Below are 121896 nucleotides of genomic sequence, written 5' to 3'. Positions count from 1 at the left end.
CATTAATGTTGACCTGTAAGGAGCATTTAAATGCCTGTACTCCTCCGAGCATTTAAACCACACTCACAGGGCTCTCAGTGTACTGACATGATTTAAAGAGGAAAACAAACAATCCCAGTTCAGCCCATTTTGTGTGCAGACACCACCCCTTCGCGAAGAAAAATCATGAAGGGTAAGGGAAATGAGAAAATTTAAATATATAGGACTTATATATTACTGATGGTTAATTTTGATAAAGAGAGTATTGTATTAAGAATATAATAAGAACAGGTGTTGGAAATCGATCTTTATGACAACTACAAGAATACTGTTTAATTGTGCCATGTACAGCCCCAGTCCAGCTGAATCAACAGATTGTGTAAGAAATGTTAGGCTTAGAACATAGGTATTAGATTTTTATGACTGGAGGAAGAATTTGACCCGTTGAAGCATCACTTCTGAGGGACAACCAAAATGAAACAGCGGAGATCAATTATCAAGGTGGACTTTTGTGGGCTTTTGAGTTAATGAAGAATAAAGAACTCAGAGCACATGGAAAAATACCAAGAACTTTGGAAAGAAAATACCTATTGTATAATGCTGTATAAATATCTGATGATTTTGTGTGGGCCTTTGCCACTCACTGAGGTGATGCTTGTAAATAGCATTTTTAAGACTAAACAAAGCAAGCTGTAAATAAAGCAAGCCTAGAGTTACCCTCTGTGTGGTGAAAATCCTTTCACACCATCACTGCCACCATTACCTGGTAAAACCTTCACCCGAGCTTGGGCCCATCTCCGTGATGAGAGAGTGGCAAAGCATCAATAAGATGAATCCTTTCCCCTTGGCAAAACCCAGGAGAGTGGCTTTGTTATTGTAGCTGGCTGAGCCAAGGGGTGTTCCATAAAACGGACCCGTCACACCACTGGCCATTTGAGCCCCAGGGAGGTGCTCCTGGAGCCCTGAACCACGCCCCAGGTCACCCATCCTTCTCCAAAGGCTTCTTGAAGGCTCGTTTCTTTTGTCACACTTACAAGAAGCTGCCCCATGTCTCTAAATCTTGCTTCAAGCGAGCACCTCGAGTGTTTGTGAAATAATGGGTGTGAGGAAGAGACAAGAGTCAGGTGTTTAGAGAGGAACCTTGTACATTTAGCTTCAGCTAGAGCACATATCATTGGGTTTTTATTTTCTGTCGTTGGTTTGTTTGTTTTCAACGTGCAGCACAGACCGATCCCCCAGTTTCTCCCCTGTAACTCATTTGGGGATGACCTCGCTTCCTCCAGCAGGGAAGCACTTAGCAAGAATTCCATGTCTATACTCACAGCTAAACTATTTGCAACAGCAGCTGCCAGGGAGGCTGTCATCTATATGTCACTTCCTAATGCTCATGGGCTGGGTTAAATCAATTTTTAACATTCCCCAGTGGTAGCTGATGATGAGTCCCCTGCAGAGACTAAGCTAATCATCCGCCAAAACCCTGGAGTCGTTTCAAGGAAATAAAAATGATGTTTCAAACCACTACTCGAAACTTGCCACAACATCACCAGCAAAGCAGCTACAAACCCAGAGGCACCCAGGTAGCGAGATGGGGTCTGGGCAGAGCTGCAGGGGACACGGCTTAGAATGGCAGGCAACAAACTGACCAAAAGCCTGGCAGAGAAAACCCAAACCCATCCAGTTCCTCTCTTCCCTTCCTTTACATCCCTGAGTTACTAAAAGGATGTACTTAAAGGGAGGAAGGGGGTCTTTATCAAGGAGTGCAGGATGATGGGTAATGATGTTAAGCTGAAAGAGAGGAGATTTAGATGAGATATTATGAAGAATTTTTTTCCTGTAAGGGTATTGGGGGTGACGCACAGGTTGCCCAGAGAAGTCATAGATGCCCCATCCCTAGAGGTGTTCAAGGCCAGGTTGGATGAGGCTTTGAGCAACCTGATCCAGTGGAAGGTGTCCCTATCTGTGTTAGGGACAGTTGGAACTGGATGATCCTTAAGGTCCCTTCCAACCTAAACAGTCCCATGATTCTATGATACTAACTGACCCTAGCAGAAAATATTGTATTTTCTAGATGCAGATGTTAGTTCCCAGTCGCAACTGAGGCATCTTTGACATCTCACCTGCAAACAATTTTCCAGGGAGTCTTAATTACCTGGGAAATCTAAATAACTTAACAGTGAATTAAAATCAATTTGGGCTGAAGACAGAGATGTCACATGCTGACACTTCTAAAGACCCCAGGGTTAACTCTACCTAATTAACACCACTAAACAGTCATTGGTCAGTCAGTCCTGTGCAAACGTTACAAATGTGAAGAGATTGAACAATTCCACCTTTGAATAAAAACTGGAAGCGGGGATCTGCTTTTCAATAATTTAGGCAGAAAAAATATTTTCCTCTGATTTATGAGGAAATGAGACCAAATCCCAAATGGGGACACCCATATTTCCTTGTCAGCCAAACCTGAAGCCTCTGCTGAACAGTGGTAGATGGCCAGGATTCCTTCTCCTCCCTCATCCTCTCCCGAAAGCAGTTGCTGACGGCACAGCCTGGGAATATGGATGATAATCCGCTTCTATGGGGAACGCTAAGGTATTGTCCTTTTGAAGTCCGTAAAACCAAGGACTGAAAATCTTAATTCAATCCCTTGCCACGTTAAAATATTATCATACCCTTTAAAAATATATATTTTATAATATTATCTATTTATAGTTTTAATATTGCCATAGAACAAAATAAATTTCAGCAAATATTTAAACTACCTGAAACTCCGATTTCCCAAGTTGGCTGCCTCTGTAAATAAAATTGCTGGGAGCTCACTGGCACAGTGTCTTCCCAGGCACTTTTTAAGCAGCATAGGTGCTTCTCAGCACATTTTTAAGCACTATATGAAACCATGAGGACTTGTCATTATCCATATAGGATATTCATTAAAAAAACCAACAAGCCCCTATGAGAGTCTCAAAGCAAAGGGACAGCAGCCTAGACACTACTTTGTTGTATGTGGAAGAATTTAAAATCAGATGTTTCCTACTACCTGCAAGTGGCCACACAGAAGTAGATTTAACATTTAAGTGTTATTCTGCAACACTACTTGCAGTGTTTGATACCTCAGCCAAAGTCCTGGCTCTTTGGGTGCGGTGGATGGGATCCAGTAATGATTCACACAGTAACTCAGGTTAGACTGGATTTCAGGAGGTTAGGAAGCTCCTGTTCCAAGCAGGGTCAGCTGTGGCACCAGAGCAGATTTCCAGGGCTTTACGCAGTCTACAGGTTTATCTGATTGCTGCCTGTTCCTTTCCTGTGGCAGTTTTCCTTGCCTACAAACATGTAGCGGTTGTGTAGATGTGGTTCTTTGGGATATGGTTTAGTAGCCACAGCGGTTTCGGGCTGATGGTTGGATGGGATGATCTTAGAGGTCATTTCCAATCTTAATGATTCGAAGAAATGTGTACCCGTCAAAACCAAACCAATTTACAAGAGCAAAATACGTTAATTAAAGCTTGAAACAAAAGACACTATTTTTCCTAGGCAGTTGTTGGTTTGGGATTTTTTTTTTGTTGCAGAGAAAAAAAATTTGTTGCCCCTTGGAGAAGATGGAATCTCTCTAATGACCATAAAAAAAAGATATTTAAAAAACTCAGGAGATCCTGCTTGATTGTGTGAAGAGATGGCAGAGGAGACCACAGTGGTAAAGAACATAACAAACCAATGTGCTAACAACCTAAGAAATCACTCTGCTAATGACCTAAGAAATGAAGAGATAGTTTCATGTTTTCAAACATCATCTGTGATTTGATAAAGAGCAAGAACACAAACAAAAGCAGCAGTTTGGGTCTGAATTTGACAGAATTGACAGTGACTTGTGAGAACCTACGTGTTGTAAGAATAGAGATTTCTGGATATTCTTGTCCCATTCCAGCAGTACAGGCACAAATGAAGCAACATCGTCCCAGACTCAGACCAAATGCTGGTTTGGCAGTTGACCTTGTCCAAATTTATTAGGCACTTAAGTTGTTCAGTGCTACAGAAAACACAGAGTCGTATCTAGTTTGTGCTGCTGCTTCCAAATATTTGAGTTGGAATGGGTGTGTTAAGCAAAGGATATTCAAGCAGAGACATTTACGTCAAGCAAACTTTTACAAGACATTTGCCAGTCATAGAATTATAGAATAATTTGGTTTGGAAGGGACCTTAACGATCATCTAGTTCCAACCTCCCTGCCGTTGGCAGGGGAACATCCCACTAGATCACTAGTCAGATGCAAGTGGCTTTTTAGTACTTAAAGAGGGCTAATAAGAAAGATGGTGGAAAAAAAACTTTTTAGCAGGGCTTGTAGCAATAGGACAAGGAATAATGATTTTAAACTAAAAGAAGAGAAGTTTAGACTAGATATTAGGAAGAAATTTTTCACGCTGAGGGTGGTGAAACACTGAAATAGGTTGCACAGAGAGGTGGTAGATGCCTCATCGCCAGAAACATTCAAGCTCAGGTTAGATGGGGCCCTGAGCAACCTGATCTGGTTGAAGATGTCCCTGCTTACTGCAGGAGAGCTGGACTAGATGACTTGTAAGAGTTCCTTCCAACCCAAACTATTTTATGATTCTATGCATAGCTTCAGCCTGTAAGGGAACATAAAAATCCAGAGGAAGTTTACTGACAAGTTAACAACCTGATGACAGGGTAAATGCTCTGCTCCCGGCATGCCAGGCTTCTTAGTGCAGTGCTGACTCAGTTTAAAGCCATTCTTTGGTAAAATTTCTTCTCCAAAAGGGTTATCGGGCACTGCCCAGGGAGGTGGTTGAGTCATCATCCCTGGAGGTTTTTAAAAGACGGGCAGATCATAGAATCACCAAGTTGGAAGGGACCCACTGGGTCATCGACTCCAACCATTCCTAACACTCCCTAAACCATGCCCCTCAGCACCTCATCCACCTGTCCCTTAAACACCTCCAGGGAGGGTGACTCAACCACCTCCCTCGGCAGCCTCTGCCAGTGCCCAATGACCCTTTCTGCGAAAAATTTTTCCTGATGTCCAGCCTGAACCTCCCCTGGCGGAGCTTGAGGCCATTCCCTCTTGTCCTGTCACTTGGGAGAAAAGGCCAGCTCTCTCCTCTCTACAACCTCCCTTCAGGTAGTTGTAGAGAGCAATAAGGTCTCCCCTCACCCTCCTCTTCTCCAGGCTAAACAACCCCAGCTCTCTCAGCTGCTCCTCATAGGACTTGTTCTCCAGCCCCCTCACCAGCTTCGTTGCTCTGCTCTGGACACGCTCCAGAGCCTCAACATCCTTCTTGTGGTGAGGGGCCCAGAACTGAACACAGTACTCAAGGTGCGGTCTCACCAGTGCTGAGTACAGAGGGAGAATCACCTCCCTGGACCTGCTGGTCCCTGCACCTCCCATATGAGGACAGGCTGAGAGAGTTGGGGTTCTTCAGTCTGGAGAAGGCTCTGGGGAGATGTTATAGCGACCTTCCAGTACCTGAAGGGCCTACAGGAAAGCTGTAGAGGGACTTTACACAAAGGGACAAAGCAATAAGGGGGAATGGCTTTAAATTATAAGGGGGAATATTCAGATTAGATATTAGGAAGAAATTCTTCATGATGAGAAGGTGGTGAGGTTCTGGCCCAGGTTGCCCAGAGAAGCAGTGGCTGCCCTATCCCTGGAGGTGTTCAAGGCCAGGTTGGATGAAACTTTGATCCCCCTGATCTACTGGAAGGTGTCCCTGCCCATGGCAGGGGGCTTGGAACTGGATGATCTTTAAGGACCCTTCCAACCCCAAACTATTCTGTGTTGTGGGGGAACCGAGCTAAATGACATCCACTGCTTTTCACTGTTCCCTTTCTAACCCACCATGGAAACCGACTGAATCTATCACACCTCCTGCCTGCCCTACTACCCTGAACAATCATGGCCGCCCCGACCTTTATTTACTACGGCGAGGTCCCCGGCCAAGGTGCCCACGCGCTGCCTGAACCCAGCGCCGCTGAGGCCCCCGGCTGCCCTCAGCGCTGCCTGACCAATAATATCCGCCCCGCCCTTCATTGCCTATGGGGAGGTCCCCAGCCCAGGTCCCCGCCTGCCCGCAGCGCTGCCTGACCAATCATGGTCCCCCCGCCCTCCGCGGGAAAGGCCCACGGCAAAGGTGTCTTTGGCGTTGCCTGCTCCTAGAGCCGCCGAGGCCCCCGGGTGCCCTCGGCGCTGCCTGCGTAGAACTGCGGCAACCGGAGGGGCCGGGGAAGTTGTGAGGAGGCGGCGGCGGCGCCGGGCCGGGCCGGGCTGGGCTGGGCCGCACCGGCGGGACGGTGCTGGCAGGGGGCGGAGAGGGGGGCCTGGGGGGTGAGGAGGGCCCAGTGGCTGCAGCGGAGGAAGGGGAGGAAGAAGAAGAGGAGGAGGAGCGCGGCCCGGTAGCGGCCGTTATGGACCAGTGCGTGACGGTGGAGCGGGAGCTGGAGAAGGTGCTGCAGAAGTTCTCGGGCTACGGGCAGCTCTGTGAGCGCAGCCTGGAAGAGCTCATCCAGTACGCGGGCGGGCTGCGGCGGGAGATCCTCCAGACCGAGAGTAGGTGGAGATCCCTCCGCCTCTGCCCAGGGGGGTTCTTTTGCCCTGGGGTCTCCTTTCTCCCCCACCTGGCGTTTCCTTTTTTACCCCTCTTCTGGGGGTTCTTCTTTCCCACCCCACTCCTCGGGGCGGTCTCCCATTTTCTCCCCTGTCCTGGGGTGTGTGTCTCTCCTTTTTTCCCCTCTCGTGGGGGGTGTTTGTGTGCGTGTCTCGTTTTCTCCCCTCTCCTGGTGTGTGTGTCTGTGTCTCTTTCTTCCCCCTGTCCTGGGATGCGTGTGTCTCCTTATTCTCCCTTCTCCTGGAAGCGTGTGTGTGTGTGTCTTCTTTTTCCCTCTTTCCCGGGGTGTGCGTGTCTTCTTTTTCCCCCTTCCCTGGTGTGTGCGTGTGTCTGTCTCCTTCTCCTCCCCCCCCCCCCCCCCCCCCCCCTCCCTTCCTGGTGTGTGTATGTGTCTCCTTTTTCCATTCTTTTCTGTGTGTGTGTCTCCTTTTTCACCCTTTCCTGGGGGGTGTATATGTGTGTCTGCTTTTCCCCCCCTTTCCTGGTGTGTGTTTCCTTTCCCCTCCCCTTCCCCTGTGTGTGTCTCCTTTTTTCCCCTCTCCTCCGCGGGGGGCATGTCTCTCCTTTTCCTCTCTTCTGGAGGGGGTCTTCTTTCTTTCCCCCCTCCTCCCGGGGGTCTCCTTCTCTCTTTTCTCCTTCCCCCTCCTGGGATCTTTCCCCTCCGCAGATCTTCTTTCATCCCCTCCGGGGGCTCCTTTCTCCCGAGGGCCTCCTTTCCCCGGGGTTTAAACGCGCACAAGTTTGGGGCTTTGCAGGCTTGGGGACTCCTCCTGGCAGACCGCCCTCAGCCCCGAGGGGCTGCTGCCCTGGAGAAGGTGTCTCTGCTACGGGGGCTGAGCTGGAGCACCCTGGCGCTGGGACCTTTGTCTGCGTCTCTGGCAGGGAAAAGTTGAATGTAGGAAGAGGTTTCAGTTCTCCTGGGGCTCGCCTGCCTTCTCTGCGGGGCTGGGGAGCGATGTTTGCTCCTGGGCAGTAGGAATAGCCTGACCATGGCCACCCCTCTGTGCCGGCTGTGCCTTTGTGTTGTGTTACACTGGGGTTCGTCACCCCCAGGGGAAATAAACAGCAGGACTGCTCTGCTTTCTTCCCCCTCCTCTTACTCATTTTCTTTTTTTTTTTTTTTTTTTTTGTTTATCCTCCTAGGTCACTAAGTTGTTTTCTTTTGTGGTGGCTCGCTTTGGAAGTGTTTAGGGTAAAGCCACGCTTTAGCAGAACGTCAACATGAAGTCTTGGCTGTGTTTTACAGCAGATGTGGAGCCCTTGCGCAGGCGGGCGCAGTGGCCAAAGTGCCCTGTAAACAGGAGGCATTTAAACCTTGCGAAATCCCTGAGATGGAGGTGATGTGGTGTTTATAGATGGAGTGGGAGGGGATGGTGAGACAGCTGAAGTGGTTTACCCAAGGCCAGCAGGAAGCAAGAGATGGATTGGGGATTAAAAATGGGAACTTGGAGGCTCCAAACTTGAGAACAAACTACTGTTTTGCTATTAGCGGAATCTGCTTTTGTTTGATTCAGAGAAAATCGTATTTGCTGTATTCTTGGACAAATACAGGTGCAAAGCTCACTCAGGAGTGTGTGTGATTCCAGGAACATAAACACGGGTGTGTTAGAGCTGCTGTGTGTACACAGCAATTTCCACAGAAAGTAAACATGGAATTCTGTTTCCAAGGTATCTATTTGTCGTGAAATAATGTTCGGTCTTTTTGGTGTTGTTTCAGCTGTGTTTCAATAAATGTTTTGTGCTGTTCGAAACAGTTTGGGCTTGTGCATTCAGGACAGGTGAGATCTGAGTCTTCACAAACTGAGATGCTGCGTGGTGTCACCCTTGTGCTTGTATTAATCTTTGTAGGACTTTGGGGGGGCTGTAAAGATTTGTCTGTGAGGATTCCGTTGCAGGTCCAGACCTTTTACTCTCTTTGTAATAAAATTAAAGGGTTCCAGCATGCAGTTCCTTCGGGGTCCTTGTTGAGTTTTCCATCCAGAGCTGGAATAAGAGTTTTGGAACTGCCCTGTGAAGGGCCTGAGCATGTTGTCAGCACTTACCAAAGAAGAGGTGATGCTATTCCAGCAGAGTGCATCGCAAATTGAACTTTGTTTCAGTGAGTACTCTAGAATGAAGCCAGTGTGTTATTAGTGCACTCTCAAACATCTGGGGACTGTGTTCAATTTTGGCGTCTGAGAGTCGACTGGCTTTGTAAGTGGAAAAATTAATATTTTTTTAATAAATGTGTTATTTACAACTTTATAATAAGAACAGATATTTGCAGCTTTTACGTACTGTATCCTGAGTGTTTGTGAAGATTGATGGAAGTGGAAGCAGTCCCACTTCTTAATGTGGAGCTTTGTAATTCAGGGATCTGAACTGCAGAAATACGCTTACATATATAAATGAAAAAGGAAAAGAGAAGTAAACTCACACTGCTAAAAATGAAATTAGTGCTGTAGGACAAGATTTGAGAGCAAAGATGTATGAAAAGACCTTAAATAGACAGTGGATATAAAAAGGAAGTGGGTGGAGAAGAAGAAACTGTTAGAAGCTGCTTTGACCTTCAAACTGGTTTTCTTTTCCCCACTCATATGGTTTCTTAACATTTCTTGAACTTTTTTCCTATTAAAGGCCAAGTACAGAACAACCCCATGCTGAGACCCGTGAACGGGAAGACAAAGTTTGTTTTCCTTCTCTCTTCCCCTAAAATCTTTCTCTTCCTGGAGTAGCCAGGGCATGGCTGTGTGTTCTGTGATGGGGTAAACGTATCTGGATGAGAATGCTTGGCTTGGGACTCTGCTCCGTGCTGGGTGTCTGCTCACTAACGTGTTTTGTTAAGGCTGTGGCTCTACATAGGCAGTACAGAGAGAAGCTGTAGGTCTGTAGTGTTCTGTGAATGCTGAGTTACTGGTACGTTTCTCTTCTGCTGATTTATCAGAAGTGGCTCATTGTTTAATTAAAGATGAAAGAGATGGGCACAAGGGGGAATTCTTTCCTCTTTTGGCTCTGACTTTTCCTGTGTAGATATTTTCATGGCTTTGCTGTAGTTGATTTCTGCTGCAGTAAGTGTTGGGGGACAGTAATTCACTTATTTGCTTGGGGTGAAACCAGTTACACATGTAAGTTGTTTGGGTTTTGGCTTAGTGACTTTTCTTGTGAAAAATGGCCATTTAGAGAGTGTTTTAACGTCTGTTTATTTGGGAGAATTTCCATTTCGCTTGTTGCTTGTAGTCTCTCACTGATCATTTTATCTTGGTGGGGTTCATGGGCAAGTTATTTAAGAGCCTTTATGTGATTTCATGTCTATCATAAAAATGAAATAGCAACCAAGAAATAATGATTATTCTTGAAATAACTTCAGGAAGTGAACTTTATGTAATAGTTGAGTGAAATTTTGGCTTTTGATTTAGAGTCAGGTTAGTGAATATGTGCTGAAATGACTGTTTCAATCCTCTTACTCCTTGCACATTCACTGGGAAATATACAGAGCTCTATCAACCATTTGCCTGGCAAGTGAGCGTTGGCTGCATGGGACTGCAGGAAGAGGAGAGTTTAACCTTTTTTTTTCCTTAAAAGTTGTGGCAGAAATGCCGTTAAAACTTCCTCAGCTGAGGCTGGTGGGGATGAGCAGGAGCTGTTTCCTGTTCTAGAGAGGAGCTAGTTGTGGCGTGTAACAACAAAAGATTGGTTTTGCTGTTGGCGTCAGCAGTAGGGTCAAGAGTTAGGATACATTAGGAGGTATCTGGAATGAGTGGCTGGTCAAGTATTACTGACCTGCTATGATCAGTGCTGGTTTCTGGATTCCCTTTGCTCTACCTGAGGAATATTGTTAAGGTAACACTGTAAGAGTTCCAGTTGGTTTCTGTTGTTCTGTGTTGCCAGTCTTGCAGCAGCCGTTCAATGTGCCTACATTTTGCTTTCCATGGAATACCAGAAACTGGACTCTGATGTGCTGCTGAAACCAAAGACGTGTTGAAATACAAAATGAGAAAAGGAACAAACTTGGTGGAACATAGAGCTGCTTTTAAAATCTTTCTTCTAAAGAGGTGTCTTGAGGATTTTACTTTTTCGCAGGAATGGTTTGGGTCTGGAATGTTAGGGAAGCATTTCTGGGCTATGCTCCCACTTAAATTAGCCTTTCCATGCAGTGGAAGGCTGCTGGGTCTGTGTCCCTAAAGAGAATATTCTTCATGTAGAATGAATTTTGAGGAAGGAGAGAGCTTCAGAGGTAAGGCTGGAAAAGAGATTCTCCTTTTATTTTGAAACCAATTCTCCTTCTATTTTGAAATCAAAAGCTGGAAGAAAGGACTGGAGTAAAGCACAAAAAAATGTACGTTTTTTTCTGACTAAAGCTGCTGAATGGTGTTTGAGTGGAGGCATGAAGGGTATGAACTGTTAAGTGCCACCTTGTAAACATTTTGTATTTAATATTTTGTCCACAAAATGGGTCATACATCATTGCACCAGTTGATTGGACATCAATGTAAAATATCTAGTTTCTAGAGAATAAGCCTTAGGACAAGAAAGAGTGGATCTGATGTTTGCAGTGGGGTCCTTTCAAGCTGCTGAAGAGGAGACTGATTGGCTGAATCATTTAGAGCTATTTCCACAAGTCAGGAAGCTAAAGTTCCACACAGCTCAAAGGCAGGTGTAACTGAGTACCTGGTGGGATGAGTGAATATCTTCAGGGAGCTGCCTTAAAGAGAAAACTGATCCTGCAATGGGTTCAGGAACTTCCCATTATAATCTGTGAGATTTGCAGATTGGGGTGCTTCTTTGAGAGGTGCTTGTTAATCTGCTGTGAGACACATGAGAACTGTACATTAATTTTTTAAACTGTTGCACTTGCTCAATGTGATTGTGTACCTGGCTGGGTTTCTAATTCCACATGTGAGCCGTGGCCTGTCTCTCTTCTTTCATTTAAACTGATCTCGCTTTACAATTACTCTTTAGATTGCATTTCTTGTCTTTTGTGTGTTGTTGCATATTAAGAGATTTAATGTTATTATTTCTTTGTAACTAAGTTAGCAATTTTCCTCTCTTACCTAGATCAAGATGGAGACTTGTCGGGGACGATTTCACTTGTTATGACACAGTGCTGCAAAAGAATAAAAGACACAGTTCAAAAACTGGCCTCTGATCATAAAGACATTCACAGCAGTGTATCCCGAGTTGGAAAAGCCATTGATAAGGTATTTATGTTGTGGTTGGGTTTTATTATCACATATATTCTGTGATGTGTACTCTGTTTTGTAAAAATTGGATTTATACTGCAGTTAATCTTAATTAAATCTTCCGGTCAACTATGGAAGCAGAGCCTTTGGGCAGAGGGAGCACTTTGGGCTGTACAGTACTTGCTTTGAGAACTTGTTGTATACGATATTCTTTCTGGGGCAGCTCAGATCTCTTAATTTACAGGAGAATGTGCCCTGTAGATGTTTCTGGGCTTAGAAATAGTATGTGTTATATCAGTTTAGGAAAATGTTTGCTTCAATATCTGTCTCAATAAGAAATACTGTTTGGTTTTTTTTTAATTATTTTATATATATCAGCCTACAGAAGAGAAGGCTCTGGAGAGACCTTATAGCATCCGTCCAGTACTTAAAGGGCACCTGCAGGAAAGCTGAGAAGGGATTTGTTTATCAGGGAGTGCAGGGGTGGGACCAAGGTGTAATGGTTTTATGATGAAAGAAGGGAGATTTAGATGATTTTTTTTTTTTTAGACTTTTTTTTCCTGTGAAGGTGGTGAAGCACTGGCACAGATTGCCCAGAGGAGTTTTGGCTGCCCCATCCCTTGAGGTGTTCATGGCCAGGTTGGATGGGGCTTGGATCAACTGGATCCAGTGGGAGGTATCCCTGCCTGTGACAGGTGGGTTGGAACTGGATCATCTTTAAGGTCGCTTCCAACCCAAACCGTTCCATAAGGTTGCTTCCAACCCAAACCGTTCCATGATTGTATGATATTACATTTCTAGTTAATTGTCAGTAGTAAATAACTCAAAAGTGGCAGCCTGTTCCAGAACACAGCTTAAAAACCAAGAGAAATTTTTGAGACAGACATTTTCTTTGTGTTTCAGGTGTGTTGTTGATTCTTAGGGCTTAATTTTGTAACACGCAGTTATTAATGTGGGTAGAGTAGATTCAACTTCTCGCAATATCTGTCTCTATGTCATAGCGAATAATAAGGTTGGTCAGCTTGTTTTTGAAGCTTTGCATATGAGACATTCTTATATGAATTCCAGGTTCAGGAATAACTGGGATCAGAATATATTTTTATAGGTAGATATTAACAGTTCTTTGAAATGATACTAAACCACTTTTTTTAGTGTTTAGTGTCTCCATTTGTATCCTTTCAGGTCATGCTTTTCTCCACCTGTGTTCTTTTGTATGAAGTAGTTCTGTACGCGAGGAGTCTTGTCCTTGGGTTTTTTTGACATTCTTATGTTGATAGACTAAACATTTGATTTGAGGTGCACCTTATTGTCTTGCTAAGGAAGACACCAGTAAATGAGTATTCATCTGGACAAAGCCACTTGCAGCAGTGCAGAATATTCCTTTGTCCTTTGGGAATCTCATTTAAACTTTGTTCATAACAATGATCTATCAGAGAATAATTTAACAGTAGTGTGATGAAGAGACAAAAAGTAATTGTGCATTATGGGGCTGAATGTCTGTGAAACTGCTTGATTTTTGCTTATGTCTGTGGTTGACCATCGTAGAGAGCCCAAGCTTTGTACTGACAGCGTTAATCCAAGCGTCACTGTTACCCAGAGCTTAAAGACGCATCTGTCTCTAATCCTTGCTGCTGTATCTAAACCAATTAACTAGAGTAAAATTCCATCCTTATTACTGTCTTGAAGCCTGAAATAGATCTATGTAATCTTGGCCTAAGTTTGAAACTTGCCTATTCCGCTTTAGCAAGCGGACTTTGTACAAACAAGCTTTCAGGTTTGGATGTATGAATTTTATTTAAATACTCTGAGATAGAGCAGCCCTAGGTCGTTTATGCAGGGTGTGAATATTAAATGTAAGTTGGTGTTAGTGTTTCTTAGAAGCCAGAGAACACAACACTGGCAAGCTTAATAAAGTTTAGACTTAAGTCAAACCTCCACTTTGCTGTTTCAGTTGTTGTGTGCACAGTTTGACCAGTGTTGGTTTTGTCCTGCTGTTTTATTTATCTGCCATTTTTGTTTCAAGAAGGATAGCTGTAAATAAAAGCATGTTTAAAGCATTGCAACTCTGTGGTTTTATGAAGTAGTAGAAAGGAGCACGTCCAGAGGAGGGCAGCGAAGCTGGTGAAGGGTCTGGAGCACAGGTGTTATGAGGAGCGGCTGGGGTTGTTTAGCCTGGAGAAGGGGAGGTTGGGGACATATGTTATTGCTCTGTACAACTCCCTGAAAGGAGGTTGTAGCAAGGCAGGTATTGGTCTCTTCTCCCAACTAACAAGTGATAGGATGAGAGGAAAGGGCCTCAAGTTGCACCAGAGGAGGTTTAGATAGGACACTAGGAAAAATGTCTTTACTGAAAGAGTGGTGAAGCATGGTCAGAGGCTGCACAGGGCAGTGGTGGAGTTGCCATCCCTGTAGGCCTTCAAAAAGTGTGTAGACATGACACTTTGAGGCATGGTTTAGTTGGCACAGTGGTGTTAGGCTGATGGTTGGACTTGATGATCTTAGAGGTCTTTCCCAACCTTAATGATTCTTTGATTCTATGAAAGTATATTCATAATCTGCTCTGTGCCTGTTCAGTATCAGAAGGGCTGTATCAGTGGGACATTAAAAAATGAGCTCAGCTGGCTGTGTTCCATGTGCTCATTCCTCCGGATTTTCAATGCTTAGTGTATGTGGTGTTTGCATCAAAGGACTGGAAGCAGTGGGAGCTGCAGGAGTTCCTAGTCCTGCTGGTAATGATGGACCTGTTTTTATGAAGTTCAAAGCATCAGTTAGGATTGTGGTCTTAAATATGAACTTTGTGTTAGACTTTTTTTTTTTTTCCCTAAAGCAAGTAGTTTGGTTTTTATTAGTTTTCCCTGACTGTTGGCTCTTAAGGGAACTACTTCAAAATGTACCCTGAAGTGTTGGCCTGCGCATTAGGTGAATATGTGTAATGTTTAAATCCAGGTGGAATTTAATGCCTCCCTGGACATTGACATTTGAAGGAAATCTTCCATATGTACCTAATGTGATCTCCCTGTGCTGCTGGGAAATGTGCCTGAAACCTGCCAGCAAAGTCTTTGTTGGCATCGAGTCCTGTAACCTATTGAAATTGCCCTCCCCCAATTCCTTCCCCGTGATCTACTTCAGCTTAAACCGATAGAAGTGATTAAGTGCAATTGATGTAGGGAACCAATTCTAGACACATTCTGGGCAAAATACTCCTGCTTCCTTAATAAAATGCTCATTAGAATTTAAAGCAGTGCAACCCTTGCCTTGATTCATTGGGTTTAAGTTTTGTTTCTTTCACGTGTAAATCCCCACTCCACCATTTTTCCTGATTTATTTTATAGATGGATTAACTTCTCTGGAACACTGCTTATGGCCTTCCTAGCTGTGTAGCTATTTACCTTGGGCACAGATAAATATAACTCATTATTTTATTGCCTTGTTTGAGATTGGGAAACATGTTAATATTGGTGCCAGTATTCTGTGATGCATCCAAATGATGGCTGTTGTTACATGTGGAATCAACAGACTACTTACTTAACAAACTTGGATTTTAAAAGAACTTGTTGAATTATCTGCTTGTTGGCAAATTTCAGGCTAAATTCCTTTTTTCCAGTGTTGAGGCAGGGCTATACTTATGTGTGAAGTTTAGTCTGGTCGGTTTTTAAGTTAGCGTTATCGAGTTCACTCATAATGGAAGCTCCTCAGGATTTGAAAAATGAAGGTCAAATTTGGCATCAAATATGAACTGCGTTGGAGTCTGAAACGCCAAGACTTTGTGTGTTGCTTTTTAGTTAGAAGCTCTTGGAAAGCTTATCTAATAAGCTAAACCTCTCTCCATATTAGTTCTGCATGGATAATGTGCTTCTGATCCATGAAGTGTTACCTTGTCTTCCAAAGAACATTTTCTCCTTTGAAAGGAAATGTTTGCATCCCATTTTTTCCATATTATACTGGCATTTGCTCTGTTTCCAGAACTCATCACTGTTGTTCAGCAGCTTATTATCAAGTAGCTCACTCATCAGTCTCCCTGTAAATCAATCACTCTTCTGGAACGATTTGAATTCATCTCATGTTTGTTGGGGCTAGTAAATGTTTTCCCTCTAGCAGCAATCTCTCTGAGTAGTGGTTAAATGCTTCATTCAGGAGAGCAAGTGAAGTGAGTAAATGGTAATTCCTTCTATTTTTTCCCTGAATTTTAAGCTTGTTTTTAAAGGGCAAATACTTTAATCCAATCTTTGTTTTGGGAAAGCAGACTTTTACCAGAACTAGTTTTTGGTTTGTAAAAAAAAAAAGGTATTCAAATAAACTAAAAGTCTTCACTGAACATCATTGAATTATGTCCTGTGAAGAATACGGCTGGATAAATAGTCCTTGCAAGTCGAGCGTGACCTTAGGAACCAACAAACTGAACAAGCAATGTAAACAAATGTATTTTACTTGTATTTTGGGTTAGAAGTGAGGAAAGCATAAATTAATCTCAACTGAGGAATGAAACTGTCCTTAAACATCATCTTCATATCATGTCATCACTAATAACAAGGAAAGGCGTGTATTCATTAAAATGGTCCATCTTGTGCACTTGCATCTTGCAGTCCTTCTTACCTTTCCTCAATTGCCAGTAGCGTACTTTACACTGTATCATTGGTAAATTCAATACCTAATAGTCTTAATTTTAATCCTGGGCTCACTGATTAGTCGGTTAGGCTTCTAATGAAGAGCTTGTTCTTGTGAACATTGACTGCCACTCTTATAAGCTTCAAACCTGAAAAGCACAAAATAACCTTTCTGGAGTTTGTAGCTTGCGGAATTCATTTCAACTTTTGAAATCTAATTAAACCCCGTATGCTATCAGTTAGCATGCTGTTAGCATTTAGAAAACAAAGCTGAAATGTGTAGTCACCAACATATCTTGTGCATTTGACAGTTATGGAATATGTAAACCAAAAGGAAGCAGTCATTTGTTCTGACATCTAACAGTCATTCACTGTAATATGTGCTGTCAGTTCTTGGAGCTCCTCAGGACTCAGAGGATGCAGAGCTATAGAATCCCACATATAATAAAGACCTTGGAAATAGATTTTTTTTTTTTTTCTTTAAAGTTATTTAAATGAGAATGTAGTCAGGACTGGGTTGGTCAGAGAATGGGTGGGGGGCAGAAGAAAATTGAGGTCCTCAGGTTGTAAGATGTGACTTGCATCTACAGCAGATCTAGGTTGATGTGACTAATTGTTACCATCTTGAATTAAGTTTGGAAAGGCCAAGTACAAGGTCCTGGACCTGCGTTTGGGCAATCCCAAGCACTGTTAAAGGCTGAATGGAGAATGGATTGAGAGTAGCCCTGAAGAGAAGGTCTCAGAGGTGCTGGTGGATGAGAAGCTAAACATGAGCTGGCAACGTGTGCTTGCCGCCCAGAAGGCCAACTGTATCCTGGGCTGCATCAGAAGTGTGACCAGCAGGTTGGGTGAGGGGATTCTGCCCTCACTCGGCTTTGGTGAGACCTCCACTGGAGTTCTGTGTTTGGTTCTGGAGTCCTCAGCACAAGAAGGACATGGATCTGTTAGAGCGAGTCCAGAGGAGGTGACAAAGATGATCAGGAGGCTGGAGCACCTCCCATACAAGGACAGGCTGAGAGAGTTGGGATTGTTCAGCCTGGAAAAGAGAAGGCTCCGGGGAGTACTTACAGCAGCCTTCTAGTACTGAAAGGGGGCTGAAGGAAAGATGGGAAGGGTCTCTTTATCAGAGTGCAGGGATGGGACCAGGGACAATGGTTTTAAGATGAAAGGGAGGAGATTTAGATTAGAGAGTAGGAAGACGTTCTGCGCTTTGATGGTGGTGAGGCACTCAAAAACAGGTTGCCCAGGGAAGTTGTAGATGCCCCATTGCTGGAAGTGTTCAAGGCCAGGTTGAATGGGCCTTGATCAGCCTGGTCCAGTGGGAGGTATCCTTGCCCGTGATGGAGGGTTTGGAACTGGATGATCTTTAAGATACATTCCAACCCAAACCATTCTATGATCTTCTATAGGATTTAAGACATCTGATTTATGGTGGGGTTTTGAAAACGTTCTCAAAGCTTATCCACAGGTTTGTTGTTTCAGAAGGAAGTATAGATTTTGTGAAGGAACTGAGATTAGTGGCTCTGCCACCTCTGCCCCCAGGCGATGAAAAGGATGTGATGATGTTAAAGGTCCATCTCCAATGGTTGGTAACTGCCCAGAAGAATGCAGTTTCCTCTTACGGGATTATGCATTCACTTGAAATTACCTGAAAAATAATTTAGTAGATTATTTTTAGATTGCTGATGATTCCCCCTGCCCCTGCCGCTGAAACCTGAGTAACAAAAGCTTGTGGGCTCTTGCTACTGCCTTTGGTGTTTCTCTAATGCATTGTTGATGGATTTATGTTGCCTGCTAGTGATTGGACAGTGACACCAGAATCTGCAATGGTGGTGAACCTTAAAGGCTTCAAAGGTTGGCACAAATAAGAATGGTATTATTTAATCTTCAAGATGCTTAAGTTTTTTCAGGATACAGCTTAAAGATGAGCAGCACAACAAGGAGCTTAGAGGTTAAGACACCCAAGTGAAAATTTTAAATGTGAGACTTGAACCCATGGCAATAATTTAAATGCTCATCTTGCTCCACCGTCTCTGAAAGGTGGGAGAGGTGATTTGCTAACCCAGGGTTAATTGTTCACTGGTGGTTTGCTAAGAGACCTGCCAGGGAGTGGTGATTTTGAAGACACCCTTGCAGGGATGAGAAGGCTGGACATGCTCACCATTGCTATTCACCAGAAGCTACCATGCTTCTGAAGGGCTGATCCCCTCTGTATGGGAGATGCCACTGTGCATCTATCTTTACTGGAGCTGATCACTGCATGCCTCTCTGGTCCTTTCTGGCCAGCCTGCAGAGGTAACAGTTTAAGTCCTTACGGCTGACTTGTGGACTGTGGTCAGGTATTTGATGCCTCCTAAGGGGAAATCATTGAGGCATAACTGTGCAAGAGAGACTTGGGTGAGCGAAGTGACCTCTCAGTCTGAAAGTTTGAAGCCATAATGTTGTTCTCTACTTTTTTTTTCATTTAAGAATCTCCTTCCACCTTGATTTAACTTCTGAAGGAATTTAATAGTCGGCTTCTGAGTGCTTTTGGCAGCATCGCTCTGCAAACGTCTGCTTGGCGTGTGTTTTGACAAAACAGCATATGACTCTCTGGGCTTCTGCTGCAGGTCGGCAATGATGCGTTCCTGGGGTACAAAGCCCAAATCTAATGGAAACCAACATCCCTACCTGGATTTGTTCTGAAACTGGTTATGCAGCTTATGCTGCCAGACCTTCCAGCAGGCTGGGTATCTGCTAACCTTGCTTGGGGATATGATTTAGTAGTAGACAGGTATGGTTGGGCTTGATGATCTCAAAGGTCTTTTCCGACCTAGTGATTCTGTGATGTTTCTGTGATTCTAACCCGCTGCTCCAGCACTGTGCTGGACGATTGGGAACTGACAATATTATGTGGTTGTCAGATACAGCTTGTACCAGCTTCATGTTGTTTGCTCTGCCTGCTTTGACAGAAGGATATGTTTTGTACTATGTAGGTGTTCCCATATTGCGTGTGACTGTCGATTGTCACAGAGCTGCAGCTGAAACACTGCTGTTTTCACCAAATGTGTGATTTCTGAGGTTCCTTCCTGGAAAAGAGCTGTAGCTACCAGGTCATCAAGTCGGGCAGCAAGGGATGCGCTGACTTCTAGACAATGTTTCTTTTGCAAGAGGTGTTTTTCAGGCAATGGGTGAGGATTTTTATTCTATTTAAAGTGCCTGCCCTGATCATAAGACATGTCAGCAGTTAAAATCCTGGTTTGTGTCTTGGGTTAGAATAAGTGTTGCTCTCCTGCTGCCAAGAGGCACAGTGCCAAGCAGTGCCAAATGTTACTGAAGAGTCACTGTGACAATATTTTTGCTTATTCCTGGAATATGTCTGTAGGGCACTGGCCTAAAAATACACAGCAGTAGGATCACTGGGGTTAGGTCTCTAAGAGATCTCTTAGATCTTCAAAGCTCACCCTGTTGCTGGGATGTTGAGGTCTTTAGAGATTTGATTTTAATTGTTGTTTGGGGGTGGGGGGAAGTGACATTTTCAGCATTGCCTACCCCCCCAGCTATGTCAAAAATCCTCGAGCTACAGCTTTCACTTCTAATCTGGTCTGCTGTAGTGACAGTGATGCGTCGATAATGCTATTTTAATTCTAGCGTAGGCGATTCTGTTGTCTGTTCTCTATGCATTTTCAGCTTTCACATATGGAAAAAGCCTTTTCTGCAGATACTTCCTCCAAAACCGCATCATGGTCTGGAAACTGCTTTATTAGTTGACTGGATTTGCTAGCCAGAGTTGTAATTTGTCAGTGTAATACCTTATAGTGGCTAATAGTCAGACTTGAAACGAGCAAGCCAAAAGATTTCTTCTTCTGTACACAGGAGATAGTGAAGCAGCTGACAGATATTACCCTTTGAATGTGAGGTAACTGGGGGCCAGCTGAGTAATAGGCAGTAGGCATCAGGGTGGAGACCTGAATGTCCTATATAATTACAAAAAAAATGGTGATTTGTTCCAGCCTATTAACTGTTAATTTGTATGTTTCAGAATTTTGACTCTGACATCAGCAGTGTGGGGATAGATGGGTGCTGGCAGGCTGACAGCCAGAGAATCCTCAATGAGGTGATGGTGGAGCACTTCTTCCGGCAGGGAATGTTGGATGTAGCTGAGGAACTTTGTCAGGTAACCATAAGTATGGATGTTGAATGTTATCAACCGTGAAAAGTTATGCGTTGTGTTAGCATCCTTATTTGAATGTTCCAGGTGAATATTTAACCTATCAGAAAAACAGCAGTTTAATTCCATTGGTTTTTATGCTTTCACTAAAAACTGCCTTTGTTTTTTTTTCAGGAATCTGGTTTATCGATAGATCAAAGTCAAAAAGAACCATTTGTGGAGCTAAATCGAATATTAGAAGCATTAAAAGTTAGAGTTTTGAGACCCGCGCTAGAGTGAGTCTGCTCATTTTTTTTCTCCCTTTTTTGAATGCTTTTAAGAAATCCTTTTTCCACTTTAAGTATTGTCTTTAGTATTATTTTGATGTGTCTCTCTTGTCCTTTGGGAGGTCTGAGTGAGTCCCTTCCTTTTCTCGTCCTCTCTGTGTCCCTCCCCATGGGCAGTGCTTAACTAAGGTTCTCTCCCTTAGATTAAGGATCAGTTGAATCATTTTTTATGCTGATTTAAAGTTTTGGAAACAAACATCACTTGGATAAACAGTTGTCTACCGTGACTCTACTTAGCCTTATAGCGAATCATTAGTGAACCTTAGTTTAAAAGATATCCAGTTATGGAGGAAACCTGGACTTAGTAAAGGTGTTTGGTACCACCAAGTCTTTTTGGCTTCACCAAACCTCTGGGGTGAGCAGAACTTAAAGACAAAGTTTATTCTTTTCCTCAAGTCTCTTTGCCCTTCCAGATAAGGGACCACAGGGTAGGAAGAGGGAGGGAAAGGGCATGCGTGTGCTTTGCAGGCTGCTGCTGCCACCAGGTAGGTGCTGTTTAATTCAAGGTGAGTGGTGAGTTGCTGCTGGGAGACTGGACTGCTGGCGAGATCTGTTAGGGAGATTTCTTCTGCACAAAACAATTCAGTTAGTGTGAGTCACTGGATGATGCTGAACGCTCAGATGAAAACCGTGTCTTGGAGTATCTCAGATCTGTAAGTCGACCTCAGACCAGGATACTTTCTTGACCTTAGTAGGCTTTACAACCATCAAACATATAACCTGCTGCGAAAAGTGACAGTGAGGAGGGAAAGCTATCATGGCTATTCTTTTACGATTTACAGTAATGGTTACATAGCTGCACGGTAATATTTCAGAATGGCCATTATTTTAAAAATAAAACCCCAAACAAATCCTCAGCCTATTTTATTTATGTTACAAAAGCTTTGATAAGCTTAGGTCGGTCTCAGAAGTAAGAAAAAAACCTCAACATCCCGTAAAACCCAAGTCAAATTTGACCTTTTAAAAGCAAACAATGAAGCCAAAGCAAATCAAAAATTTTTGGTTCATTGCAGAGCATAATTCGTGTACTTAAATTACCTTTTTTGCATTATTCAGTTAAGCACATTTTCATATTAGCGAACACTTCCTTTTCCCTTTAACATGAACCAACACAGGCATGTCAATTCAGAGTTTATTTGCATCTAAACTAAATGCAGGGATACTCTGATATTCGAGCCATTCATAAACTAAATCCTGGATTATGCCTCTGGGTCATGCAAAGTTTGACCTAAATAGTTGGTCTTTGAATATAGTTGTGCCAGGGGAAATTCAGGTGGTTTCTTGCTATTGAATTGGCTGTTTGATGGGAAGCAGCACTGAAACACCCGGTGTTATAACTGAAACAGGATTTACTGTTGGCTACACCATGTATTTCTTGGAGTTCAAATAGTAACGTAGTGGTTGTGAAGGATGCTCTCTGGGGAACAGTAGCTCGCTGTTATGTCCATATATTTGAGGCTGCTAAATTCATTTTAGCTCCGAGTTGCTGGCACTGACGCCTTACTTTCTTCTACTTACTCCAATCTTGTAGTTCCTGCAACATGTTAAATATTTTCCAGACAAAGGAGAAAGCGTGGTCCTGCTTCAAAGGAGCTCTTATTCTGAAGACAGCTGAATGGATAGAGAATAGAGTGTATTGTCAGCACAGTTTGTATGCTGGTCCCCCTCCCCCACCGTGTCTTATTTCTGTTTATAACATTTATTCCCTTTAAAGTCTTCAGTGAAAAGCTATCTGCTTCTCTTTGTCTGCTGCTGGGCACAGAGGGTCCTTATTTATAGTGATGCTTATGTGAAAAACAGTGAGGGTGATCAAAATGTGACAAAACTATACAGATTAGGAGGTAACTGATGGCTTAATGCCCTGTTATTCTGTAGAACTGGTGATTCTGGTGAAGATTTTTCTCATATTATTTCCCAGCAGATGAGAACATTCAGAAGGAGGGATAGAAACTGGTTCTGGAGGGAGAGCCTCTGTGTGAAAGAAGCTTGGAGGGCTGGCATTGTGCTCTTTGGGCAAAGAACTAATAAATTCCTAAAATTGGCATCAGTAAATACAGCTTCAGGGATGCATTAAAGCGGTCCCAAACTGGCCCAGTTCAGGATTTGGCTACTGGCAGTGGTGTTGAAGCAGCAAGCAGGTGTTACGCAAGAATAAATAATAACAGTGTCATGAACCAGGAAGCGCAGCAGGGTTTACCCATGCAAAAGTGCGGAAGGTTGGGATGAAACCAAGAACCAGTCTCTCTGGCTCTGCCAGTGCTCTGCAGCTGGCGCTCAGCTTAACTCAGTGTTGGAAACGAAGCAGACACGGGTGGCTCCTGGTCACTGCTGTTGAAAGGGAGCTGTCGGATTAATGGCCTTTTGAGAAGATTTTTCAAACTCTGCTTTGGTGATAGAAAGAAGTTAGTATTCATATCTGAGTTAATAAAAGAAAAAGACCCTAATTATAGTTTTTCTAGATTTCCTTACTAATAGAAATTGCAGTCTTTACAAATACTATGCTTCAGTATTTATATTTAGTGTTTACCTTATTTTGTGGGGTGTGCCACTTGACTTTGTAGATGTGCAGCCAGGCCCTGTGCCCTAAGCCATGTAATCTCTGTATCTCTGCAGGATCCCATTAATTTCTGGAGACTTTTTCTCACTGTGATGTGGTGATGGGGGAGGGAAATCCATAGGTTCTTTCTGGGGAGGTTCTGAGCCCAGGTGGGTCTCCCTGTGAAGGTCTGGTGGGAATGGCTTCGAAGATTTTGGCGGGGAGATATTGCGTGCCCAGATGGACAAGAAGACCAGTAGCGTTTTGATCTGTATCAAAAAGTGCATGACCAGGGAAGTGATCGTGTCCCTGTACTCAGCACTGGTGAGGCTGCACCTCAAATCCTGTGTTCAGTTTTGGGCCCCTCACTACAAGAAGGATATTGAGGGGCTGGAGCGTCTCCAGAGAAGGGAAACAAAGCTGGTGAAGGGGCTGGAGAACAAGTGCTATGAGGAGCAACTGAGGGAACTGGGGTTATTTAGCCTGGAGAGAAGGAGGGTAAGACCTTATCGCTGTCTACAGCTGCCTGAAAGAACGTCGTAGAGGAGTGGGTGTTGGTCTCTTTGCCCAAGTGATAGGTGATAGGACGAGAGGGCCTCAAGTTGCACCAGGGTAGGTTCAGATTGGACATTAGGAAAAATTTCTTCACTGAAAGGGTTATCAGGCACCTGGAGATGTTTAATGATGGGTAGATTAAGTTCTTAGGGATATGTTTTGGTGTACACATAGGGTTGGGCTTGATGATCTCACAGGTCTTTTTCAACCTAGTGATTCTATGATGATTCTTCTTCTCTTGTATGTAAAGCAGCAACATGGACGGGTCCTGGTGTTTGCTGGGAATTTTGGGGTGTGGTTTAGACTTAATTTAATCTTTGCTAGGCTTTGCGAAGTTCATTTTAACTAAATCCCATGTGGGAGGTAGGGAGAGTAGGTATACTATTCAAACCTGTGTTTGAATAGTATACTGTAAACTTTAAAAAAATCAGATGGATTTGAGTCCTGGAAATGAAAACGTTTTGAAAGTATCATTTAGAGAGGTGGTAGGAAAGCAGATGGTGGGATTCCTGATGATTTTGGATGATAGCAGATTGTGTGGATTGAATGTTTAAACCTCACTTGGGCTTTTTTGTCTTTCCATTAGAAATAGGAACAACACATCCTAGGTGAAACACCTCAGGCCTGGCTTCTGTGGCTACTTTCTTCTGATACGAATCTGTGCTGCCACTGAAAGAGCTAAAAATGGAAAGCCTGCTTAAAAAGCTAATTTGGAAAAACAGACTCGATCGCAGCAAGATGAAGTGCTGTGTCACGTGGTTGTGAATATTGGCAGGGAGAGGATGGAGGCTCTTTTGATGCCTTCCTTTTGATGCAGTACAGTTTAATATCTCATTAATGGTCTTGTGGACTGGTCTTGTTTATTGATAATAACCAACCTGAGGCTGCTGATCTGAAATTGCTTGAAATTAGGGACAGTAGAGCTTATTCTCAGTTCAAAGGGTACGTTTTTCACTGTTGCCCGCTGAAAGGTTACTGCTGTCATTACAAAGCCTTGCCGGTAAAGTCAGTCTCCTGACACTTTCACCACAACAAATTGAAAGTGGATACTTGCTCATTAACTCTGCTTCTTAATGCAGAAGGGTAACCTGCATTGAAAGTTGTACCGGCACTATAAGAGGGCTTCATTTTCCTATTTTAGTATTGGTTGAAAAGGACAGAAGCCTCGCATATCCCTTCTTTGTAAGGAACAGAGACTGCCTTACTTCCGTGCTGGAAAGTGAAAAGCTCTTTGCGTAATGGGACCCCCACAGTGAAAATGGTATAACTAATTAACACTAATGAGAAACAGACGTACTGAAGAACATTGAAACTTGGAAGTTCTTAAGAGAAAGTTTAGACTGATCAAGGACTAACTGAATTAAGGGGAAAAAAAAATCCAAAACACAAAAAGCAAGGAAGGAATGGATAAAATCGAAATAATAAAATGAAATAATAAATGAAATAATTTAATGAAATGCTTTGAAAATCCCAGTTCATTTTACTTGGTGCCTGCTTAAGAATTCTTCCATGTTATTTGGGAGCCAAACTATTGTTTTCATGGTGAATGAGACCCAGAAAGTGGGAAATATTTTTATTGCTCAAGTTCAAAATAATAAATAAACCAAAGTTTTTAAGCCAGGTAAAGTTTGATATTTTAACTAGTTTCCCTTTCCCCTACACCCCATCGTAAGCCCTTGATAATATCTATCTTTGAGGCCCCCATGGATGCACTTTCTCTCTCCAGGGCAACATACCCTTGCATGTAAACAGAGTGGCTTAGAGGAAATGTTTGGTGCACGGGGAAGTTGGAAAATATGTTCTTTAAAGGCTTAGTCAAGCTGATTCAATGTGCAGCTGGAGACTAACTGTTAAGATTCAGGGTGGCAATAACACAAATGCAGTAGTTTCTAGCCATTTCTGCCTTATACTGTGCCTAATTCAGTCTTGCCTTCCAGCCAGTGAGTGTTGAATTTTGCATAGGTGAACCTGTACAGCATCACCAGAAGTACCATTGTTCACGTGTTGTGTGCCCCTGTGTATCTCTGTTACTTGTAAAGGGTCTTGTGATTTTCTGTGTTCTGTATAAACTCATAGAAGTTCAGGCACAGTCATATTCTCCTTTAAATAGGTGCTTGATAATTGTAGTAACCTCATATGGTGTAGGCTGACACTTAATGACTCTTGTGTCGTGTCCTATTGTACGTCCTCGTTTCTTCTAGATGGGCGGTATCCAACAGAGAAATGCTTATGGCACAGAATAGTTCATTGGAATTTAAACTACACAGGTTATATTTCATTAGTTTATTGATGGGTGGAACAGCAAATCAAAGAGAAGCACTTCAGTATGCGAAAAACTTCCAGCCGTTTGCCCTAAATCATCAGAAAGGTACGTTGTCAGTCACAGTAAGTGGATTGAAAGCACTTGGATGTGGCATCTCGTAGTAAAATATATATTGTATTCCAAACATGGTTTGCTCTGTTATTTTCACTTTTTTTTTTTAATTTTTAACATGTATAACCTGAATCCTTAGAAAGTGAATTAACTCCTCTTTTTTTCTTTTTAAGATGGTGCAAATTGTGTTTTGTATACCCATTTGCTTAAATTTTAGGTTTTGACTCTTTAAACAATACAGAGATAGCATCTAGAATAGGCCTGCTGCCAGGGAGAAGTGTTAAAAATGCACAGAAATGTTCTTGGAATAGTCACCTGCTATTTTCTGCTGCGTGGGGTAATATAAAGAGAAATGAAATACTTGAAAAATGGGGAGTAGGGAATTAGCCGAACCATCTCAAACTGAATCCAGTAAAGCTCAATTTTTTAGGGTTACTGTGCATGTCAGAAAGCTTGCAAAGAAGTAAACATGTTTGAAGCAAATTAATAGGCATCATGCTGTGCCTGCAGAGGGGCAGATGGCCCTCTAGTCTGTCCACAGTGAACTGGAGCTCTTGTAGCTGTAGACGTCTGTTCTATGATGGCTCTGATTGTATTTTGTAGATGTGTATTATTGACTTGGTATGTCTGCCTGTTTTCCCTGTAAAAGCTAAAACTGTAGATGCTACCTTTTATCTGTAGTATAAAATAACAAACTGTTCTTAATGCCTCACAGATATTCAGGTTTTGATGGGCAGCCTGGTGTATCTGCGGCAAGGTATAGAGAACTCTCCGTACGTTCATCTATTAGATGCAAACCAGTGGGCGGACATCTGTGACATCTTTACAAGAGATGCCTGTGCTCTTCTGGGTCTCTCAGTTGAATCACCTCTCAGTGTTAGGTATGCTGGATTTCTCTTGTTTTTAAGACCACGTACATGGTGTTTTGGTTTCTATTTCTTATTGAGGACAAAAGAAACAGCTTTTGAGAAGCGATCTCATCTAGCTTGTATTAGAGAGTATAGTAACGATTAGCTCTAAGAAGATTTGCAAAGATTAGAAGTCAGAGGTTTATATGTGCTGTGCTTTATCCTGCACCTTTACAGCTGAAGGAGAAACATTCATGGATGGAATTTGACTTCTGTAGTTTAGACATCAGCGCAAAAGAGAACAGTGATCAGCCATTATTCCCACAGCAAATGTGTGAAAACTGACCCTGCTGTTTAACTGCAAAAATCCCTAAACTATGGTCATGATTCTGTCAGCATTTGATCTCCTTGGTTTTTAATCCACACATTAGAATTACAGAATCATGGAATGGTTTGGGTTGGAAAGGACCATCCAGTTCCAACCCGCCTGCCATGGGCAGGGACGTCTCCCACTGGATCAGGTTGCTCAGAACCCCATATTTGCCTTAACAGGGTTCAGCACAGAAGTGTGGCACCTGAGTTAGAAGGAGGTTCGTATCCAGTCAGGCTGTTGGGAGCACATTTCACAACCCCCAAGCATTTCACAAGGACATAGAATCACAGAATCATAGAATCTCTTGGTTGGAAGAGACCAACCACACCTGTTTGCCGCTAAACCATAGCATCATAGAATAGTTTGAGTTGGAAGGGACCTTAATGATCATCTAGTTCAACCCCCTGCCATGGGCAGGGACATCCCACTAGATCAGGCTTCCCAAGGCCCCATCTAACCTGGCCTTGAACACCTCCAGGGATGGGGCAGCCACATCCCTTCCCTTCCAGTGCCTCACTGCTCTCATGGTGAAGAAATTCTTCCTTATCTCGAGTGTAAATCTTCCCCTCTCCAGTTTATCCCCATTCTCCCTAGTCCTATCACTACAAGCCTTTGTTAACAGTCCCTCCTCAGCTTTCTTGTAGCCCCTTCAGGTACTAGAAGGTCGCTATAATGTCTCCTTGGAGCCTTCTCCAGGCTGAAAAAACCCAACTCTCTCAGCTTGTCTTCTCAGAAGAAGAATGTTGAAGAGCTGTGTTCTGATTTCAGCTGCTAAAATGTCATACTTGTTTGCTGGACCTTGTTTGCAAAGGAGGAGTCACTTTCGAATTTTGTAGCTAATCTGACGAAACACAAATGTATCGGAAACTGTCTGAAACGTGAAGAAAAACCAATCTAATCTCCTTCTAGCTTCTCTGAAGTTAAGCCAGATTAGTCACCATTTAGCCTTTAGATGTCAGTTCCCCTGGTGTACTCCTCTAGTCTCATTTTCTTTTCAGGCATTAAATAGAAAGTAAGTTATATGTATCTTTTTGGGCTACATTTGATACTTAGCAGAAACTTCACTAACTGTGTGGTTTTTTTTCTTTTGTTTTGACTTTTTTTTTTACTGTTTGCATTTTACTATAATGAGACTTCTGTGCTCAGTTTAGAGCTCTTAAAATTGTCAAGCCTTCTGCTTCTCCTGTTTGCTCCTCTGTCACAAAATATAACAGAAGCAATAAGGGGAGCTTCTTTCAGGTTAATTGTCTTTCTGCAATAAACGTTACGAGTTTCACTCTAATGGTTTCATAGATATTTAAACCTTCTACTTTGTTTTTTTGTTTTTGTCTTTGTCCTGTTTTAGTCAAATTAACAGCAGCCCTTTATATTTTAATCGCTCATATATTGATGCTGTAATGTGGTTTTCAGTGCAAACGGCAAAGAGATTTTTGGTGAAGTGGAAAATCTGTGTTATTGATGTTTGGATTGGTTGGACCCTGGCTTTGTGCCTGATGTGACATCGATTGCACTGAAATGTATTTACTGCATAGGTGGTATCAATACTCTTGTCATAAACAAGACTGTTGTAAACTGACGTGACCTTTGAGTTCTGCAAATCCTTTAGAAATTAAACCAGCTTGAAGTTAAATCCCTGCTATGTAATTGATTGCTTTCTGGAACATAAGTAGCAGTCACTTTTTTTAAGGCTGATTGATTTCTCCAATATTTATCTCATCCTGTGTAGGCCTCATGATCTGAGTTACTGCGTAGAGTCGTGGGAAAACTCTTGTTCTGAGGGGTCATGGTTCAGGGTCTTGAAGGACTACAGGACACTTTGAATTTACTGTTTAATTGTTATGCTCCTAGAGAGCTCTTCCAGAGATGTTTTCATACAGAACCATTGAAGCAGTAATGCTTTTATTTCTACAAATACTGTTTGTCTAAGCTTTCCACAGGGTTAACACAAGTTACACTTAGGGCTGAAATAACCAAAAAGCAAAGTGTAAGGATTAAAATGGCTCATTGGAGGTGAGGGATATGTTTTTTATATATATATTTAATATTATATATATAATAAAATGTATATTATATACTTATATATTTAGTTTATGCAAGAGGTCTGTATGTTTCAGGCATATCCCTCCCAAGTAAACTAGCTAAAATGTTCCTGCAGAAACATAATCACAAGTGTCTGGAGTGGCAGAGTGAAGAGGAAAGTTGTGACTTCTGTAGACAGTAGAACTTGCACAAATAGCAAAATAATCTGCGAAAGAAACAGAGTGAGCTGATACTTGTTTCTGTTGCTGTGTATTTCCAGGCCTATAGTATTGTCATTAAATTGAAATCCATCAAAACAGCTGTTAATTTGTGGAAACTCAGTGTCCTACTTTCTTTTGTAAGGTATTGACTATTTCTAAATAATGTGGTGAATTCTGGTAATGGGTGATTCCCAGAGCGGGCTGAGCTGTTGGGACACTGACTGTTCAGTTGTATACTGCCATTCTTGTGACAGGCTGTGGTTTCTCCTGCAAGTGTTTTTTCTAGATTTGTTTTCTTGATTTAAGGTGAAGGTGGAAAGACTTGTCTCTCTACATGGTAATTACAAATAATTAAAGGATTATGAGTTGTGTGTACGTGCGGGTTATGTGATAAGTCATAGGCTGCGTGTGCTCCTCCATAGTTAAGAGAGCAACTACCTGTATAAGCTACCATGATGTCTTCCTTTTGTACAGCTCAAAATCAAAGTATAGAAAAATCAATTCATTATAAGACTCAAAGCAGGAATTAACTGTTATTTTCAGTCCAGAATGTAGTTCTTGAGGGCCCTGGCCTAAGATGCAGGGTAAATGATAAAACTTGCTCATTACATGTGAAGGGAGCTTAGAAATACAGAAAAGAACTGCATGAAGTAGTACAGCACTCTTGTGTCTCGGTTAACCTTCAAAGTAAAAATACAAAGATATTAACATCTTCTTTTTCTGCAGTTTTTCAGCAGGTTGTGTAGCATTACCAGCTCTAATTAATATCAAGGCAGTTATTGAACAAAGGCAGTGCACAGGTGTTTGGAACCAGAAAGATGAACTACCGGTGAGTTGATGTCAAGTTGTCCCGGGGCATATTTCTAATGATAGGTGTTCTTTTCAGGTTTCTTCTCTGCTGAATATCAAGGGATTTTACACATGGTCACCACCTCCAACAGCTCCTGGGTGGGTTGGGACTTCGTAATGTGCAGAGACCTTGGGGTCTTGTCTCAGGCTGAAGGTCATGGCTGCTGGTTTCTCATTTGTAGGTTCAAGAAGTAGCGAAGCTGAGCATGAATCACAGACACCCACCCACGCACACACACAAAGGGCACTGATATGACCGGCTGCACAGGCTGTCACAGACAAGGCGCTGCCTTCAGCAGCACCCACGTACAGGACTTGCATAAAACATAAGTACAGACAGCCAAATCCCTTCCTCCTCTTTGGCTGGTGAAGATTGAAATTCACTGAGTAAAGCACACATGCATTGCTCTAGATTCACAAAAAAATGTGTGTTCACGGATCCTCAAATACTGGCATGGATCCTCTGGACCCTTTATATGCCCTTTGCTGATTGTTCCTTCCCAAACCCTTTCCCCTACAGCTTCCTCCTGCAGTTTGTGTGGTGTGCTTCTACTTATCCCCTCTCCTCTGAGATCCTCAAATTTGCGTTCTTATCTGTACCGAAGTCCAGGTTTGGTTGTAGTTTTATGATGACCTGTTAATTAGTGTGACTGACAAGGTTGTTTTTTGTTGTCTCTGTTGTCTGTCAGATTAGTATGTCTGTTGTTTGTTGCTCTCCCCTTTCACTTGTTTTCCCTGTTTGCATTGAAAAGGTCTTTGATCACGTGATCTTCACAAAACAGCAGCTCTCACCTTCCACTTAACTTTATACTGAACATGTGAGCTATTTCTATATAACTGGAAAGGATATGAATCCCACTGAGAAACGTTAACTTCCTCTTGCTGGGCTTGGGCTCTGTCCACGAGTTGGTTTCCACTGACTCTTTATTAGGCAGACAGGAGATGAAAAGATTAGTGCTACATCTGGGGACATGGGAACTGAATTAGGATCCAGTGTGTTATGCTTCCAGCACAACTCATCTATATCAGTTGAAATGAAGTTCAGTTATTATGAAACCCAGTTTCCCTTTATAGCTCTTACCAGGTGTGTGCAGCTCTCTAGTGGCCTGCCCCTGATTTGGAAAGAAAACCTATTTAGTGGAAATGAACTGAATTAGCCTCTTGGATTGTAGCTGCAAAAGATTGATTTGTACTGTAGAGTGTGTGTTGTTTCTTGCAGCTATGTTTTCTGTACCACTTGGAGTGTAACCTCCAGGTGTGACAGGTTCATGTCCTGCCATCCAGACAGGAACAATTAGCTAGGGAGCATTTAGGAAAAGATTGCTGTCAGTTGCAGGTCGGTTTTAGTCTTTATATGCCTCCTTGCATATTCTAAATTTAAGGTTCTCGAGTGTGTATTGCAAAGGCAGTAAGGAGATGGGAAGCCTTATTTTCATCGTGCAGAGATGGAGATGAACCAGCGTGAACTGGTTATAATCGTCAGATTTTGTTGAAGGTTAAACCTGTCAAAATTGAGGGCTAGTCAGAGTGAGGAGATTCAGGTACAGTTGATTTCTGCAGTCATGGACTCATTGTTCCCTGTGAGATGTCCCCTTCTGAAGTTATTTGGTCCTGATGGCAAGAGTTGTACTGTACCAGTGTTGTCAGTGTTGGTACTGAAAATTCTGATAGACTCCATTATTGGTATGTAGATGTTGGGAGAGTCTTTCAAGAAGCTATAAAATGTTGACATAGTCAATCCAAGGTTGGTTCTTTTTTCTTTTTCTCCTCTTAAATGAGATCTGTCATCTAAACCACTTTGGAAATCACTGGCTAGGAAACAGATACAGTCCTGTTGAGTGATCAGCTCCGTTTTCCTGAGAAAGAAAAAGCGTATCTGCTCTAAAATATATAGATCTGAACTGAAATATGCACTTGTCCCTTGGCAGAATACTCCGCTTTGTTAAGAATGGGGAGAAGCAACATAAATCATCATTTTAAGATCACAATTAAGTATTTTCATCTGGGAAACTGTCAGGCATCCACGCAATGGATTTTGCTGCCTTCACAGCTGAATTTTGAAATCTGTTAAGTAAGGGCCATGACCTAAAGGGATAATTATCTGAAAATGTAATTACTCATGATAAATTGTTATGTTAATTTCTTTCACAGATTGAAGTGGACCTTGGTAAAAAGTGCTGGTATCATTCAATATTTGCCTGTCCCATTCTTCGTCAGCAAACAACAGATAATAATCCACCTATGAAATTAGTCTGTGGTCATATTATATCAAGAGATGCTTTGAATAAAATGTTTAATGGCAGCAAGTAAGTACCATTCTTTTATTTCGAGCATCATACAGACAAGAACAAATTTTAAGCCTAGAATACTGTGTTTTGGGAAGGCTTGAGTCCATAATTATTTAATTAGTGGAAGCTTCTTAATCTTAGAGAGTGACTTAAAAGCCAGATAAGCCGGGTTGGTGCACTCTGGAGAAGCGTAATAAACCCTCTGATGTTGTTGAAAGTGAGATTACCTGAAGGGAAGCAAAGTGCAGAGTAATTTTCCAAGTTGTAAGTGCTACTGTGTTGCCTTAAATTCAAAACAGAGGCTTTTACACACAGATTTTTATTGTTGGGAGCAAGGTTAGTAATGCATGAAACAGCCCTTAAAAATAAAATTAAGTTGCTAAGGAAATACAGCTTAATAATAGAGCAGGTAGTTGAATTATCACTGTGTAAATACTGTTCCATAGATATCTGTAGGGTGCCTGCAGGCTTTTCGGAAAGAGGAATTGGGAGGGAGAGAGCTATGCAGATTTCCTTGAGGAAGAACCAGTGGTAATTTGAATATATGCAGCTTCCGTGGAGGCTGTCAGCTTAATTTAGAGCCATAAGTTGTTTTGCTAAATCTGGTGGAAAATAAGTGATGCCGTGAATGAAACTGTCAAGCGATGTTTGCCCTGCTGGAAAGGCCTAAAGGTTTGCCTTCGTGGGTGACTTCAGCCATTTTAAGCCAGTGAACTTGCTGCTGCGCTGTTTCTGTCCCCATCACTCATTCTTGATGTTTTCATTGATTGGCTTTAGTGACAGCAGACTCTGACAATATTAACTCGGGGAGGTGAAAGGCCCGAGTTTAGGAATGGAGAAAAATGGATCAGTGGTAGAAGAAATGTCTTAAGCAGGTAGAATTGTTTGGGTGAATTCAGGCTGACCTCTTTAGCCGTAGCCTGCTGGAGCTGACCTAAGTGGGTTGTAAAATTGCAGCATTTTGGGAACCGGATAGTAAAACACATTGGATGCTGAAGAAGTCAGAGGGAAAGCTACTAGCCTGTTTAAAATGACTGAAATGCAACAAACTAATTCAGAAGTAGAAATAACGTATTGTTCATGAAGAGTAATTTCTTGGTATTTAATAATTCAAGGGTGTGTAGGTGAAAGATGGGGAAGAATTTAATTAGGAGAAAAATGGTGATAAGGTCTCTCTCACCTAAAGGTGACTTTTAGTGGAGCCCATTAGAACATTATGGCTTGGAGTACATTTGTTTCATGCTGCAGGGGATAAAATAGGAAAGGCTATCCCTGCAAACTCGCTACCTTTGTAATGGGTGAAAAAGCTTACTGCTTGGTTGTCACACATTGCTGTAATTCTAATGCATTGTCTTTGTCCCCAGATTAAAATGCCCCTATTGTCCGATGGAACAGAGCCCTGGAGATGCCAAACAGATATTTTTCTGAAGAGAAGTTTCGTTATGCAGTTTGTAAGCGACACTCTGGATTTCAGGTGCATTTCAGGAGAATTAAAACACACTTGTTCCATTTTATGCAGCAGACTGAGGACTCCTATGTTTGTATAAGCTAATGCTACAGAAACTTTGCCAACGTTTAGTATATACATACCAAGTGGAAATGCTACAGAAATATTATTACCATAGGGCTTTACTATACTCTTGGTCTCCATACCTGATCAAGTTACTACACCAGCAGTTGTCATTCGATGCAGGTTTTTGTACTTAATTCTATGGTGACTTTTTACTTTTTAAAAGCAGAAATTGATCACCCCCATTTGTTTAATATTCTTCCTGCTATGATTCTCTCATTCTATTGGTAACTGTCACCTTAGAGAATGTTGTGGAAAAAGTTTTATTTCCTGTAACGTGTACATAATTAAAGGTAAATACTTCAGAAAAAGAAAACGTTTGATAAATTGAATAGTGGTTATAAAACTAATTTGTATTTTTTTCGCTGAAAAAGCTGTGATATATTCTGAGTTTTTCTTTCAAACATTTTTTCAACTTTTACATAGAATTCAGAGTAAATGTGCATATATATAAAGTATATAAAATATATAGCCCCAAGGGGCTACCTGTTAAAATCCATCACTAATTTATAAGGGTGATGTGTGGCTAAATTACTACTGGAGCAGAGAAGGAATAGGAAATCCTGTTCCTTTTGCTTTCACTATCAAGAAGTGTTTGTGTAAGAGAACATTCAATAAATTCTGAAATGGAAATGCTTTTAGTTGATGACATTTGCTCTCTGGCCTTTGTAGTCATGTTCTTTGAACTTTGTATTCAGGATTAGGCTATAAATGTCATGTTGCTGTATAGTTTAATAGTCATTATAGTGTGCTATTTATAAACAGTTATCAAAACCAAATAAATTGTAGAAGTATTCATTGTTAAATGGGGGGAAAAGCATGTTCTGATGCAATCTACTGATCACAACACTGCACTTGGCAGAACTGGGCCCTACATCATATCTTAGGAGATAGCAAGTTTTCTGTAGCTTGACAACACTTTGCTTCTAGCCTTGTTTTTGTAGTAGAATATTACTGCCATTGTCACTTTTTTTCTGCTAAATTTCTCATATTGTTGAGTAGGTAAATTTGTACTCATAATCGAGATGTAGGTCATGGCAGTTAAATCTTTTCTAGTGTGCATATATTTGTATTTATTGCACTGTCCTATAGTAGGGCAAGCGGCCATAAGGCATGCGAAGCTACGTGTAAAATTATATTTCTGTATTGTGTAGTTAAAAAAATACCCCAAGCTTATATGGTTGAATACTGACACTGGTTGAATGCACTAGCACAATGCACTACAGAGAAGACCGTCTTTGAGAAATCTCCACCACTTGAATTTGTATGTCACCTGACTGGAGAGACTGAGTTGGACTCTTATTGGATCAGTGACAATGGACATCTCTAAAGAGACATTAAGAGGAGCAAGTCAAGGCACACAGATTTTAAACTTACAATGTGTTTGATACATGTGAAAAAGAGAGGTGTGTGATTTTTCTGCAAAACTTAAATTGTATTCACACTGAGTTCAAAACAACCGCATTACCAAGTGGTAAAATCAACAATAAACGGGTGAGGATATTATTTTCCATGTAGGTTTCCTAGTCTGGCTGAAATTGCTTTCAATCTTTTCTTTTGAGTGGAATTGTTTAATGCTTTGGATTTATATGAAATGGCATATGAAGCATTTTAAAAAGCAATAAGAATACAAGACCCCAGAAATCCATCTAAAGTGTTAGAGCAGCATCTCTTTCTCTGTTAACACAGCTGGTATTTTGGTATTGCTGTGAACACCGGTTAATGTTGATAGTGCCTGTATTGCAGTTCTTTCGAGTGCATGGATGGCAATAGGGTGCAAATTCAGCTTATGTATTAGAATGTTTTTGATACAAAGTGGTCCTATTTTCCCTTTTAAATAGTGCATATTATAGATCCATAGCTAATTCAAAACCTCACATGTTTTTTGCCAGATAATTGTAATTCTTTTCCTAGCTGTCTGCATGTTTACTTAAAGATAATTGCTTGCAGTTTTGAAGCTCAGCCAGCAGATGGTGCTAGGAGTTTAATGGAAAGTGCTTATACGGGTACAGCAATGGGATCTTGTTAGGGGTTTGTGAAACACTTCTGCATTTTAGCTGCTGCGGCTGTCCAGTTTGCCCTTTGAGGTGATGCAGCTTGTCTCCTACTGCTGCCTGATATGCTCTGGTGACTAGAGAAAATACTTGCACAGGGAAAAGTGAATAATACTAGGTTTTCATACTTAAAATGTAGTCAGCAACTAGTATGCATACATTTTCTTGGACAGGGTTTGGGCATATAGGGCCACAAAAATGATCCAAGGGCTGGAGCACCTCTCTTATAAGGACAGGCTGGGAGAGTTGGGGTTGTTCAGCATGGAGAAGAGAAGGCTCTGAGGAGACCTTATAGCAACCTTCCAGTACTTAAAGGGGACCAAAAAGAAAGATGAGGACAGACTTTGTAGCAAGGCTTGTTGTGAGAGAACAAACAGTAAATGTTTTTAACTAAGGGAAAGCAGATTTAGAGTGGGGTAAAGGAAGAATTTTTCTCCTGTGAGGGTGGTGAAACACTGGTACAAGTTCCCTGGGGAGGTAGCGGAGGCCCCATCCTGGAAACGTTCAGGATCGGTTTGGATGAGGCTCTGAGCACTCTGATCTGGTTGAAGATGTCCCTGCTTCTGCATGAGTGTTGGACTACGTGACCTGTAAAGGCCCCTTCCAACCTCAAGCATTCTATGATTCTATATCCATTGTAAAAAAAGTGTTTGATTTTAAAGCTACAGTGGTAGCTGAGGTCTGTCTCTATTACAGTTTTAGACCAGATTGTGCAGCCTTTAACTAGTGCCTTTGTGCAGCAAGTGCCTTTTGATGAGACTGCTGCGTAATGAGTGAAGAGACATTTTTATCTATATCAAGATCACTGTATCGCTTTTAGGTACAGTGTTGGGCTTGCAGCTGGTGCTCTCCCCCTCCTTTGCAGGATGTGTCAGAACAGCAGCTCTGTGGCTGCAATCGCTCCAGTCAGTAATGTTGATGGGCCTTAAGCCAAGCAGTTTTTGACCGCACTTATATAAAAGGTTTAGTATTATCTTATGGGTGCTTTGAAAGTAATAGAATCATAGAATCTTTAAGGTTGGAAAAGACCTCTAAGATCATGCAGTCCAACAGTCAGCCTGACTCTGCTATGCCTAGTAAACCGTGTCCTGAAGGGCCACATCTACATGTTTTTTTGAACATCTCCAAGGAAGGAGACTCCACCACTCCCCTGGGCAGCGTCTTCCAGTGGTTCACCACTCTTTTGGTAAAGACATTTTTTCTAATATTCAACTTAAACATCCCCTGTTTAAAACTTGAGGCCAGTGGACGTTTATAAACGTGGATTTCCATAGCAGCAGCCTGTCAGTAGTGTTAGTTCTGTGTCTGTTAATAGGCTGAGTTTTAATTTTTGTAAATGTCTTGAACACCGCACAACAGATTTCCTATTTTGGGGTTTCAAGTTTGACTTGTGGTATAAAACAAACAATTTCAAAACAGATAGTAGGAAATGAAAATAGTACATGGCTTTTTTTTCCTCAAAAGGTATTGATCATTTGCAGGTGATCAAGGCCAGGGAGGATAAGACTTTGAGCAACCTGATCCAGTGGAAGGTGTCCCTTCCCAGGGCAGGGGCATAGAAACCAGATGATTTTTAAGGTCCTTTCCAACCCAAAACATTCTATGATTTTTGTAGTGCTGTGACTGTTATTAACACAGAGCTCCTGTCTTTGCCTCCTGTTTGTGCTCTCGATGATCGGCTGCTCTGTGAGGTATTTTTGAATTAAATTCTTTTCCTCCAGTGACTTCAGCACTACACATTGCAAGTAGACACGGCTGAGCAACCAGTCTTCCCTCCTAAAATTCAGTGTTTCTCTACTGAAATGCTTTATTGATTTCAGTCTTTGAAGTCTGTTTAATTAACATGTGTAGCATCATAGAATCACTAGGTTGGAGAAGACTTTTGAGATCATCAACTCCAACTGTATCTGTCCACTACTAAATCATATCCATAAGCACCTCATCTACCGGCCTTTAAATACCTCCAGGGATGGTGACTCAACCACCTCCCTGGACACCCTCTGCCAGTGCTTGAGAACCCTTTCTGCGAAGCAATTTTTCCTGATGTCCAGTCTAAACTTCCCCTGATGCAGCTTAAGGCCATTCTCTCTTGTCCTGTCACCTATCACTTGGGAGAAGAGATCAATACCCACCACTCTACAACCTCCTTTTATGTAGGCTGTGGGGAGATCTCGTCGCTCTCTACAATCTCCTTTTAGGTAGTTGTAGAGAGGGACGGGGTTTCCCCTCAGCCTCTTCTTTTCCAGGCTAAACAACCCTAGTTCTATCAGCTGCTCCTCGTAAGAGGCTGCAGTGAAAGCTCTGTGTTCCAAATAATGAGTTAGAGCTTCTGATCCTTATCAACTTAGACCTGTCGCCATCCTGCTGCCTTCATTCTTTCTTAAATTTTAGCAGCAGCCATCCTGTAAAATGTTTAAGTTGAAAGTTAGTTATGACTACTCGGAGCCAGCTCGCCAGGTTTAACGCAGTAAGTTTAGATTAGATTTTCCTTGCAAAGTTTGTTTGCTCACTGCAAGATGCCGCTTTCCTTTCTGTCCTTATCACTGCAGAGGTTGGTTTGTCTTTGGAGAAAAAATTCACGCTTCTTAATCCATCCCAAATCTTGCACTTTTCCTTTTGTGAGTAGGTGACTGCAGTGCAGGGAAAGACACTTTGAGAACCAGGAAAAAAGAAATGAGTGGCAGAAATGATCTGTAGTGAGTAAAGCTGTAATGCGGTGTTATGTTAGCATTCTGTATTTAATTCAGGCTCTGATATATATGAAGAATGTTTTACAAAAAAAGTATATATGAGAGAAGAGTGACTTGATATTCCTTTATGACTTCATGCTTGCATTAAATTAGCAGTCCTACGGGGAAATATGGAAACTGGAGCTGGTTACAGCCAGCTGTAAGCTTAGTGAATTCTGCTGGGCCCAAATGCAGGAACTGGTGTTTTTGTATCATACTGTCATAGAATGGTTTAGGTTGACCTTTAAGATCATCCAGTTCCAACCCCCCTGACACAGGCAGGGACATCTCCCATTGGATCAGGTTGATTGAAGCCCCATCCAACTGGCCTTGAACACATCCAGGGATGGGGCAGTCACAGTTTCTCTGAGCAACCCATGCCAGTGCCTCACCACCATCACAGTAAAAAATTTCTTTCTAATATCTAACCTAAATCTCCCCTCTGTTGGGTGCAGTGACCTGGACTGCAGTGAGCAAAGCTTACCTGAATTCAGCATTTGAGATGGATATCCTCTTTTCTCCTGCAGTTCCTTTGCCTCCTGTTTAATTTCAGGCTCAGTGACACAGCTCTTGGTTTCTTCCTTCTTACTAAGAGTCAAGTTATCACAGTGGGTTTTCCTTTACTTTGGCTAAAGAAATAAAGGGGATGGGGAAGATGCAAATAGTCTCTCAGTTCAAGCCTTAAGCATCATCCCTGAAACATTTGCCTGTGCAAGGATAAACTAAATACACAAACACAGCTATTTTCTCTGACAGTTCTTTTCCTCCTCAGAACTGAGAGTAAATTCCAGTATTTTCCAAGGTTTCTAAATTACTCAGGAGGCTTCCAGGAATGTGGAACACAAGCTGATGTGATAGGTCTGCTATTAGAAAAACTGTACATATTCTATTTATTCATCCCAGCTCAGGATGGGAATCCAGTGATGGACAAGTCATGCTGACTGTGCATGTCAAATAGATTTGATTTTGGATGAATCAGAAGGAAGAAACCCAGTTACAAGAAAGTCATATTTCACTGTCTCTATGCTGTTCTTCCAGAGATTTCTGTAATTCTTTGTTTGCTTTATTCTGCTTTTGTGTTTTGACTGCTGCAGAAGCAGTAGCAAGGATGTGGGTTCTGTGGGGTGGCTTTCAAGTGCTTGCAGAGCATGTAGCACAGCATGAGTCTGGGGAGTCTGGGTTGAGCTTAGGTGCCCTCATGGTGACAGGCCACCTGTCAAACACAGGCTTGGACAGACAAAGTGATTTTAACTGACCGGTCCAGTTACTGGTTCTTCTGGGCTCATCTTGTCTGTATTATTTACCTGGAGCTTATTTATCTCATCAAAATCCCTTATCACTCAGAAAATATTTCAGAGTAATTAGAGCACTGGATGTAGGAGAAACAGGTTAACTAAGGCAACAGATTCTGGATGCTCTGTTGTGAGGGCATCTGCTGCCTCCCTCAGCTTCACAGGGCTTTTCATCTTGTACCCTTTTGCCTTTATTAGTTGCAATTATGTTTAAATTGTAATCAGCTCTTACCTTTTCCACCATTAAGTGTTAACTCCTAGGTTGTTTGCCTTTAACCTGCTGGCTTCCAAGAGTTTTGAGCTACTCCACTGTTAGTTTTGAGCTACTCTGCAATTAGGTAACCCTCAACCTCTGAACAAATTTATTCCTTCTTCTTGAAGTCATTCTGTATCTCAGACTCTTGTTTGCCTTATATTAACCCATAACTGCATCCAGCTTTTGCCTCTGCACCCAAGGCTGTCTCCTCACTGTGAAACCCAGAATTTCCTCCACATTAGCAAAAAGCTGCCAGATCTGTTGAACCTTCCTGTGTGGAGAATCGAGCACCCTTGAGCTGCTTCTCTGGACTCCGGCTCAGCCAGTCCTTTTTTCATCAGTACAAGCCAGAGTTTTGCCTGGTCATTCTGACTGAAACACAAACTCGGCCAGATTGCTCTGAAACTTGCTTGATTTGCTACAGACACCTACATGCCTCGTTGCACGATGCTGTGTTAGTCTTTCACCTCTGCAGCAGGGCTCGAGTTGCTCTCAGCTCCTTCCTTTCTCACCGCTGCACTGATGTTTGCATCTGGTTATTAGGGTTTTGGTGTGAAAGGTGTAGTTTTGTTTTTGCCTTCTATCAGTAGGGATGCTGAAGTAAATAAGTATTGTCTTGTGAAGAAAATCCAGATCTTTTAAAGCTAATTATAAGCAATATTGTTCCTCAGCTCCCTGTGTAAATGGAAAACTTAACAGGCCTTCTAGAGCTTATAGGTTTATATATAGCTTATAGAGCTTATAGGTTTAAATCCAAGATGCAGTGATGGTTACAGCTGCCCTGAACTGGAAGATGACTCCATGGACAGTGTGGAAGGAAGAGCTGGTGAAGGAAACTCGGGTCTGTGCTGTGTCATTGCCTCCGCTGGAGGGTTCCTTCTTGAAGTCCGTCTGGTGCTTTGAAGCAAACTTGTCATGGATGTGTCTGTCTGTGAGGTGTTTCTCATTTTGGGGGTGTTCAACATGAAACTCGGGGCAGCGACTGAAGAAAAGTTAAGTGCTTATTCTGGTGTGTGCCCCAAGCTGCCTTTTCTGGGTCCCTCGGCCTCTGAATTTCTGCAGAGGTGGTTTTGTTGGTTGTGTTGCTGATGCTGAATCACAGCAGTTCAGTCCAGTGGGGTATTTCTAAAACAGATTTAAATTGCACTGGTTCACAAATAGAAAAGCTCATGTGAGAAGAGATTGATGAACAAGTTTTAGCTGTCAGTATCCTGAGATGGACAAGACATTAATGTGTGTGTGTAGTATCTCACAGAAAGCCCGCAAGTGGAGAGCTGGATATGCTTTTAAAATTAATTCCTTAATAAGTTTATGCTACCTTGTGATATCTGTTACAGAGGTATAATGTTCCTTCTGATACTTTATACACAGTTTGCAGCCAAACCATATGCAGTTTGGGTCATACATCCCTTTGTTCATCTACGGATCTAAGCACCAAAATCAGAGAACACCAAGATCTGTGTTTTAAAGAGGTGCAAAGACACAGATGAAGATGAAGAATTGAAGATGATACCTGGCTGATAGAGCAAGTTACAATCTGAAAGCTGCTAATAGAGTTCAGTGAACAGTCATGTATTTTTAATAACTTGATTATACTCAGTAAAGAGCTGTGCCTTCCCAGCTTACAGCTGTGGAGACACTGTCCAGAAGGTGGCAGGCAGGAGAACTTGGATTGTATTAGTTAACTGGGCTTTCTTTGCATGTGGAACCTACCCTTTCAAGAGGGAATGTGCTATAGGTGGTACTGTTGTGATGAAAGACCTTTCTTTGCAGTGCTGAAACATCTGAGAGCCTACTAAGTCCCTGAATTTATGAATGAAGGATTCACTTATCTTCAAAGATGAGATTTTGGGTTTGATTTCTTTTAAGGCATCTGGCTGTGCAAACAGAGCTTGAACCAGTAGATACTATTATAATTGCTACAGGCAATTCTGTCACAGGTTTGCAATGCCTGAATGTGCGCCGGGTCCTGAGGGTTCCTCTGGGCAGAACACGCCCCGGGCTGCTCTGTGAGCGGTGCCTGTAGGTGCAGATTGGAAGGTCGGCAAGAAGAGTGCATAGAGGGAGGCAGAAGGCATCCCAGTGCCTCCTGGGCCTGGCACTGGGGTCAAAAGAGATTGGCTGTGTTCTGTGATTCGGAACTAGAGGTCAAAAATCAGTAGCCCCTGCGCAGTGGATTTTGTGCTGTATTCAGGAGGGTAATTACAACTATCGGTGTTGTGATTTTTTTTCTAGATGATGATTTCTAGTGCAGTTGAAGACTACTAAAAAAGACCTCGACAAACCCAAGCCCAAACATACACGGCTCCCAGTTCTTCGCAACATTCATCTGCAGCATCAGGAGATGCAGAGTTGCACGGTGGAGCATTGTTGTCAGTGATGTCAGTAGTTACTAATGCCCAAATACTTATATTACTTTGAGTATTATTGTTGCTTAGGGATCCAGCTCTGGAGCCCTCAGCACAGGGAAGACATGGACCTCTTGGAGCGGGGCCAGAGAAGGGCCACTAAAATTGTCAAAGGCCTGGAACACCTCCTGCATGAAGAAAGGCTGAGAGAATTGAGGTTTTTCAGCTTGGAGAAGAGAAGACTCTGAGGAGACCTTATTGTGGCCTTTCAATACTTAAAGGGTGCTTTTAAGAAAGATGGGGAAATACTTTTTGGCAGGTCCTGTAGCAATAGGAGAAGGGGGAGTGGTTTTAAACTAAAAGAAGAGATTAGAATTCAATATTAGAAAGGAGTTTTTCATGCTGAGGGTGGGGAAACACTAAAATAGGTTGCCCGGAGAGGTGGTAGATGCCCCATCCCTGGAAACATTCAAGGTCAAGTTGGACGGGGCTCTGAGAAACCTGATCTGGTTGAAGATGTTGCTGCTTACTGCAGGAGGGCTGGACTGGATGACCTTCATGGTCCCTGGCAATCCAAACCATTCTATGATTATTTTGCTGCTTATCCTGCATTAGGATTCCACATGGTTTCTGCAGTGAGGAATTTGTTGTATGTGTTCATCTTATTGAAATGCTTTTTTTGATTTTAAATACCCATATCCTTTCTTTTTCACTACAGGGTTGAACTCTGTAGGCTGTCAGAGCAGTGGAACAAGCAATAAATATTTAACCTGTGGAGCATGAAATAATAGTTTCATTTGAAAGAACGGCATAGCTTACAGGGAGTAGAATACAGAAAAATGCTTCTGCTAGGTTTTCTGTTCAATGTTCAAGGCTATACATTTAATCTTGGTGGGTGTCACGTACCACATCCAGCTGCTGTGCTAGAGAAAAGGCATTTTCAAGGAAATGCTTCCCATGCATGTGAGGAAACAGCAGCAGATGGATGCAGTCAGATTGTTGCACCTTCTTTCTGCAAAACCATTTCAAGGAGCTGGAGTGGGAGGAGAAGGTCTCTGTTGAAGCGTGGAGGCAACATGTTGGAAGAGGCTTCAGGTTTGGGGCTTAGTACCAGATCAGGAGGAGCATTGCCTGATGGCCTGGGTTGCAGCAACATGGCATGATGTAGCCCAAAGCTGTCATGTGAAAAACCAGGATAAAATGCAGGAGAACAGCAAGGAAAAAGCTGTAGAGAATGCTACCAGCGAGGTAGTGATGTTTCTAGCTCTTGTGAACAGTTTTGCAGAAGCACTTTATAGGTTAAGGCTTTATTAGTAAAAACCTTTAGCTCAAAGTAAGTCAACAAGAGAGTCTGGAACAACTTAATAATAAAAGTGATGCTCACAGAAGAGAGCAAATTCATGAGCTTTTCGTTTGCATGGTTAGAGCTGACTGTAGGATGAGATCAGACTGATTTAGGTAACACTAATGTATTAAAATGGGGCCAAAGTTTGGACCTAGTCTGCCTAGAAACAGGTTGGTGAGTGCATCTGTTTCATATTGTAAAAATGCAGCTGCACGTTGGTGATGGGGTTGACGCTGGCGCTGCAGGTGCAGTGAAACCCTTGATTCCTCCCAGCTCAGCACCTGGAGTTTGAATGAGGCCACTCTGGATCAATTGAGTGTGTCTTAGTGTTTCTTAAAGTCTCTGAATCCACAGAGATTTCAATGTTAAGGCTTTTCAGTTATTTTTTTCTCTATAGTATGTGTAGATATATGTAGTTGTTATTCAATAGGTGGCTGCTGTTGTTTCAATACACTTATCTAGTTCCTAATTATTTTTTTTATTAAGTATTAGGAAAAACTAATCTTGGAAGAAATTTGTTTCTTTGAATTTCTCTCCTTCCCAGCTTGTTTGCAGAGAAGGAGAGTAGCAAAGGCTTTCTTTCATGCTTTTTTCCCCAGGTTTTTATCAGCCCCTTGGCAAGAAAACCTGAGTGCTTCCAGAGTCTTTATCTTATCCACCTTCGCAGCACACCCTGGGATGGGGAGTGTTACAGGGCCCATCTTGCAAGTCCCTGGGAAAATAATTTTAGATCATTTTAGGCACTAATAGGCTGGAAGTTGAACTCTGGCATCCTAAAGCTCAGGCTGGTGTGTAAAACACTGCCTTTTTCCTTACCCAAGACTTCCTCAAACCCTTATTTATTATCTTCAAGAAGGATTTTAGTTTTTTTGAGGCTAGGAACCAAAGAAAGAAATTAAATGTGATAGAGTCTGACTAGAAACATTTTATTATTATTTTTTCCCTCCATTCTTCATTTGCAAGCATAGTGAGGAAATATTTACACTGAATACAGAGCTGAAATAACAACTTGTAGTCAATCAGCATGTCTGAGGTGGGTGTGCTGAAAGTCCTGTTTAACCAAAGCAAGGGACAAAGACTTCTTTTACCACTCTACCATTTCTTCCAGAAAGAAAGAAAATCCCACCTTCCTCACTCAGATGCAGTCCTGTCCAAATTGATGGAAATAGGGCTAGCAGCAGAACAAGGTTAGCAAGAGGGAGAGAGCAAACCTTAGCCCCCAGGACTCAAAAAACCTAAAAAGCAAAGCCATTCAATTCACATTTACCTTCTCATTGCAGCCTTGTGTTGCATTAGATGAAACAGTAAAACTCCTAGGAGGTAAGTGGCACCAGGAAAAGAGGATGTGTGAAATGAGGGCTTTTATTTCAAAGTCATTTTGTAGCAAACTCAACTTTTGGCTGCATTGTACAAAAACCTATCACATATCTTGACCAAAGGTCTGGTTAACATCTTTCTTTCTCATCAGCTTGTCACTGATACGCGTCAGCATTGGGATTGAGCTGTTTCTTTTGCCTGAGCCCACAAAGCTCTGTCATTGGGAATAGAGGTGGTGTTTGGCCTTGGGAATAAGGTAAGAATTTCAGGTTCTGGAAGCATGCAGTTCACAAAAGTGGCTGCTCACTGTCTGTAGGTCTGCTTCATCTTGTCTCTTCAAATTTGTCAAGGTAGAGTGCATAATAAGTAGTAGCATTGTAGATGACGTAGGTGATGGGCTTACCGACAGGTCCCAGATGATGATTCAGAGCCTGAAGGTGCAGATCCTTATACGTGTCGGCTTGGCGTGACGGGTTTAGTGTAGAGTTTCCCATTCATGGGTCTAGAGAGAGAAAAAGTTTTGTTTTACTGTGATGTGAAAGGAACAAGATGACCATTAATGTATGGCTGCTGATCAGCTCATTTAACTTTGCTTTACAGCCAGGGACCTCCAAGAGCAGACTGCAACGTGTTCATAAATCCTCTTCATGCTAGAGAAGGATCTACCCATGTTTTACCTTGTGACAGCCACTAGAATGATTTTCTTCTGCTAATTAATTGTTGCACTAATTAAAAAACGGGCTTTTTAAATTGACCTCTGACTTCTGCACGCTCCTGCCCTCTTATCAAGCCTTTCTCCTCATTCAGAAATGAATGAAGAAAGAAGAGCTCAGGGCTTTTTTTTTTGGAGCTGGGTAAGCTGTTAGCAAATCATAAGGGCTTTTTCTTGTTGCAAACCAGTTTTGTGCAGGGGAGTTTACAGGGAGATTTTCTAGGCAACCAGTGTGCTCCCAGAAGGATAGAAATTACTGCTCTCCAGCAACCGATAGTTTTGTGCTGAGTTAATGAGTTGGAGATTTGGCACCCGTTTTCACTGAGGATTAATTTGTGGTGGAAAATGAATCCTTCAACCGCCAGTCAGACTCCCAGGCCAGATCCTGAGGCGCTCTTTAATTGAGTGAATTGCACTATTAACTTCCAGAGAACTTCATTTCAATAAGCGGGAACTGCTCAGAGCAGCAGGAATTTCCTCTCTAAATAAAAGCTTAAATATGCTACAATTGTTTAAACTGGGACTGTGTCATGTTAGTGCTGTTGAAGGAAAGCTGCTCTTAATGAAAATGATTTCCTGAGGCTCTTGTAGCCCAACTGCTCCATCTGTGCAGAATCGAAAAGCTCTGCAGTGTGATTTTTCCCTTGGGGACAGAACATCCTTGCACAGGGCTGGCAGCAGGGACTGAGATAAGTGAAGAATGCAAGCATTGTCCTAAACAAGGCTGCAAGAGCAGCTCTCCGTTATCATTTAGCCCTTGGAAAGCCCGGCAAAGATTAGAAGAGCACTGGATAGAATAAATATCCATCATAAAAATGACAAGCTGTTCCCTTTTCCAGACAAGTTAAAGAAAAATCAGGTCTGTGGGTGCAGCTGTACTCTGATAGAGGAAGATTGCACCCACAGGGCAGAAGGTATTGCCACTTGATGCCTTTTCCCTTAAAAACTGTTATTATTCAGGCAATGTCTTCTGATGCGTTCTGCCTTCAAAAAAAATAATTGTAGGGATCCATTTTCTGTTAATGCAGGTGTAGGGAGGCGTTTCCCAGTTATCATTTCTTTCTGAGTGATTGCATTAATTTGGACAACTAAAAATCTGTTAATGTTTTTTTACTATAAACCCCATGGAATACAAATTTGGATTTATCTGATTTTAAAGATTCTTGATTTGCAAAGAATAAGGCTCCAGAGGTGTGGCAATACTGCTGCAAACTTTCTTGCAATCCAGCTTTTCCAAGTGCTAACCCAGCTCTGGCCTGTCTGGAGCAATAGCAGAGATTTCAGTGTTGGGGCGCTCTCTTGCAGCAAGGCCTGGGATGCACTCTGCAAAACTGCCGGAGTTGGTTTCTGCAGAGCAGCAGAGGTAAAAACAGCTGCAGGGAGGTCGATTTGCAGGAGCAAAATGTGTGTTACTTGCAAGCAAAAGGATTTCTTGTTCCATACTGGCAAATTGCAGTTCTTATTCAGATAGTGTTTTCCTGATGACTCAGGATGATGGGTGGGTTGGGGAGGCAGGAGGGAAAGCATAAAAAAGGATTCCTGTCTGCCCTAGAAAACAGGTTAACTCTAAAGGTGTCCTTATCTGCATTGTTGTTTCTCAGGGAAGTCATCGAGGGCTGCAGCAGCCTCTCTGCTACCGTTACTCGGTGCCTGATGGGGAAGAAGAAGCATAAAGCCATGGTGGTGTTGGTCCAAAACTGCAGAGAGGGATTTGGGAGACAGTAACTTGCATCTAATCCATGGGCACAACTTGAAGGTCCAGTGTTGAAATCAAATAAACACTTTGGGGAGGGGAAGAGATGAAATATTGTCAGTCCCAGGCTCAAGGTGGAGCGGTGCACTGGGAACGCTGAGTTATGATGTTAGTTGTGAACATTGGGTGATATACAAGGTTTTTAGGTTGCCACAAACACCTCTTGTCTTTCTGTTTAGTATCTACTGCAGTGTCAGTGCTCAGTGATTTGAATTACTTAATATTAGAAAACCTCAAACCACAAAAACAAAGGAGAAGAGAATCTTATCTCTCTTTTTTTCCCCCTTAATTCATTACACTGTCCCCTACCATTCACTGTGGGATGAAGAATTTTTACATTGTTTTTTGGCACCTTGCCTGCTTTATCACTTGAGGGTGAGACGCTGCCAAGCTTAAGAGAACAATATCAACACCTGTCACTTACTAACCTCTTACATCTGCATCTTCGTCTTCTGGTTTCTGGAACAAAAAAGAGAACACTTTAGTTCAAAGATACCAAGTCGTCTCGGTAAAGAAACACTGCAACAAGGGAGGGATGGCATCCCCGAGCAGCTTGCGGTCTCTAAGACTAACAACGGATAAACCAAGCTTATTTTTGATGAAAGCCGGGCAAGGGAACAGTGCTGCAGTCCAGTTTTCCCAGCAGTCTGCTTAAGTATTTTCGTTAATTAAATTTTCATGTGAGTGATGATAGCAGGGTCAGCCTGGGAACACTGATGATGAATTATTTTTCTTGCTGTCTCCAGCGAATTTGCCAAACTGCTGAAAATCTACCTGCAGCAATTAATTTCTGCAACAAGCGAGTGGCAATGATACCAGACAGCATGGAACCGAGGTGAAGGAGACTCTTCTCCATATTACTTTGGGAGGTATTCAGTGAAACACAGTGTTCAACCATTCATTTCAGCACAAGGTAAAAACCTGTCCTGGAAGGCTTGGGCTGCAGAAATTAATTGCAGCTAATTGCACTGATAATTGACATCATCATTAAAAGGCAGAAATAGATCGAGTGGCCTCTGTAGGTTAATGATGTTGCAGGTCATTGGGCAATTCTAGTGTGCAGGGAGGGCTCTTGGCTCTGTGTGACTTCAGAGGGAATTTGGACCAGCTCCGGGTGCTCTGCTGCATCATCAGCTATTTCCCTCAAGAAGAATGATTTTTGGCTGTGCCTCATTAGTGTTTCTTTATGTATTCTTCTGTATCTCTGCGGACAATAGCGATTAGTGTTTTTCAGAGATGAAGGATGCTTAAAAATTGGACTTTTTTTATACTGAGTCAACTGGCAAGTTCATCTCACATCGGCTGGGGGGTCGGTGAGGATCTAGTTAGGTTAATTCAACAGCAAAACGCTTTGGTATTCCAGGCAAATGAGCTGAGCTGGTTTAAGGAAGTTGGTGTAATTTCTGGGAGTATCAGAAAGTTAAACTGATTTCAGTGAGCGTTATATTAATTTAAATACATTGGGACTCACTAATTGCTGAGAGTAATTTAAAGACATTTTGAACATGAAATTTCACCAAAGGACTTTTGCCTACCCAGAGACTTTGCTTGACTGCTTTAACCACAGCAGACTCTGAACCTCTGTAATTAAGTCCCTGGTTTGGTTACAGCAAAAACTGAAATGGGAGTCTCAGCATTAGAATTTGCAAGCCCTGTGCTGCAGCCAGTTTACCCTATTTTGTGAAAGTGTTTCGGTTTCTGGTACACCAATTTAGGCATGGCAGAGTCAGTACATTTTCTCTACTTATAACCTATTTTTTCTTCCTTTGTATTGTAGAAGTTGATAATTATTTCTCAGCCAAGGCCTGCTGATGAGGGGAATGCGGATGTTGGTTTAAACAGTGTTCCTTCTCTTGCATTGGATATGTCCTGGTTATCACATGTCTGTGTAAAGAGGATAGCTAGAAAATCCATTCCCCTGAAGGATGGGGCTCCAGTTTCAAGCTACAGGAATATCTCCAGGGGTTTATGAGTTAGTCTTACGTTGACACATCAGGATGGTGAACACTAGCCCGAAGAGGAGCAGGAGGCAGGCACTTGCCAAGGGAACCCAGATGAAGATGTCACAGAAGAAGCCCAGATCTTTCTGACTGATGGTGTCTGCAGGAGTAAAGAAGAGGAAAGGTCCATGAGGTGCTTGTGGCTGGTGTTACGGCCAAATCTGGTGGAGCAGGGGGATCTACCAAGGGATCTGACCCGGTGAAGGTCAGCCAGCAAGGTTGGTGGTGAAGCAAGGGGTTCTCCTGGCCCTCCAAGGATGTCTGCAAGCACAGCACAAGCCTTTGTTAGTGCTGCTGCTCTCAGTGTTTTCCTGGGATCCTGAGGAAGGACACGTAGCCAAAAGTTTTGTCGTGTCCCCTGCCAAGGCTAAAACCAGCCCCAGCTTCCAGTCTCTGTTCTCTCTCCACCTGTTCCTGCTGTGCAGAGTAGGACACGCTGGTGCATTTTATATCATGCTTAGGCTTTCCTAAGTGGGATGAAACATTGGAGTTTAACCCTTCCAGCTGTACACACTCAGGGATCCAATTCTGAGAAAGATCTAAGCATTTTTGCTCTCCTCCCCAATCCCCAAATGCCTGCAGGATCCCCCTGGTGTCAGCGGAGCAGAGCCAGCTCTTCCCCTCTCCCTCCCTGCAGCTGAGCTACCTTGATCCAGGGTCTTCACATGGGTGTTGTTTCCAGTGACACCACGCAGTGTGGTGGGTGCTGCTGTGCTGATGACTGTAAACGGAAAAGGAGGAATAGAGTATATGGTAAAGTAAGATAAAATAGCACTCGCCTGCCCTTCTCCTCTCCCACCCCTGCTAGGGCCCTGCTGTTCCAGTGGCCAGCGTAGGGCTCAGCTCCAGTGGAACATCCCAGAGTCTGTTTTGGCTGGTGACTTCCACTAGGAAGGTCTGCCAAGACACAATAAAGAGCTGCAGGCTCCTTAGTTTTTGCTTTCTGCCACCAAAGGTTCTGGTAGGACTTTAGGGACCTGTGTGAGGTGAGGGAGGAGGGTGTGTTGATGGTGGACTTTGCTATGGTCTTATCCATTCGAAGCCATGAGTGGGGTGGAAAAGAGGGATAGGGAGGTGATGCTGGGTGTGCTCGTTCATCTTTACCCTTGGACAGGGGTGAAACCATGGGAAGAAAGAGCAAGCAGGCAGCCTTTGACAGGAGAATATGGTTTGCCTTGAGCAAACAAGCATGGAAATGGGTTTTGTGGGAGAGGCGACTGATTAAAAATAGCATGGGTAGGGAGTGCTGGAGGTTTTGACAGACCTAAGCAATATTGGGTGGAGATGTTTCTGACCTTGGAGGAAGGCAGGCTGGCCAGGGCTGAAGAACAGCATTTGGTTGATGTTCATGAAGCAGAAATAGTATCCCTCATCCTGCGACATGAAAGACTTCACTACCAGCCGGTAGAATCTCCCAACTTTTGTTGCCTCGAAGCGTGGGGATGTCTGTTTATTCCCCTGGAAGGTGGTCCGATGCAGGTAGGAAATAAAGACGATGAAGTGAAGGGTCTGATCCTTGTCCAGGTGGACCCAGAATATGCCGCTGTCCTCCTTGCTGGACTCACACTCCAACTCCAGTTGCTGTTCCAGCTGGGGATGTGTGATGGTTCTGTCACGAAACCTCACTGCCATGCTGTATCTCTGTGCCCGGATCCCAGGGCAACCTACAAGAGAGAAGTCCTCATGGAAATCATCTGGGGAGAGCCGTGTCCCCTCTGGAAAACCTTGTTCCTTGTCCATGAGGTGTGAGGTCAAATTCCAAAACAGGACCATGGTGTCTGTCTGACTTGAAAGTGGAGTCCTTGCTGGGATCATGGGTGGAGAGAGCTCAGCCCTCAGTCTTTAAACGCTTTAAAAATGAGTGCTGCCCTTTAGAAAAGCCTTTCAGCTGCCTCCACAGGGATGTTACCCTTTCCCAGCTTAGTTGAAGTGACTCCCTGAAAACAATGACTACTCAGCCCTCTTTTACCTGTTCCCTCTCCCCACCAGAACCCCCTCTCCAACTGGGCTCCCTTCCTGGTGCGTATGATGCTGCAGCCTCCCCTCCGGCTGCCCTACGCTTGCTGAGATGGTGCCGCCGTTCCCTCCATAATTACTGAACCAACATCAAAGTCAGCCTTTTTGCTCTGTTCTTTTATTTTCCCTGTAACGATGAAGCCCAATTTCTTGGATGCAGTGGAAGGGGTTTTCTTGCCCCTCCCGGTGTCGGTGATGCACAACCCTGTGTCCATACTCACAGAGCCCCAGAGTGAGCAGAAGGAGCAGCACAGGAGAGCCGACCATCTTCTCCTAGGGGTGGCCGTCCTCGGTGGCGATGCGGCAGAGCAGAGACGATCTTTGTCGCTTGACTTGGCAGACTGTGTCACTCTTTGGAGAGGATGTGATGTCATCCGGACCCTCTTGGGTAAAGAGAAGGTGTTTGGCACCTGGGGCAATATGAAAAAAAAAAGGATTTGTGAGGAAATTCAGTTCCATTGCAGGATTTGGAGTCATTTGTTGTTTGTTCTTAATGGTGCTTCAAGGATTTTGCCTCACTGACTTCCCTGGAGGTTCAGACTGAGGAGGATTGATCCTGAGGTGGGATCAGACACCGCAGCCTGCTGTCTCCAAGCCGTGTGGGGATTCGCAGCAGATCCAGCTCCACAGAAGTCATGGAAAAGCGCTGTGCTTTGGCTGCAGGTTCCATTTGTTGGCAGGGATTCTGCTGCCGTCACTTGCTCACACTCAAGGGGACTGTTGTGGATGGCAGAACATACCATGTTCTATTATCCATCAGCAAGGAGTGTTTCATGGAATATATCGATGCATATTTGTTATCTGTGAGTGTGTGCATTGCTGACGTGCGGCTGAGTTCTTGAGGGGTTCGATTGTTCTCTTTGCAATTCTTCTTTGCAATTGCTCTGCAAAAGCCACTTTGTGCAAGGCAGGTGGTCTGTGATCTGCAACCCACTGAGAAAGTTCCAGGCCACAGGGGGATGTGTTTTTTATTTGTTTCAACATCTTATGCTTTTCTTCTGTAACCACAGGAGCTTCCGCCGTGCCCCAAAAGCCGTCGTGTGCTTCACCAGCGAGAGCCCTCGCTGCTGCCTCCGGGTGACCACTGGCACATGGGTCTGGGTGGTGCTTCCTGGACCTTTGCACATACAATAGCATCAGCTTCACCAGACTGCGAGGCAGTGGGCTGCTGTATTATTTATTTCTTTGTTCCTGGCTTTCCTGCTGATTATTTTCCTGTGTGAGGTGTTTTTCTATCACTGCTTTGCAAAGAAATCTCCCTTTTCCTGGGTCTGTCAGAAACCAGGTGCTGCTGACTTTGATGCCATTGCTGTTGCGGCTGCTACTCAGCCCTGCTGTGATGTGTGAAATTCATACTTTCATGGGGCTGTGACTCCTGTGATGTCAACCTGAAAGAGAGAATACTTTAGCAAAATACTAACTAGGGTTCATTAATTATGATTAATTAGAGAACTATCGAACACCTGAAGAACTCAGCTGCAATCAGCAATGCACGCGTTTGAAGATAACAAATGTGCATGGACATATTACTGTGCTGTTTAATAAAATGTGGAGTGCTCTGCCATCCACATGAGACCACTTCAGTGTGCGCAACAATACTTTGTGATAACAAATGACTCCAAATCCTTCAGTGGAACTGAATTTCCTCACAAATCCTTTTTTTTTTTTTCATTTCTCTCCAGGTGCCAAACACCTTCTCTTTACCCAAGAGGGTCCGGATGACATCACATCCTCTCCAAAGAGTGACACAGTCTGCCAAGTCAAGCGACAAAGACCATCTCTCTCTGCTCTGCTGCATCGTCCTCGAGAACGGCCACCCCTAGGAGAAGATGGTCGGCTCTCCTGTGCTGCTCCTTCTGCTCGCTCTGGGGCTCTGTGAGTATGGACACAGGGTTGTGCATCACTGACATCGGGAGGGGCAAGAAAACCCCTTCCACTGCATCCAAGAAACTGGGCTTCATGGTTAGAGGGAAAATAAGAGAACAGAGCAAAAAGGCTGACTTTGATGTTGGTTCAGTAATTATGGAGGGAACGACGGCACCATCTCAACAAGCGTAGGGCAGCCGGAGGGGAGGCTGCAGCATCATACGCACTGGGAAGGGAGCCCAGTTGGAGAGGGGGTTCTGGTGGGGAAGGGAAAAAATGTGCTTTACCAGTCATTGTTTTCAGGGAGTCACTTCAACTAAGCTGGGAAAGGGTAACATCCCTGCGAAGGCAGCTGAAAGGCTTTTCTGAAGGGCAGCACTCATCTTTAAAGCGTTTAAAGACTGAAACCTGAGCTCCATCCATGATCCCAGCAAGGATTCCACTTTCAAGTCAGACAGACACCATGGTCCTTCTTTGGAATTTGACCTCACACCTCATGGACAGGGAACAAGGTTTTCCAGAGGGGAAAACAAGGTTTTCCAGAGCTCTCCCCAGACAGTTCCATAAGGATTTCTCTCCTGCAGGTTGCCCTGGGATCCATGCACAGAGATACAGTGTGACAGTCAGGTTTCGTGACAGAACCATTACACATCTCCAGCTGGAATAGCAACTGGAGTTTGAGTGTGAGTCCAGCAAGGAGGACAGCAGCGTATTCTGGGTCCACCTGGACAAGGGTTGGACCGTTCATCATTTACATTTCCTCCAAGGACTGGACCACCTTCCAGGGGAATAAACAGACATCCCCACGCTTCGAGGCAACAAAAGTTGGGAGATTCTACAGGCTGGTAGTGAAGTCTTTCACGTCGCAGGACGAGGGATACTATTTCTGCTTCAAGAACATCAACCAAATGCTGTTCTTCAGCCCTGGCCAGCCTGCCTTCTTCCCAGGTCAGAAACATCTCCACCCAACATTGCTTAGCTCGGTCAAAATGTCCAGCACCCCCTGCCCATGCCATTTTTAATCAGTCGCCTCTCCCACAAAACCCATTTCCATGCTTGTTTGCTCAAGGCAAACCGCGTTCTCCTGTCAAAGGCTGCCTGCTTGCTGTTTCTTCCCATCGTTTCACCCCTGTCTGAGGACAAAGATGAACGAGCAGACCCAGCATCACCTCCCTATCCCTCTTTTCCACCCCATTCATGGCACTGAAAGGATAAGACCAAAACAAAGCCCATTATTGCCACCGCCTCCTCCCTCACCTTAAACAAGTCTCAAAGGTCCTACCAGCTTCAGGGTACTTCAGCTTTCTGAGAGTGGCAGCAGAAAGCAAGAAATAAAGAGCTTGCATCTCCTTATTGTGTCTTGGCAGACCTTCCCAGTGGAAGTCACCAGCCAAACAGACTCTGGGATGTTCTGCTGGAGCTGAGCCCTACGCTGGCCACTGGAACAGCAGGGCCCTAGCAGGGGTGGGAGAGGAGAAGGGCAGGCGAGTGCTATTTTATCTTACTTTACCATATACTCTATTCCTCCTTTTCCGTTTACAGTCATCAGCACAGCAGCACCCACCACACTGCGTGGTGTCACTGGAAACAACACCCATGTGAAGACCCTGGATCAAGGTAGCTCAGCTGCAGGGAGGGAGAGGGGAAGAGCTGGCTCTGCTCCGCTGACACCAGGGGGATCCTGCAGGCATTTGGGGATTGGGGAGGAGAGCAAAAATGCTTAGAGCTTTCTCAGAATTGGATCCCTGGGTGTGTACAGCTGGAAGGGTTAAACTCCAATGTTTCATCCCACTTAGGAAAGGCTAAACATGACTTCAAAAGCACCAGCATGTTTTATGCCTGGGCACAGGAGGAACAGGTGGAGGGAGAGTAGAGGCTGGGGGGCCTTGGTTTTAGCCTTGGCAGGGGACCAGAGCAGGCTGTAACACCAGCCGTGAGCACCTGGTAGACCTTCCCTCTTCTTTATTCCTGCAGAGAACAGCAAGAACAGAGAACAGGTTTACACCTGTGACATCATCTGGGTTCCCTTGTCAGGCACCTGCTGGGAACCAATACAAATAGGGGATCATCCATGACGGGCTATTGACTTGCGTAGTGGGAACATCTTACATCTCTCTTGCCTCTGAAAAATGGTAAATTTTAATATGGATCAGTCCCAGGTACCCAATCGGAGGCCAGAACTTCCTCTCCTGGATGCAGATGTTGTCCTGGATCAGCTTAGAGGTGTTTTCCAACCTGAATGATTCTATGATCGTGTAAGAGGGTGTTTGGGGCAACAGAGCTGGAGGAGGTGCTGAGTTTTAGATATGATTGGTTTTGCAGTCATTTTGTGGAAGGATCAGTGAGTACATCTCAGAACATGGGAGTTATGCAATGGTTGTTGGTAGACACAAAGCAGCATCAAAATGGTGATGCTCTCTCAGGTCCACTCTTTCTGTTGCCCGTGATATCTCCTCGTGGTGCTCCATGAGAACACCCCATTGCCAAGCAATGATGCAGCGTCGCTGCTGCTGAGCGCTTGCTGCTTGATGCCTGCAAGTGATCAGTTAGTGATAACTCGGGCTGAGACACCGGACTGTGTTTGCTTCAGCATTGCCCATTGTGAACCTTTGAAAGATCTCTTTTGGAAGGAGGCATGGAAACTCTTCATGAAGGTTTCAAAATTTAGTCAGAAATCACAATCTTCTGTTTCAAACAGGTGGAAAAAGAAGGGTTGAGACTATAGCATACAATTTTTCCAGTGTGAAATGAAGCTGTGGTTTATGAGCCATTGCTGCCCCCCTTTCCTTTGCAAAGCTGCAGCATTGAAGGGGTTTGGAGAAGGTCAAGTGCAATTCTCACGCACCAGCTACTCGCAGACCATCTTTCCACTGTAGCTGCATGTTCCCAATTCAGTGGCCAATACTGCACTCCCTTCTGTGTACTCTCAGTGTAAACATCACATACCTTAAAATACAGTATAGAAGCCACAAACAGTCCTGCACTCTGATCTCTTCATGGTGTGGACATTCCACATGACTAGTTAGTCAAAAAATCCCCATGATCTCCATGCTTGTTGATGCATCAGCAGTGAGTTTGCTTCTTGCTTATGCTGGACAATAATTGCATCCTGACCTTCGCTGAGTGATAGCAACAGTTCTGCCTGAGACCCTGCCTACAGTAACAGCAGCTCAGCATCACCTCCTGTGGTGGTAGTGGAAGAGATGTCCAATATAAAGGGACTCAACTGTGGTTTCTGCCCCTGGCCATGCTGCAACATGGAAAGACCGCACACAACAAGCTCCCCTGGGAATGCCCTGCCCGTCCCTGAAGGCAGCTGCCATACATGTAGTTTTTGTGCTGCATTTCATGCTGCCTGCACAGCCTGCAGCCTCAGGTCTCCGTGCTGGGAGGGAGCAACAGGAAGCTTGGTTGGTGAGATTGCACACGTAGCTCTGGGCAGAGAGATGTCTCCTAAGCCACAGACCTCCCTGTCCAGGCTTGGAGGGAGGGAGGTTTTTCACACCGCATATTTTGGTACCCAACCTCCCGAATGGATGTTTAAACTGCAGGCAGAGAGGAAAAGCAGGAAAACCAGCACGGCTTGTATCTTGGGCAGCGTAAGTGTCGCTCCATTGTGTTCAAAGGGTGGAGGAAGGAGTAGAGTTTGTCACAGAGCTGACTGCAGGATGCAAGGTGCTGGCAGTTGCACCAGCTTGTGTTCTTATTGCTTTCCTTTGGAGTCATCCATTGGTCCCCATGATTTACATGGGGAAATCAGGCATATTTTAGTGTTCCCTGGCTAAGCTCAATCCTTGAAATACTCAACATTGCAAAACTTCACCCGGTCACACCCACAATTTCTGCAGGATTTGGTTTTCTGCTGTGTGAGGCAGAGGCTCAGTCTGGTTGGGCAAGAGAAAATCTAGCCTTTATCCATTGCCTGACCTCAAAAAAGCCAAGGAGACAAGCTCCTGGGTTCCTGCATCAGCCTTGGTATGTGAGAGCTTCCAACCCCTCCAGAGATTTTTTTCACTGAAGATGGAGAGGTCTTTGCCATTTGGACAGGGTTCCTTTTCATACTGCCTGCCAGCTGCTCCTTCTGAGTGGCTCATCTTAGGAGGTTTGGGGTTTTTACGTCAAATTAACTGAAGAAGTTGGTTGTGTGAGATCCACATTGCAAACAGCACATAGAGACTTAGTACCCGGCAGAGAAAATACTCTGCTCTGATGCCATCCTTGGGACTTTTTGGAGTGTTTCATGGCTTTAATTTATTAACCAGATTGGAAAGTACAAATAGTAATAATGACATTCCCCTACTTAGAAGCGTGATGCAGTTCCCCTCCATGTTCCTGCATGTCTTGAAGAGAGAGGAGAAGTTGAACTTGAGCAGAAGAAATGAACAGCCTAGGAGGAATGTTAAACCTGTTCTGTTGCAAAGATTCAGAGTATGGGGAGAGTTTTGTTTCATGTGAAAGAACCGCTGGTGTATAAATTGGAAGGGATCTTTCCCATAGCAAAGTGGCAGAGAAGCAAAATGCATATGAATTTATTTTTAACTTGTTCTGATATGAGTTCCAATTAAAAGAATGCTGGCACAAAAATATTTGTACGTATTTCCATGAAAGCTGCAGATCTCACCCTGAACGCACACAATATGAGTACTTTGATATCAACAAAGAAAGTGACAACATTTATTAACTGCTCATTTGAGGGTTTGGGATAATACATAAAATCCCATTGTTTTTCCTTCTAGGATTGGATGTTCCTCACTGCGGGGAGGAGGGTGACAGTGGGAGAGAGGAGAAGGCTGGTCCATCCCTGGAAGGAAACAAGGAATAAATGAAAGGCCCTTTATTTGCCAGGACATCATGCCAGGATGACGTTGTGATGACGCTGAGATGGCTGATGCCATTACCCATATCTCTCCCTCCATGGATTCGGACACCATGCCATTAACAGAGAGGCACAGAAATATTTCCCTTTCACTGTCATGATGGAACCATCCCTCTTACCCCACATGCTGTAACACGGCTTTCTTGACCCTTGCCTGCTATCGTCATTGTGCTCTCAGCACAGTGATGAGGTAGGGAAGAAAACCTAAAAAGCTGTAGATATCAGGGGTCTGGGCTCATATTCTCAGTCATTAAAGCATTTTTTATTAGTGCTTCTGTTTCTTTCTCACATATGCTCTGGGAAAAAAAGTCAATGAAAGGAGAGGTGATTTAATCCATTGGCTCTCAAAGTTATGAATACTGCTGCTTAATTCTCTCTGAAATTTCCTGTCCTAAATCACCCTGTTGATGGTCATAGGAATTACTGTTACAATTTTTTTACGTTTCCACTGTTAAACTGCCCAAAGCTGTGTTTCTACACAACACACAGCATCCTTGACTGTTGGTGTCCTCCACTTATTCTGGGTATTTTATTTTTGTTTTTTTTCAGTTTACTAAGGAACAAGGAAGCCAAATTAGGGAATTCAGGAGCTGAGCAAATTCTTTGTTGCCTGTTATTCACTAGCAGGCAGAGAATCAAAGGGTAAATCCCCGTTCTTTGAATGGGAGCTCTTGTAGTTGGGTTAATCTGATGGCTGGAGGCAAGATGTTGCCATCCTGGGTGGTTTCAGTAAGGACTGGACACTGCTGGGGTGGTCTGAGCATGGGGAGACAAGAAGGAGGAGGGGAACAGGCAGGGTTATCTCTGCCCGCTCACTTTCCCAGGGAAGAGAAGGATTGGGCTGTTGCAGTCTGCCTTCTGCTGCCACATGCGGCCCCAGCTGTCTGGTCATGGGAGGCCATCTCCTGCGCTGGGCAAGAGGTGAGAAAGGGGAAGCAGGGATAGACACTAAGGTCAGGATGCCTCAAGCATGGCAAACAGATCTGGGATCTCAAAAGCAGCTGCAGGCAGAGGGGAAATTTCTCTTTTAGAAAGAATAAACCTTTGCCCATGGGAAGTTTCCAAGGGGTTTCCTTATAGCTGGTGTCTAAAACATACATCTCATGAAACCCGTGTGCTCCTGGGGTGAAGCTCTGTCTGCTGAGTGCTTGCAGGGTAGGAAAACAGTGGGTTTATTTCATAGGAGCTTTCACAGAGGCTAAAATAAGCTGCTGGTGTGATGTGTTGGAAGCAGAGATGCTCAGGGCCCCCTCCCAACAGCATCTCTGGTGGGATGAGCTCCGGGGTTTTAGTTCCTTGCAGCCGTCATTTGTGCAGCCTGAGAGCCTGGGTGAGCATCGCAGCCTGGGAAAGGCGCTTGATGTGGTCCAGTACCAGCTTTATTCCCGTGGCATTTAGGGGAAATCCCTGTTGCAAGGAGCACCTGTGGCCAGGTTTGAGACCAGGTCCTCTGGAAAAATCTGTGTTAAAGTGGGGAGTGACTGCTCCCTCTACCAAGGATGGAGGGGAAGGTAGAGCCAGAGGGATGATGCTGTGCCACTGCTTTGCTGTACACTCGCACATGCTCCTCCCACACCTGTGTTGAATGATGTATTCTCTGTTTCTAATGAATGTGCCCGTTCAGGGCCTTTACAAGCTGAGCAGTGACCTGCTCCTGCCGGCTGCTGGTGGCTCTCAGAGTGTTAGTTAGCAAAGTCTTACCAACCAGCATTCAGCAGGAGCAAACTAAAAGCAAGATGCTCTCAGAGCATCTTTCCAGCCCGTCTGAATCCCTTTGGTACAGCAGCCCCGGTGCCCCCAGCGCAGAGCCAGCCGCAGTGTTGACCCTGCTCAGAGTCCTTGGAGAACTGCTCAGTGCGCTGCAGGATCCGTCCCAGTCCAGTTGGCAGCTGGAGTGTCAAGGAAAGATGTTCAAGCCCTGGTCTGTCACAGGAAAGCAGTGTCTGTCTTGCAGTGCAAGCTGAGGGTGAATTATTCTATTTGCTGTCTGCAATGACTTTGCCAGACTGCTGAAAATCCACTGGCAGCAATTAATTTCTGCAACTGGCAAGTGGCGATGATACCAGACAGCATGGAACCGAGGTGAAGGAGACTCTACTCCATTTTAGCATCTTTGTCATCACTTTGGGATGTATTTGCAAAACACAATGTCCAGCCATTCATTTTAGCACAAGGTGAAAACCTGTCCTGGAGGGCTCGACCTGCGTGCTGCAGAAATTAATTGCAGCTAATGGCTTTGCACTGATAATTGACATCAGCATTAAAAGGCAGAAAAAGACCATTGAGTGTCCTTTGTATGTTAATGATGTTGCAGATCACTGGGTAATGATATTGCACAGGGAGGGCTCTTGGCTCCGTGTGATGTCAGAGGGAATTTGGACCAGCTCCGGGTTCCGGGCGACTCTTACGTCGACACAATTTGACGGTGACCATGATCGCATTGAGGAGCAGGATGCAGGTGCCTGACAAGGGAACCCAGATGATGTCACAGGTGTAAACCTGTACTCTGTTCTTGCTGTTCTCTGCAGGAATAAAGAAGAGGGAAGGTCCACCAGGTGCTCACGGCTGGTGTTACAGCCAGCTCTGGTCCCCTGCCAAGGCTAAAACCAAGGCCCCCCAGCCTCTGCTCTTTCTCCACCTCTTCCTGCTGTGCCCAGGCATAAAACGTGCCAGTGCTTTTGAAGTCATGTTTAGCCTTTCCTAAGTGGGATGAAACATTGGAGTTTAACCCTTCCAGCTCTACACACCCAGGTATCCAATTCTGAGAAAGATCTAAGCATTTTTGCTCTCCTCCCCAATCCCCAAATGCCTGCAGGATCCCCCTGGTGTCAGCGGAGCAGAGCCAGCTCTTCCCTCTCCCTCCCTGCAGCTGAGCTACCTTGATCCAGGGTCTTCACGTGGGTGTTGTTTCCAGTGACACCACGCAGTGTGGTGGGTGCTGCTGTGCTGATGACTGTAAACGGAAAAGGAGGAATAGAGTATATGGTAAAGTAAGATAAAATAGCACTCGCCTGCCCTTCTCCTCTCCCACCCCTGCTAGGGCCCTGCTGTTCCAGTGGCCAGCGTAGGGCTCAGCTCCAGTGGAACATCCCAGAGTCTGTTTTGGCTGGTGACTTCCACTGGGAAGTTTTTGCTTTCTGCCACCAAAGGTTCTGGTAGGACTTTAGGGACCTGTATGAGGTGAGGGAGGAGGGTGTGGTGATGGTGGACTTTGCTATGGTCTTATCCCTTCAAAGCCATGACTGGGATGGAAAAGAGGGATAGGGAGGTGATGCTGGGTCTGCTCGTTCATCTTTGCCCTCGGACAGGGGTGAAACCATGGGAAGAAACAGCAAGCAGGCAGCCTTTGACAGGAGAATATGGTTTGCCTTGAGCAAGCAAGCATGGAAATGGATTAAAAAAAACATGGGCAGGGGGTGCTGGACATTTTGACCGAGCTAAGCAATGTTGGGTGGAGATGTTTCTGACCTGGGAAGAAGGCAGGCTGGCCAGGACTGAAGAACAGCATTTGGTTGATGTTCATGAGGCAGAAATAGTACCCTTCATCCTGCGACGTGAAAGACTTCACTACCAGCCGGTAGAATCTCCCAACTTTTGTTGCCTCGAAGCGTGGGGATGTCTGTTTATTCCCCTGGAAGATGGTCCGGCGCAGGTAGGAAATAAAGACGATGAAGTGAAGGGTCTGATCTTTGTCCAGGTGGACCCAGAATACGCCACTGTCCTCCTTGCTGGACTCACACTCCAACTCCAGTCGCTGTTCCAGCTGGGGATGTGTGATGGTTCTGTCACGAAACCTCACTGCCATGCTGTATCTCTGTGCCCGGATCCCAGGGCAACCTGCAGGAGAGAAATCCTTATGGAACTATGTGGGGAGAGCCGTGTCCCCTCTGGAAAACCTTGTTCCCTGTCCATGAGGTGTAGAGGTCAAATTCCAAAGGAGGACCATGGTGTCTGTCTGACTTGAAAGTGGAGTCCTTGCTGGGATCATGGATGGAGAGAGCTCAGCCCTCAGTCTTTAAACGTTTTAAAAATGAGTGCTGCCCTTCAGAAAAGCCTTTCAGCTGCCTTCACAGGGATGTTACTCCTTTCCCAGCTTAGCTGAAGTGACTCCCTGAAAACAATGACTGCTTAGCCCTCTTTTACCTGTTCCCTCTCCCCACCAGAACCCCCTCTCCAACTGGGCTCCCTTCCCGGTGCGTATGATGCTGCAGCCTCCCCTCCGGCTGCCCTACGCTTGCTGAGATGGTGCCACCGTTCCCTCCATAATTACTGAACCAACATCAAAATCAGCCTTTTTGCTCTGTTCTTTTATTTTCCCTTTAACCATGAAGCCCAATTTCTTGGATGCAGTGGAAGGGGTTTTCTTGCCCCTCCCGCTGTCGGTGATGCACAACCCTGTGTCCATACTCACAGAGCCCCAGAGCGAGCAGAAGGAGCAGCACAGGAGAGCCGACCATCTTCTCCTAGGGGTGGCCGTTCTCGGGGACGATGCGGCAGAGCAGAGACGATCTTTGTCACTTGACTTGGGAGGTTGTGTCACTCTTTGGAGAGGATGTGATGTCATCTGGACCCTCTTGGGTAAAGAGAAGGTGTTTGGCACCTGGGGCAATATGAAAAATAAAGGATTGCTGAAGACATTCAGTTCCATTGCAGGATTAGGAATCATTTGTTACTTGTTCTTAATGGTGCTTCAAGGATTTTGCCTCAATGACTTCCCTGGAGATTCAGACTGAGGAGCACTGATCCTGAGGTGGGATCAGACACCGCAGCCTGCTGTCTGCAAGCCGTGTGGGGATTCGCAGCAGATCCAGCTCCACAGAAGTCATGGAAAAGCGCTGTGCTTTGGCTGCAGGTTCCATTTGTTGGCAGGGATTCTGCTGCCGTCACTTGCTCACACTCAAGGGGACTGTTGTGGATGGCAGAACATACCATGTTCTATTATCCATCAGCAAGGAGTGTTTCATGGAATATATCGATGCATATTTGTTATCTGTGAGTGTGTGCATTGCTGACGTGCGGCTGAGTTCTTGAGGGGTTCGATTGTTCTCTTTGCAATTCTTCTTTGCAATTGCTCTGCAAAAGCCACTTTGTGCAAGGCAGGTGGTCTGTGATCTGCAACCCACTGAGAAAGTTCCAGGCCACAGGGGGATGTGTTTTTTATTTGTTTCAACATCTTATGCTTTTCTTCTGTAACCACAGGAGCTTCCGCCGTGCCCCAAAAGCCGTCGTGTGCTTCACCAGCGAGAGCCCTCGCTGCTGCCTCCGGGTGACCACTGGCACATGGGTCTGGGTGGTGCTTCCTGGACCTTTGCACATACAATAGCATCAGCTTCAGCAGACTGCGAGGCAGTGGGCTGCTGTATTATTTATTTCTTTGTTCCTGGCTTTCCTGCTGATTATTTTCCTGTGTGAGGTGTTTTTCTATCACTGCTTTGCAAAGAAATCTCCCTTTTCCTGGGTCTGTCAGAAACCAGGTGCTGCTGACTTTGATGCCATTGCTGTTGCGGCTGCTACTCAGCCCTGCTGTGATGTGTGAAATTCATACTTTCATGGGGCTGTGACTCCTGTGATGTCAACCTGAAAGAGAGAATACTTTAGCAAAATACTAACTAGGGTTCATTAATTATGATTAATTAGAGAACTATCGAACACCTGAAGAACTCAGCTGTACTCAGCAATGCACGCGTTTGAAGATAACAAATGTGCATGGACATATTACTGTGCTGTTTAATAAAATGTGGAGTGCTCTGCCATCCACATGAGACCACTTAAGTGTGCGCAACAATACTTTGTGATAACAAATGACTCCAAATCCTTCAGTGGAACTGAATTTCCTCACAAATCCTTTTTTTTTTTTTTCATTTCGCTCCAGGTGCGAACACCTTCTCTTTACCCAAGAGGGTCCGGATGACATCACATCCTCTCCAAAGAGTGACACAGTCTGCCAAGTCAAGCGACAAAGACCATCTCTGCTCTGCTCTGCTGCATCATCCTCGAGAACGGCCACCCCTAGGAGAAGATGGTCAGCTCTCCTGTGCTGCTCCTTCTGCTCGCTCTGGGGCTCTGTGAGTATGGACACAGGGTTGTGCATCACTGACGCCGGGAGGGGCAAGAAAACCCCTTCCACTGCATCCAAGAAATTTGGCTTCATGGTTAGAGGGAAAATAAAAGAGCAGAGCAAAAAGGCTGACTTTGATGTTGGTTCAGTAATTATGGAGGGAACGACGGCACCATCTCAGCAAGCGTAGGGCAGCCGGAGGGGAGGCTGCAGCATCATACGCACTGGGAAGGGAGCCCAGTTGGAGAGGGGGTTCTGGTGGGGAAGGGAAAAAATGTGCTTTACCAGTCATTGTTTTCAGGGAGTCACTTCAACTAAGCTGGGAAAGGAGTAACATCCCTGTGGAGGCAGCTGAAAGGCTTTTCTGAAGGGCAGCACTCATCTTTAAAGCGTTTAAAGACTGAAACCTGAGCTCCATGCATGATCCCAGCAAGGATTCCACTTTCAAGTCAGACAGACACCATGGTCCTTCTCTGGAATTTGACCTCACACCTCATGGACAGGGAACAAGGTTTTCCAGAGGGGAAAACAAGGTTTTCCAGAGCTCTCCCCAGACAGTTCCATAAGGATTTCTCTCCTGCAGGTTGCCCTGGGATCCATGCACAGAGATACAGTGTGACAGTCAGGTTTCGTGACAGAACCATTACACATCTCCAGCTGGAATAGCAACTGGAGTTTGAGTGTGAGTCCAGCAAGGAGGACAGCAGCGTATTCTGGGTCCACCTGGACAAGGGTTGGACCGTTCATCATTTACATTTCCTCCAAGGACTGGACCACCTTCCAGGGGAATAAACAGACATCCCCACGCTTCGAGGCAACAAAAGTTGGGAGATTCTACAGGCTGGTAGTGAAGTCTTTCACGTCGCAGGACGAGGGATACTATTTCTGCTTCAAGAACATCAACCAAATGCTGTTCTTCAGCCCTGGCCAGCCTGCCTTCTTCCCAGGTCAGAAACATCTCCACCCAACATTGCTTAGCTCGGTCAAAATGTCCAGCACTCCCTGCCCATGCCATTTTTAATCAGTCGCCTCTCCCACAAAACCCATTTCCATGCTTGTTTGCTCAAGGCAAACCACGTTCTCCTGTCAAAGGCTGCCTGCTTGCTGTTTCTTCCCATCGTTTCACCCCTGTCTGAGGACAAAGATGAACGAGCAGACCCAGCATCACCTCCCTATCCCTCTTTTCCACCCCATTCATGGCACTGAAAGGATAAGACCAAAACAAAGCCCATTATTGCCACCGCCTCCTCCCTCACCTTAAACAAGTCTCAAAATTCCTACCAGCTTCAGGGTACTTCAGCTTTCTGAGAGTGGCAGCAGAAAGCAAGAAGTAAAGAGCCTGCATCTCCTTATTGTGTCTTGGCAGACCTTCCCAGTGGAAGTCACCAGCCAAACAGACTCTGGGATGTTCCACTGGAGCTGGGCCCTACACTGGCCACTGGAACAGCAGGGCCCTAGCAGGGGTGGGAGAGGAGAAGGGCAGGCGAGTGCTATTTTATCTTACTTTATGATATACTGTATTCCTCCTTTTCCATTTACAGTCATCAGCACAGCAGCACCCACCACACTGCGTGGTGTCACTGGAAACAACAGCCACGTGAAGACCCTGGATCAAGGTAGCTCAGCTGCAGGGAGGGAGAGGGGAAGAGCTGGCTCTGCTCCGCTGACACCAGGGGGATCCTGCAGGCATTTGGGGATTGGGGAGGAGAGCAAAAATGCTTAGAGCTTTCTCAGAATTGGATACCTGGGTGTGTACAGCTGGAAGGGTTAAACTCCAATGTTTCATCCCACTTAGGAAAGGCTAAACATGACTTCAAAAGCACCAGCGTGTTTATGCCTGGGCACAGGAGGAACAGGTGGAGGGAGAGTAGAGGCTGGGGGGCCTTGGTTTTAGCCTTGGCAGGGGACCAGAGCTGGCTGTAACACCAGCCGTGAGCACCTGGTAGACCGTTCCTCTTCTTTATTCCTGCAGAGAACAGCAAGAACAGAGTACAGGTTTACACCTGTGACATCATCTGGGTTCCCTTGTCAGGCACCTGCTGGGAACCAATACAAATAGGGGATCATCCATGACGGGCTATTGACTTGCGTAGTGGGACCATCTTACATCTCTCTTGCCTCTGAAAAATGGTAAATTTTAATATGGATCAGTCCCAGGTACCCAATCGGAGGCCAGAACTTCCTCTCCTGGATGCAGACGTTGTCCTGGATCAGCTTAGAGGTGTTTTCCAACCTGAATGATTCTATGATCGTGTAAGAGGGTGTTTGGGGCATCAGAGCTGGAGGAGGTGCTGAGTTTTAGATATGATTGGTTTTGCAGTCATTTTGTGGAAGGATCAGTGAGTACATCTCAGAACATGGGAGTTATGCAATGGTTGTTGGTAGACACAAAGCAGCATCAAAATGGTGATGCTCTCTCAGGTCCACTGTTTCTGTTGCCCATGATATCTCCTCGTGGTGCTCCATGAGAACACCCCATTGCCAAGCAATGATGCAGCGTCGCTGCTGCTGAGCGCTTGCTGCTTGATGCCTGCAAGTGATCAGTTAGTGATAACTCGGGCTGAGACACCGGACTGTGTTTGCTTCAGCATTGCCCATTGTGAACCTTTGAAAGATCTCTTTTGGAAGGAGGCATGGAAACTCTTCATGAAGGTTTCAAAATTTAGTCAGAAATCACAATCTTCTGTTTCAAACAGGTGGAAAAAGAAGGGTTGAGACTATAGCATACAATTTTTCCAGTGTGAAATGAAGCTGTGGTTTATGAGCCATTGCTGCCCCCCTTTCCTTTGCAAAGCTGCAGCATTGAAGGGGTTTGGAGAAGGTCAAGTGCAATTCTCACGCACCAGCTACTCGCAGACCATCTTTCCACTGTAGCTGCATGTTTCCGATTCAGTGGCCAATACAGCACCCCCTTCTGCGTACTCTCAGTGTAAACATCACATATTTTAAAATACAGTATAGAAGCCACAAACAGTCCTGCACTCTGATCCCTTCATGGTGTGGACATTCCACATGACTAGTTAGTCAAAAAATCCCCATGATCTCCATGCTTGTTGATGGATCAGCAGTGAGTTTGCTTCATGCTTATGCTGGACAATAATTGCATCCTGACCTTCGCTGAGTGATAGCAACAGTTCTGCCTGAGACCCTGCCTACAGTAACAGCAGCTCAGCATCACCTCCTGTGGTGGTAGTGGAAGAGATGTCCGATATAAAGGGACTCAACTGTGGTTTCTGCCCCCGGCCATGCTGCAACATGGAAAGATCGCACACAACCAGCTCCCCTGGGAATGCCCTGCCCATCCCTGAAGGCAGCTGCCATACATGTAGTTTTTGTGCTGCATTTCGTGCTGCCTGCACAGCCTGCAGCCTCAGGTCTCCGTGCTGGGAGGGAGCAACAGGAAGCTTGGTTGGTGAGATTGCACACGTAGCTCTGGGCAGAGAGATGTCTCCTAAGCCACAGACCTCCCTGTCCAGGCTTGGAGGGAGGGAGGTTTTTCACACCGCATATTTTGGTACCCAACCTCCCGAATGGATGTTTAAACTGCAGGCAGAGAGGAAAAGCAGGAAAACCAGCACGGCTTGTATCTTGGGCAGCATAAGGGTCGCTCCATTGTGTTCAAAGGGTGGAGGAAGGAGTAGAGTTTGTCACAGAGCTGACTGCAGGATGCAAGGTGCTGGCAGTTGCACCAGCTTGTGTTCTTATTGCTTTCCTTTGGAGTCATCCATTGGTCCCCATGATTTACATGGGGAAATCAGGCATATTTTAGTGTTCCCTGGCTAAGCTCAATCCTTGAAATACTCAACATTGCAAAACTTCACCCGGTCACACCCACAATTTCTGCAGGATTTGGTTTTCTGCTGTGTGAGGCAGAGGCTCAGTCTGGTTGGGCAAGAGAAAATCTAGCCTTTATCCATTGCCTGACCTCAAAAAAGCCGAGGAGACAAGCTCCTGGGTTCCTGCATCAGCCTTGGTATGTGAGAGCTTCCAACCCCTCCAGAGATTTTTTTCACTGAAGATGGAGAGGTCTTTGCCATTTGGAGAGGGTTCCTTTTCATATTGCCTGCCAGCTGCTCCCTCTGAGTGGCTCATCTTAGGAGGTTTGGGGTTTTTACGTCAAATTAACTGAAGAAGTTGGTTGTGTGAGATCCACATTGCAAACAGCACATAGAGACTTAGTACCCGGCAGAGAAAATACTCTGCTCTGATGCCATCCTTGGGACTTTTTGGAGTGTTTCATGGCTTTAATTTATTAACCAGATTGGAAAGTACAAATAGTAATAATGACATTCCCCTACTTAGAAGCGTGATGCAGTTCCCCTCCATGTTCCTGCATGTCTTGAAGAGAGAGGAGAAGTTGAACTTGAGCAGAAGAAATGAACAGCCTGGGAGGAATGTTAAACCTGTTCTGTTGCAAAGATTCAGAGTATGGGGAGAGTTTTGTTTCATGTGAAAGAACCGCTGGTGTATAAACTGGAAGGGATCTTTCCCATAGCAAAGTGGCAGAGAAGCAAAATGCATATGAATTTATTTTTGACTTGTTCTGATATGAGTTCCAATTAAATGAATGCTGGCACAAAAATATTTGTATATATTTCCATGAAAGCTGCAGATCTCACCCTGAATGCACGCAATATGAGTACTTTGATATCAACAAAGAAAGTGACAACATTTATTAACAGCTCATGTGAGGGTTTGGGATGATACATAAAATCCCATTGTTTTTCCTTCTAGGATTGGATGTTCCTCACTGCGGGGAGGAGGGTGACAGTGGGAGAGAGGAGAAGGCTGGTCCATCCCTGGAAGGAAACAAGGAATAAATGAAAGGCCCTTTATTTGCCAGGACGATGTTGTGATGACACTGAGATGGCTGATGCCATTACCCATATCTCTCCCTCCATGGATTCGGACACCATGCCATTAACAGAGAGGCACAGAAATATTTCCCTTTCACTGTCATGACGGAACCATCCCTCTTACCCCACATGCTGTAACACGGCTTTCTTGACCCTTGCCTGCTATCGTCATTGTGCTCTCAGCACAGTGATGAGGTAGGGGAGAAAACCTAAAAAGCTGTAGATATCAGGGGTCTGGGCTCATATTCTCAGTCATTAAAGCATTTTTTATTAGTGCTTCTGTTTCTTTCTCACATATGCTCTGGGAAAAAAGTCAATGAAAGGAGAGGTGATTTAATCCATTGGCTCTCAAAGTTATGAAAACTGCTGCTTAATTCTCTCTGAAATTTCCTGTCCTAAATCACCCTGTTGATGGTCATAGGAATTACTGTTACTATTTTTTTACGTTTCCACTGTTAAACTGCCCAAAGCTGTGTTTCTACACAACACACAGCATCCTTGACTGTTGGTGTCCTCCACTTATTCTGGGTATTTTATTTTTGGTTTTTTTCAGTTTACTAAGGAACAAGGAAGCCAAATTGGGGAATTCAGGAGCTGAGCAAATTCTTTGTTGCCTGTTATTCACTAGCAGGCAGAGAATCAAAGGGTAAATCCCCGTTCTTTGAATGGGAGCTCTTGTAGTTGGGTTAATCTGATGGCTGGAGGCAAGATGTTGCCATCCTGGGTGGTTTCAGTAAGGACTGGACACTGCTGGGATGGCCTGAGCATGGGGATGGAGGAAAGTGAAGTGGAACAGGCAGGGTTATCTCTGCCCACTCACCTTCCAGTGGAAGAGAAGGATTGGGCTGTTGCAGTCTGCCTTCTGCTGCCACATGTGGCCCCAGCTGTCTGGTCATGGGAGGCCATCTCCTGCTCTGGGCGAGAGGTGAGAGAGGGGAAGCAGGGATAGACACTAAGGTCAGGATGCCTCAAGCATGGCAAACAGAGCTGGGATCTCAAAAGCAGCTGCAGGCAGAGGGGAAAACTCTCTTTTAGAAAGAATAAACCTTTGCCCATGGGAAGTTTCCAAGGGGTTTCCTTATAGCTGGTGTCTAAAACATATATCTCATGAAACCCGTCTGCTCCTGCAGTGAAGCTCTGTCTGCTGAGTGCTTGCAGGGTAGGAAAACGGTGGGTTTAGTTCATAGGAGCTTTCACAGAGGCTGAAATAAGCTGCTGGTGTGATGTGTTGGAAGCAGAGATGTTCAGGACCCCTTCCCAACAGCATCTCTGGTGGGATGAGCTCCAGGGATCGAGTTCCTTGCAGCCATCATCTGGGCAGCCTGAGTGCCTGGGTGAGCATCGCAGCCTGGGAAAGGCACTTGGTGTGGTCCAGTACCAGCTTTATTCTTGCAGCATTTAGGGGAAATCCCTGTTGCAAGGAGCACATGTGGCCAGGTTTGAGACCAGGCCCTCTGGAAAAATCTATGTTACAGGGGAGTGACAGCTCCCTCTGCCCTGGATGGAAGGGAAGGTAGAGCCAGAGGGATGATGCTGTGCCACTGCTTTGCTGTACACTCGCACATGCTCCTCCCACACCTGTGTTGAATGATGTATTCGCTGTTTCTAATGAATGTGCCCGTTCAGGGCCTTCACAAGCTGAGCAGTGACCTGCTCCTGCCGGCTGCTGGTGGCTCTCAGAGTGTTAGTTAGCAAAGTCTTACCAACCAGCAATCAGCAGGAGCAAACTAAAAGCAAGATGCTCTCAGAGCATCTTTCCAGCCCGTCTGAATCCCTTTGGTACAGCAGCCCCGGTGCCCCCAGCGCAGAGCCAGCCGCAGTGTTCACCCTGCTCAGAGTCCTTGGAGAACTGCTCAGCGCACTGCAGGATCCGTCCCAGTCCAGTTGGCAGCTGTTGTGTCAAGGAAAGATGTTCAAGCCCTGGTCTGTCACAGGAAAGCAGTGTCTGTCTTGCAGTGCAAGCTGAGGGTGAATTATTCTATTTGCTGTCTGCAATGACTTTGCCAGACTGCTGAAAATCCACCGGCAGCAATTAATTTCTGCAACTGGCAAGTGGCGATGATACCAGACAGCATGGAACCGAGGTGAAGGAGACTCTACTCCATTTTAGCATCTTTGTCATCACTTTGGGATGTATTTACAAAACACAATGTCCAGGCATTCATTTTAGCACAAGGTGAAAACCTGTCCTGGAGGGCTCGACCTGCGTGCTGCAGAAATTAATTGCAGCTAATGGCTTTGCACTGATAATTGACATCAGCATTAAAAGGCAGAAAAAGACCATTGAGTGTCCTTTGTATGTTAATGATGTTGCAGATCACTGGGTAATGATATTGCACAGGGAGGGCTCTTGGCTCCGTGTGATGTCAGAGGGAATTTGGACCAGCTCCGGGTTCTGGGCGACTCTTACGTCGACACAATTTGACGGTGACCATGATCGCATTGAGGAGCAGGATGCAGGTGCCTGACAAGGGAACCCAGATGATGTCACAGGTGTAAACCTGTTCTCTGTTCTTGCTGTTCTCTGCAGGAATAAAGAAGAGGGAAGGTCTACCAGGTGCTCACGGCTGGTGTTACAGCCAGCTCGGGTCCCCTGCCAAGGCTAAAACCAAGGCCCCTGTTGGGAAATGGTTAAGTGAAAAAGGATATGAGAATGTTGAAAAATGGATTGAGGAATGGTTAAGTGAACAAGGACATGATTCAATAGAAAGGCTTTGTGAGACACGTATTGTGTAAAGTGGAAACCTTGTTAAACTCTGAGTATAGATATGGACTGCAAGAACAAGAAGGCATACAAGAAGGAATTTCTAAGAAGAAACTTTTGAAGGACAAGTGAATCTTTCCCAAGGAAACAGGATGGAGCACTGAGCCCAGCTGTAACTGTAACATACCTGCAAGAAGATACATGAGACTCAAAGTAGCAGTATAGTAATGAATTAACAAAGGACATTGAATCAATAATGAATTAACAATAGACAATGAATTAATAGAGAGTAAATAGTTTAAGTAACTAACAAAGTATTCAGTGCTGTAACTGTAACATACCTGCAAGAAAGATACAACTCAAAGTAGCAGTATAATAATAATGAATTAACAAAGGACACTGAACAATAATGAATTAGCAATAGACAATGAACTAATAATGTATTCAGTGCTGAACTGTAACATACCTGCAAGAAGATACATGAAACTCGAAGTAGCAATATTGTAATAATGAATTAATAACGGACAATGAATCAATAATGAATTAACAAAGAGCAAATAGTTTTAAGTAACTAATCATGTATAAGTTGTAACAAAGCACAAAGCACAAAGCATCTTTTGAATGTTAAGGTATATAATCCGGGCTGATTTTGAATAAAGTTGAAGCTTGCTTTATCACTCACACTGAGTCGTCCGCCTGCTTCCCTCGCCGTCGCAAGTGGCGCCCGAACAGGGACAGAAAAGAACAGGGACCCCCAATCTCTGTTTCCACCGGACGGCGAGCTCGGCGAAGCACTGGTAGCAGCGACCAGGGGGCGGAAGATCGGCAACACTGCATCAGTACTTACGATCCGCGCCTGAACCCGGATAACGAAAAAGGGGGTTCGCCGGCCGAGTAAGAAGACTACCTGACTCGCGATACGTAAGGCTGCACCTTTTTTAATGACCGGCTAACTTAAGAGGGTCCGGACCGGCTAACATAAGAGGGTCCGTAAGCGCGCGCAATGGAGCGGGAGGTAGCACTTGAGATTTTACAACGCTTTTTAGAAAAGCGGGGAGTAGGTCCTATGAAAGACCTTGCAGGCTTAATATCTCTAGGGAAAACAAAGGGGTATTTTATGAATCCAGATACTGTATTCGAAGTAGAGGAATGGAAGAATTTAGGAGAAACCTTATGGAATGCAGTAATAGATAACGATAAAACAGCCAAAAAATTAATGAAATCATGGAGGGAGGTTACAAATTGTTTGAAAAAATATCAGGCAGAAAAACGAGTTGCTGCAGCTGCTACAGCACGACTTAACCCCTCAGACTCAATTAACCCCTCAGATCCAAACAATGGTCGTCTTGGATTTGGCAATGATTATTTTTCTCCACCCCCCACGGGAATACCTATTCCAGTGCGACCGCTACAAGAGATACCCCAAATATCTGTCCAACCTTCGGCACCCCCGGAGGAACAGGCAGACAATGAGGGTTCGACAAATGATGATGCGGTTAGCACGAGCACAGAGTCTACGCAAGTAAAGGAAGAAAAATGCCAAGATCCTGACAAAAGACGACCACAAATTGTTAGGATCAAATGGGGAGATATAGCCCGAGAGGCTATGGTGCAACAAGATTTTGAAATCTTAGAACAACTTGATTCCCTTGCTTTTCCAGTAGTATATCAGATGGATAATGCAGGGGGTTTAGCTGGAGCACATGAAGCATTGGATTGGAAAATTTTAAATCAGCTTAGAAATACTGTCAATGAATCAGGTCTGCATAGTGAGCCAGTAAGGCAAATGCTTAACTACATCTGGGGCAGTGGAATTTTATGTCCGGAAGACATAAAAAATATTATGAGGCTGATTCTAAAACAGTCTCAACAGCTTTTATTCCAAGCACATTGGACACGTCTTTGTGAGCTATCAGCTAATACCCCGAGAGATCAAGGCGATAGGTTAGTAGGAGTTACAGCAGAACAACTTACCGGCACGGGAGCTTTTGCCACCATTGAGATGCAAGTTCAGGCGGGACCGCATGTCCTTTTGGAATCTATGAGGCTAGCCAGAGAGGCTTTACAACGAGTTAAGACCTCCCCCACTACTCCATCGTACATGTCTATCAAACAAGGCAGGGAGGAATCTTTTGCTTCTTTTGTAGACAGAGTTTCGGACGCTATTTTATGCACTGATTTGCCTGACTTTATGAAAGCTTCCATACTAAAACAGTGTGTTTTAGAGAATTGCAATACTGTTACACGTAATATTTTAGTAACTCTCCCTCTTGATGCCACTATTGAAAGCATGCTAGAGAGGATGAGTAGGGTGCCAGTAGGGAATCAGGCACTTTTAGTGGGAACAATTAAAGAATTAGGGGACAACTTGATTAAAGCACAGACTCAAGTATTTGCTGCTCTCGCACCATTGCAACCACTTAACGGTCCTCTGGCTAACACCCAGAGAAAAGAAATCATGAAATGTTTCCGATGCGGACGATTGGGACACATGCGCAGAAATTGCAGGGTGATGAAAGTCTGGTGTCCGGCATGCCAAATGAATAATCATAACGCTGAAGCCTGTCGTCGCTCGGGAAACGGAGGAATGAGCGCGAAGAGTCGCCGCGTGCAGACCCCAAATGCGACTCCACGAGCTGCCGCATTGGTTCAGCATCAGTCAACAAATTCAGGTCTGACAACGGCTTACAACCAGCAACCAAGGGAAGCATCGGCTTGGACTTGGCAACCGCAGTAGATATAACCCTGATCGATAAACAGCCACAAAAAGTACCAACCGGAATAAGGGGACCAGTGTGTATTAATAATCAACCTTTTGGGGCATTGTTATTAGGACGATCCTCCAGTGGGTTAAAGGGTCTTTTTATTCTCCCTGGAGTGATAGATTGTGACTACACAGGGGAAATACAAATTGTAGTTCAAACAAACTTTCCCCCCATTCATATCCCAGCAGGGAGCAAGATTGCTCAATTGGTTCCAATTCCACAATATACTCAAGATTTAGTACCACTGAAACAAGAGGCCAGACAGAATGAGGGATTTGGTTCAACAGGACAAATGGTTTTGTTAACTCTGCCTCTTAGCAAGAGACCAATTGTTGTTATCATTCTCCAACATTTAAATGAAAATCAGAGACTTGATGCCTTAGTAGATACGGGAGCCGATATCACCATCATCTCAGAAAAACAGTGGCCAACTCAGTGGCCCCTGCGCCCAGTTTTTGGAGGTGTAGAGGGCATTGGAGGGTCAAAAGCAGTAAAACAAAGTTGTAACAGAGTTTTTGTCACACTAGAAGGAAAAACAGCACAGCTCTTTGTTACTGTCATGCCCTTACCCACAGGGGTCCAAGCACTTTTGGGGAGAGATGTTCTTGATCAGCTTGGTGTGATATTAACTACTGAGACACATTTTTAATATCGGTCACTGCAGAATGGACTTTCCCGATCCCTTTGAAGTGGCTAACAGATGAGCCAGTATGGATTGGGCAGTGGCCGCTAAAAAGGGAAAGTCTTCAGCATGCTCATCAATTAGTACAAGAACAGCTAAATCAAGGACATTTGAAACCTTCTACTAGCCCATGGAACACTCCTATTTTTGTCATAAAGAAAAAATCTGGCAAGTATCGCTTGTTACATGATTTAAGAGCAGTTAATCAACAGATGCAAGCTATGGGGGCATTACAACCAGGTTTACCTAATCCAGCAATGATTCCAGAGAATTGGCATCTTTTAATCATCGATTTGAAGGATTGCTTTTTTACCATTCAGTTACATCCTAATGATACTCAACGATTTGCTTTTACCCTGCCTGCAATCAACAGAGAAAGTCCAGATCTTCGATTTGAATGGACAGTGCTACCTCAAGGAATGAAGAATAGCCCAACACTGTGTCAAATATTTGTTGACGTTGCCCTGCGAACTATACGAGAAGAATGGCCGAGAACAATGATATATCATTACATGGATGACATTTTGTTCGCCCAGGAACAGCCTTTTACACAACAACAGGAACAATACATCGTTAGACAAATGACCATCAAGGGACTGATTATTGCACAAGAAAAAATTCAGCGATTTCCTCAATGGAAATACCTAGGCTGGGCCATAACTGCATCACAAATACAACCACAGAAATTAACACTTAATATGTCCTTAAAGACTGTAAACGATGCACAGAGACTATTAGGAGATCTGCAATGGCTCAGACCAGTGGTAGGAATTTCCAACGACCAGCTTGAGGTTTTGCGACCCTTATTAAAAGGAACAGATCCAGCACAACCTATCCAACCTACAAAAGAACAATTAGACATGGTACAACATCTTTCTGAAATCATTGTAGATCGTGCAGTAGACAGAATAGATCCGTCTCTTCCAGTGGACTTAACGATTTTACAAGAACAATCACAGTTCATAGGGGCCCTCACACAATTGAAGAAAAAGGGAAAGACCAAGGTATTGGAGTGGCTCTTCACCAGCATTCAGCCAAAAACAACAATTCAAGAAAAAACGGCTAATCTAGCAGAAATCATACAAAAGGGCCGTCTACGAATTAAACAAATTTTTGGAAAGGAACCTCACACCATCTATTTACCTATAAAAAGGCAAGATTTGGAATGGTGGATTCAAAACTCTTCATCTTTACAGTTAAGCCTATTGGAAAATGAAGCCACCATCAGTTTGGAATCCCTGAAGACACCTATTCTAAAATGGATAACTCATAATAAATGGTTCAAACGCCCCAAACGAAGTGAACGACCTTTGGAACAGGCAGTCACTATATATACAGATGCAGGAAAGAGGTCACGACGAGCTGCTGCTACATGGTTTGAAGATGGAACTTGGAAGCATGAAATATTGACTGCTGATGAGAGAGATTCACTACAGACACTAGAATTAGTTGCAGTTGTATGGGCCTTCAATCAATGGATGAGGAAAGATCTCAATGTAGTAACCGATTCAATGTATGTGGCAGGAATTGTAAGTAGAATAGAAGATGCCAGAATCAAGGAAATTATCAACAAAAGACTGTTTGAACTTATTCAACAATTACAGTCTGCTATCCAGCAAAGAACTCATCAATATTGCATTATTCATATAAGAAGTCATATGTGGCAAGATGGATTAGGAAAAGGAAATCACCATGCTGATCAGCTAGTCTCAATGGTCGCACCAGTAAATGAGTTTGTCAAGGCAAGGGAGTCTCATTCTGCTTTTCATCAAAATGCCAGGGGACTACACAGACAATTTAATATCACCATGGAAGAAGCTAAAGGAATAGTTAGAACATGTCCAATTTGTAGCCATCATGGCCCTGGTTTAGGAATGGGAGTCAACCCTCGAGGGTTAAAAGTAGGAGAAGTGTGGCAAATGGACGTTACGCATGTTAATGCCTTTGGGAAACTGAAATATGTGCATGTAACTGTTGATACTTATAGTAGATTCATTTGGGCTACAGCTCAAGCAGGAGAAAAAGCTCTTCATGTCATCAGACATTTGACACAATGTTTTGCAATTATGGGTGTGCCACAGACTGTAAAAACAGACAATGGGCCAGCCTATATTAGCCTGAAGGTTTATAGATTTTTTCAAGCATGGGGGGTGCAACATAAGACGGGAATACCACATTCACCAACAGGACAAGCTATTATAGAACGAGCTCATCAAGTATTAAAAACGTACTTAGATAAGTTTAGAGAAGTCAAGGACATTCAGGAACGATTGAGTAAGACACTTTTCGTCTTAAATCATCTATGTATATTTGGAGATCAGAAAGAACCATCAGCATGGATCCATAGTCATCATACTGATGAGCAAAAGAATCCACCAATGTTTGTTATGTACAGAGACCCATCAACAGGAATATGGCAAGGACCAGCTGAAGTAAAATATATGGGTAAAGGCTACATGTGTGTACTTACTCCCACAGGACCTAAATGGATTCCCAGTAAATGGACCAAAGCAGCAGTATCTCAAGAAATCAATGACCGACAGAGTGGTTCTACCGACGGAGGAGGACAAGCAGAGGGTCAATGACAAACTACTGTTAATTGTAAGACCTATTATTGAAAGGTTAAGAGGCTATCGAAAGGAGATCGATGACATTATTGAAAATTCTACATGTTATGAAACTATTATAGATGGGATAGAAGAGTTAGCATCATTTGAAGTCGAGGGACCAGCTAGACAGGACTGTCTTGGATGTAAGAAACCACGATGTGCAGCATGGGTAGCTTTACAATGTGGGATGTGTGAAAAAATATTTTGGATAAAGCAAATGTTTTTGAGATTTCTATGGTGTCCAACCTGTGAATTTAAATTTGGCTATTATAGTTGGCGAAGAGAGCTGCGAAGGCAAACTAAATTACCTTTGCCTGTCTCTTTAACCTTGTTTGAATCACCAGAACAAAAAATATTGGCCTTCTATCGTTTTCACGCTGACGCCTGTGTAAAAAGAATTCAGGGTCAGTTAAATTCAAGAATTTTAACCTATTGTTGTTCCAAAGAGGTAACATCTACAGGACATTCACTGTTTGGACCCATCGAAGGGAACTTAAAAGAAGAATTGTATAGAGCAATTGAAAAAGGGAACAGTGAGCATGCTCGTAAAAATTGATCACATTGTACTGTTTATAGCATCAGTAGCTATAGTTTCGGGCATAACACGTTTTCATCAACCAAGGGACAATATTTGGGTAACATTTGCAAATCAATTGAATCAGTCTTCGCTTTGTCTTAGCCTAGGAGGAGTGACTAATCCTTTTCGAACTTGTTTAATAGGTCTGCCAGTGTGGAAGCCTGAGGAATTTTGTGGTTTTGTGAGTAATGAAACATTGTGCCGAAATTTATCTGCAGTCGAGGTTTTAGATGGAATGATTAATGGAACTCCACCACTTCATGATGCCTATCGGCAGTGCCAATTAATACTGTCACTTAACACGACCTTGCAATCACCCCCTGAAGAGTTAGACCTTCTCGGGAGCGCTAATGCCAGTCTGTCAAAAAACAATTTAGGAGGATGGGTTGATTTTACTCCTGTAAGTGATGTGGCACCTCGACCGTGGTTAAAATACAGGGGCACTTGGGCTACTTTGGACTCTAATTTAGATTGGTTTAGTGTTTTTGACCAAACGTTTGATAAATGTAATGCTAGCAAAATTGACACCCCAAAAAGGCTACCGAAAGGCATCTTTCTGATTTGTGGAGATAGAGCATGGAATGGTATACCGGCACAACCACAAGGAGGGCCTTGCTATCTTGGCAGATTATCACTGTTTCACCCTAATGTATCTTTGATCATGCAGTGGAGCCAGCAAACGAGCAGGAGAAAACGTAGTGTACATGAGCTAGACTGCAACCAGATAGGAGACCCTACATTTTGGAGTGAATTCAAACAGGTAGCAATTGCGGCCATTCTCCCTGGAGTTGCAGCTAACAAGGCAATGAATTTAGCAAAACAATTGGGTTGTTGGGCAAAAGACGAATTGAACGTGACATCGGAAATTCTGGATATGCTCACAAGTGATGTACAAAGTGTCAATCATGCAGTGTTACAAGATAGAGCTGCCATAGATTTCTTGCTCCTGGCACAAGGCCATGGATGCGAGGAATTTGAAGGAATGTGCTGCTTGAACCTGTCTGATCACTCCACATCCATACATGCTAAAATAAAAAGATTACAGCATGGCTTTCACCAACTGAAACAGGAAAATGGATGGGGAATAGACAATTGGATACAATCGATATTTGGCTCTTTATCACCTTGGCTCCTCTCTGTGATTAAAGAGATATTGCGTTGGATAGGCTTAATACTATTGTTTGTAATTGCATTTAAGATAGGCTACAACTGTATTATGCGCAGTATAACAAAAAATCACCATGCTCTGCTTGTGCAAAAAGAAAAAAAAAGGGGGAAATGTTGGGAAATGGTTAAGTGAAAAAGGATATGAGAATGTTGAAAAATGGATTGAGGAATGGTTAAGTGAACAAGGACATGATTCAATAGAAAGGCTTTGTGAGACACGTATTGTGTAAAGTGGAAACCTTGTTAAACTCTGAGTATAGATATGGACTGCAAGAACAAGAAGGCATACAAGAAGGAATTTCTAAGAAGAAACTTTTGAAGGACAAGTGAATCTTTCCCAAGGAAACAGGATGGAGCACTGAGCCCAGCTGTAACTGTAACATACCTGCAAGAAGATACATGAGACTCAAAGTAGCAGTATAGTAATGAATTAACAAAGGACATTGAATCAATAATGAATTAACAATAGACAATGAATTAATAGAGAGTAAATAGTTTAAGTAACTAACAAAGTATTCAGTGCTGTAACTGTAACATACCTGCAAGAAAGATACAACTCAAAGTAGCAGTATAATAATAATGAATTAACAAAGGACACTGAACAATAATGAATTAGCAATAGACAATGAACTAATAATGTATTCAGTGCTGAACTGTAACATACCTGCAAGAAGATACATGAAACTCGAAGTAGCAATATTGTAATAATGAATTAATAACGGACAATGAATCAATAATGAATTAACAAAGAGCAAATAGTTTTAAGTAACTAATCATGTATAAGTTGTAACAAAGCACAAAGCACAAAGCATCTTTTGAATGTTAAGGTATATAATCCGGGCTGATTTTGAATAAAGTTGAAGCTTGCTTTATCACTCACACTGAGTCGTCCGCCTGCTTCCCTCGCCGTCGCAGGCCCCCCAGCCTCTGCTCTCCCTCCACCTCTTCCTGCTGTGCCCAGGCATAAAACATGCTGGTGCTTTTGAAGTCATGTTTAGCCTTTCCTAAGTGGGATGAAACATTGGAGTTTAACCCTTCCAGCTGTACACACCCAGGTATCCAATTCTGAGAAAGCTCTAAGCATTTTTGCTCTCCTCCCCAATCCCCAAATGCCTGCAGGATCCCCCTGGTGTCAGCGGAGCAGAGCCAGCTCTTCCCTCTCCCTCCCTGCAGCAGAGCTACCTTGATCCAGGGTCTTCACGTGGCTGTTGTTTCCAGTGACACCACGCAGTGTGGTGGGTGCTGCTGTGCTGATGACTGTAAATGGAAAAGGAGGAATACAGTATATGGTAAAGTAAGATAAAATAGCACTCGCCTGCCCTTCTCCTCTCCCACCCCTGCTAGGGCCCTGCTGTTCCAGTGGCCAGTGTAGGGCTCAGCTCCAGTGGAACATCCCAGAGTCTGTTTTGGCTGGTGACTTCCACTGGGAAGGTCTGCCAAGACACAATAAAGAGCTACAGGCTCCTTAGTTTTTGCTTTCTGCCACCAAAGGTTCTGGTAGGACTTTAGGGACCTGTATGAGGTGAGGGAGGAGGGTGTGGTGATGGTGGACTTTGCTATGGTCTTATCCCTTCAAAGCCATGACTGGGATGGAAAAGAGGGATAGGGAGGTGATGCTAGGTCTGCTCGTTCATCTTTGCCCTCGGACAGGGGTAAAATGATGGGAAGAAACAGCAAGCAGGCAGCCTTTGACAGGAGAATATGGTTTGCCTTGAGCAAGCAAGCATGGAAATGGATTAAAAAAAACATGGGCAGGGGGTGCTGGACATTTTGACCGAGCTAAGCAATGTTGGGTGGAGATGTTTCTGACCTGGGAAGAAGGCAGGCTGGCCAGGGCTGAAGAACAGCATTTGGTTGATGTTCATGAGGCAGAAATAGTACCCTTCATCCTGCGACGTGAAAGACTTCACTACCAGCCGGTAGAATCTCCCAACTTTTGTTGCCTCGAAGCGTGGGGATGTCTGTTTATTCCCCTGGAAGATGGTCCGGCGCAGGTAGGAAATAAAGACGATGAAGTGAAGGGTCTGATCTTTGTCCAGGTGGACCCAGAATACGCCACTGTCCTCCTTGCTGGACTCACACTCCAACTCCAGTCGCTGTTCCAGCTGGGGATGTGTGATGGTTCTGTCACGAAACCTCACTGCCATGCTGTATCTCTGTGCCTGGATCCCAGGGCAACCTGCAGGAGAGAAATCCTTATGGAACTATGTGGGGAGAGCCGTGTCCCCTCTGGAAAACCTTGTTCCCTGTCCATGAGGTGTAGAGGTCAAATTCCAAAGGACGACCATGGTGTCTGTCTGACTTGAAAGCGGAGTCCTTGCTGGGATCATGCATGGAGAGAGCTCAGCCCTCAGTCTTTAAACGCTTTAAAAATGAGTGCTTCCCTTTAGAAAAGCCTTTCAGCTGCCTCCACAGGGATGTTACCCTTTCCCAGCTTAGTTGAAGTGACTCCCTGAAAACAATGACTGCTCAGCCCTCTTTTACCTGTTCCCTCTCCCCACCAGAACCCCCTCTCCAACTGGGCTCCCTTCCCAGTGCGTATGATGCTGCAGCCTCCCCTCCGGCTGCCCTACGCTTGCTGAGATGGTGCTGTCGTTCCCTCCATAATTACTGAACCAACATCAAAATCAGCCTTTTTGCTCTGTTCTTTTATTTTCCCTCTAACCATGAAGCCCAATTTCTTGGATGCAGTGGAAGGGGTTTTCTTGCCCCTCCCGGTGTCGGTGATGCACAACCCTGTGTCCATACTCACAGAGCCCCAGAGCGAACAGAAGGAGCAGCGCAGGAGAGCCGACCATCTTCTCCTAGGGGTGGCCGTCCTTGGGGGCGATGCGGCAGAGCAGAGACGATCTTTGTCGCTTGCCTTGGGAGGTTGTGTCACTCTTTGGAGAGGATGTGATGTCATCTGGACCCTCTTGGGTAAAGAGAAGGTGTTTGGCACCTGGAGCGAAATGAACAAAAAAAAGGATTTGTGAGGAAATTCAGTTCCATTGCAGGATTTGGAGTCATTTGTTGTTTGTTCTTAATGGTGCTTCAAGGATTTTGCCTCAATGACTTCCCTGGAGATTCAGACTGAGGAGCACTGATCCTGAGGTGGGATCAGACACCGCAGCCTGCTGTCTCCAAGCCGTGTGGGGATTCGCAGCAGATCCAGCTCCACAGAAGTCATGGAAAAGCGCTGTGCTTTGGCTGTAGGTTCCATTTGTTGGCAGGGATTCTGCTGCCGTCACTTGCTCACACTCAAGGGGACTGTTGTGGATGGCAGAACATACCATGTTTTATTATCCATCAGCAAGGAGTGTTTCATGGAATATATCGATGCATATTTGTCATCTGTGAGTGTGTGCATTGCTGACGTGCGGCTGAGTTCTTGAGGAGTTTGATTGTTCTCTTTGCAATTCTTCTTTGCAATTGCTCTGCAAAAGCCACTTTGTGCAAGGCAGGTGGTCTGTGATCTGCAACCCACTGAGAAAGTTCCAGGCCACAGGGGGATGTGTTTTTTATTTGTTTCAACTTCTTGTGCTTTTCTTCTGTAACCACAGGAGCTTCCGCCGTGCCCCAAAAGCCGTCGTGTGCTTCACCAGCGAGAGCCCTCGCTGCTGCCTCCGGGTGACCACTGGCACATGGGTCTGGGTGGTGCTTCCTGGACCTTTGCACATACAATAGCATCAGCTTCACCAGACTGCGAGGCAGTGGGCTGCTGTATTATTTATTTCTTTGTTTGGCATTTCCTGGCTTTCCTGCTGATTATTTTCCTGTGTGAGGTGTTTTTCTATCACTGCTTTGCAAAGAAATCTCCCTTTTCCTGGGTCTGTCAGAAGCCAGGTGCTGCTGACTTTGATGCCATTGCTGTTGCGGCTGCTATTTAGAGACGAGTTATGGAACTTGATTTTGGATCTGGGTTTATTTCCTTGGGCATTGAAACATGGAATTGAGTGAGGCCTACTGTGATGTGTTAAATTCATACTCTCACAAGGCTGTGACACCTGTGATGTCTACATGAAAGAGAGAAGATTTTAGTTAAATAAAGAGAAAGTAGGGTTCATTAATTAACAGCATTAAGAGAATCTGGATCTGCAAATCACACCAAGCAAATGTGAACATCATTCCTGAGGTCATTCCAGGGTTCTCCAGCTGTCTCCATATAAGACATCTGGTGATGCCACTTGCATAGGCTCCTTCTGGTTTCAGTAGGCAGCTTATTCTTATCCTAAGCAGAAGTCACCTTCCTTTTTCAGTGGGATGAGCTGATCTTTGGAAGTGTCTTTCTTCACGGGCTGATGGAGGAACAGCATCAAGAAACTGAAACCCTGGGCCTGCCTTGTAGATGACTAAAGTTGAGGTTCATGTTTTCTGAGGTGCTGAAGTGATCTGGTTCCTGCCATGCATCGGGGCACTCCTATCACAACTCAGTGTCAGAAATTTCAACATCACACCCCCCCAGACCAAAGCAAGAAAGTTCCCGATTCTCATTGTTCAGCATAGTTTGAATGGAGATGAATGTGCTGGGAAAAGAAGATGCATGAGCTGAATGTTTGCCAGGACTAAGCTTTCACTCTGCAGTTAAGCATGCGTGCTTACCTACAGCCCATAATGTCTGTGTCCTCGGGGATGTGGTGGTAGATGTGCTGGGAGAACTGGTACAATTAAAGGTTCATCCTTGACTGTTGCTATTGACTTTCTTAGTGGGAACATCTTATGTCTCTCGTATCTGAATAATGGTAAATTTTAATATGAGTCAGTCCCAGGTATCAAACTGGAGGCCAGAAGTTCCTCTCCTGGATGTAGATGTGTCCTTGACCTTGGACAAGATCAGCTTGTGCCATTGGAGGTTTAGATTGGATATTAGGATACATTTATTTACAGAAAGAGTGGTGAGGACTGGCACAGGATGCCTGGGGAAGTGGTGGTGTCCCCATCCCTGGGGGTACTAAAAAACTATGTAGACGGCATTTCAGGACATGGTTGAGTAGGCATGGTGGTGTTGGGCTGACAGGTGGGTTGGATCAGCTTAGAGGTGTTTTCCAACCTGAATGATTCTATGATTGTGTAAAAGGGTGCTTGGGGCATTGGAGCTGGAGGAAGTGCTGAGTTTCAGATATGATTGGTTTTGCAGTCATTTTGTGGAAGGATGAGTAACTTCTGCATAGTGATAAGAACCTCTTCTGCTTCTTAATACCAGTTATATCAGACATGGCATCGGTGTCTCACAGTACTGTATGACTGGCAACAGGAACACATCTCAGGACATGGCAGTTACGCTATGATTCTTGGTAGACACAGAAGCAGCATCAAAATGGTGATGCTCCCTCAGGTTCACTCTTTCTGTTGCCCATGATATCTCCTCATGGTGCTCCATGAGAACACTCCATTGCCAAGCAATGATGCAGCATTGCTGCTGCTGAGCGCTTGCTGCTTGCTGCTTGCAAGTGATCAGTTAGTGATAACTCAGGCTGAGACACCAGACTGTGTTTGCTTCAGCATTGCCCATTGTGAACCTTTGAAAGATCTCTTTTGGAAGGAGGCATGGAAAGTCTTCATGAAGGTTTCAAAATTTAGTCAGAAATCACAATCTTCTGTTTCAAACAGGTGGAAAAAGAAGGGTTGAGACTATAGCATACAATTTTTCCAGTGTGAAATGAAGCTGTGGTTTATGAGCCATTGCTGCCCCCCTTTCCTTTGCAAAGCTGCAGCATTGAAGGGGTTTGGAGAAGGTCAAGTGCAATTCTCACGCACCAGCTACTCGCAGACCATCTTTCCACTGTAGCTGCATGTTTCCGATTCAGTGGCCAATACAGCACCCCCTTCTGCGTACTCTCAGTGTAAACATCACATATTTTAAAATACAGTATAGAAGCCACAAACAGTCCTGCACTCTGATCTCTTCATGGTGTGGACATTCCACATGACTGGTGTACCAAAAAATCTCTGTGATCACCATGCTTGTTGATAATTTTGCAAAGAGTGTAATACAAGAAACCCTCAATGCGTTGAGGGTTTTCCTTCCACAGTCCTCTCACACCTTCTTTTTTGCTGCTGCAGAGCTGATATGTGCAGGCATTGTATAAATCAGCAATCCCTGTGACATTGTCTGGGGGCTGGTGACAGTTTACTCGGCCAGTGCCATGGCTGGAGTTGGAGTTATTTGGGTTTTTTTGCTGCTCCAATCTCCTAAATGCCACAGAGATTCAGTCCAGAGCTACAGAAATTGTTTGTATTTTCCAGCACTGAATATAGGTTGTAAAAGGAAAATATCTGTACAGTTACAGTGTATAATTTTCTGTCTGAAGAGCAGTTCCAGTCATCTTTAATTGTTCACCTGGGCTCATTATCACACATTCAATTGCCACAACGAAATTTCTACTGGGTTTGCGGAACAGTTTGGCAACTGTTCTCCTACTTCTGCCCCCCTTCCAGGGGCTCATACACTGGCAGGTGACTTCTGTCTCCATCAGTCCAGAGTCTTGTCAATTCTGGTCCCCCTCCTTGCTGCCCATTGACCTCCTTCCCTGGAGACCTTGGGCAGGAAAGCCTGGTGGAGATCCACCAGGGAGTTTCTAGGCTTGTCTGTGTGGTGCAGGAGGACTTTCCTGGAGCAAGGGACTGCTGTGCATCTTTACTCTTAACATCTCTGAGAGGGAACTTTAATTTCTGTAGTTGGTTACAGCTGATGGGATGGAAGAATTGCTCCCATTTCTGATTATCCACTCCTTCTGCTGACAGTTCTGGCAATGTGGAAACCCGTGACTTGCTTGAGATTAGTAGTTTCATCCATTTTGTGGTTCTATTAGTAGCATCGATTGGCTTGTACAACTTGTTATTTCTTGTGAATTTTGCATTTACTTGAAGAAAACCCTGCCCTCCCTCTCTGTAGACGTTTGAGGTGGAACCCCAAACCGTGATACCTTGTTCAAAAGAGGCTCTGTGCAATCACAGAATCACAGAATCACAAGGTTGGAAAGGACCCATTGGATCATCGAGTCCAACCATTCCTAACACTCCCTAAACCATGTCCCTCAGCACTTCATCCACCCGTTCCTTAAACACCTCCAGGGAAGGCGACTCGACCACCTCCCTGGGCAGCCTGTTCCAGTACCCAATGACTCTTACTGTGAAGAATTTTTTTCTGATATCCAACCTGAACCTCTCCTGACGGAGCGTCAGGCCATTCCCTCTAGTCCTGTCCCCTGTCACTTGGGAGAAGAGGCCAGCTCCCTCCCTTCCACAACCTCCTTTCAGGTAGTTGTAGAGAGTAATAAGGTCTCCCCTCAGCCTCCTCTTCTCCAGGCTAAACAACCCCAGCTCTCTCAGCCGCTCCTCATAAGACTTGTTCTCCAGCCCCCTCACCAGCTTCGTTGCTCTTCTCTGGACACGCTCCAGAGCCTCAACATCCTTCTTGTGGTGAGGGGTCCAGAACTGAACACAGTATTCAAGGTGCGGTCTCACCAGTGCTGAGTACAGAGGGAGAATCACCTCCCTGGACCTGCTGGTGACCCCATTTCTGATACAAGCCAAGATGCTGTTGGCCTTCTTGGCCACCTGGGCACACTGCTGGCTCATGTTCAGAATGAACATGACATATGACCCATGTTTCTAAATTATATCAGGATTATCCTGGCTATGGTAGCGATGGGCGAGTCAGAATAAAATGAAATGACCTGAGAAAAAGCATGTATTTCAGTAATGACTCTTCCACAGCTGCTCTGACTTTTTTCCTCCTGCATCAAGAAGACATGAGACCTGTATTTTAATAACAGTAGTGTCATTTGTAGCTTGTTGCTGAGAGTGATCATATACAATCCCACCCCTCAGGAATATTTTGTTTTATTTTTTTGAAGAGACTGCGAGGAAATATCTCAACTTAAATTTTGCATTGGATGCTGTTAATGGATGATGTTTTGAAGTTCTGTAGCTGGATGCCCACACAGCCCAGCACCTTTCCCTGAGGCATCAACCAGCGAATTCACCTTGTGCTTATGCTGGACAAAGATTGCATCTTCAGCTTTTTGGAGGAACAGCAGCAGTTCAGGGCCCTCAGCAGCCCAGCATCATCTCCTGTAGTGGTACCTGAAGAGATGTCAGATACGGTGATACTCAGCTGTGGTTTCTTCCATTGCCCACACTGGAATGTGGAAGATCTGCACGCAGCCAGGTCCTCTGGCGATGCCCTGCCTGTCCCTGGAGGCAATTGCTTGACACAGAGTTTTTGTGCTGCATTTCATGCTGTCTGCTCAACCTGCAGTCCTGGCTCTCTGTGCTGGGAGGGAGCAACAGGAAACATAGTTGGTGTGATCATACGTGTACCTCTTGGGAGAGATGTCTCCTAAGCCACAGCCCTTCTCCCTGCCCAGCCTTACTGGGGAGGGAGGTTTGTTGCACCCGACATTTTGATACTCCGCCTGCAAGCAGAGAAGAGGAGCAGAAGACCCAGCATGGCTTGCACCTTGCACAGGGTAAGGTTTGCCCCATTGCTTTCACAGGGTGGAAGAGTGGGTGAGGTGGGACATGGGGCTGACAAGATTAGAATCATAGGCAGAATGCCTTTGGTTGGCACTAGCTTGCTGGCTCATTGCTTTGCTTTGGAGTCATCCATTGGTCCCCATGCTTTCCATGGGGAAATTGGGCATTTTTTTTGGTGTTTCCTGGCAAAGCTCAGTCCTTGAAATACTCAACATTGCAAAACTTCACCTGGAGACACCCACAATTTCTGCAGAATTGTGTTTTCTACTGTGTGATGAAGAGCCTCAGTCAGCTTGGGCAAGCAAAATTTAGCCTTTATCCATTGCCTGACCCCAAAAAGCCATGGAGACAACTCATAAGTGTCTGTATCAGCCTTGCCGTGTGAGGGCTCCCAAGCCCTCCAAAGAACATTTTGGAGATGATGGAGAGGTCTCTGCCATTTCAACAGGTTTCCTTTTCATATTGCCTGCCAGCTGCTCCCTGTGAGTGGCTCATCTTAGGAGATTTGGGTTTTTTTACGTCAAATTAACTGAATAAGTTGGTTGTGTGAGATCCACATTGCAAACAGCACATAGGTACCTTGTACCCGGCAGAGAAAATATTCCGCTCTGATGCCACTCTTGGGACTTTTTGGAGTGTTTCATGTCTGGCTTTAATTTATTAACCAGATCGGAAAGTACAAATAGTAATAATGACATTTCCCTGCTTAGAAGCGTGATGCAGTTCCCCTCCATGTTCCGGCATGTCTTGAAGGGAGAGAAGTTGAACTTGAGCAGAAGAAATGAACAGCCTGGGAGGAATGTTAAACCTGTTCTGTTGCAAAGATTCAGAGTATGGGGAGAGTTTTGTTTCATGTGAAAGAACCGCTGATGTATAAACTGGAAGGGATCTTTCCCAGAGCAAAGTGACAGAGAAGCAAAACGCATATGAATTTATTTTTAACTTGTTCTGATATGAGATCCAATTAAATGAATGCTGGCACAAAAATATTTGTGTGTAATTCCACAGAAGCTGCAGATGTCACCCTGAGTGCACACAATATAAATACTTCGATATCAATGAAGAAAGTGACACCACTTATTGACTGCTCATGTGAGGGTTTGGGATGATACATAAAATCCCATTGTTTTCCCTTCTAGGAATGGATGTTCCTCACTGCGGGGAGGAGGGTGACAGTGGGAGACAGGAGTGCATGCAATATAAATACTTTGATATCAACAAATATTTGTAATTTCAGCAAAGAATATTTTAAAACCAGAAATAGTATTAAATAAAAATTATAATTACATGCAAAACCTACAATTTCAGATTTATAAACCCCAGAAAATTAATATATTACTAAATCTGATTTACTGAATGAAATATGATGAAGTCCCATGTGGGCAAGAAGTACTTCCTGCCTGTAGGTAGTTTCTTGTTCCCAAGTAGTTTTTCCTATATGTATCTGTCAATCTACATTAACGTCAATAGATATATAATAGCACGCATAGCCATATATATAAAATGCATAACATATAAAAATTATAAAATTATATCTGTTATATAGTTATAAATAATATGTTTAGTGGTAACATATAATATATGTTATGATATAACTATATACAATTATATATGGTTATAATATTGTTTATATTAATAACTGTCAATGGAGATGATCAAGTATTTCTGTCTTTAAGGCTCCTGTAAACAGTTTGATATATGAAATAGCAGAGCCGGCGTGTGCTGTGAGTGCCGGAGGGCTTTTGTGTATTGGACCCTTCTGAAAGATGGGGGAGAGCCTTGCCCCTGCACGCAGGTAGCGAAAGGGCTGTGTTTATGCACTAATGGCATTCAGGAACAGCAAGTGAAAACTGAGAAATTTCTTTGCAGCTTCTGGGGTGTATCTGTTTTTATATAGAGGCAGAAAAAAGCGTTTAGAAATTCCTGTTTAACAAGTCTGGTCTGGATGCCTGGAAGTCGTGCTGTGAATCTGTTTTTCCTGCTAGGAGGAGATATTTAACAAGCAGGTACAGTGCACAGAGCTATTCTGCTCGAGGATAAATCAGAATGAATCTAACCAGCACCCATATATATACATATGTCCTTTCTCTTTGCAGGGATTTGCAGTTTAATCATCCAATAGAGATGTTGCTCTCCCGTTCTCCATTATCATGCCCAACTCATCTGTGTTTATGACTGCAGAATTTTTATATTTAGAACCTTTAAAATCACATATCACTTCCAATCTCAGGTCACTGGAGTGTTTTCAATCTAATGTTTTCAAGTGCACCCAGTTTATATTCACTTATAGAATCACAGGTTCTCCTCATAGGAATGTCTGGATTTAAAGAATAAAGAAAAACTGCGCACTGCCAATATTGATCAGCAACTGAGATGTTCTGGAAAGGCTGACACGTTTTTTTTTTAAATCCATGTACAGAAGTTCTACAAAACCGTGGAGACTGTTACAGCAATGCCTGAAAAACCTGTATTTCTGCTCCGCTCTCTGTTCCTTGAATATGTTGATGCTGTCAAGACGTGCATACGCTCTTTGTCGAAAGAGCGACTGTAGTCTTTTAAAATATAGAATGTGTTCTACATGGGATATATAGAGAATATAAATATAGGATATAAAAGAAAGTAAAATCATAAAAATAACAGACTATTGCAACGTGTAATTTGTGACCTTTCTTATAATTCCTTGCCTGATGATTTGCGGGGGTGGTTACAACAAGGGTAACACTTTATACTTAAACCTATAGATCTACAAACGCCTCCTTGTCTTGTTCAAAGGCTTTTTGTCTTTGTTCAAGTTTTTTTGCAGCAGTTCCTTTTGTCCCTTAAGGTGACATCATTTATTAACTGCTCACGTGAGGGTTTGGGATGATATATAAAATCCCATTGTTTTCCTTTCTAGGAATGGATGTTCCTCACTGCGGGGAGGAGGGTGACAGTAGGAGAGAGGAGAAGGCTGATCCATCCCTGGAAGGAAACAAGGAATAAATGAAAGGTCCCTCATTTGCCAGGACGTCACAGCAGGGGTGACATTGTGATGGGTGACACAATTACCTGTACCTCTCCCTCCATAGATCTGGGCACCATGCCATTAGCAGAGATGCACAGAAATCTCTCTCTTTCGCTTTCATGATGGAAGCATTCCTCCTTCTGCACTTGCTGTAACGTGTCATTCTTGATCCTTGCCTGCTATGGTCGTTGTGCTCTCAGCACGGTGATGAGGTAGGAAAGAAAACCTAAAAAGCTATAGATATCATAGTACCAGGCTCGTTTTCTCAGTCATTAAAGCATGGTTTATTATCGCTTCTGTTTCTTTTTTATGTATGGTCTGGGAAAAAAGCCAATGAAACAAGAGGTATTTTTTTTCCCACTGGCTGTCAGAGTTGTGAAACCTTCCACTAAAATCTCTCTCAAAGTTACTGTCTTAAATCACCCTGTTGATGGTCATAGCAATTACTGCCAGAATTTTTTCATAATTTCCATTGTTAAACTGCCCAATCCTGTATTTCAACACAACATGCAGCATCCTTGACTGTTGCTGTCCTCCCCTGTTTTCACTGCATGCAGGTGATGCTGGGGTTTTGGGTTTTGGGGGGTTTTGGAGAGTTTTCTTTCCAGTTTACAAATGAGGAAGAAAGCCAACTTGGGAAATTCAGGATCTGAGCAAATTCTTTGCTGCCTGTTAAAATTATTCATTGACAGGCAGAGAACCAAGAGGTAAATGTGCTTTGTTTGAATGAGGACTCTCTGAGTTGGATTAATCTGGTGATTGAAGTGTGTCAAGGCAAGATGTTGCCATCCTGGGTGGTTTCAGTAAGGACTGGACACTGCTTGGATGGTCTGAGCATGGGGATGGAGGAAAAAGAAGTGGAACAGGCAGGGTTATCTCTGCCCACTCACCTTCCAGTGGAAGAGAAGGATTGGGCTGTTGCAGTCTGCCTTCTGCTGCCACATGCGGCCCCAGCTGTCTGGCCATGGGAGGCCATCTCCTGCGCTGGGCAAGAGGTGGGAGAGGGGAAGCAGGGATAGACACTAAGGTCAGGATGCCTCAAGCATGGGAAACAGATCTGGGATCTCAAAAGCAGCTGCAGGCAGAGGGGAAAACTCTCTTTTAGAAAGAATAAACCTTTGCCCACGGGAAGTTTCCAAGGGGTTTCCTTATAGCTGGTGTCTAAAACATACATCTCATGAAACCCGTCTGCTCCTGGGGTGAAGCTCTGTCTGCTGAGTGCTTGCAGGGTAGGAAAACGGTGGGTTTATTTCATAGGAGCTTTCACAGAGGCTAAAATAAGCTGCTGGTGTGATGTGTTGGAAGCAGAGATGCTCAGGGCCCCTTCCCAACAGCATCTCTGGTGGGATGGGCTCTGGGGATCGAGTTCCTTGCAGCCGTCATTTGTGCAGCCTGAGAGCCTGGGTAAATATCGCAGCCTGGGAAAGCAGCTCGGTGTGGTCCAGTACCAGCTTTATTCCCGTGGCATTTAGGGGAAATCCCTGTTGCAAGGAGCACCTGTGGCCAGGTTTGAGACCAGGCCATCTGGAAGAAACTGTGTTAAAGTGGGGAGCAACAGCTCCCTCTGCCCTGGATGGAGGGGAAGGTACGGCCAGAGGGATGATGCTGTGCCACTGCCATTCTTGGTTTGCTCCAGCCCTGGGGAATTTGGAGCCACATCAGCCCTTGGCACACGAGCAGCTTCAAGGACACGTGCAATGTGCAGGACAGCAGATCCCTGTGCTTCCCCAGCAGTAACAGTAGCTGCTGGACTCCCCCCATGCCAGAGCCAGGAGGTGTCTGGACCACCTTTCCCTTGTCCTCACTGCAGCTGATACAGCCTCAGCAGAGATGTGGCACCGGGGATGCGTCTGAGAGCGAGCACCCACTGCCAGAGCTCAGCAAGACACCAAATTTCCAAGTCCGGTCTTGAATTTCCAGTCCCATGTCTGCCTTACAGGTTCAGGCAAGGGCCGAGGCTTGCTAACATCCCTGGGGAAACCTATCCTGCTTCTGGCATTCCTTGGGGCTCAGCATACAAAGGCATTGCTCTGGGCTTAGAACATGTGAGCATCACTTAGGGCTCAGCACACACAAATATTAATTGGGGCTCAGCATATGCGAGACACTGCTTGGGGCTCAGCACAAGAGAGCGTAACAACGCTCTGCACATGTGAGCATCATTTAGGGCTCGGCACATACGGGTATCGCTCGGGGCTCAGCACACATGGTCAGTGCTTGGGGCTTAGCGCACACGAGCATTGCTTAGTGATCAGCACACACAGGTATTTCTCAGGGCTCAGCACATGCCACTTAGGACTCAGCACAGGCAGACATTTCTCAGGGCTCAGCACACTCTGGGGTTGCTCAGGGCAGTTTTTGCCGGCTGTGAGGTGCTGCTGGGCTCAGCGCCAGCCCCCGGTCTCCTCTGTTTGCTCTCAGAGGCGATGTTTGTGTTCAGGCTCTGCCTGGTGTTTGGCCTTGTGTCCATTGCTTTCCCTGGCTTTCCTCTCCCACTCCTGGCTGTTTGCATTCTCCTGTGGGAGAGGAGCCCCTGTCAGCCTTCCTCCCCCTGGAGCTGCTCTTCTGCTTTGATTTTTGCTCGGGCAGAGGCTGTGGCTCTTTGCATGTCACATAGCTGTGTCCTACACTGGGCACGGCCACAAGACCTCAGCCTGCAGAGCGAAATGATGGAGTGATGTATTCTCTGTTTCTAATGAATGTGCCCGTTCAGGGCCTTTACAAGCTGAGCAGTGACCTGCTCCTGCCGGCTGCTGGTGGCTCTCAGAGTGTTAGTTAGCAAAGTCTTACCAACCAGCATTCAGCAGGAGCAAACTAAAAGCAAGACGCTCTCGGAGCATCTTTCCAGTCCGTCTGAATCCCTTTGGTACAGCAGCCCCGGTGCCCCCAGCGCAGAGCCAGCCGCAGCGTTCACCCTGCTCAGGGTCCATGGAGAACTGCTCAGCGCACTGCAGGATCCGTCCCAGTCCAGTTGGCAGCTGTTGTGTCAAGGAAAGATGTTCAAAGCATGGTCTGTCACAGGAAAGCAGTGTCTGTCTGCCATGCAAGCCCATGTCTGCCCCCTGTAGCATCCTTCACATGTCACATCCAGGCAGGGCTCAGAACTGTGCAGGGGAGAATCCGGGGCTTCTCCCTGCCTGCACAAGATGGAAAGATCCGGTAGGATTTACTGCCTGTGGATGCGAAGCCACAGCCTCCTTCGTATACCTGAGGAGATATGATGCCCGTCAGTCCCTGGACCTTCTCCTAATTCCCTATCCCGCTCCTGGGCTGTCACAAAGTTTGACACCCCTCGTCACCCCCAGGGCTGGTGAGATGCTTACGGTAGAGGCGGTAGGCAGTAGGGATGAGGCTCAGCAGGAGGACCAGAACACTCGTGGCCAAAGGGACCCAGACCAGGGGGCTGCAGGCACCTGGAGGGCAGGAGGGAACACGGTGTGGAGTCCCCTCCCAGCTCAGCACCTGGCATCATCCTGTCCCCGCAGCTTCCGGGAAAGAAGGGAAGGGAGGACATGAGCATCACCCTGGGGTATCCCTCGAAGGATGCATTACATCCCAAAGGCATTGCAGGGAATGTGGCTATGAGCCATGCTGATCTTTTTCATGGTGTCCTCTCTGGCACAGGAATTTACCAGTATGAAGCTGCACCTTCAGGGACTGCACACCCAGGGCTCACCAGAGCTTAGGCAGATCTAAATGGAAATACAGCCTGGTGCCCAAACCCTTGTATATCCCAGGAGACTGCTCCTAAAAGCAGAGGTCAGCTCCATCCAGAGTGGTGGGTCTAAGTGGACCCAGATGCCCGCATCTGCAAGATCATTTTGTGGTTGCCCCCACCCCAGGAGAAGCTCAAGCTGATCCTTGGAGACCCTCAGCAGCTCAGCAAACCCCTTTTGCAAGGCAGCCTGAGCCAACCCGGTACTGTACCTTTCTCGCCAGCAGCTTTTCTTTTGGTTATGTGCTTCCTGGGCTTTTTGGAGATTGGTTCCTGAGTGGCCTTCGGAGGCAAAGGCAGAACATCAACTGGTGGGTAAGAAGGAGAAGAGGATGGTCAATATGGCACTGAGTACAACAGAGATCTCAAACAGCACACAAAAAGGGCTGGAAATTTTGGCTTTCAAAACCAGCGCCATCCAGGGAGCCCTGTAAAGGGCTGGGTTATCCTGAGGGGCTGGGGGCTTGACCTGAAGCTCTTGGTGGCCATAGAAGTTACAAAGAGCTTGTAAAAGCATTGATAAAACAATATACCAGGCAAAGGCAGAAGGTTAAGGCAGAGAAAAAGGAAACTTTCTCAACCTACATTTACTTCCAGGCATCACCTCATCAGCATTGCACAAAATCACAGTTAGTGGGAGACTTCAGCGGCACTGGGAGGTTTTAAGGCATCCCTGGATAGTTTCCATATTCAGATTGCTTTAGTCTTTCCTCAAAATTGGATTTTTTTTTTTTCTGGGACAGTGAGGGCAAGATTTATTATACTGTATCTGAATTACAATGGAGTGCATTCGTATCTCTGTAAAGTTGGTCATGAAAATACCCCAGCGATGTCATTAAGTAGCTGTATATCTGACTGCTCCAACTCCACTGATTCAAAGTTTTGCGTGATTCAAAACTACTTTTTCTGCTTCTATCCAAGATTGAAAATCCTACAGAAACTGTCATTATTTTACATGGAAAGGCGAGACATCAGGTGCCTGAGATTTATCTGGACAACTTCTCCCTTATATTGTAATCTACAAAAAGAAAAGGAACTTAAAAACTGTTTATTTTATCATGTTTACTAAAGGAAAAAAAGAAAATATCCAGCAAAGCCTATGTCCTCCCAGACACCTGCTGGTGTTTAGTTTTACATCGGAGTGTCCTTGATCATGCTGAATTTAAACCCTGTTTTTCATGCTTTGCTTTGTAGATAAGTACGTGTCCAGTAGACAAGGAAGAGTTCTCCCTTATCTTAAATCAGCTTTTCTTCAAGCTAGCAAGAATCCGATTTCTCAGCCAGCCCAAGGTGCAAGGCATATTTTCAAAAAAACCAGAAAGGTTGGAACACTGGAGATGATTTTAAGCCAGCATCCATAGCTGCATCACAGTTAAATTACTTATTTGTCTCCTTGAAATCCTACAAAGAAAGTGCTGAATGGCATTTCAAACACTTTAGTTTTTCTACATCACCTCCTGCTCTGTGGTCAAGGGGAAAACAGGCTGAAAAGAGCTGCTATATGACCCAGGGGCTGTAAAGCATCACTCCTCCAATGCCACCCACAGACAGCTCTGGCTTCTGGCTCAAATTCCCCAGTAATGGTGGGCTGTGAGCTTTGAGGAATAAACCCCGTTTCAATCCTTCATGTGAAGCACAGGCGTAAAACCTGCAGTCAAACCCACCCTTAAAACCTGCAGTCAAACTCACCCTGGCAATGCAAAGGGTAATGTCCTCTGGTCTTGATGCTGCTCTTGCACTTGAGAAAGGGTGAGGAAGAACCAGGGCATGGAAGGATCTGGGAGCTGAGCAGGGCACCTATCCAGCCTCTTATTCAAGGTACCAGAGGGGACAAGAAAAACACAGGGTATGGAAACACTGGAGGCTGAGTGTCTTCCAGTGGAAATCCTAAGATGCCAGGACCACAGTGGTGTTCAAGGAATGACCACAGCAGAGCAATTGCTGGAGGGAAAAGGACTGTGACATGCAGCTGACCTGAAGTACAGCTATTTTCTGTATTTTCTGACTTACTAGGTCTCAGGTTTCTCCAATAAAACTCCAGAGCCCCAGCCTTGCGTATCAGCATTGGGAAGGGTCTATCAACACGTATGACTCCTTACCTAGGTGACCTCATCACAGCCTGCCGGTGGCACACTTTGGAGCCACGGAGGTGATGCTTACCCACACGGAGTCGTGTCCCACTGCCCAGGAAGAGCTGGGAGGACTGGGAAATGGAGCAGTAATAGGTTCCGTTGTCTGAGGCATGGAGGTGGCTGATGTGCAGGCTGCAGGAGCTGTGTGCACTTGTCCCGTGGATGCTAAACTTGTCCTGGCTGATGTTCGTGCCGTAGATGGCTTTGCCCAATATGTTGGAAAATACTAAGAATTCGAAATTTTGCCTCTTCTGGCTCCAGCGGTACCAGTACACCCCAGTGTGCTCCCTCTTCAGCTCACAGAAGATTTCTGTTTTACCATTAGTTTGGGCTAAAATATTCCCTGGAGTCTGGGACAAAAATAGATTTGTACAGAAACCTTTAAAAAAAGGAGACAGGAATACATAGTCATTATTTATATTTCATTATTTTTCTTTCATGCCAAGTACAGATTTTCTTTGTGGGCTTAATAGGATTAAGTAGTCACAGACCAGGGGACCATGTGAGCAAGAAACAGAAGTATTTTTATCAGGATGTTCCCGTATTCCCTCAGAGGCTTTTTTGGGTTCCCCAGCTACTTTTTGGTCAAGCCTAGTTATATGGGTAGAGTTGTCCCTGCAAATACTCATCTAGAGAACAAGCTCAGTGGCAGGGAGAGGGATGGACAGGTGATTTTGAGGGTGTCCTTGGGTCTATATGTGCAGAGAATGGCACTGCTGCCTGCTCCTGCAGGATACCCTTCTCCTTCCTTTCTTTTCTCTCTCATTTTTCAGAGAGGCTTCACCTCTCTCTCAACAGATTTTTATTGAGCCTCTTAACTTATTTACCAGGTTTTTTCATTCTAACAGAAACAACATGAATAAACTTCAGATTTCATCTCAGACACGGAAAAAGACTAAAACACTTCAGAAAAGATCTCAAAATGAACTAGTTTGGTATTATTTTTCAGGCGACATTATTTTTGTCTGAATTTTGAAAGCTGGGAAAGACAGGGAGGAATGGGTAACGGTGGAGTTGAAAGCTTCGTTTTGGCATTGCATCGTTCTGTTTGGACTAAGTAGTTTTTGTGGAAATTTTCTGAGTCGTGTTTGGCCCGGGTAGATGTGAGCGGTGTCTGCCTGTGAGCGAGGATGTGTCCTTGTGAAAAGGATAACAGGTGACTCGTGATCCTTTCTGTTCAGCAAAACAGTCCTACAAAGCTGCTGATACTCTGAGACCAAGTGAAAAACAGCCCTTTGAAGATAAGGATGCTCTCTCTTCCCCCATCTCTTTCCCAGGCATGCTTTGCAGCTGTGCAAAAAGCTCAACAAAACATATTTTTTGGCTTTTTTTTTAATCTTAAGATGTCTGTATGACTTCAAAATCCCAAAGCTGCTTACAGTAGTTGTTGCAAACAGCCTTGTGCAGCCTTGCAAAGCCAGTAATGTAGGAAGGGGTTTGCATGACCACAAGAACCCCTGAAGCCATCCCCCTGTCCCCAGTGGTCACAAGCAGAGGAGAGGGCTCTGTTGGCTGCTGACTGAGGTCCAGAGCCCTACTCCATCCCCACGCTGACGACCCCATTGCTGTCAAGTTGCTACGGAGATGAGCAGGAATTAACCCTAATATTGCAATCCCAAAATCCAGGCATTGCACAGCAGTCAAAGCATTTCATGACATCTGCTGGCATTATGAATTTATAAAAGTCTCCTTGTTACTAAAATACATAGTTTTCAGGTTTTGGGGCATAATCCTCCCAAACTTTGTTCTGGCAAATGCTTGTGTGTGCTTGCAGTGGGTGAAATAAGTGTGGCCATGGGGCGCGGTGGCTTCAGGGTGTCCTTGGCTGCTGTGAGGTCTAGCTCTGCTGGACATGGGAAACTTAGCCCCCCCATGAAAATCTTTTCCTCGAGCTGTGAGAAACATGTTAGATGAATCAGAAGGGATGCGAAGAAACCCTGGAAAATGCTCAGCTCACAGAATCACAGAATCGTTTAGGTTGGAAAAGACCTTGAAAATCATCACAGCTCTGAGTCAGTGGTCAGGCTCCAGTGAGGTGAGCTGCAAAGGAGTAAGAGCAGAAAAGGTCATCCTCTGCTGCACCTTCATCTCCTCAAGCCTCCCTGTTCCCTTTCCTGGTCTACAGTCTCACAGGGGACTATGGGGAATTAGGGTAGGACAGGTTTCTTTCCACATGCTTGGCCAGACCAGCCTGCAGCAGCTCAAAAACTGTCCCTTTTCCCTTTGCATGAACAGAACAAACTCTAGTTTATTTAGGTTTTCTCAGCAGGTACCCCACCATATAGATCCATAGGATATTATCACCTCTATTTAGGCATCAATAAAGTCCCTGTGACTGTTTGCTGCCAGATCAACTGTGTTATGCCATGGCTGGATAACTGTCACATGGTATGAACTAAACCCTTTGCACCTTCCAGTCCTGACAGCTTCTGGTGAGGATACTGCCTGGCAGTCGACCTGGACTGAGCATCATCTTGGCAGCCAACTTGAGCTGCCACTCTAATATATACATTTAATAGGTGTTTCAAGCTCCCAATATTTTCCATCTAAGAACTGGTGGCACAATTTGCCCTTTAAAGTGTAATCCTGTCGCTTTGCTGTGACATCGAATGCATATATTCGACCCAGACCTCCTGCAGCCTGTCTGCAGTAAGTAGAAGGCAGCATGGTTTTATAACACATCAGTTTTAGCTGTGGCTCTTGGGAAACATTCAGTCCTTGGATAGATTTAGGAGGAAATTTGATGGGAATTTTATCATCTTTGCCTTACACAGGCAATATAGATAGGTCCTACTTTAACTTTTCCGTCAGCAGCTTCCTGAAGTCTGTCTGTACTAAGAGCATAAAAACAGACTCTGAGGGGGCTGTATTATTATATATTGCACTATAAATAGACTAGACTGGACTATTTCAGTTGGAATGGACCTGTGATGATCATCTAATCCAACTGCCTGACCACTTCAGTGCTGATGAAAAGCTAAAGCATGTTACTAACGGCATTGTCCAAAGCCATGCAGTGATAGGCAGTAATATCCTGTAGATCCATACTGTGCCTCTATATTTAAACTTCCACCATCCCAATGCTGTGGAACGCATCCCACGTGCTGGCCTGGGGTGGAGAACAGGCTCCAGCATGTTTTCGTGTGCCCTCAACCCTTAAGAGATGTGTCCCTCTTACCTAGGATCTGGACGGAGATGCAGAGATGGAGCCACAGCCGGGCCATGGCAGTGGAATCAATGATGGAAGGATTTTGTGCTGGTTTCCCTCTTCCACATGCAGTCACCTTTTGGCAGTGAGGGCTGGCTTCACCCCAGGATGTTCATCACCATCTCACAGCAGATGTCTCACCAACGGCTGCCAAAGACCATCTGCCGCCGCAGCGCCCGGAGCCTCAGACTCTTAGCTTCTGGGCTGAGCCTCCAAACCAGGTGTGCGTCAGGATGGCAGCCCCACACACTTCTCCAGCACTGCATGGGATCCTTCAAACTCTCCTTTAGGAAGAAAAAAAAAGAAACCTAATTGTTTTAAAATTATGATTTCTTCATATTTCATCACCTAGTTCTTCTTCTTTCTTTTAACCTAGCTCCATACAATTAAAAAAATGACAAATGTAGGAGTTTGGCTTTAAAAATAAAAGAAGAGAAGAATGTTTTTTGGGTAGTTTCTCCTCTGTTGAAATGAAAAAGCATTCAAAATAAGGAGAAGATGCACTTTGAGCCCTCAGGTTGTTTTCTTCATCAGAATCTTTAGCAGGAGGTGATTTTCTCTGGGCCTGGAAAGTGCTGAATGCTGAACTACCTTGCCATGAAGCAGAGGTGTGAGGCATCACAGAAAACTTTGAAGCCAAGAGCAAGAAACCTCAAACAAATTTAGTGGCTGAAAACCCACAAAAATAAGGAAATTCTGCCTGGGCTTCCCACCTCATTTTGTTGGCAGCTGTGACACTGTGCGGCTCACATGCAGAAATAATTGGATGATAGAGAATATATTAGAAAGGCTTTGAAATGTCTTTGGCAGGGAGAGATTTGATGCACTTGGGGTTTAGGATGTGGAGAACGAAATTACAGGGGTGAACTGGTGTCAGCAGCCTTCAATATTGCTGTAGTGGGGACAAAATAGAAATGATTTATTCATTTTATTAATTTGGCTGCCAAGGTGGGGTTCAGTTTTCTCTTATGCCCAGCTTGTGTAGATACTCTTGGTCCTTACAAAGCCTCAGCACTTCCACAGAGCTGATTTCCTGCCGAGGGGGGTGTCCTTGGTGGGATCTCATGTGGGGGCACTGAAAAACCTCGCCAGGGTTTTGAGTTGGCAGATGAAAAACAACTTTGCGCCTCAAGCAGTGCAGTTTTTGGGTTCATTTTGAACCAGATTTTTCCATGTTGCTGTTAACATATCTCCTCCCCATTTCTGGTTAAAATAATTTCCTGCTTGAAGTGAGTTGCTAACCACCAAAAGCCTTGCCAGGAAGGGCTCAGCTGCTAAAATTTAGTGGGCTGAATTGTTCCTTAACTCTTTCTTGGCAGGAGAAACTAATTCCAGTTCTTTCAAACATATTCCAGTGCTTTTAAGGGCTCGTTTTCAGAGCTGAGTTCCCAACACAGGGTGCAGCAACCCTTACTTCTCCCCTCCTTACTCCTGCTTGCTTTTCTCCTCATTCCCAAACTGGGACGTCTCCAGAACTGGGTGTAGGCACCTCTTTTTACAAGGAGTTACTTTGTACGAGAAATGCCACTGCGAGTGAATTTTCCCCTTATCGCCATGGTGATATTGGTGAACTGAGCTCAATTCCCCTGGCTGCTGCCGTGGCTGCATCTGCCTTTTCTCACTGCTGCTGTCACCTGGAGCATCTTCTGGCCTCCTGGATAAGCCTAAAGTGCTTCCAGGGTGGCTTTTGTCATTGTTACCACCATGGACGTAGGGTGTGTTACACTGGACTTCTGCAAAGTTGGTGACACTGGTCTGTCTAAGCAGATATTTTGGCTTGAGAGGATTTTCTGGGCCATTATAGCAGCTTTAGAGATGCTTCACTGCAGCACTTTTACCCATAGGCTATCTCCTATGGAAAGAAAGAGGAATATTTGCGGAATATTTGATGTGTAAAAGCATTGTGTATGCTGGAACAGGGATTAAATTTAATTTTTTTTGAAACCGCTGCTTATACGTAACTGAGCTCTTTGCTGGCGTCCAAGATGTTCTCAGAATTGAGTGTTGCTCTTACAAGATAACATTTTGGAGGTAGGATGCCTTTGTCTGGCAGCCTATCGCCAAGAAAAATAAAAACACGGTGGGAACGTGCAGGAGAGCACCTGCTGTTTACAACATCCCAACATTGTTTGGGGCTGCTGTCCTGGGAACAAAATAGGGGAGGAAAAAGGGGTGTGAGTTGAACCGATCTGTTAACACAAGCAAGATCTTTTGGTGACCTTGCTGGTGTGCAGCAGCTCCTAATCACGAGTGCTTGGCTCACAGCAGGGGCAAGATGGGGGGGAAACACTGAATTTTGGTGTACTTGTGTTTTTCAGCTGCACAATTTCTAAAGGGATTTTATCCTTTTTTTCTGAAATGAAAGACAACGATCCCAGTCTCCATCCCAGCCACCTCCCTGCCCCATCTCAGTGCTCACCCTGTGGGTCTCCTCCTTGCCCATGCCAGGGGGAAACATCCCTTCCTCTTTTTTTCAGCCCATACCCTGTGCAGCTCACCACACTGACACCAATTCCCTGTGCTTTCACCAGGTCCGTTACAACTTCTAATATTCTCCTTATGAAGGGTTTCTTACAGCCAAGTATTTGCTTTTGGGGGGCTCGAGCAAAGCATCGGGGTAGAAGATAAGTGTTTACAGACAAGAAGCAGGACTTGTCTGGGGTTTCATTTCTGCTAAACTCCCATAGAATCATTATAGAGTAGTGCCTTTCAGGCAGTTGTAGACAGTGGTAAGGTCTCCCCCCAGTTTCTTCTTTTCCAGGCTAAACAACCCCAGTTCCCTCAGTTGCTCCTCATAACATCAGTGCTCCAGACTCTTCACCAGCTTCCTTGCCCTTCTCTGGACACCATCCAGCAACTCAGTATCCTTCCTGTACTGAGGGGCACAGAACTGAATATGATATTTGAAGTGTGGCTTCGCTAGTGCTGAATATAGGGGGAAGATCACTTCTCAGGTCCTGCTGGCCACACTGTTTCTGATACAGGCCAGGATGCTGTTGGCCAGCTGGACACTCTGCTGTCTCGTGTTCAGCTGCTGTCAAACAGCACCCCCAGACCCTTTTCTGCCAGGCAGCTTTCCAGCCACTCTTCGCCAAGCCTGTAAAGTTGTATGGGGTTGCTGTGACTGAAGTGCAGAACACAGTACTTGGTTCAGTTTCTTACTGTTGCAGCAGAGGTAATTGCAGCTGGGCTGTAAATGCCAGGCTGGGGAATTCTTGTCATAAAATATAGGAAAAATTCATTCCCTCTGTGCTTTGTGGGGTACAAGGGCTGACTTTTGGGACAGGGGATGGCTGCTCAGCCTTAAGCCTGGTTAATGTTCAGGACCTGGAAATAGGGGCTCATTGGGGATGAAGGGCTTCTGGATGGAAACTCCCCAGGGCTCAAGCAGCCGCAGGTGAATATTTTTTTTGCTTTTTTTTTTTTTTACCATTTTATTCCAAGGAAGGGTGTAGCTTCTGGAATATTTCATTAATGAGTAAAAGCAGTGATGAAAATCACAGAATCACAGAATCACACAAGGTTGGAAAGGACCCATTGGATCATCGAGTCCAACCATTCCTAACACTCCCTAAACCATGTCCCTAAGCACTTCATCCACCCGTTCCTTAAACACCTCCAGGGAAGGCGACTCGACCACCTCCCTGGGCAGCCTGTTCCAGTACCCAATGACTCTTACTGTGAAGAATTTTTTTCTGATATCCAACCTGAACCTCCCCTGACGGAGCTTCAGGCCATTCCCTCTTGTCCTGTCCCCTGTCACCTGGGAGAAGAGGCCAGCTCCCTCCTCTCCACGACCTCCTTTCAGGTAGTTGTAGAGAGTAATAAGGTCTCATAATGATAAAGGTCTCATAATCATAAAATGATAACATTGTCATGGAATAAGATGGCTACTACCTTTTTTCTTAGTGTAATGGCAGAAAAACCCCAAGAGGGTTGAGTTTTCTTTTCTAAACTTATCCAAGATAAGATGTGATCTGTAGGATGAGGTTGAGGGGGTTCTCATCTGCTTTTGTAGGTGCAGATTTACAGCTGTAATTCAACTGACACAATATCGCAGGTGAGGCTCCTGACACATTGTGGTGTACCCCCAAGGCACAGACCAGTGTGTGGCAGGCTGTTTTGTGGCATGGAAAAATGCTGCTTTTGAAGTTCAGAAGCCAACATGGATCTGAAAGACAAATTGTATGATTTTTTTCTTCTATCTCTTCTCCCGTCTCATCAAGCAATTTGTGCTTGGAGGGGGAGTTTGGTGGGGACTGTGTGTGTTATAAGTGTCAGGTGTGAGCCCCATGGGCAAACTTCCCCTAAAACCCAGGTGCTAACAGTGTGTGCAGAGAGTAAAGCGGCCATTGGGATACTTTGGGAGGATGGATGCTGAGGGGAGAGGCTCTAGCTCTCCCTCTTCAGGACACTTATTGCAAGTAGGGTCTAGAGTGAATGCCAACTAATCCTGGCCCCCAAAAAACAGATAAGGGACAAAGCAGTTGTTCCCACATGATTACAACCTCCCTAATCAGAGCTGAAGACGATAAGAAAAATGTCCTTGGGAAGACAGGAGGAGGGATGCAACACCTGCAGGAGGAAGGACACAGAGAAGGTAAACAGAGGTGTTATCAGTCCCAAACAACGACCTGCCACGGCAATAAAAAGCCACTGAGGTTAGCCCTCAGTAGCGCCTTGACCTTAAGGTGCTGAATTCACCAGAGCTCTGCTGCGACTGTCTCCAGGTCCCCAGGACTGCCAGGACATCCAGCCAAGGATTGGTGAGATCTTATTATTGGGGTACTATTACTCCTCTGCTTCGCTTTGCCCGTTCCCCTGTCCTTTCCCCCTTCCATCTCCAGGGACGGGCGAGTGGCCGGCGGCTGCCTGCTCTGCCGTGGCCACCCGCCCTGGTATTTCCCTTCCCTTGCTACCAGGTTCAACACCCGCTCAGGGAGAGCTTTTTGAAGGGGCAGGTAGTGGGGTTGCAGCCCTCCTCTGTGGGTGGGTTGGTAGTGCTGGTGTTATGGTAGCTTTGCCCTGAAAGAGTCACCACAGATCTTATTGCCCTCACCATGATGACCGATATCGTTAGCAACTGGAAGCTGGAGCAGTATGTGCTCCAGAAGTGTCTCCCCCCAATTTGGTCCCCAGGGGCTTTCCAGGGTCCAGAGGCGTACCAGCAGCTGTGCCAGCAGTGGGAGAGTTGGTCAGAGGAGTCCAAAAAGCCCAAACCCACAAACAAGTGCAAGAAGAGAGCAGCTTTGCAAGGTTTATTGATGGTGGGCAGGGAGTTGTCCAAATTGCTCAAGGAGGCTCTTGACAACGTGCAGGCACTGGAGCAGACCAAGGCTGAGCTTAAAATGCAGGTGGACAGCCTGCGAGCAGAGGTGCAGGGTTTGTGCGGGGACTCTCTGCGGAGCGCAGTGGAGATCACCCGGCTGGAGAGCAAGCTGGGCTATGAGAAGCTGAAAACAGAGGAGCTGGAAAAGGAGGTTGGCAAGTGGATCGGGGAGACCCATGATGCACAGAGTGCAGTGCGGGCTGTCCTGCAGGACGTCCATCGGGACCGGGGCAGCGGTCCTGATCATAAGGTGTGCCATGCCAAAATCCAGGAGCTGCAGGCAGAGCTGGGGGTGTCAAGGGGCATTGTAGCTGCCATCCAAGGCAAGAGGAGCCGCTTTGGGAATGGTGAAGGGGAAGACTCCCTGGACCCGCACCCACCCCACTACGACTATGAGGATGATGTGTGGGGTGCCAATGGTCCCACCAGACCGTCTCCCTATGCTCCTCTGCGGGAGGAGATGAACCAGCTGCAAGGAGGGGAGGTGGAGGCTTCCAAAGTTAAAAAGAGCCCCTCTGATGAGCCAGCAGGCCACAGTCCACTCCAGGCCATAGACACTAACAGGGCTATGCTCTGGCTTACCCCTGAGCAGCTCAAGACGATGGGAAAGATGCTGGGGCCATTGACAAAGGAGACAGCAGTCAACTGGCTGTCCAGGGCCCAGCGGCTGCCCAGGTGCCAGAACGGCAACTCAGTGAGTGACCTGATAGACGTAGTGAGAAAGTGCATGAAACCAGATGATTTTGCAGCCCTGCCAGGGGATGTGCAGATGGGCAACGTCCAGGACATCGGGGACATCCTGTCAGCTGTGCTAAAGGTGTTTTTCCCAGAGGTCAACCCCTTAGTGCTATTCCACCAGGAGAAGCAAAATCCAGAGGAGAGGCCAGATGCCTATGTTAACCGTAAGAAGATGCTCTACCAGATGGCTGGGCTGCCTGGCTCAAAGGACTCCCCTCTTGATTTTGACAGGCCTGAATTCAAGGAGCCACTGGTTGTAGGGTTGACCCCCCCTTTGCGGGTGATTGCTGGTGGGGATGCAGCCAGAAAGCCACTGTCAGAGCTGGAGCAGATCCTCACCCAGAATTTTGAGCTGCAAAAGCAGGCATTCCCGGGATACATGCTGGGGGGGAAGAAAGGGAAAAACTCAGCCATGTCCTTCCAAAATGCAGGAATGAGAAAAATGCAAGGAGACCACCGAAAAGATCCTGATGGCAAGGGTGGTTTGGGGAAGGAGAACCAGCAGGGCATGAGGTTTCAGAAGTCCAACCCTTGGCGGGCTGAGGTGAGGAAGCGCTTGATAAAATATGAGAAGCAGGAGGATATTGATGGCTTGCCAGACTCGGAGCTCTTTGAAAAACTGGTCTTACATGAGGCCAAAAAACACAGCAGCTCCAACCCAATTGACCCTGGATCTAAAGCTCAGCAATAGGGCTGCCAGGCACCCACAACGCCCCTTTTTGTGGCACCGATTAAGACCGATTTGTGGGGGCGCCTGATAGTTGATATAACTATTGGAGGAGGGGTGCTTGGACAAGTGATGTTAATTGATACTGGTGCCACTTATTCAATTTTGAATATGGCCCCTGGCGAAGCCGGGCTCTTCCAAACCTCCGAAATTATTGAATTGACAGGGTCAAATGGCCAAAAATCCTCAGTGCCATTCACAGGGCCCATATCCTTTGAAATTGGGGCCGTCAAAGGGTCTGCAAAATTTGGGAAAATGGAAATGAAGGGAAAGCTGGGAATTTTAGCCATCTCCGTGCTGACAAATATGGGGATGGTGGTGGACTTGGCAAACCAATCACTGTTACATTGCCCCCAAACTGATGTGTCCATCATCCCGGCAAGCCACAGGGTGATGTCAGTGAAAGCCCCTGAGCTCCTGGTCCACCCCAAGTGGAACCCCCGAGTCACACAAGTCACAGAGCAGTTCCCCCAGGTTTGGGCAAAGAACAAGCTAGATTGCGGGCAGATTGATGCTGTTGTGGCAGTCAAAGGGCCAGATCCCCCTCCTCAGCCACAGCTCCGGTACCCAGCTGAGGCTGAGGCCAGCTTGTGGGACACAGTCAAAACATTACTGGAGCAGGGGGTGCTGGTGGAGCAGCAGAGCACCAATAATGCTCCAGTGTGGCCCTTGAGAAAAGCCGATGGGAAAACGTGGAGGCTGGCAGTGGATTTTAGTGCCCTGAACAGTGTCACTCCACTGCGGACCTCTGCAGTGGCCAGGTATCCAGACATCATGGAGGCCATCTCTCAGGGATCCAAGTGGTTCTCGGTGCTCAGTTTGACCAGCCCATCATTTGCCATTTCCTTGCATCCTGACTCCCGGCACAAGTTTGCCTTCACCCTTCAAGGACGGCAATTTGTCTTCGCTAGGGTCCCCCCAGGGTTCCACAATGCCCCTGCCATCTGCCACATGTATGTGTTGAGGATGTGGGAGAAGCTCAACCACCGGGACAGAGTGCTGTCCTGTGCTGGTGATATCCTCATCCATACTCGGACAAAGGAGGAGAATCTGGAGGTGCTGGCAGAGGTGCTGGAGGCCATCCAGAAGACAGGCTTCAGGATCAGCCCCACAAAGGCCCAGTTGTGCTGGAAGGAAGTCTCCTTTCTAGGAGTGACCCTGGGAGAGGGTAGACGCTCCCTGGAGAAACAGAGGGTAGAGCTAATACAGAAGGTGTCAGCACCATCTGATGTTACCACTCTGAGGTCCTTCCTGGCTCTCCTGAGGTTCTCTCGGGATTTTGTTGAAGGCTATGCAGAGAAAGCTGCCCCTCTCTGTCACCTCCTGAAGAAGGACATCCCTTGGGAATGGGGGCCAGAGCAGGACGAGGCAGTGAAGACCTTAAAGGAGAGCGTAGCTCAAGCCCCTGTGCTGGCACGTCCCCAGGGGGACAGACCCTACATCCTGCAGCTGTCCAGTGCAGGAAGGGGGCTGCGGGCCACTCTGAGCCAGCAGCATGGTGCCCACCTCCTCCCCGTTGCCCATGCCTCACGTCTCCTGACGCCAGCTGAGCAGCAGTTCACTGGCTATGAGAGGGAGGTTTTAGCTTTGACCTGGGCCCTGAAGCACTGGGAGTATCTGGTGGGGTCAGCCCCAGTGCTGCTGAGGACCTCCCGTACCCCGGTGAGGTACGTCTTGTTGGGGAAAGGGGACAATGGTCCACTGTGCTGCCCCAGGCTGGCCAACTGGGTGTTAGCACTGACCAACAAGGAGGTCCTTGGAGTGGCAGGGGAGCCCTCATCTGGCACCTATGGGGTGTTAATCAGTGGAGAGAAGGATGGGGAGGAACCGGAGAGTTCCCTAGCTGAGCCCAAGCCGCGACAGGCACCCCTGTTTCAGAGTGGTCTCAGCTTGGAGGAAGCCAAGGACAGAGGCTATGTCGTGTGGTTTGTAGACGGGTCCAACTACTGTGAGGCAGGAGTGACCTACACGGGCTATGCTGCCGTCAACTGGGGCACCGGGGAGGTGGTGAAGGGGAAGTGCCTGCCACACTCCATCCAAGCTGCTGAGCTGGTGGCTGTCACAGCTGCCCTGGAAAACACGCCGGCAGACAAGCCGCTGGCCATATTTTCAGACTCGGGTTGGGTGGTACGGGCTGCCCTAGAATGGCTGCCACTCTGGAGGGAGAGGGACATGCAGTCTGCCGATGGCAAACCTGTCACCTATGCCAAGAAGCTGCTGTACCTTGCGAGGCTGGCAGAGCAGAGAGCATGCCCGGTACAGATCATCAAGGTCAAGGCCCACAAGAAGGGAACAGAAGAAGCCAAGTGGAACAAGGAGGCAGATGCCAAAGCCAAGCAAGCTGCTAAGGAAGGGCTGATATGGAAAGCCAGCAAGCCCTCAGAGAACGGCCCCTTGTCAGTGGTTTCCAGACACTGGGAAAATGTGGACCTGCTGGGCTTGCAGGCGCAAGACCCCGGCATCCGGGAATTAGCACAGGGCAGGCAGTACAAAGGGTGCAAGGTGTGGAAGGACATCTCGGGGCTGGTCCTGGCACGAAGGGAGGGGGCAGAGTTTCCAGTCTGGGTGGTGCCTGAACTTGTCCGGACAGAGTTGGTGGCCTTAGCTCACGAGCAGGGGCATTTGGGTGTAGACAAGACCATGGTGAGGCTGCAGGGTGCTGGGTGGTGGCCTGAAATGAGAGAGGATGTGGAGAGGTATGTCAGCAATTGCCTGACGTGCGCAGCCGACAATACTGATGCCAAAACAGCCAAAGCCCTCCTGGGCCACCAGAGAGTTTCTGGGCCATGGAGCAAGCTGCAGATGGAGCTTATTGGCCCCTTGCCCCAAACAGCCCAAGGGAACAGGTATTGCCTGGTGATCAGTGACAACTTCACCAGGTGGGTGGAAGCTTTTCCAGCTCGAAACAACACGCCCAGCACAACTGCAAAGATCCTGGTAGAGCACATATTCTCACAGTGGGGTGTCCCAAAGGAGATCGACTCAGACCAAGGCCAACACTTCATCAGAGAAGTCATGAAAGGGGTGTGCCAAGCACTGGGTATCAAGCAAAAGCTTCAGATCACAGGGCATCTCCAGAAGCCCAGCTTGGTGGAGGGTCCCAATGATCCACTGAAGGCAGCACTGAGGAAGCTTGTGAACCAGCAAAGGAAAGACTGGGATCAGAGGCTCCCGTTGATCCTGCTGGCATTACGAGGGGCAGTGGCATCTCAAGCACCTTCTTCCCAAAAGCTGCCTCCAGCAAGAGACCCGAAGCTGCCAAGACACTGGTGGCAAAGAGGGGAGCCACCGGATGAACTTCAGCCCCGCATCCTGACAGACAGGTGGGTCCAGGACATGCTGAGGACGGTGTTGGGTACATACCACCAGCTCGCCTTGGTGCAGAAGACTAGCATTGCCAAGATAGATAAGCAGTTGGGAGCACTGATGCGCCCCACAGAGTGGAACACGGGGGACATGGTAAAGTATCGTGAGATTAGAGAGAAGAACGAGGTGCTGGGACCCCAGTGGATGGGGCCTGTTAGGGTTGTGAACAAGGCTAGCTCCTCCGTGTACCAGGTAGAAATCAGAAAGGGAGCAAAAAGGCAGGAAAAATGGCTCCATTCTTCACAATTAAAAGCATGGAAGGGAAATTAACGGGGCTGGAGAGCCCGTCTTGCTTCTGTTTTGCAGATAAAGAAAAATGGGAGGCGATTGTGACCGGCAGGAAGGGCGAACTTCGTGGCATCACCAGCTGTGTTTGTGCTGCAAGGAAAATGCTTTGAAATGTATGGCTGCAGGATTTGCTTTGGTCTCTGGTATGTGCCTAGTATTGAGCACCCACCATTTCCAACCAGCTCATCAGCATCTCAGACAAGAAGTTAATTGTTCCCACTTAGGTAGGCACCCTGACATGCGGGTCACAGCCCGGCACAGGGTTAGGAGGTACACAAAAATTGAGACTGATTGGCCCTGGTCTCAAGCTCACATAAAATATACAGGAAGCATGGGTTTAAATTCTAACAAAGGCTTAAATTTGTCAACGGTGGTTATGCACGGGACAGAGGTGTACTTGGAAAATGAGTGGAGCTGGGACAGCGTAAACAGACTCCCACAGCTGCTGGGGAAGGTGGGACAAGAAATAAAGGTAGGGTGCAGGGTAATTAATGGATCCACTCACCAGCGGGTAACTCAAATCTCCGTAACTGAAATAAAAACTAAGAAGAACCAGAAACAAAACTGTGCTGTAGAAAAATTGGACTGCTGGTGCAATTTTACTTTGGTCCAGCCAGTATTTGTGGTCTGCCTCTGGGCCCACAACAGCGTGGGGCTGTCCTTTAAATTTAAGATTAACACCATGACCCACTCCTTTGCTGCTGTTAAGATCTCAAAGTGCCATTTTTTGGCCTGGCATGCAGCCCAATATGCTGAAGTTGGCAACCAGGTAGAACTGGAAATTAAATACTCCCAAGAAAGTGTAACTGACCCGATGCAAATCAATGGCACCACCGTGACTATCGCTGCACCCAACAGTCGCAAGTGGGTTGTGCCAGTAAACTGCTTGCGTGAGAGCAAAATTCTTAATAGTTCTGAATTAGGCACGGAGGCTTCATGGTACAATCAGGATTATGGACGCTGCCCACATCTCGTCATAAACCTCCAGGTGTGGTGTCGAGGAAACCTGAGAGTAGAAATGTTCCCTGAGCTTGGAGGGAAGTGGTGGATAGAAGGCCCCAAAGGATTTAAAAAAGAGTTTACCATCATTGCCGTTTTGCGCCCTTTTGTTTCCAAAATAGGCCCTTATGTAGTCAAGCGAAATCATGTCCAAGAGCTGTTGACTGGGCCTGTCCGATCACTGAAGAAGGTGGTGTTGTCTCTGTCCACTGTTAATATTTCATCTGTCAGACCACACTGTACCCCCTTTCTATCCACCCTCCACACTGGTTGGCTTGCTTGGCTCCACAGCCGCTCCATCCAGGGGACCCGGTCCAAAAGAGACTTGCTGGCCACAGCGCTGGGAGGAGGAAGCGCTGGGCTGGGAGTCCTCAACAGCATGAATGTTGAGGTCTTGACCAACAAATTGGAAGCTGTCAGCTCAGGTGTGCAGGGCCTCCTCAACCCCTTGAATTCATCCCTTGCCAGCCTTGGGATGGGGCAGTGGCTTGTGTCAGAGGTGTTGCCCACTTGGGAACAAATAAGCGAGAAAGACCACCAGCTGCTGTTGCGAGCGCTGGGCATTGAACAAAATAACGTCTCTCTTGCTCTTAGTTGTATCCAGGCCCAGATGTGGGTGCAGAGTGTCATTGCAGGTATCCTGAGAGATGGCGACAATGGCATCCTCCCTGCTGAGATCCGAAAAATTGTGTGGGACGCAGCCACGGAGAAGGAGCGGCAGCTCCAAGCCTGGTGGAGGCTCGTCAACTTCACCCATGACCAGGTCCTCGACGCAGTCATCGCCCATGTCCTGACCGTAGCTGAGGCTCGCATTGAAAAGGTTTACCCAATTGTGGCCCTAGGGGTAAACACAAATGGGTCTGTGCTCTACCCCCTGGATCATCGCATGTGGGCGAGGTTGTCTGATGGGAAATGGCAGTCGGTAGATTTGGAAGCTTGCATTTTGGAAACGGGGCTGGGATTCATATGCGAAGATGATGCCCTTAAGGCGAGTGATGTTTGCTTTGACACCAAAGAAGGGGTGTGTCATTTCGAGATCAATCCCCAAAGCAGTAACAAAACCATGTTAGTGTATGTAGGGAAAGGATGTGTGTGTTTTAGAACAACGTGCAAATATGTGCAAATTAATGAAGTTTATAATCAGACTGTGTTTAACGACTCAAATATGTGTGCTTGCAATGTAGCTATTATTAGAGGCTGTGATTTTGCATATAAACCACCAATGTTAACTAGCCAGTTGCTAATCAGAAACTACACCTTGTATCGTAGTATAACTCCAACCCCCATCGGTATGGATTTGTCACTTGTAAAAGAAATGTTAGTGCACGCGAATTTACAGCAGCTGTTAGAAAATGCTAAGGCAGAAGCCAAAAAGATCCTAATAACTGTACACCATGATGGAAAAGTTATAAAACAGGTAATGGAACGAATTAAGAGTGTGGGAGAACACCACTGGTGGGAAATTTTCTTTGGTTGGTCCCCCACAGCCACTGGTATCTTCAATGCGCTTCTGCACCCTGTAGTAGTTGTTCTGCTAATGCAAATCTGCTTGTGCTTTGCCATGGTAGCGACTTGTTACAAGATGAGGCAGGTGAAATGCTGCATTGACGACCAGATGAAAAGTCTAGGGCTGGCCAAGCGCCTCCTACCATAGTCAAGGGCAAGACTGGGTTGGCCTCTGTGTTTGCCACCAAGAAGAAATTTTAGCTCCGCTGTTGGCTGCAACCCAGTAGGCGTTGAGCGGTGGAGACACATGCCATACCAGACCTTGATGTGAGGGATGGCCTCCTCTGTTATGAGGGCCATCCAGGAGGGGAAGGCAGGCCAAGTAGCCTGTGGCTGGCCTGAATCACAGAATGATTGAGGTTGGAAGGTACCTCTTGAGATGATCTAGTCCAAGCCCCCCTGCTCAAGCAGGGTCACCTAGAGCAAATTGCCCAGGACTGTGTCCTGTTGGGTTTTGAATATCTCCACAGATGGAGACTCCACAACCTCTCTGGGTAAACCTGTTCCAATATTTGATCATCCTCAGAGTAAAAAAAACAAGAGTTAGCATAAGTAACTTGTCTTTGAACCTGTCATCCCCAAATGCTGCATGAAGAAGCTGATTTTGTGTGATTTAAGACTCCTTAAGCAGAGGAGAAGGGGACAAAGAAAGCCAAAGACAGTGTCTTTGAAGAAAAGAGAAGGGAACATAATGCCTGAGTGTTGAAAAGCACCCACTGAATATTGAAGATGTGTTACCAGCCTCAAAATCTTTGGAAAGATGATAAAAGATGAGCAAAATGAAAGTCCCTGTAATCACATTGGACTTAAAGGAGCTAAATACACACGGACTTTTGCAGCAACCATCTCTGGGCTCCCAAGACTCCCAGGATGTTTGGCCAACAGATTGGTGAGATCTTGTTTCTGGAGCCTGGACATCACCGCTTTGCTTTGCCTAGTTATGCATGTACTCAATAAAATGTATCTGTTAGAGAATGGGCCGTGTATTCATTTGCCTCCTGCTCAGCTACTCTCTACCATGGCTTGTAACTTTAGCTACACTGGTAAAGAGAAATTCTGGTAAAAAGAAAAGATGTATATTTTTCCTCTTTTTAGAGGCCAAAATCCCTCACTTGCTTTTTGTCTGCAGAATATTCACACTGATACACAAAGATTTCTGCCTCGTCCTGAAGAGTGGGGCTCTTGGCTGGCACACAAACTCACACCCCTGTTTCCTGCTGTCTCTCCCATTCTACCTCACTCCCCTGACTCTGAACCCAGATGGAGCCTTAAAATAATAAATAGGGGTGCTTATACATTACAAAAACATTAGTATTTTCAAAAAAATGAATAAACCACCTTATTTTCAGCCCATATGTCTGATCACATCTCGGAGACGTTGCTCTCTCTGAGAACAGGGTGGGGGGTTGTGCAGAGAAAAAAGCCCCACGCAATCCAGGCTGAAATAAAAAGATTAAAGAACTGGCCTTTAACTCAGCAGGCAACCACTGGGCTAGCTCAAGAAATGGGATAAACCCCCCCACTTTCACAAATCCCAGGCTGGGAATTGCAAAGAAACCATGTATTGCCATAGCAAACTTTGAGAAAAGTGAAACTTCAATACATGGGTTTGATAAAGATGCTTCTTAAAAAGCAGATATTACAACTGAACGCATGAAGCATGAATAAATAAATTACTGCCTAAACCCACAGAAATAATTTCCCGCCTTCAAGCACCATGAAAACACCCCTTCATCCTTGGGAGAGGAGGTTGAATTCTCCCCCCCAGCCCTCCCACCCGCCTGGGAAAGGGCTGGTGCCTCGTCCCCTCTGTGTTCTGCTGCTCCCTTCATTTTATTCATAACAAAGCCTCAGAGAAAATGAATGGTTATTTTTAATTAAAGTGCCTTTCTTACTTGCTTACTCCTTACATATTTCATGAGAATTAATTTCCTTGTGAGTAATTACCCTTTTATACAAAGCCTTTACCACTCTAACCTGTTTCGGGAGCCTTCAGGATTAAAAGGTACCACAGAAGATTTACTTTGCCCACTCTTCAGTTCCAACCTTGCACTGGGGCAGTATGGGAAGCCGAGGTTAGCCCTGGGATGATGCTGTAGCCATAGGGAAAGGGAGTTTTACATCTACACACAGGTTTTAGCTGAATGCAGACCCTTGCACGGCTGCTGGATGTGGCAGCAGCATCCTCTGCAGCTGCAACGAGCTGCTGCCCTCTGCAGAGCCGGCACACAGTGAACATAGCTTTGGAAAGTTTGCAAAACTATATTAATTTGCCCGCCCTCCCCCTCCCTGACTTTTCGTGTCTTTTGTTTATCACCACAAACCAAGGAGGGCTGTTTTCATGGTAGCAGCAGTATTGTTGCAGCTGTGGTAGACTTTGGGTACAGCCTGGGGACCTTCAGCAAGAGCTTTTGTCTGTTTTTCTGGTTGTTTCAGTAGATCCCATAAAAGTTTTTACCCAAACTCGGTGGCTTTCCTGAGACAAATGGGTAACACAGTTGCATTTGTTCCCTGGTGTTTTTGCCTCTGTCCTCCATGCTCTGGAGTGGAGGGGAGTCTGCCTGGGCAGAGCATGCAAGCTGTGGCTCACAGAAACCCTCAAACCATCTGCAACACAGCAGCTTTCTTCAGTTCTAACATGATCAGTTGAACAGGGAGTTTTCTGAGCTGGTTCAGCCTGGCTGCCTCCCCTTTCAGCCACAAAGATCGATGAAGGCAGGTCGCTGGCCCCACTGGTCTAGTCCTAGTAGTAGTAATTCAGATTAACTGTGTGGCCAGCAGGTCAAGGGAAGTGATTTTGCCCCTCTATTCCTCTCTTGTGAGACCTCATCTGAAATACTGTGTCCAATTTTGGAATCCTCAATGTAAGAAGGATATGGAGGTGTTGGAACGGGTCCAGAGGAGGTTACAAAGATGATCAGAGGGCTGGAGCACCTTCCATACAAGGAAAGGCTGAGAGAGTTGGGCTTGTTCAGCCTGGAGAAGGGAAGGCTCAGAGGAGATCTTATAGCGACCTCCCAGTACCTGAAGAGGCTACAGGAAAGCTGGAGAGGGGCTATTTGTAAAGGCTTGTGATGATATGACCAGGGGGAAAGGGTATAAACTGGAGAGGGGCAGATTTAGACTAGACATTAGGAAGAATTTCTTCACCATGAGAGTAGTGAGATACTGGCCCAGGTTACCCAGGGAGGTTGTGGATGCCCCATCCCTGGAGGCGTTCAAAGCCAAGTTGGATGAAGCTTTGAGCTACCTGACCTAGTGGAAGGTGATCCTGCCCATGCAAGGGGGTTGACAATGGATGATCTTTAAGATTTCCTCAACTCAAACTATTCTATGATTCCATTTGCTCCCAAGAATTTTACTTCTCCCCAAAGTAGCCTAGATGTTTCACAGAGAAGCTGGATACTAGCCCAAACTATTTATAATCTCTACATTTACTGTAGATGTGACCCAGTGTAGCAGAGCAGTAAAAAGAGAAGAGTGAGAAAGCTCCAGGAACAGACTGCTTCAATCAGACAGTGATGCAGCATGGTGTGCTGTATCCTGGCTGATCACGATTTATTACGTATGGTGTGGATGGAAGAAATTACTTTTAGGAGGCAGAGTCAAGAAGAGCATCAGGGCTCAGAGGCACAATGAGGAGAGCTGGTTTGAGAGCTGGAAGCTGGGTAGCTCATCTGGGCAGATTCTAGCTTGTGTTGATTTTTTTTTCCACTTTGTAGAATCTCAGAGAAATTCCACGATGTTCCAGCAATCAGCGTGAAGTGAGACACTTGATTTACTCCTCACAGCAGCCTCAGGAAGTGATTATATATGTATCAGACTGGCTGAGAAGAGGTCATGAATAACCCACTAGGGAGTTAGTGTACTCTTACGAGTGGTAAAATGACTGAAGTTATATCCCACAGAGGGAAATGCAAGGAATTCTCATATGTTCACTCATTTTCTTGAAACATAAAAGACCATAGAAACCATTTCCACTTTTGAGTGATCTGTCATTGGCAGGACTGTTGAGTTTGGCAAAACTTACTCAGGCTACAATAATAAAGAATTAGGTCTCTACAGGATAGAGTCATGGAATCATAGAACTGTTTGGTTGGAAAAGACCTTTGAGACCAATGAGTCCAACTTTACCTGTCTACTATTAAATCAAACCTCCAAGAACCTTGCCTACTTGTCCTTTAAACACCTCCTGGGATGGTGACTCAACCACTTCCCTGGACAGCCTTTGCCAGTGTCTGAGAACCCTTTCAGTGAAGAAATTTTTCCTAAACTAAACCTCCCCTGGCACAACTTAAGGCCATTTCCCCTCATCCTATCACTTGCTGCTTGGGAGTAGAGACCAACATCCACGTCTATACAACCTCCTTTTAAGTAGCTGTAAAGAGCAATATGTCTCCCCTTAGCCTATTCTTTTCCAGGCTAAACAACCCCAGTTCCCTCAGCTGCTCCCTGTAAGACTTGTTCTCCAACCTCTTCACCAGCTCCATTGCCCTTCTCTGGACATGATCCAGCGCCTCAATGTCCTTCTTGTAGTGAGGGGCTTGAAAATGAACACAATATTTGAGATGCAGCCTCACCAGTTCTGAGCACAGGGAAAGGATGACTTCCCTCCTCCTGCTGGCCACACTATTTCTGATACAAGCCAAGATGCCGTTGGCCTTCTAGCCTACCTGGGCCACTGCTGGCTCATGTTCAGCTGCTGTCAACCAACACCTCCAGGTCCTTCTCTGCCAGACAGCTTTCCAGCTGCTCGTCCCCAAGCCTGTAGAGCTGCACGGGGTTGTTTTGTCCCAAGTGCAGGATTCAGTACTTGGCCTCATTAAACCTCATCACGATGGCCTCGGCCCATCGATCCAGCCTGTCCAGATCCCTCCGTGAAACCTCCTTACCTGACTGCATGGGGCAATCAAAATGCCCTTGTTCCTTCAGTTGTTCTCAGCAATTTCAGCAGTGGACGAGAGTCACAGGTATCTGGACACAGACAGAAATATATGAGATTACAGGAACTGCCATCAGATAGTTTAATGACTGTAGCATTGGCACAGCCACCCTTAAATTCGCTAAAGATTGGAGGTTTCAAACCTGAAGGCCTACCACAAGGCACCAAAATCTCTTTTCAGACAGTTCATTGGACTGTCTTTGATGTTTGTGCTACTGAACAGCAGGTAGTCAACTGTTCTCAAAACTAAACCTCTTTTTGAGGTGCCTACAGGCGGTTATAGGTGCCTATTTATTGACAGTTTGGACAACACTGGCTTAGGCTTCCATTTGCTGAACTCCATTGAAGTCTCTTATATTTATCAAATGCCACATGAGAACAATCTGAAGCATAAACACACCTTGTAGCAGGGGGCTCCTCCTGCATTATCCTTACTCTTTGCTGGCAAATGTTGCAGTAATGCTTAAAGAGATGCCTGCTTGCCTGTGTTTGCCTAACAAAAAACAAACAGCATCAGAACACTCTACACAAAAAACCCCAACCCAAAGACTTATTTGGCTCAGCAGCACATCCATCAATGAACAAGAAATTATGGCCAAAACTGTGGTTGTGTGTCTGTTCTCACTTCCTTTATGCTTGTTAGTAAACCTGACTGATAATCATAGAATAATCTTAACCCCGTTAGTCGCCAGGGATAGCACAGAGCAGTAAAATTATAACGAAAAATGACATAGCTATGAGATGAGCACTGGAGAGCAGATAAGGCTACACAGTGGGGGTTGAGATGGACACCAGCTTGTGGGTGTTGTTTCATTCTCCTTTTCTTCACCAGCTAGTGCTTCTTGCTGTTTTGAGTGTGGAGTGAGAAGATGAAAGGCAAGCTGTGCTGCGGTGTGCATACCCCATACCAGGCGAGCCCCCCTGTCTGCAGCTGCACAGCAAGCAGCGTGCAGGCTCCGCTCAGGCGGGGTGTCACAACGCTTTCACCGCAGGCACAGCTTCAGGGTCGGCACACCGGCACTCCTGAACAAGCGTGGCTGGTGTGTGTGGTCTGACTTCTCCAGTCACTGAGCTAGAAAACAAGAATAAAAAGAGATATAAACAGAGCAGAAGGCAGGTAATGAAGCAGCTGGCATCACCTCCTCCCTCAGGTTTTAGAGGGGTTCTTCTCAAAACAAAGCCTCTTTCTTACAATCCTCTCTTTTTGAGGGCAATTCTAGGGAAATGAGTACATAGCACCTGCTTGCGTTAGGCTGTGAGTGCAGATACCCTCACACGGTGACATGAAATAACTTGTCGTGGAAGAGACACTAATCTTGAGAGTTTTCAGAAAATGTCACAAACGTGTAAGCACTTAAACAGACACAAATGCCAGTAATGTTACCTGTTGACCATTGACAGAGGGGCCCAACTCCCAGACTTCACATAAACCTGCAGTGGTGGGTTTTACATCTTGTGTTGCTTTGAAGGGTGCAGCTCCACTGTCATGGTCTTGATTTCACATTGGCTTTTCAGGCAGCCTCTTCCATCCTGAGCATGACAGCATGGAGCAAGGAAGGAGCTCACGTGTGAAGGAATTGCTGATGCGCACTCAAATTTGACTGCTACATGCAAGAAGTGCCTTTCCTAGAGGCCCTGGGGTCTCTGCATCATGGGCAACACTGGCATGAGAAACTTGGCCCAGGAACCTTGGTGCACGCACAGGTGAACCCCACCATGCAGGGGAATTGGAACTGGATGATCTTTAAGGTCCCTTCTGACACAACCCGTTCTATGATTCTATGTTGCTGCTGAAGGTAAGTCTAGATGCTGCCTGAGAGAAACCCACTTGAGCTGAGTGCATCCTGCACGATCCCTTGATCTGGGCTTGCATGAAGCTATGGCACCAAAACTTCTATTGACCTCAAAGAAGAGTGTCAGAGAGCCAAATCTTGCAAGATGCGGAGAAGTCTCACATTGCAGTGGCCACACACTACCTTGCCCGGGAGACTCATTTGACCGGACAGAGATGCCACTGGTCTGGTGTTCAGCAACATGGGCCGTGCAAAGCAAGAGAGAGAGACCATTACTGGGGTAAGGCTGGGTAAGGAAGAGTGATTTATTTATATTTTTATGCACAAGAGATGGATTTGAGAAAGGCTGCAGGCAGGGCAGGAAAGAACTGAGCTGATGCAGAAAGCCCCTCCAGTTTCGCATGTCGTGCGCTCAAGCCACAGACTTCATTTGCACAGGAAGTCAAATGAATGTCAGGATACAGTTTTGATTAATACTCTGAAGAAAACCTGTATATATAGCACCGTACTTCAGTGTGCTCCTTGTCATTGATTTATGACTGACATAGGAAGAGTGAAAAGAAATAGAAATCATCATTTCTGCTGGCTACAAAATGGAAGATTTTGCCACCACGGCTCAGAAATAGCATCAATAGAGACTGATACAACGCAGTTCCAGGTGGAAATTTTTGAGAGAAAAAGCTTAGCTATGAGCAAGAGGTACATAGTCAATCTATTTCTTGGTATCATTGATCACTGGTTCCACTTGTGGAGCTTGAATTTATTTGGAAACACTTAACACTTAGCTTTAGGAAAAAAAACTTTATTTCAACCGTTCGCTAGGTTACTTCTCAGAACATTGCTGTGAACAGTTTCATTGTTAATTCTAAGAAATCCTATTTCATTTTAAGGGTTTCTTTTAAATCTCCCCTCCCTCCCACACACAGAGATTTTCATTTCCCCCCACAGCTCTCACAGTTAAAAAAAATACAATGTACCACTTCTTTTACGTTCCCCTTGTTGAAATTCTGGTTTTATTTCAAACTTTAGCATCTTAAGTTGACAAATACAAGGGACCAGAGCCTTTCTTATGGAAAGATAAGAAAGTCTATGACCTGAGGGACCCTCGTTTTGCCTGGCAAAACTCAACTTTTGTTGAGTATCGATCCTACAGTGAAGCCCCACTGTGACACAAGTGGTACTCAGCACATTGTGCAGGCATTCAGGGCTTATGCAAATTGAGATTCATGCCTGCACGCAGCC

At 45.2% G+C, this 121896-nt stretch overlaps 5 protein-coding genes and 1 long non-coding RNA gene across 12 annotated transcripts; 3 read left to right on the top strand and 3 right to left on the bottom strand.

Moving 5' to 3' along the window:
* Positions 1–6311: 6311 nt before the first annotated feature.
* On the top strand, positions 6312–35978 carry RMND5A (required for meiotic nuclear division 5 homolog A). Of its 2 annotated transcripts, none has more exons than XM_009555991.2 (9): positions 6312–6535; positions 11628–11770; positions 20378–20512; positions 20681–20781; positions 26125–26291; positions 27013–27178; positions 30485–30587; positions 32759–32913; positions 34260–35978. In XM_009555991.2, the coding sequence occupies exons 1-9, from the start codon at positions 6394–6396 to the stop codon at positions 34321–34323; spliced, it is 1176 nt and encodes a 391-aa protein (XP_009554286.1). In that variant the 5' UTR covers positions 6312–6393; the 3' UTR covers positions 34324–35978. The 2 variants fall into 2 exon arrangements, with proteins under 2 accessions (XP_009554286.1, XP_053920962.1); XM_054064987.1 differs by lacking the exon at positions 6312–6535 and adding an exon at positions 8228–8261.
* Positions 35979–45163: 9185 nt separating this feature from the next.
* LOC104054945 (CD8 subunit alpha) lies at positions 45164–64709 on the bottom strand. Of its 3 annotated transcripts, XM_054066101.1 has the most exons (7): positions 63959–64709; positions 63441–63629; positions 62498–62866; positions 61908–61982; positions 50255–50371; positions 48700–48730; positions 45164–46308 (listed from the first exon to the last, which is right to left on the bottom strand). In XM_054066101.1, the coding sequence occupies exons 2-7, from the start codon at positions 63484–63486 to the stop codon at positions 46254–46256; spliced, it is 693 nt and encodes a 230-aa protein (XP_053922076.1). In that variant the 5' UTR covers positions 63487–63629; positions 63959–64709; the 3' UTR covers positions 45164–46253. The 3 variants fall into 3 exon arrangements, with proteins under 3 accessions (XP_053922076.1, XP_009554314.2, XP_053922077.1); XM_009556019.2 differs by lacking the exons at positions 61908–61982; positions 62498–62866; positions 63441–63629; positions 63959–64709 and adding exons at positions 50918–50992; positions 51567–51935; positions 52509–52638; XM_054066102.1 differs by lacking the exons at positions 45164–46308; positions 48700–48730; positions 50255–50371 and adding an exon at positions 59569–61551.
* LOC128852142 (uncharacterized) lies at positions 55038–59576 on the top strand. Its single transcript, XR_008449782.1, has 3 exons — positions 55038–55101; positions 55696–55770; positions 58890–59576. It is a non-coding gene; the product is annotated as an uncharacterized LOC128852142 (long non-coding RNA).
* Positions 64710–66831: 2122 nt separating the features above from the next.
* LOC128852167 (T-cell surface glycoprotein CD8 alpha chain-like) lies at positions 66832–83788 on the bottom strand. The gene is made up of 4 exons (XM_054066295.1): positions 83200–83788; positions 82258–82626; positions 81630–81704; positions 66832–72467 (listed from the first exon to the last, which is right to left on the bottom strand). Exons 1-4 carry the CDS (start codon positions 83243–83245, stop codon positions 72310–72312), a joined length of 648 nt encoding a protein of 215 aa, XP_053922270.1. The 5' UTR covers positions 83246–83788; the 3' UTR covers positions 66832–72309.
* A 6724-nt stretch (positions 83789–90512) lies between these two features.
* On the bottom strand, positions 90513–101098 carry CD8B (CD8 subunit beta). Of its 4 annotated transcripts, XR_008449471.1 has the most exons (6): positions 100937–101094; positions 97787–98137; positions 95839–95934; positions 95235–95324; positions 91956–95118; positions 90513–91868 (listed from the first exon to the last, which is right to left on the bottom strand). XR_008449471.1 is itself a non-coding variant. In XM_009555990.2 (5 exons), exons 1-5 carry the CDS (start codon positions 100980–100982, stop codon positions 95078–95080), a joined length of 624 nt encoding a protein of 207 aa, XP_009554285.1. In that variant the 5' UTR covers positions 100983–101098; the 3' UTR covers positions 92818–95077. The 4 variants fall into 4 exon arrangements, 2 of the variants coding, with proteins under 2 accessions (XP_009554285.1, XP_053920241.1); XM_009555990.2 differs by lacking the exon at positions 90513–91868 and having other exon boundaries at positions 92818–95118; positions 100937–101098; XR_008449472.1 differs by lacking the exon at positions 90513–91868 and having other exon boundaries at positions 95065–95118; positions 95235–95396.
* A 4544-nt stretch (positions 101099–105642) lies between these two features.
* Positions 105643–114886, top strand: LOC128852180 (uncharacterized). The gene is made up of 2 exons (XM_054066375.1): positions 105643–105732; positions 111433–114886. The coding sequence occupies exon 2, from the start codon at positions 111443–111445 to the stop codon at positions 114065–114067; it is 2625 nt and encodes an 874-aa protein (XP_053922350.1). The 5' UTR covers positions 105643–105732; positions 111433–111442; the 3' UTR covers positions 114068–114886.
* The last annotated feature ends 7010 nt before the right edge of the window (positions 114887–121896 follow it).

Source organism: Cuculus canorus, chromosome 4 (genome assembly GCF_017976375.1).
Source record: "Cuculus canorus isolate bCucCan1 chromosome 4, bCucCan1.pri, whole genome shotgun sequence".
Taxonomy (NCBI): domain Eukaryota; kingdom Metazoa; phylum Chordata; class Aves; order Cuculiformes; family Cuculidae; genus Cuculus; species Cuculus canorus.
The sequence above is the reverse complement of the archived record's forward strand: the minus strand, read 5'-3'. Positions and strand labels throughout refer to the sequence as shown.

Coding starts and splice junctions, on each gene's coding strand:
- RMND5A (XM_009555991.2), top strand. CDS start 6,394: ATGGACCAGTGCGTGACGGTGGAGCGGGAGCTGGAGAAGGTGCTGCAG. Junction 27,179..30,484: donor GAATCACCTCTCAGTGTTAG/GTATGCTGGATT, acceptor CTTTTTCTGCAG/TTTTTCAGCAGGTTGTGTAG. Junction 32,914..34,259: donor AAAATGTTTAATGGCAGCAA/GTAAGTACCATT, acceptor CTTTGTCCCCAG/ATTAAAATGCCCCTATTGTC.
- LOC104054945 (XM_054066101.1), bottom strand. CDS start 63,486: ATGGTCGGCTCTCCTGTGCTGCTCCTTCTGCTCGCTCTGGGGCTCT. Junction 62,867..63,440: donor TCTGCTCGCTCTGGGGCTCT/GTGAGTATGGAC, acceptor TCTCTCCTGCAG/GTTGCCCTGGGATCCGGGCA. Junction 46,309..48,699: donor CGAAGATGCAGATGTAAGAG/GTTAGTAAGTGA, acceptor TTCTCTCTCTAG/ACCCATGAATGGGAAACTCT.
- LOC128852167 (XM_054066295.1), bottom strand. CDS start 83,245: ATGGTCGGCTCTCCTGCGCTGCTCCTTCTGTTCGCTCTGGGGCTCT. Junction 81,705..82,257: donor CCAGCCTGCCTTCTTCCCAG/GTCAGAAACATC, acceptor TTCCATTTACAG/TCATCAGCACAGCAGCACCC. Junction 72,468..81,629: donor CGTGAAGACCCTGGATCAAG/GTAGCTCTGCTG, acceptor TTATTCCTGCAG/AGAACAGCAAGAACAGAGAA.
- CD8B (XM_054064266.1), bottom strand. CDS start 100,982: ATGGCCCGGCTGTGGCTCCATCTCTGCATCTCCGTCCAGATCCTAG. Junction 95,935..97,786: donor TGGGACACGACTCCGTGTGG/GTAAGCATCACC, acceptor CTTACCCACCAG/TTGATGTTCTGCCTTTGCCT. Junction 95,325..95,838: donor AAAAGCTGCTGGCGAGAAAG/GTACAGTACCGG, acceptor CCTGCCCTCCAG/GTGCCTGCAGCCCCCTGGTC.
- LOC128852180 (XM_054066375.1), top strand. CDS start 111,443: ATGGGAGGCGATTGTGACCGGCAGGAAGGGCGAACTTCGTGGCATCAC.